This window comes from Prinia subflava, chromosome 4, assembly GCF_021018805.1.
Source record: "Prinia subflava isolate CZ2003 ecotype Zambia chromosome 4, Cam_Psub_1.2, whole genome shotgun sequence".
Lineage (NCBI taxonomy): Eukaryota > Metazoa > Chordata > Aves > Passeriformes > Cisticolidae > Prinia > Prinia subflava.
In genome coordinates this window covers 66,779,512-66,923,690 of record NC_086250.1, presented here as the reverse complement: position 1 = coordinate 66,923,690, position 144,179 = coordinate 66,779,512, and the positions used below count along the sequence as shown (strand labels likewise).

The 144,179-nt window shown below is 43.5% G+C and overlaps 1 protein-coding gene across 7 annotated transcripts; it reads right to left on the bottom strand.

The window, feature by feature from the left end:
• Positions 1–29,422: 29,422 nt before the first annotated feature.
• On the bottom strand, positions 29,423–88,304 carry FAM107B (family with sequence similarity 107 member B). 7 transcript variants are annotated; one of them, XM_063397015.1, is made up of 6 exons: positions 88,142–88,280; positions 86,249–86,364; positions 70,593–70,677; positions 38,704–38,887; positions 34,524–34,677; positions 29,423–32,567 (listed from the first exon to the last, which is right to left on the bottom strand). In XM_063397015.1, exons 4-6 carry the CDS (start codon positions 38,829–38,831, stop codon positions 32,451–32,453), a joined length of 399 nt encoding a protein of 132 aa, XP_063253085.1. In that variant the 5' UTR covers positions 38,832–38,887; positions 70,593–70,677; positions 86,249–86,364; positions 88,142–88,280; the 3' UTR covers positions 29,423–32,450. The 7 variants fall into 7 exon arrangements, with proteins under 7 accessions (XP_063253085.1, XP_063253087.1, XP_063253083.1 ...); XM_063397017.1 differs by having other exon boundaries at positions 86,249–86,333; positions 88,142–88,277; XM_063397013.1 differs by lacking the exon at positions 70,593–70,677.
• Between the last annotated feature and the right edge of the window lie 55,875 nt (positions 88,305–144,179).

The following is a 144,179-nucleotide window of genomic DNA, read 5'->3' as shown; positions in this document are numbered from 1 at the left end:
AGCAGGAAGGTATCAGCACCAAAAGCCATCAAGTGGATGTTTGGCACTGCTTATAGGAACAAAGGGCAGAGGGGACCCCTTGACTCACAAGCTGAAGACAGAGTTTGCTCTGATGGGCAATGGTGCCCCATAATCTCATAACCTCATTCAGAGGTTTGAATTTTTTCTCTCTTTTCCTTTATTTGCTCTGTATTTGGCAACCAACTTAGGTGAAGGAAAGAAGAGTGCAGAAGGCAGAGCCTCACACAGGATCACTGGGTATCAATAGCAGGACTGTGCAGCTCTCTCTTGTGCCTGTCTGGATGATAAACCAGTCAGTTGTCCCTTGGCATATTCAAGGAGCCTGCTATTTATAGCACAGTAGTCCCCCCATCCCCTCTTCACATAATCTCTTCATCCCCTGAGGAAGTCTGACATATTTAATCTAAGCACGTGCTTTTCCATACAGGGGAGTGTTCAAATGCAGGTGGCTGCTGGGATGTGTATGGTCTGCTGGTGTTCCAAGGGTGTGAGTTAATAATTTCCCTTCATCTCCTGACATTCACTCTCCTTTACACAGGTCCCACTCACTGGAGTTACTGCTGCCCCTCCATGGCGAATTGTCCTTGTCTCCTTGTACCAGGAGCCCAGCAGTAATTAGAAAATCAGCTTTAAATAGTGGCAGCTCTTACAAACAAGTGTCAGGCTGGGAGAGACCTGCTCAGCCTGGTGTATTTTAATAACCCTTTCTCCTACCCGTGGCACCTGCTATTGAAATTCAACCAGTTTAATGGGAAAGCAAACCACAGGCAGAATGAGGAGGGACCAGAGAAACAAATCTCTTTAATATATAAAATAAAGCTTTTGATATTGTGACACCAAATGGATTATCCAGGAGAATGTGCTGAAAGGAAACAAGCATCTCCCCATTCAATATTTATATATCCCCAGATAACAGCCTTCATTGAGATGGATTTGTCAGAGTTACAGTACTGAGCATCCTTTTATGGTTAGTTTCTCAATTTTATGCCTAACAATAAATGGCAGGAATGCTTTCTATTAGAAATAGAACAACAGCTGGATTTGGCATGAAGTTCAAAACCTGATTCCAAAAATGGCAGCAATTTATGAAGCCTTGACAAAAATACATAAATGCAATAAGAAAACATTGATTCTTCTGACTTCCGCTTCACAGATTTGACACGTGCACTTATGGCTCAATATAAATGAATAATAACAACAGTAAGAATGATTCATTTCCTTAACTCCTTTCAGACTTCACCTATGAAACTCTGTATGGAGTTTTCTTACCTCCATTACTGTTCAAATTCCCTCACATTCATCTTTCTTTTAATACTCCTGGTTATATTGCAACATCTCCAGAGGTTGCAGCAGCTTAAGGCTTCGCTGTAAAAAAATGGGACCTATTTGTTCTGTTGCCAACAGATACAATCCCAAACTGAAGAGTTAATGACCTCATAACAGGTGAGACAGAGGCATTCAAACATATACAGCATGAGAACATCTCCAGTTGTCTGTTGTATTCTGCTTTAATCCCTCATTTCTCTCTTCTATTCATCATTCCATGGATGGATGGGATGTCTTCCCATCGTCTGTGTACGAGGTCAGGATCAGCACAGTTCAGACCTTCTCTTAAAGCAGAGCTCTTTGGGAAGCTCCTCATGGCCAGCTCACCAGAGGGAGACTTTCCCCTGACAGAAATGTCATCTTAAATTTGGACCCACCCTGAGCATCCAGCCAGGCACAGCCCATGAGGGCTGGCATCAATCTCACCATCACAGCTTCACCTGGACAAGAATCCCTTTGCTCCACAAATGACATGTGAGATAATATTGACCAAACCTGCTGCTAAGAATCTCTGCTTCTTGTACCAACAGTTGGCTTTGAATTAAAATCTTGGTTTTACTGGAATTTGCATTATTTTTCCAGTGAGGTATAAAACACTTCACCCTGGGTGAGAATTTCTGATCACTTAAAGAAAAATGAGTTTCCACACTTCTCCAGATGAAAGGAGGAAGCTCAGTGCAGTGAGTTTATGCACAGAAGCCAAGTCAAGGAGATACAGTTTAAACTCTTTGGTTTGTTGTGGGTTTTTTGGGGTTTTTTGTGGATTTTTGGTTTTGTTTTTGGTTTTTTGGTTTGTTTTTGTTTTTATTTTTAGTTTTTTAGGTTTTTTGTTTTTGGTTTGTTTTTGGTTGGTTGGGTTTTTTTGTTTGTGTTGTTGTTGTTATTGTTTTATAAATTCTTATGATTCTTGGGCCTCTTTGATGTCTCTCTAAGAGCATAGATGTTACAGCATGAGGGTTCAGATTCTTGGTCTGGAAATCAAAAGGACTTTAGGAAAACTGGGATTTGCCATGACTTGTGTTGAGTTGGAGACTGCACAGGAACAATGGCCCATTGGATGTTCTTGATCAATGCTGAAACTGAGGAAGTCCATAGACATTCCCAGGAGAATTAATTAAAAAAGAGGCCAAAGAGCGATTTTCCAACCACAGCTAAAGAATTTAGAATAAAGTCTTGTCTTTTTTAACTAGAAATTATACTCTTAAAGCTTGCATTTTATTAAAAGTCTTTCAAATACTGGAAAATTGGCATAAAGAATGAGTAAATTAAATGCCTAAGAGGAGAGAAGATTTTTAGGTTTTTTTTTTAAATTACCAATATACTGAACACAAGTTTTGCCACCAGGCTCAGGTTTTCTGCCTTGTTTTAATGTGTGATTCCATTAATTATCTTTTACACACCTCAGGGGGAAATTACTCAGAAAAAGCCTTTGATGGAATGACATTGTATCCCTACTTCTTTAATAAATGTTGAAAAAAGTTTGTAATATGCCTCAGAGATCGCTGAGTCACTCTCCAAAATCAAAGTACTTTCTTAATACATTGAGTTGCAAAAAAAAAAAGCTTTTTTTGATGACAAAAGTCCTTCAAGATTTCTTTATATGCACGTAGAGAAGTGAACTAGGGGAGGAAAATCCTGGTCACTTCCTTCCTTTGTGAATTACCTTCACCTACTGCAGAATGCCACCGCTGAGCCAGAGGTGACTGATGCCTTTTGGTTTAGCTTTTGTGTTTTTCAGGTTCTGTGCTGCCCAGGGGTGCAGTTCTGAGCCTCACACTCAGTGTCAGTCAGCTCTTCACAGAGCAGGGAGACAAAACAAATCCTTTTCCTGCTGAAGACAAAGGACAAGGAGTACAAGTTTCAGGCCCAAAAGCACAAACAAGGCAGGGCTGAAGGGAGGAACAAGAAGGATGAGACCTCAAAACCTGAAGCTGTAATTGGACAATTAAACCCCAATATGTAAATGGACCAAAACTTATAAAAGTGTGAGACCTCGTGACCAGTTGTCACGAGGACCAGTTGCCCATTTTGTGACCACTTTAAATCCTCCTTGGGTGTAGCCCTGGCCAGGCTCTTGTCCTGCCCAAGGTGTACCCTAAAGGCCTTTTAATAAATATCTGCTTTATTCTCCAGCTCTGTCCAGTCTCTGTTCCTGGTCAGCCTTCCCAAAGCACCATGAAAACAGTGCCAGGTCTTGTTCTCTTTGCTCATGTCCGTGTTTGCTCACTGCTCCCTGTTCCAGGGGAAGGGAGGAGAAAAGAGGAGCCCAGCTTTGCATGAAACTGCTGCCTGTCTTTGGATTCAGCCTGAAATTGTCCTCCTCCATTTCAGAGCCAGTCTAGGGATTTCAGGCAGGGCTTGGGTACTACTGCTGAAGTGCTTTGAGCTCCTCTGAGTGAAACTGCTTCTGGAGAGAATGAAATTATTGCACTGACTTTTGAGGGCAGGTGACAGGGAAAATCTCTGTTTTAAACTATGATTTTAGAAAGGGAGAGAGAGAGAACAACAAGCATCTGACAGCTATGTTAATCATACAACTTGCAGCAACAGGGTTTTTTCAAGGCATCAGGTCTTTGTGTATATTTCTGATGGATCATTCACTCATTGGTATTCTGGAGGGGCTCTACAGGAATTCAACTCATATTTCTTCCATCAACACGTTTTTCCAGCAACTTCTTAGCATGTCTGACGTATTATGAATTTATTGTGGAATCAAAAATGTATCAGGAGAGAGACATACACTTCTGACACTTGCCATATAAACTGAAGGTATTTTACTCTCACAGGGATCCCAGCATCCTTTTGAGAAATGTCACTCATAAGAAAAGAGAACTCTCTACCTTCCCTACCAAGCCTTTAAATATCAAATATAGCACTTAAACATGTAATTAATTTCCTCTCAGTGCCATAGCTCATATAATCCTTCTTTTGATTAGAAAAATTTATTATTTTGCTATAGTAATGAGGTTTTCGGTGCTGCAAATATGAACACAATAAAATCTTGTTTCCATTCAATTCTATTTCCATATCACCACTTTCTACAGAGCTGAACCCCAGGAAGACCATGGACTTTTCCTCTATCAATTTTTATGGGGAAATAAAGGTTTTAAAGCAAATTTGCTCTGTGCTTTTCATGGAAATAAAATGACTTTTTCTTAGAACTTGGTGAATTTCCTACTGAAAAACCTGTATGTTATCAACACGCCCTCACAGATTAGGGAGCAGCAGGGATGGAAGCTGGAGTTAAATGTGATTGCCTGGGTAAAATCTCTTTATAGAAATGCTGAATAATCTTGCTTTATAATGCAGTAGCATCTTCATAAATGCAAGGGGTTTCTAATATAGGCTTCCTTTGCTACAAGATCTGGTTTAGATCTTTCTCTGTAGCGATTACAGATTTTTGTGCATCTTGAAGAAATGTCTTTGGCTTGCTCAGAGAAAAATTGTTGCCAGTGTTTCAGGCTCAGCTTGAACAAAATTTCTTTTGTGATGGGGTCCTTCCTCCCTGGGGAAGGCTGTGCACTGAGGGTTTCAAAGGCAAGCTGGATGGAGGAGGCTGGACCTGTATCAGCTGGAGAGATGACTTAGCTTAGCAGTTCAGCTTAAACTGAAAGCTCAAGCTTACCACGTTCAGGGAGTCAATAATCCCCAGAGAGCTGTACCTGTGCATCATTTCCCCACCTGCATATTTGGGCTGGAGCCCTTCCTCTGAGTGATAAAACCTTGGAGCTGATAAAAGTCTCCATGGCCCCTGCAGCAGTGAGGGCTAAGATAACATTCTTTAATGTGGTCTGCTGAAATGGATGTTGTATATTTTTACAACAGATAATGCTGGTTATTAAGAGAGGGGAGATAGGAAACTGAGTGTTCCTTGCCTCCACAGTGCCCCAAACCACCAGCAGCACAATCACTTCCAAGCCTCTCAGTGCCTCTGGGTCATAATTCTAACAGTCAGGGATGGATGTATTTGCTATGGATCCCAGCTTGTTTTCAAACCCAGTTTAACTTTGGATTCCCTAATAACTTTTGCAACTGCCACAGTTTTGACAGTGTTTTGAGAATATTTATTTCCATTGCTCATTTAAGATATTCTTCTTTTTCACTTTGAAGGTGACCCCTTTATTGCACTGTGCAATAAAAGCACAAGGTGGATACAGGAGTCAATGCCAAAGGAGAGTCCACGAGTTTTCCATGGAACAGGACAAGGGTAGGACACTGAGAGGGCTCTAAGCCACGCCTGAGTACTTTCCCCAGACCCAGAAATATGAAACTTAAAGGCTTCCTGACTCTGACTCAGTATTTTTGTATTACACAGTTTTTAAGGAATTTTTCTTCTGTCAACTTATCTAACATCTCTTTGAACCCTTGAAAACTTTCAGGATCATTCCATGGCAAAGAGTCTGATAATTTAAACCTATGCTGTGTGAAAAAGCATCTTAGTCCCTCCAGTGCATTTTGCTGCTGCTCACTCTCACTGCAGTGGTTTTTTGTGCCCTTCAGCTTGCTTTCAAACGCCTGGAACCTGCAGGTCTCTTTTGGTGCAATGCTTGCCACCCAAAGAGAAAACAGCTGTGCCTCAGGCACCTTCTTCTTTCCTCTGGGACACTACAGCTTTGCTCACCCCTCTGGCCCCACAGATACCTCTCTTCCAGTTAAGAACACTCATTCTGTACCCTAAACACACCCAAAGAGCTCTGACACACCTGTGGATGGTAGATGATTTCTCTCTACAAAAGTCATGCCTATCCCCTTCATACATCCACATTTGTGTCCACTGATTATTTTATATTATAGCTTTAAAGGATTTTCCTGGTGTGGAAGTCACATACACTCATCAGATACACTAGCAAACAAACATATTAACACTGGTATAGCAAATAGCTATTTCAGTCCAAGTGATAATTCTCTGGATCCCCTTGAGTCCTTTTTAATGTAGAACTGACTTTTAACAGAATTTCTCTGCTGATATCACTGCTGTAACCAGTGATAGGTTACACACCCCTGCAGGTAGTTCAGCATTTTGCTATTAAAACTTCCTTTGGCTCTCTTCCATCCACATACCCTTGAGAAGGACTGTAAACCAGGAACCAGGAGCCTGTGCAAACTGCAGAGTCCTTTCTGGTTCTAGACAGAATCAGTGGTGCTGGCAGAGCTTGTGGGTTCTCCAAAAGGAGTCAAACCTATGTACACCAAACCCAGGATGAAAACCAATGCAAATCCTGCATGGGGGCTGCTGCTGGGGGATTCAGTTCCAAATCTCACCAAGCTTGGAAGCAAATGGCTAATGAAGCTTTACACTACCTGTTGCTGGAAGAATAGTTTGAACTTACCAAAGCAAAGCTCTGATCCTTGCTGGGTCTCTCCATGCTACTTTGGTGCATTTTACAATCTTGAAAATGCCCCTGTGTCCTTTGGAAGCAATGCACATATCTGTTTATGTAAACTAAAATAGGAATAACTCAATTTCCAGGCCCCAAAAGGGCTACTGGATCCCTATCCATGTGGCTGGAGGTTTAGGGGATTTCTTGAACTGCTTGTAGAAACATTCCCCAAACTCCTGCCTTTCAACAAGCCATTGCACAATATCTCCTTTATGTTGCCCACAGCAGGGTGAGTCCACAGGGTGTCCCTGTCTCCCATGTCCTCCCTGCCTGGAAGCTGCTCCTGGTGTGTGGCTGCTCCTTTGCTGGCTGGGGGAGGCAATGCAGAAATGGCTTTGGAAAGGAAGCTGGAGAGACAGCAGGGCACAGCCCTGTCTCCCTGCCCAGCAGCACAGCCTGGTCAGCAGCACTGGGAGCAGTCAGAAGCCCAGCTCCCTTCTCAGCTTTGTGCTCCACCAGAAGAACAAAGTGTTCACAGCTGTGTTCTGCAGCTGTGGCCATCTGGGTGGCCCTGGGCTCCCTGTGCTTTGGAGGGAGAGGTGGGCTCAGCCCATGGGCCAGGATGAGGCATGGGTGGATGTCAGGAGTTTCCCATTCCTCTCTTTTGACCAGGCAGGAGGCTTGGGGCAGCAGATCAGCTTGCAGACTCTGGAAACCCAAACAGGAACATGATTGGAACCAGGCTTGTTCTCAGATCTTTTTTGTCCCTGCAGATGGGGATGTTTACAGACAGACTAAACAGAGCTGCAGTTTCCTCAGGGGGCATCCTGGGAAGAGGGACATGTGTGCCACCCTCTATCATTAAACCCTTCACACTAGGGACACAAGGGACACAGCTCTGAAGGGCTGTACTTGGCCCCTTTAGCCCTGGACTAAAGCCCATTTGCTACCTTTGCAATCACTTGTGGCTGCAGCCAGCAAGGCAGGGTACTGTGAGCCTCTCTCATCTCTCTGCATGGAAATGATGGCAAATCACATAAGAAATAATCAGATCTGCACAGGTGAAAAAGATCAGATTGGGTTGTACCATCACCCTGCCCTCTCTTAATTTAAAGTGCCCAATTTTTTTTTTCAAATTAATGTTCCCAGTCTTTATTTGATATGCAGTGTGTGGGAGCTAGACATTCACACATCCATCCTCGTGTCTCTCCATCTCAAGAAAATCAGTCTCTGTGTGAGTCAGACCCTTGGATACTGTCTGGGGTCACAAAGATGTCACACACTGACCCTCCCTGTCCCTTGGAGAAAGGCACAGCCCTGACAATCACACAGGGACAGAGCAGCTCTGCTGCCTCCCTCAGAGCCTCCACCAGTGTCCTCCTAAGGGCAGGACACCTGCAGACAAATAGGTGAGGGGAAAAGGGAGTGAGGGGAGGAGGTGTGTGGGGGAAAAAGCAAGCAGCAGTGCTCATTAGAGACAGGGAAATGATGCCTTTCATTCCTGCTCTGCTCCCTTTTGCTGCCTCCATTCTTCAGACAGATGAGACACCCACGGCGCACGCAGCACGGGCGTGCTCCCTCAATTATTAATGGGAGATGCTTTGTTTTATTTAATGCCGTGGTTTTGATTAGTTTGTTCTCCAGGGGTAGGCTTTTTCTTCTCCCCTCCCTCGTCTCCCTGTTTCCTCCTCTTTTTTTTGATCTACCTCCAATCCATTTTTTCCCCCCACAGGAATGAGGCTGCTTTTGCCACCAGGTGCTTTGCTCACCGGGGCTCAGGTGAGCCAGGCAGGCACAAAGGGCCCTGCACTGCCAGAGCCCCTTCTTGGGAGAGAGTGAGCCTTGCTAGGAAATAATGAGAACTGGCAGCTCTGATGATCCAAAGCCGAGAAACATATGCCTGGGCTGCCTCTTTCATCTCTGTAATTGGGTTTTTCTGCTCCTGTCAATTAAGGCCTTTTTCCTCTTCCTGCTGCCCCGGTGAGTCTCCTTTCCCAGTGTGAGTGCCTGGATGCCTGATCACAGGGGTGGCCCTGGGGTAACTGGCACCAGGGTGATGCACAGAGGTTTGTACACCATCACAGCAGCCCACTGGAAAATCCTCCAGTTCCTTTGACACAAGAGGCAGGACTATTTCTGCCAGAGAGAGACAAAACCTCTGGGCTCAGGAGAGTGCAGGTCTTCTTTCCTCTTATCTCCAGAACAGCTACAAAGACAAGGCAATTTTTTTCCTACTTCCATTTCCAGCTGTGAAGTTTATTTCCAGCAGAGCATTTACAAAGGATTACTCTTAGATTCAGCAAAGCCAACTGCTCCTGCACTGATGGTCAGAGACTGACTTGAGGTAGGCAGCACCAGTTCTGGGAGAGCAGTGTCTGCAGAGGGTGACCCCTCACCTCCCTCCGTTTGACCTTGAACCTTTTCTCAAGCCCTGGCCCCAGCTCTTGACTCCTGGGACCATGAGGCTGCAGAGGCAGGAAAATCTGCTGGAATCTAGCCTGGACAACCTGTGTCCTAGTGGGAAAATGTCAAACTCAACAGCTCAGGAGCTGCTGAAAAAGGTGAGTCTCAGGGTTGCTTTTCCCTGAGATTCTCCTCGGGGTTGCTGTTCCCAGAGGTAATAAGGTTTTTCATCTTCTCTTTGTCCTAAGTGTTTCACACTGAGGGTAGAGACAACAAGCTGAGTCCGCCAGTGCATGTTTCCAAGGTTGTTTATTCTTCATTATCTCAGTTCTTTCTCAGCTCTGCCAGGCCTCCCTGGCAGGGTACCTTATCTTAGTTCTTTCTCAGCTCTGCGAGGCATCCCCAGCAGAGCAGGACACGCAGCGGACTGGGTGGATCAGAGGGTCCTGGACCTTTTGTACCATTCCCCTGATCCAACCACTGTCCAAAACGTACTTTTTATTTACAAAATCATACCAATACTTACTACCTATGTTAACATGTCATTTCTACTCTAAACCAATCCTTGAGATCCAACTCAGCAGAAAATGGGGGATGAGAGCAAGAACAAGGAGCACAGGGGCCACTCCCCTATTCCTCCATCTTGCCTCTTCAACCCCATATAATAAAAATCCTAGATTCTACATTTACATTCTATGATAAACTAAATACTACTTATTTTGCATTTTCTCAGCTTGTGATTCTTCATACAATGTGGACATTCACTCCCATGGCCAGGGATCAGAGGCAGTGCCCTCCTGGGCTCTGTGTGAGGCTGGCTGAGCCCCTTGTACAGATCCCAGACCCCCCTGTCCGGTCTCCAAACCCTCCAGGGTGGCCAGAGGGATGTTCTAGACTCCGACAGGTGAGGGCTAAGTTTTAAATTCTGCCAAATAACGAATAGCTCATCTCGTTGTTGAGCTGGACAAAACCTTCATGGCTTTTATTTCCAACACAAACAGCAGCTCATTTCAAAGGGAATGCAAGGCTGGGGGCTTCAGCTGTTCACTGGGGGCAGTGACTCTGTGCCAGCAGTCACCCCCATGGTCACCAGCACAGGCACCAGTCTGCACGAGCTGCAAAACACTGAGAATTTTTTCCATGAAGTGGATTTGAAGATAATTATGTCCCATGAAGGAAAAAGAGGCAAAAACTATTAACTTTGAAAATACTTTGAATTTCATGTTTCTTAAGATGACCTTCCCCCCCTCCCCATTTTTATTGTAAAGGTAAAGTGAAAAAAAATTATTATTTTTAGTTTTTCTTGGCAATTGCAAAACAAGATTCATAAAAGGTTACTTGAACATCAGTGTATGCAAAAATTCCAGTTATAAATACAGCTGCAGAAAGCTGATAAAACCCTTCCTTCCTCTTGCTCTCTCCTTGTACTTTTTGATCCAGTGTTTGAAATTCTGTTGAAAGTACCTGACATTTTGTGATTCAGGGTAGGTGTGAGCAGTGAGAGAGCAGCTGCTCCAGGACCATCCTGGACTCTGCATTTCATACCTGTTTGCAGATACAGATCCAGCTGCATCCAAACCCTCTCCAGCCTTCCAATTGGAAGGATACTGATTTTCCAGAGAATCTATATTACTATAGATTATAAGTACTGCAGCTTAAGCTCTCCTCTCTTAACCACACAGAGTGGAGTTGCAAATTAGACTTAAAAGATTGCTTTTTGTATATATATGAAATATCTGGATGAATTTTCCTGCCAGGCTGTTCCCAAAAGGGACACATGGGGTAGGTGGCTGTGCATGTCTATGCATATAGGAACATGAGCCACATGCTCTTTATCCTTCACCAGTTTTTTCCCCTGGAAAAAAAAATACTACAGTGACCAAGAACTGTTGTATTTCATACAATACTCATCTTTGCACAGACAAATAGGTTTATCTGAGTAGCTGTCAGCAGCAGACATCTGGGGGTGGTTATACATCAGCCTTGCTGTTTAAAAAAAAGAAATAAAATGTGGTCAGATTCAGAGAAGACAAATTATTGCACAAGCCTCAAGACCAATTAAATGTGCATTTCATTTTCATGTGATGTATTGCAGGTGTCTGAGGGGCCTGTTGCTGGCTGTCTCCCTGCAGGAGCAGCCAGAGGAGCACAGGTCCCTCCCAGAGCTCTGCTCTGAGCACTCCTGCAGGGATGGGATGGTTCTCAGCCATTCTGTGAGGAGGAAGCTCCATTTGGAGGGCATGGGAAAGGGGATTCTTCCCAGAATCGAGCACTGGAGTAATTAATGCTCCCAAAGAGTGAACTCCAAGGAGTCTGTGACTGAGAATAGAGATGCACTGATGTGTCTGCTTAATCAGGGCAGAGTAATGAACAGATCCACGGAGTCTGCATGGATCACATCCCACTTGGATGCTGTGACTGAAATTACACCAGGCTCTGTTGAATATTGAGGAATTACTCTAATTTAAGACAAAGTGCCCTGCCTGCAGGGGACTGACACCTCTCCAAATCTCACGGGAGCAGGTGAAAATGAGAGAATAAAACTGAACATCACACCTGAAGTTTTCCTATGACACACAACGTATAGTTAAGATAAAATCTTTAAAGCTATATCAAGGTAAATATGCTGCTGTTCTTGCTGGCCACTCTTCCTAGCCACCAGGAACCCAAAGAGCAAGCCATAAAATCAGCTTTTTACCTGGACCTCTGTATTTCAGAGGACAGTGGCCTGAATAATAAGCTCAGCCTTAAAGCTCTAGCTGGTCTCCTGCTGCCAACCCATTCATCACAAAGTGGTGATCTGCATAATTGTTTCTGAAGAATTGGCAACAAAACAGGCTATGTCATTTCAAAATTTAGCCCTGAATCCTCTTTAATAATAAATGAAGGCATAATTTTAAGTTTTGGGCCTTTAAATGATTTACACTTTTTAAAACAAATACAGTATTTGTATAATGCTTTACATTTGCTGCCCCTCCCAAGCTTTCTCATTTATTTCCTCTTCTTCCATCACCTCAATTACCATGGAAAGTGGATAAATGCCAGTGAGGACAGACGCAGCTTAGGACATCTCTGAATGCCCGGGAGGAAGGCAGGTCCCTGGGGCAGCAGCCCCAGTTCAATGCAAATTTCAGATGAAGCAGAGGAGGGACCAGCACCTGCCTCTTTCACACTCCAGAGAATGATCTCATTGCTGGCTATTAGCCCTCTATATGACTCAAAACCTGTCTGTGCCTCTTCCTAAATCTTAACCTGGGACATAATCACTGGGAATTAGAATTAGATGCTGAAAATTATTTGGTGCTGTAAAACTGGCAATAGGCAGAGTCAGGGGAAGAAATCTGACCCTGTTCTTCCTCTTGTAGATTGGTTGCCTTTGGGAGGCACCGTGACACAGCTTAAGCTTGTTTGGGCACAACAGCCTCAGGATTTTTGGCCCCAGTTTTCAGGCAGCTCAGATTCTGCTTTGGCAAGTAGACCTGTTATCCAGAAGAGTCACTGTTACTCCAGAGATGCAAACATCAGTTTCAGAATTAGATTCCTGCTTCCCAAGGCTGTGATGCTTTTCTAAGACCTGTCCCTAGATGTTCAGGTCACATCCTGTTCTCTTCCAGACAGCCTCAAACAGATCCCTTCATCTCACCTGTCTGATTGCAGACCCTAAACAAATCCTGACCCCTAAGAACCACCTTCAGTGAAGTGAAGAAGACCAAAACCACAGAAGACACAGCTTTTGCAGAAACTAAGGGTTTTGCCATCTCCTTCAACCTCCACCAACTCTTGCTGAATAACACTCAATGTGCTATAGCCATGTAAAACAGCAGAGAGGAGGATTTCCCACTGTAGCTCTTTTTTTTAATCCTCTTTCCAGCTTGTCTGAAATCCTCTGCTCTCCCTCCCTGTGCCTGGACAGCTCCAGCAGTTGGTGGCAGGAGAAGGAGCCCAGGGAGAGGAGCTGATCCCCCCAGGTGGGGAAGCTGTGCCTGGGAAGGGCAGCAGATTCTGAGCAAGACCAAGGGCTGAGCCTGGCCTTGTCACCATCCTGGCCAGCCTGGCCAGCCTGTGTCACCATCCCATGGCCAGGCTGGGTCCCCTCCACCTGCTCTCTGTGTTGTGCTCCCTTGGGAGGAGGATTCCTCTTTCATCCCAAATAAACACAGCGAGGTCATGCTGTGCTGGTGGCAGAAGTGAAATGCAGCTCTGGTGTTCCATAAGTGAGAAATGTGGAGTCACAGGAGGCAGCAGGGAAGGAATGGCTTTGAAGTTTAACTTCAATGTGTCCCTCTGGGTTTTTTTGGTTTCTTTTTTTTTTTTTTTTTTTTCTCACGCTCGTTTTTTGCTTTTTAAATATATGTATTTTAAATGACTGTGTAAATAAATGAGGATCTGGGAGAGGATCTGCCACAGCACAGAAAGGAAAGATGTTTCTATGCACCAGACAAAGAAATAAAACATGAGAGGACGTGGTACAGCCCCTTCCCTTGGTAGCAGTCATTAACAATACCAGGCTGGAGCAGTGGATGTTCACACCTTTCTGTGCTGCACTTCTCTGCACCCTCGTGTGTTTGCTATTTGCAGCTCCTAATTGAAAATTTTCTCTTGCTTAAAAGCCCCAGGGGGTAAATATCAAAAAAGGAAACATCTCCAACTTGCTACCAATCCCAAGTTCAGGGGGAAGCCACCCCAAACCCTTCCAGTCCTTCCTATGAGCTGTAGGGTGAAAGAGAAAGTGTTCCTCCAGGATCTATAGTTCAGGTAGTTAATAGATACTCTGCAGTAATTTGTGATAAAAGAAAAAGAAGCAGGAAAAAAAGCAGTGAAAGAGGAGGGAAGATGTTCTTGCTCTAATTCCATATTATATTTGTTTCCTAACTGAATTAAAAATCAAAGCAGAATATATTGTCTTTAAACGAAAGCAATTTTTTCAAGTTGTTTTTCCAAATTTGTGGACATTTTAAAAAATCAAAACAAATAAAAAGAACGTGTTAAATTGCTGAAAACAAACTGGGCAAGGTGTGGCTGAGATCACTCTGTGCTCTGATAGGCACAGTACTTACTCTTGTATCTTCTCCTTTCAGGCTGGAGACCAGAGAAGGAAAAAAAAAAATACTCATTAGATGATGAACAGCAAATCAGAACTGCTTCAACACTGGAGCTCAACACATTCGGAGAGATTTTAAGGTCATTTTGCTAGACAGAAAAGGAAATGATTACAGGAAATATTACACTCCTTGCTTCTGCAGCTGGATTAAGTGTTTTATTACTTACCACTGAGGACACTTCTGTTTGACACAAATATATTTGTAAGAGTATTTTATTAAATTACAGCAAACATCTGAATTCAGAGTGGGGCTATTGAGAAGCTAAATGGAAGAAGAATTGACATTACAGTGTCTCAGCAGCAGTAAAGCTGTAATCAGTGTTGACAGATATTACTCATGTGCTTTAGGCTCAACAAGAAGCTGTTCAGATACCACCATGGAGGAGAAAAGTATGAATTATCAGGAATTCCCTAGGAGCACAGCACCATGGAGAAAGGCTCTCCAGAGACTCTGCTCCCTATTTTTCACCAACAGCTCTACAAAACTGAGGGCTCTATGTAAATAACTGGTAAATCCTTTAGTATTCAGAAAGATTTGGCATATTTGTTAATAGTTCTGCCTCCTGACCATACATGACTGCATAGACAGCTTATCCATCATTTTCAGTGTCTGCTCCCTGAAGCTGTAGACAAATTATAGGCAGAAAATGAAACTATCCCACTGAGTGTTTTTTAAGCATAATTTCAAGGCTGGTTTCATGATTTTTTAAATTACCATTTGATTTTTTTTTTTGAATGTTTGGAAACAGCAATTTTAGATCTTTGTTTTTGTTACTTCTGGCAGGAGAATTAGATGAGGAAGGGCTGGTTGCTGGTGCCTGCTGTACCCTAAAACACCCTGCAAGAGCTGGGCAGGACCCAATCCCACATCAGGGCAGCTAAAGGACAGCAACCCATTCCTTCTTTCTTTGTCCCTTGGACATGGGAGGCAGGAAGAGAGGCATAAAACAGTATCAACAGTGGGATCCTCTTATTTAAGTAATTGTTAATTCCAGACCAGAAGGAAATTCTATTTAGCAACAATTAAACCAGTGTTCTGTAACAATATGGGTGCAGTATGACCCATTTTTTTTGGTAGCTGTCACATGAGAACTCCTGTGCAGGGAACATTTTTCACATCTCCAATATGTTAAAGGCATTTTCAAAGGGTTAAAGGCCTCTTGCTCATCACAAGGCAATGAATTTCCCAGAGGAACATTCTTAGGCTTATCCCTTATTCCTTTCACTCTGCTTTGTAGTCCAGGGCATCATTAGTGCACAGGTACATCTCAAGACATTTTTGCAATACCTTAGGAATTGCACAACTGAGATTACTTCCTCTCTCCAGCATGCAAATCATCCCTAAAAGGGTTTTCCTGGAAAACAATTCCTTACATTCTTTCCCAAGGGTATGTGCTCTTTTATTTGTCAGGGATCAAAATGCTTATGTGGCATGCAGGAGGAGGTATTTAAACCCAGAGTACTTTGAGGTGGCAGCAGCATTTTCTTCACTTCATTTTTTCTCATTCTTTTCCCCATTCATCTGCTGAGCCAGAAGCTCAGGAAAAAAGAACACAAAAAACCCAACACATTTCAATGGTTTTTCAATGTCTTAATGTGCTGAAACCAGCCAGTTTCTCTGCAAAATTCACTTAGGCACCAGCTGTTTACCTGTAACTCTTGGCTGTGAACAATTTTTTTCCTTTACAGACTCCTTGGACCTTTCCTTACCCAAAGTTTGCATGCAGTCAGGAGTGTCTCTTGCAGAGAGCTCCATCCCATGCAGCTCAGTGGGGCAGGAGGACCCTCAGATGCCTGCAGCACTTCTGCTGAACTCTTTTGACCACAACAAGCTTCTCCTTGAAGTCTCCAGCCTGTAATGAGCCACAGGTGCCAGATGTATGAAACAAGTCACTACATATTTGCTCCTAAATAAAAAATCCTCATGAAGTATCCAAATCCCTCAAGGATTTCCAGGGATCAAACCCAACTGAGGACCTCACTCAATTGCATCTCTCTGAAGACAGACACAGGCAGTCTTTCCCAAAGTTAAATGTCCTGGTGGTGGTGTTGGATGCATGCTCATGTTCCAGGGATTTTATTAGGAATTAAAAGTCAAGCCCCAGGTCACTGATAAATTGCAGTTTGGCCATTCACATCAGGACTGAGATTTGCATAATTAAGCAAGAGGCAAGAGCTTTAGTGACCAACATACAGAGCATTTCAAAGTCTGCAATAGTTTATGAGTTCAGACAGACCACCAGCTCTCTGGGCTGGTCTCCTGCCACTGTGCCAGAGCAGAGGGAGCTGCTCCATTGACCAGCTCCACAGGGAGTCCTTCCTCCAGACTCTGTTTTGCTGCTTCACACAAATAAAACAGTTACAGTTTAGGTGGGATTTTTAGTTCCTGGAATTCTCCCTCAAAATGAAGCTGGCTGATAAAATGCTGCGTTGTTTTTTCCTGGTGTTAGCGACCCCGAGACAAAGCCACTGGAAATGATAGCACCATGTCGAGAAGTTCAAGGGTCTAATGCAAGAAAGGACCTGTGTGTTCAGCTCTTTTTCTCCTTTACAGGAGAAAAGTCTCATTCTTTTTTAGTTTTCTCTCTGGAGAGAGCTTTATTTAAAATTCTGTTTGTACATCCTTTTTTTTTCTTTAGTGCCTTTGGGCCTTGAGAAGTCTGGAAGCTCAAGAATTCAAACTTCAAGGAGGTTGTTTAGAAAAAAATCTTCAGTGTGCTACAGCATTTTGTAAACCCCAGATGCAGGCTGGTGCCTTTGATTATTCATACATGCCATTCAGGCTCTGCCTCTGTCAAACATTTTTTATTTCCACACTATTGGATGAAAAATTCCCCATCCAGCAGTTGCCTTGTGAAGCAGAAAATGCTAATGTTTGTGTCTATTGCAATGTACCTCTGGCAGGAAAAACAGAGGCTCTGTGCAGGGAAATCTCAGCATTGTCAACCCCTCCTTTTCAGGTAGAAAATGCACCTATGTCATATTTTTATATAAACACTGTAGGTTGGTCTCAGAAGAGAACAAAGAGCTTAAATTTATGGCTTGCCTGACTGTGGTTGTCCCCTGCAGCTCATTTGACTATTCATCATGCTCCACACCATCAGCCCTTCACACAGCTGAGGATGTCACCTAGCAGAGGATAAACCCTTTGGTCATGTCATAAATTTAACATTAGACATTAAATATCTGCATTATTATAATACTGACATAAGATGTTTTATATGTATTAAATCTTTAGAACTCTGTACAAAGAGATTTTGACTGTCGTGTCCTCCTCAGGCTGTAGCTGCAGTAATTACACGATATTCCTCTCATAATGGACCAGAACTTCAACTGGTTCAAAAGCCAAAATCACCACTAGAGCAGCTCTGCCAGTTCACACCATGATGGACTGGCAGCTCCTTCCTCCCTTGTCCAGCTCTCCAGGGATGGAGCCCCAGGATGTGAGCCTTGGGCAGCACAGCTCACCAGGAAGGGGAAGGAGGTTTGATCCTTGCTGGGTTTAGAGGGGTTGGGCTCCACAGACAGCATGGAGGTCTCCACCAGAGATATTTTCTAGCCTTGGGCTGCCATATAATTCCAGCTGTCCCCATTTCTACTCCCTAGGCAACCCTGGGAAGGGGTTTACCTGAGGTGACATTCCCCACTGGCACTTAAAATGGACCAGACATCAATGTTCAGGCAACTGAAATCTGCTGAAGCCCTTACCTAAGTAAGCCTGAAAGAAGAACCCAGAAAAACAAGAGAGGTTCCCAGCTGAAGGATGAGGAACGTGGTGATCACTGGAACAGGCTGATCTGGGAGGCAGTGAAATTTTCTCCTTGGAGAACACAGAATCACAAAATATCCTGCAACAGAATGGGCCCAAAGGCATCACTGAGTCCACTGACACAATAAAAACTCAGCTGGAGGAGGCTGTGAGTGACCTCCCCTAAGCTGGGCCCTACTTTAGAGTACATCAGAGACATCCAGAGGTCCCTTCCAACCTGGATTATGCCACCAACTCAGGATAACAGATGGGATAAGATGAGGCCCACAGGATGGATAAATAAGATTGGGTTTGCCAGCAAAGGTCTTGCTCTTGACCCTCCAAAAGACATGGGGAGAAAGATTTGCATCTCAGCCAGGGTCATGTTATGGTTTGATTTTCCAGAGAGGAAACACAGCTTGAGAACAAGTGTATTTATTTGATTTTCATTAGCTAGGCACAAAAATAACCCATGTCAGCTGAACTCCCCTCGTGCTTTTCAGTTTTACAGATTTTTCTCAGAAAGCTTCCAAAATTTAGAAATATTCCCAGGCACCATTCCAAAATTCAGAAAGCAGAGAATATTGAATACTATCTTCCTTCTTCTAGACTCCCTCATTAATTTTAAGCAGCAGGGAATATATTTTCAAAGTGGCACTTAGAGGCAGACAAATCATGTTAAAAAGTAAGGATATTTCCATCCCTAAATCACCATGACCAGCTTTAAATCATACCTGAAGGCAGCTCATTATTCTGCCCAGGCAAAGAGCAAGGCAGAGGGAAAACTCTGGGTACCAGAACAAGCCTGAGGATTTTTTGCCTGAGGAACCCACATTCTTTACACATGCCTAGGAAGATCCCAGGAGCAGGATTCCCATCCCTGTGTCTCACAGGAGCTCTGTGTAATCTTCTTTTTGCTGCCTGCTCCCCGGAGTACCCACTCCACAGAGCACCAGAGTCTCTGTTTTTTAACACAGGGTGAAAGAACAGATGTTAACCCCACAGGTCTGCACCTATATGAACAATACATCAGCCAAAGTGGCATCTCAATCCACATCTCCTCACTCCACAGACAAGATGTCAGGTTAATTGGCGCTCTGGACTTGTGTTCACACGCTGCATTCTTGTTTTAATTACACCTCATTAATTTTCACCTTCCAAGCTTACAGAGAGCAGTGAGAAACCCAGATACTCCATTTTTCATGCACCTTCATTTCTTTCCATTCTGGGTACGTGACATGCACAACACATGGGCACCAGAACAGCTGGTACAGGGAGCTGAGACCCAGCACAAAAGGATTTATTCTGCTGAGTTCCTCCTGAGCTCAGTGGGATCTTCAGGGTCCCACCAGGAGCAAAGAGCTGCAGTAGTTGGCTGAATTGCAGCCTTGAGGAGGAGGGCAGGACCACACAGTGAGCTAGAAAATGCTCCAAGAATAAAACCCAGGAGGTTCCTTGCTCTTTGTTCCCCATTCAGGACACAGGATCAGGCTTCCTCTCATCACTGATTTCATCCAAGAGCAATAAGGGATGGCCCAGGAGCCCACATGCATGATTTGGGGATGGCCTGTGCATCTCTGCATTCACAGTCACTGATGTTCCAGGTAACCAACACAGAAAATATTTGAGGAGAGGGATGTGACAACTCTGAACATACCTAATTGAGAGAAAACAAAACTGCACAATTAACTGGCTTGAAAGCTAAGATTAAAAATAATTAAACACATAGGTCACAGCATTAGCTGCTACAGTGATACGTGATGAAAAGAATGAACTTAGAGAATGTGACATTTGTAGATTTTCAAGAGTACTAACAACTTTGAATGAGGCTCAACATCACGTTTCCTCAACCCTCCTTACAAAAAAAGAATGTTAATACACATAAAAAGGAACACTTAATTTTTTACAGAATAAACTGTTAAAGTGGCCCTTCATGACCCAAAGCCACTCATTAAACATTTTTTTTTTTACTACAAAGGAAAAGAACAAACTACACATGTGAGATGACCCAAACAGCTGCCTCTACTTTGTTTTCTTTAATGAGTTATCCTGAGGCAGTTTCCCCCTGGCACAGACACAAAATCTCACACTGCACAAGCTCTGCTCATATTGCTGTGGGCTCCAGTCACATTTAAACACAATGCAGAGTCCTGGAGCTCCTCGTGTGCAGAGCACCCTCTGCAAACATCTCCAGCACCATTCCCTGGAAAACTCTGACATTCACATGCCTGGAATGCAAACATCTGTGAATTTAAATATCAGCTGAGATATTTCTGAACTGCCTTTGGTGCTCTGTCCATGAGATAACCCCACCTCAAAAGAGGTGAAACACAATAATCAGTCAGTCATGGATGGAGGAAGGATCAGGCATGTCTGCTAGTCCCCTCCTTCCCACATTTGAGATAATCATGGCATTTTGAAGACAGTGAGGGATTTCTGAAACTTCCTTAGCTGAATACTGGCCTTTATGAAGACAGCTGCTTTGAGGGAGCTGCACGTAAAAATGTCTTTACTGAATAGCATCATTAAACTATGCAGGCATTTTCTTAGATGATTTCATCTTATTTGGAATCTTAGCTATTCCAAATATCTTCAATTTTATATTTGCTTAAGTTTAGGATGTCATCATTGTTGCATATTAACTCACTGGTAAAAAAAAACCAATTACAAACTCAGCCTAGAATCCAGAACGAAATAAAGCAGATAGTACTAAAATCTTTAGGAATTAGAATAACTGCTGATAAAAAAGCCATTATCTTTTCCTGAATGCTTGGTTGCACAAATCTAGCTCAAGGTGAGAACAAACAAATTTTGGAGAACTTCTCTGGCATAAACTTGTTGACAAGGGCCTATAAAAACAGCTTTTCAGAAGCATTGCTCAGGTCTGAAATCTTGCAGCAAGAGGCTGAAAAAGGCTACTGAGCCTTAATTCCCTCTCAAGCTGCTCTATGCACCACCCTATGTACCAGGATTACTTAGAAGCTGGGAATGGAAAAAATAAATGGACTGAGAAAACCACAACTTAATGAAATGGCCTTGAAACGGCAGGTGGAAAGCCAGGATCCCTCACACATTTATGTGGATGGGATCAATGAAAGAATGATGCTTTCCCTGGAGAAAATAGGGGATGCAGGATCTCTGGTACCAAGGTGATCTGCCACTGGAATTTCTTCCATTTCACTGGAAAAGTCAACTTGGGTCAAAGGCTGCCTTCTGTGGGCACCCCATGTCACTGCTGGGCCAGCTGCCCTTGTCCCTGTCTCTGGTGCATCCCCACGCTGAGGAAGGCAGGCCAGCACCACTGGAGGTGGATACTGGGCTGGGCAGCAGCAGCTTCCTCAGCCAAGGTGAGGACAGGAACATCTGCTGGGATTGCACAGCCTGGACCTGCCGTGGAGGTTTCAGCTGAGCCTGCACAGAACACAGGCAATAAAAGGCAGCTTGGAGTCTCCACTTACAGGGACAAACCTCTCCTTGGTAGGAGAACCCATAACATTTACCAGCTGCATTAAAGATATCCCCACTGCTGCCCTGGAGGGTGGAGAGCTCAGCACAAAGGGGCTCTGTCCCCTGGGGTCACAGGAAGAACATATGTTTCCTCCTGATGGAAGAGGGGCAGTAGCAGCTCAGATTTGTCTGGAGCCTTTTCCCAATTATCAAAACCAGGTTGTGTGAAAAGTCCATCTGGACACCCAGCCAAAAACATTTTGCACCTAAAAGTAATTTTAGAAAAGAAGAGATCAGTAGCATTGGAGTAAGGGAGCTCTTGAACCCAGAAATCCATTATGAACTGAAAGAATAGGTTTTTAATCCAAAGCTCCTCTATAAAGAAGTAAATTTATATTGCAGTTGAGGCCACAAACCCCCCAAAATTAACAGGAGCGGATATGAAATTCCAGCTGCAGCCAAGAGTGCAAAAACAGTTCACTGCTAAAAGGAGCAGAAATTGCCAGAAGTATTCTAAAGAGCTTTCCAATTTGCTGGGTTTGAAGTGATTTCACTCCAGTTAGCGAGGGTGAGGATATAAATGCCAAGGGGTATTTATAATTTAAAAATTATAAATTTAAAATTTCACACAAAGGTACTTCTAGGGTACAAATTCTCAGCAGGTGTCTTTGGCCATGTAGCTTGCTTGTCAAACAAAAAATGTTTGAGGAGAACAGCTCCTCAACCTCGCCAGCCCACTCACTAGAGGAGGCTACACTATTTAATGTGTTTTGTGAAATCCTCAGATTTCCCCTGGCCTCCAGCCTAGGAATGGAAAATGGGAAATGTTACAGGTAAAACAACAGCTCAGGCTGTCCTGGGATGAGAAGATGACAGAGGATGTAGGATCACTCAGGCTGGAAAGGACCTTTAACATCATTGAATCCAAATGTTAACCCAGCACTGACAAGCCCACCAGTACACCATGTCCCCCAGTGTCACATCCATATGTCCTTTCAATGCCTCCAGGGATGGTGACTCCAACACTTCCCTGGGCAGCTTGTTGCAATGCTGGGAAACCTTTCTAGTGAAGAAATTTTTCCTAATACCTGGTCTAAGCCTCCCCTGGTGCAACTTGAGGCTATTTCCTGCTGTTCTATATTTGGAAGAAGAGCCTGCCCCCCAACCTGGCTGTAACCTCCTTCCAGAGAGTTGTAGTGATAGGAACCATCCCTGAGCCTCCTCTTCTTCATCCTCCACTCCCTCAGCTGCTCCTCACAGGACTTGTGCTGCAGACCCTTCCCCAGCTCTGCTGTCCTTCTCTGGACACCTCAAGCCCTTCCTGAACGGAGGGGCCAGAACTGGAACAGCACTCGAGGAGTGATTCCTGCTGTCCCTCCAGTCTGGCATTATCCCAGGAGCCCATCCGAGGGGTTTTTTCAGCAGGAAGGTTAGAAATCCTTGTGGTGAGCCCTGGGGCAGCAGTTTGCCCAAGGGAAGGGCAGCAGAGATGCAGCTCAGGATGAGGAGCCCTGTGCCACACTCTGCCAGAGAGGAACTCACCATTTCCACCTGCATCTTCCAGTCTGCTGCCAGCCCAGAAAGGCTTGGAGAAGGCAGTTTTAATTGGAGGTGGAAAAGCCACCATGAATGTCTGCTAGTAGGGCCCTCAAGGGTGGCAGGGCTTGTTTCCCTGCTCTCTGCAGGATCAGCAAGCTCTGCCCACAGCACCCTTGCAGTAACAGGAGTTTACACAGCACCAGTGGTACTCCCTGGGCTGGATGTGTGGCTTAGGCCACAGGGCAGAGATGCCCTGAGACTCCACGTTAGAAGAAAATTCTTTCCCGTGCACCTTTGTGCTCGACACACCTTCCAGTGTTCAGACCAGCCCAGGACACAACCCTGGACACATCTTTTCCACTGTATTTCATGCAATTCTCCCCATTTCCACCCATAATTTAATCTGTATGGGGTTTATGGGCCAAAAGAGTGGTGTCTTATCTCAGAGGGTATGTGGGACAGTCAGTGTGGTCCAGCTGGAGGGCTGTAAAGTATGCACAGAGGGGAAAGGAGGAACATGGGGGGTGCAGAGGGCCAGCAGCCCCCAAAGGGAGCAACCTCCCCCTTGCAGGCAGATGGCAAAGAGTCGAGAAAGAAGAGAGTGTGTTCACACCTAGGGAAATGATTTGGACGCAGGCAGGGAAATGTGGCAGGGTCTGGCTGATTTGGCTGGGCTGCTGCTCGTTGTTATAGCAACAGCAGGAGTCTGCTGGCAGCGAGAGGATGGAGCCGAGGACGGGGACATTTTTAGAAAGCAAAGGAGAGAGTTTGAATGGGGAGAGAGAGTGAGAAGTTGTAGGTATGGAAACCAGGATGGCAAACGCTGGCAGATGAGTGGAATATGTGGGAATGGAGGATTCTCCCCACCTTCTGACGATCCCGCTGCACTCCTTCCCTGGGGTAGAGGGAGGGGCTGGCTGGGGCATCTCTCCTGCTGGGAACGCTGCCAGGCCACAGAGGGCACATCGGTGCTCTCCGGGGTGACAGCAGGATGGACACCAGTGGTGACTGCAGGATGAGCACCACTGGTGACTGCAGGATGAACACCACTGGTGACTGCAGGATGAACACCACTGGTGACTGCAGGATGAACACCACTGGTGATAACAGGATGAGCACCACTGGTGATAACAGGATGAACACCACTGGTGACTGCAGGATGAACACCACTGGTGACAGCAGGATGAACACCACTGGTGACAACAAGATGAACACCACTGGTGACAACAGGATAAACACCAGTGGTGATAACAGGATGAGCACCACTGGTGATAACAGGATGAACACCACTGGTGACTGCAGGATGAACACCACTGGTCACAGCAGGATGAACAGCACTGGTGATAACAGGCTGAACACCACTGGTGATAACAGGATGAACACCACTGGTGCCAGTAGGATGAACACCACTGGTGACAACAAGATGAACACCACTGGTGACAGCAGGGTGAACACCACTGGTGACAACAGGCTGAACACCACCGTGAGTGATGGAGGGGGTGGGAGGGGGCAGAGGGGGACAGCACAGGGATGTGCCTGCTGATGGAATTGCAGCAGGAGCGAAATCCCCTCCAATGACCCCAGACTGCAGCAGTGGTGGCTGTCACCACGAAAGGCAAAGGACCAGCTACTGGAGAAGGCTGTTCCAAACACAACCCGGGCACATTTGGGCTCATCACATCTCCAGCCTGTCCTGAGAACACCTTGGATCCCTGCAGGGATCTGCCGGTGGATAGCTCCAGATTCCACAACAGCCATCCCAGATCTCTCCATGGAGAGCCATCGTGCTTTATTTAACACAGGACACCAAACACCCCTTTGTGAATGCAGCTCCTGAGTCACCGAGGTCTTGAAACACTCAGTCAAGGTTCTTAAACACGGCGAATCAGGGATGTCTTAGCGGAAGTGCTAATGACATTTGCATAGAAAAATCACGAAATAATAACGCATTTCCCCAAGAAAGCATCAGTCATTCAGTCTCGACAGCTCAGGGTTTTTAGAGGAAATATTCGGAAGGGAAAGGAAGGGCAGCCCCTCGATCCCTCTCGGCTTTGCCCAGGAGAGGGCAGCAGGCGGCAGGAGCTGAGCGGGGCTGCGGGAGCATCCCCGCTGCATCCCGGCCTGGGGCTGCGCGCCGGGTAAGGACCTGCACTGCAAAATCCTCAAAGAGCCTCTCCTTCAGAGAGGAGAGCAAGTTGAGTTTGCCCTCGCATTGCTTCTATCTGTTTCAGTCTTCTTGCTAATCACAGAATGGCTTGGGTTGGAAGGGAATTAAATAATCACCCAGTTCCAACCCCTGCTATGGGCAGGGATGTCACCCACTAGAGCTGCTCAGGGCTCCATCCAACCTGGCCTCAAACACTTCCAGGGCATCCACAGCTTCTCTGGGCAACCTGTGCTACTGCCTCACCACTCTGTGGGTTAAGAACTTCTTCCTAACATCTAGTCTAAATCTCTCTTCTTTTACTTTAAAACCATTTCCCCTTGTCCTGTGACTATCTGCCCACATAAAAAGTTGCTCCTCCTCAATTTTGTAAGACCCTTTGAGGTACTGGAAGACCACAATGAGGTTTCCTCAGAGCCTTTTCTTCTCCAGGCTGAACAAACTCTGCTCTCTCAGCTTGTCTTCCTGGGAGAGAATGCTCCTGCCCTCAGATCATCTTTGTGGCTTTCTCTGCACCCACTGCAAGAGCTCCATGTCCTCCTTGTGCTGGGGACCCCAGAGCTGGCTGCAGCATTCCAGGGGGGTCAAGGTCAGGGGCAGTAGAGAAGGAATCAAGGAACAACCTTTTGCCACTCCCCTTTTCACCCCCATAAGGTTTTTCTCATCATGGTCCTTTTTAAGCAGGGGTCTGAGATAGAAGCTTTGAGATGTCTATATTGGTTTCTCATTTATGATCCATCAGACAGCCACTCAGAATTTTTGTTTCCATCTGCTCCTGGTCCCTGCATACCCAGTATTTCCCATCTCCACTACCCGCAAACCCAGGGCTGGGTTTCCCTCCACATCATAGTAGTCAGCCTCAAATACCCATTTCAGGATCCATCTCAAGGATTCTTTGCTAATTAAGTGCCTTTCATTACAAACCAGCCTTGGGAAATAATCCAAAGGCAAGGAGGCCTGAATAGGCAGGAAGAGCTTGGGGTGAAAGGAAACAATAGGAAAAGAATCAAAAACACAATGAGGCTTCAGGGGAAATAAGAAGGCACACGGTACATGTGAACAGAGAAGCAGGCTGTGTGCACCATCCTCAGAGCTGCTGCTTAACCTTGGGTACAAGGTGGAAACCTTCACGTCAGGCACTTGCCTTCCCACTGTCTGCTCCTCCTTTCAGCACCTCCTTTTTCCTCCCCAGACAGCAACCCCTGCTTTCCAGCATCAGTTCTGAGTGGGCAGAGGGGCCCGTAGGTAGTTTGCAGCTCAGCTCACCTCTTGTCTGATTATCATAACAATTTCCTAACACACAGGGAACAGAGTTCTTGGTATAAAGCAGAAGCAACTCCCTTGCAACAAGAAAATAATAAAAAGTGCAAGATTTCTGTTTGAAAAAGAATTCCCTCCTTGGTATTTAAGAAGTTAATTCTGTCTGTACTAGAAATGAGGGTAAAATTTCCCCAGCAAACCAGAAATTGTGACATATGAGGCCCATTTGGCTTAGCAAATTCCCCAAATCCACTTTGTTGCTGAGCTCAGCTCATGAAGGTGATTCCCTGAAACTGTATGGAGCAGAATTCACTGAAAGGATTAGCACCAAAACAAAGCTGGACGAAGACAAGAGCTCAAACTGCACATTAGAGAAAATTACCCTTTTTGACCCACAACCACCGTGATGAAGAGCATTCCAGGTTTAACAATGTAAATTTAAGGGGTCTCTCTCTCTTTCTGCTGCTACTATTTTCATCAGAGAACCTTTTAGGCTTCATTTACCAAAGGAAGAGTTAAAGGACAGATAAGCAGACGGACACTCCCTCTCCTTCAGGGAGACCATTTCAGACAGGCTGGGTTGCCATGTCCTGACTCCACAGGCAGCTCCCTTTGCCTTTCTTTACCAAGCAATACATACCTTAAATGAACCCCACTAAGGGGCTTGGGCTTTCTGGGCACTCTTGAATTTTTCAGCACGATAAAGTAGACTTGGCATTTTGATTGCATTATTAAAGATTTGTTTCCGAATAGCTGAAGAGGGGGAAAGAAACGTTTCTCCTTCCCATCTAATCAGGCTGAAGTTTCCATGTGCCAGCCTCAATCTGTGTGAAATTGCTCATGCTATCCACCTGAGAGATTAGACTTGGGTGCATAATGGAACTTATTTCTGAAAATGATTACTCAGATAATTAAGTAGTGTGGCTATAGCAATGGGTGATTCTGGCTGTTGGAGCCCCCTCTCAGGTGCTTCACATCCTCCTCCTTCCACCTCCCCTCCTGCTGGTCAGTGTTTATCCCTTCTCTGCAGCTCCCTGCAGAGGCCACTTGGGCTGACTCCGTGGACCAAGCACCAGAGCAACTGAGCACAGTGCAGAGATGGGCTCTTTACCACATCATGAACCACACAGACACCAAGGGCCACATTTACTAAAGATACCCAGGTGCCTCATCTGTCCTGGGGTACAAAACTCCATGGAAAAGAGAAGGTGGTTTGGAGGCAGCATTTGAACTGCCCAGCTTCAGAATCCTTGCAAGGCAGACAATGTTCCCTCCGAGTCAGGCACTGTGGGCTCCTCCACAGCCAAAGGAAGGCAGCTGCACTCCACAGGCTGACTGCTCTGCTCTGGTATCAGTGAAAAGTGGATAATTAGCTCAAATGCATGTACTAGAGGTTCAGCAAAAGCAGCCCAGAGAACAGCAGCGGTCCCTGCTAACCTCAGAGAGGCGCTGCAGGCCGTGGGAGGGACCCAGTGCAGCCCTCACCTAGGTCTGAAGCGATCCCAAACCATGAGCTGTGGAACACAAGCACTGCAGTGACAGTCAGGACATCTGTGCTCTATTACCACCACCAAACACTTCCTCTGGCCACAGTGTCCACCACTTCCATTGAGGAGAATCATCCTTAATATTGACAACAGCACCACAAACCTTTACTCTGACAGATGAAACAATCCAAACAGCATGAACGGTATAAACTGGCAAGGGGAGGGAAAAAGTATCTTGTATTTCCACTCCTCCACATCTCATCAAGTGCTTGTGTTCTTTCTATTGCAAAGCCTTGAGAACCCAACTTGCCCTCCCATTCTTCACCCTATAAACATCAGTTCTGATCCTATGGAAACTGCACAGCAGCAGCTCTTTGGTCTGCAGTTATTTTCTTAAGTGCAACTGGTCACTACAAGTGCCACCACAGACCCTGTCACAGTAGCTGAGGGACCTCAAGGTGCTTCTTTCCACACAGCTATGGTGTGACACAGCCCATCTGCCTATGGCCACAGGAGCACAGGCAGAGCCCCCAGTGGACTGGTGCTTGCAAAGCCACATGGCAAAACCGATTAGCTCAATGAAATCCAAAAAAGCAGACAAAAGGAGGATCATCTTTTCTTCTGGACATGCTACAAAAGCAGATCACACGCCCTCACCATTTTCTTTCTGGAGCTGGAGTGAAATATCAAAGGATAATTCAAAACACGTTTGGCTACACTTGAGGTAGGAGAGCACAGGGCAGTATCTCCAACAGGCCATAGAAACTCACCCCTTATTAACTCTCTGTTCTTTTTCACTCCCCCGCATCTGAGAGCTCCTGGAGCAGGTCCAGCATCATTGCATCAGCAGTACTGCCAGGACCCATTCCACATGCTGAGCAGTTTCTGATGGAAAAACGCATTTCCTGACATCTGTTCTGAATTCACTGCTCTCCTCCTCCCCCACTTCATTTTGCCCCATGCCCCTCTCCAGCTCCCCCTCCACTGTCACCTGCCCAGCTGACCAGGGCTCACCAGTGCTGAGGATCTCTGGAGAACTGATGGCACACCCCTCTTCCAGCCCTTCCATCCCCTGCTACATTTCCTTCTACAGGATTTTGCTCTTTGGCACTGAGCTGTCTGACCCTAACCCAGCAAATCATTTTTTGATGCATTTTTTAAAGGTGCCTGCACCTTCCTTCTCATGCCCAAATCCTTCCTACTAGGACCATATGTTGGAGCATTAAATTAAAAGGAACTAAATTAAAAGGAGCATTGTAGGACTTCACCAGGTTTGTTGCTCTCTTCTCACTCCCATTTGAAATGGAGATATTGCAACGCTGATAATTCCAAGGACTGATAGAGAATGATTTCCACAATTACATGACTCCCATCAGTTTTCCCTCATGCTCTGCCTCATCTGGGATTACCTGAACAGCTGCACAGTCCTGTTAAAAACTTTCTGCATCAAATATATTCAAGGGATAATACTGCTTAGAGACCCAGCAAACTCTTTCTGTCAACTTTTGCACATACAAAAAGGGATGCAGGGTTTTAAACAGTCTGGGTATCTCAGTGCAGCCTCCAAGGTTTTGTTTTTGGCAGGATATGACAGACACCATCACATACACCAAGCATGTAGTAGATTTTATTAAGCATAACTTTGGTTCTAAGTATTCCACCCTCATTCTTGTAATACCTTTAGTTAAAAACAATTATACAAGAGCAAATACAAAAAATATTAAATTATGAAAACAAATCCATTAAGGCTCCCTTTTTATATTTATATATATTTATATATGTACACTCAAACAAGTGCAGATATTAACAATGTTAAAGCCACAAAAATGCTAAAAAATTTACTACTATACTATCAAAAGCAAGAGTTTTTAAAAAAGTACAAAGTGGTAAGTGAGCAATTTTCAGATCACTGAAGTATTTGCTGGATTGCTTCAAAACTCATACAGCTGAAGGGCAGAGCAGGAATTGCTTACGCTCACTGCCAAGCAGATTCTTACTTGAGTAGCTGCACAGGACACTTATGGTGTGACTAACTGGCCACCTGTTGAAGGGTTGCCCAATCCTGACTTCAAATACAAGCTTTTGCCTGTCAAAATTGATATGAAGGTGGCTGGGGTTCCTACACAAAAGGATTAGCAAGATTCACAGATGTTCTAACACACACGTTGATGTTCTGTTCACACAGAGTTAATTCCAATGAAAAACAAAAATCAATTTCATGCTGTATGTACAAGGGAGTTTTCTGGCCTCCTGTGTTTCAGAAAGAGAAACTCTACCCTGGATCAGAAGCTAATGTGGGGAGAAAGCAGACTGCCTTCAGCCTTGAGGGCCCAATCCACCACACCCACTTAAGACAAGAAGGGGGTCTTTGTCCCCCACCATTCCCAGTGCCACTGATGTCACTTCACTGTGCACGTGTGGTGGGATTGCCATGATCACCAAGAGGAAATGGCTAACACTAATTGGTCTGCTCAAGCCAGAAGGAGGTTTCCTCACTCACTCCTAGACTTTTCCAGACTGAGCAGAAGGTTAATGTGAGCTGAAACCAAGAGGAAGAATGTTTGGTAGGCTGGGAACAGCTAACATGAACCATGAGTGAGGCATGGAAGGCTCAGACAGAGCTGTCTCAACAACAGGAAACAAAATCAGTGCAAGTGTTGGAATGATGTGTTGCCAGAGAAGATCCTCTCCTGCCAGGAGAAGGGAAGGACAGAGGGAAGAACCTGCAGCATTCAGGGTGTTCCTTTGTTGAGATAATACATGGAAGAGTCTTACATTTGGCCTTTGTCTTTTGTATGTCCATCATCTGAGCAGTCTGTTAGAGCATCTTCACATTTAATCTTCTAGACGTGAGTCACACTGCAAGTCTAAATCAATGGCAATATGCTTATCACAATTCAATTTACCCTCAATCTGATTATGTCCTCACAAAAAATGCCTGTATCTTAACAAATTAAAATCTGTATCTAGGAAACATTTCTAATTGTGAGTGTTTTGTCCCAAGTGCTAATCTGAAATTATATTTAAAATGTCCAATACTTACAGGAAAGGCAAAAGGAACTATAAAAACCAAACCAACAACCCTCCACCACACCTTTACAACACAAACATGCCACTGCTGATATTAATAAAAAGTGTTCTCAAACAGTTATGTCCAATGTAATTACAAAGTAGAAATTTTATTGTGTTTAGCATCCTAAGGCAAAGGCTAGGGATTAGATCCTCAGCAGGTTTGTATGAACACAGTTTCAGTGAGAGCTAGGACTGCTCCCACCAAGGAAGATGAGGATTTCTCCCCAGATTGTGAGGATATATCTGCACCCACTCACATTAGGTAAGAATCCAATCCCATAACCCCACATGAGCAATCTGTTCCCCTCTCCTCATCCCAGGCTTTCCTGGATAACTAGTAGTCATAAGCATGGAGGATCAGATTCTGTCATCCCCGTGCAAGCTGAGCAATATTTTATGTAATGGCAAGTCACCAGGGTAACTTGTGGAAAGGCAGAAGATGACAGAATTGGACCCGAAGTCTCAGTGGTAGCACACTTCCCTTCTCTCTTGAGGCTGAATGAAGGATGGGATAAAATGGATTTCATGTTATGCCTCACTCTAGGGAAAAAATTCCATTTCAGTAGATTTCAGTAAACTGGTTTGGTCTGGTTTAAACACTTCTCTACTGCAGAAACTGCAACAAGTGTCTGCAAGCAGAGAGCAGGAACTGATGGCAGATCAGTTCTGGCAAATGAGTTCAAACACTCAAGTTCAAGTGATGTGTTACCACTGTACTCTGTTCAGCATGTCCTTGGAGAAAGGCCACAACACCAAAGTAAGCAGGATTTCAAAAGGTGAAAAGTAGAAGACAGATCATTTTGCTTTGAGAGGTAAATTCACAGGTAGCACTTCACAGGCCTGTACACAACAGTGTAAGTTTACAGACAGAGATAAATCAGTCTCTGGAGTCTCCCTGTGAAAGGATCATCAGATTTTCACTCTTTCATAGCCCAAATTCTACATGCCAAACAGCAAGAAATGGGCTTTAAGGCTGCTTAACTTTTCACTGCTGGTGAATTTTAAGCATTCTCATCTTTCCCACACCTACCTATCCTAGTGGGGATGGGCAGCAGTAATCAGCACACCTCATATCCTCCTAGATTTAGTAAAAATTCCAACTAAATACAAATTATTGTGGGATATACACAAGCTGTGGGTCTAGATGGAGGAAATCTACCTGCACAGCAAAGCTTGATACCACAGGAGGATTTTTGTTCTGTTTTAAAGCAAAATATAATCTGTGTATCTCCACTAAATGAGGATCACAAGAGTTAAAGCAGTGCAACAGTGAAGGAGTTTCTCTAGTATCCCTGGTTCAAATCTCTGAGAAAGCATGTCAGCCTGGTCCATGACTCTGAACTGACAAAGACACTCCTTATCCACTGATCTCAGGACTGTATTTGGCAAGTCGATCTGTTTGCGATACTGTCTTTTTAATCCACACATCCCAGGAATTAAAAATCTCATCTTCTGTAAGTGTCAGCTGGATGCTGCTATTTTCCCTCTTGAGGGGCAAATGTGAGACAACTTGCAAAAGCCTCTCTCTGCAGGAAAGCTGAAGTCTGAGCAGGCGTTGGCTCTAGGAGTCTGGTGCTTCTGTTGCTTCCTGGACCGTCCTCCTCAAGTTGCCCTTGACTTTGACAAATTCTGGTGCATTTTCCTGCTCTTCCTGTATCTTCTGCTTCTCCAGTTCCAGCTTAAAATGGAATCACATGTTAAAAAAAAAAGTACAGAAAACACATCATTGAAATACAAGACAAAAAACTAAAGGCTTCAATAACTGGCCATGCCAAACTCTTTAAATTGCTTCCTTTCTTTGTCTCATGGAAAAGATAAAATTGCCTATCTTTGGGAGTATCTGTTCTCATAAACAATAAATCTTTCAAATCCTTGGCTCTAGCTTGTTCCAGATGTCCACCTTCGCCAGACAGACAAAAACTCTGCAAGCCCAGTACAAGAACAAGATAAAGCATTTTTTAAGAAATTCTTGGACATCTTCATTAAAGAAACAAAAGTAATTCCCTTCTCTGGCTTTTACAACAGAACAAGGAAGAATGTGCCTCGTGGGAGAACACGTGAACAGCTACTACTGAGCACACTTGCAGAACTGATTTCTAAATGTTTGGGTATGAAGTTCTGTATCTAACTTGAGCCTCTTTAAGAGTATCTGGTTTGTCTATCACAAAAAGGAATAAAAAACCCAAAAATCTTTGTTGGCCTTTAGCCATTCATTTTTGAGAGCCCATTCACTGACTTTTTTAACCAAGTTGGAGCTCCTGCCCATGCAGACACTTGGAATTTCCATGTGAAGAATGGAAATGCTCTGTGTGGCACACAGGCTCACACCTGGCACAGAAAATGGATTGCTTAGTGATCCTTAGGTAAGGCAGATGAGTTGGCAGAAAGGGAGAAAAAAAACCTTTAGTAAACTAACAAAAGTGCCTGAAAGGAGGTTTTATTTTTCCTTTTAAACAGACCAAGGTCTCCCTGATTAATGGGGAACACATACAGCTCACTTAAATAGTCTCTCCTTTGTCTCTGGTTCATGGACAAGGGACATGCCTTTCTATAAATCACAAGGTCCCTCCATGAGTCACGTTGTCAATTAATGCCATTCCTATGATGTTTACAAAGTCACAGCACTGTTTGCAATGGGCAGGCTTTCCCTCTTCTAACAGCATTTTCTAGTCTACATAATCTGTGTTGCATGGCTCAGTTTCAAATCAAATCTTCCCACAAGATGAGCCATTCAAAGCTGGGCCCTTAAGAGAGATAAGAAAAATGACAGGATGATACACTTAAAAATACAATAGCTTTCTCCAAAAATATTTCTAAACCTAATTAAAACAAAAGAACTCCAACCTATAATAAAACCCTAAAACCTATAATGATTAGATTACATGTAATTTTCAACAGTAATTATTTGGTTTAATTGATTTCTTTTGAGAAACACAGGAGGTACTGTTTTAAAGGATTTATTTATAGCATTAATTTATTTTAAAATAAATGCATTGCTTGATGCACAGTGACTTCTCTGACACTGTTTCACTGCAGAGATTTTCCTCTCAGGCACACAAAGTGCTTCCAGAGGCACAGAGACATTTGGCTGGCCCTGTGCCTGGCAAAATCCTCACCATGAGGAACTCCAACTCCACATCATCTCCATGCACAGGGTCTGAGGACTTTTTCTTTCACTTGAAAACACCAATGGTCTCAGACACTTTAAGACTACAAAAGATCTTTTAAAAGTTATCTGGTTTCTTACATAACCCAGGAGAATCAATTGATTTTAATTCATTAAATGTAATTTTGATGTACTACAGCCTAACAGCCATTCTTAGTGGATCATAGTTAGGCTATAAAAACTAAATCACTGCAGTTTCAATGGTTAAATAACATCAGTGCTCCACACACATTCCTGTTGGCTGGTGCAGGATTCATTTGACCAAAGGCAGACCTCATATGCAGTTCCTATACAGTAAGTGACAACAGGCAATTAAAGAGCATGATTTCACTTATCCTAAGAGATACCTGAATTTAACTAGGGGAAATATGCCAAAAATTGGCTGCTGCTTCTTTTCTGTCTGCAAAGGGAGCCTCAGGTGAGTAGCTCAGATGCAGGTGTGTAAATGTCTGTTATTCCTCATCTTACCTGCTCCAGTTTCTGCTGCCGTTTCAGTAGCTCTATTTCCAGGTCTGACTTCTTCTTTTGTGCTTCCTCTTCTTTTTGTTGTTTAATAACTTGATCTCGTTTCCTTTTCTCCATCACCTTCTGTAGCTCTGGTTTGTTCTGAGGTGCAAGACCCCTTCAAATTTCATGGGATGAAGCAAAAAGAGATCAGTTTCAGTTAGCAGGAATTCACACAGAATTGCAGGCAGCTTTATTGAAATCAAGTAGTTGCCTATTTAGATACATTGGGATGTAAATAAATAATTAAAAGGAAAAAACATGCAGACATCTGCCTCATTTCTAACCAGTACCCTAAGCTATAATATAAGCCATATAATCACCAACGATATTTCCCTTTAATGTGCATGCTAGTATTTCTCCTGTATACTTCATTAACCTCATCTTTAGTCTTCACTATACTCTCTTGATTCCAGAAGAATGGACTGAAAAAACCAGCACAGATCAAGACACTATCAGAGCTAGAAATGAATTTTGGACAAAAAGAATTTGTTTGGTGTCTGATAACTCAGAATGACTGTGTTCAGACAGTCCTGTGCAGGCTATTCTGCCCACAGACTTCTATGGATAGAACTAAATGAGTTTCTGCATGAACAAAACTAACAAGTGGTCCGTCACACTGCTCCTGGAAATCATGGATTGTCTCCTTTCCTTGAAAATGTGACAGCTCTACCCACGCCTGGCTGTGAAGCTATTTCCAGTGAGAGCTCCCAGGCTACACTAAACATCTCAAAGAGCCTAAGACAACAAAAATTCAGAACAAAAAAGTTGCCATCACCTTGGAGACCAGACAAAGCCTGGAGGATTCTCCCTCTGAAAAGCCTTTAGGTGCTACATGAACTGAATGTTTTGAGCCTGTTCAGCACAAATTGCTTTCCAAGCCAGCTACTCCAGAATGAGAAAGCTCATTCCTTGGGAAGATCCATGACGTTATTCATACAGGCACACACATGGGTACTCACTCCTACTTATTTTTGTGACTTCAGCGATTTCTTTTATCTCTGTAACGCTATGATGGTTTCAAAATGTGTTACAAGATTCAAAGCTCTCCCTGTTATTCAGGTATTAGCATCACTTAAGGCAGAGCAGAGAGATCTGAAATTTGTCTTTGTTATTGTTCTTTCCTGTGAAGATGATTATGTGAAAGCATCCAGCGTTAAGTTTAACATCAACCCTTTTTTATTTTAACTTTAAGAAATTCAATAATCTGAATAAGCTTTCAGAAAGTGTATTTTTACCCTTCCTACTTGCTATACATCTGTGGTTGCCTAATTATTCATTAATATGCATATCTGACAGCATGTCCAATAAAACATTAAAATGCCATTTTATGGTGGTATCTAGGAATGACTCCATATATTATGCAACACTCTCTCCCTGTACATACCCTGACAGCAAAATCAAATATTTAGCAACACCAAATGCTGTTCCCTATTTCTCATAATAGATCTCATGGTCTGAGTGCAACACAAGCTACAAGACTATGTTCATATTTTATGTTTCATGCTATTTTAATTACATTTTAGCACATAAAACTGAAGTCAGGCAGGAAAAGCTGGAGTCATTTTTTACTACTACTACTACTACTACTACTACTGCTACTACTGGATTGGTGAGAGCAGAGTCAGTGGAAGCTTCCACACTGGCAATCAGCAGTCAGAACAGCCACACACCAGAGAGCAGCTGCTAAATAACATTACTCTTGCTGCTTTTCTCACTGAGGTTGCACCACAACAAAACAGAGGCACAGACTGGTTCAGATGTGCTGTAAGAAGGGCAGAAGCTACAGGTAAATACAACCCCTCAGTCCAACCAGGTGGGGGTGGCAGATCTGTAACAGAACTATAAAGTCAATCCTGTTTCCGTTCTTATGTAAAAGGCAAAGCAACAAACTGGTGGATACTGGATTAACTGGGGTTTTGTATCACCTCCTGGTGATTGTTCTGGTTAAATTACAAATCCTAAGGCTTTGATATAGAGGAAGCAAAGTGTGTTACAACACAAGTGAGAGCTGATAGGGTTAAAACCTCTGGAAGGGGCAGCACTAATATTCTGCAAAGCTGAGGTTGACTCCTAATAAGTAAAAACAATTTAAGTGACCAGTGCCTTGAGGTAGCACCACCTGAATCCCTTTTTTTTTCTTTCCCTCCCCAAAAGAGCTGCCCTTTCTGCAAGTAAATAACTATACCACTTCTAGACCTGACAGACACTGCTCACAGTGGGCATGCAGAATGACTGGACCAGCACTAACTAATCTCTTCCAACACCTATTTCTGGCTGTTCGGAGCTGATGGATCCAAAAAGTGAAGCTGCTGCTGTCTACATTGAGTCTTCACAACAAAATAAGCAGCCTATTCAGACTTCTGTAAGAGCACTGAAAGTCCTCCACATATTTGACAGCTTGCTGTAACAAAGCAGAACAGAGCCTAAGATCTACATTACTGAAAAGCTTCCTATCAGAGCTAGTACAGTGACACAAAGCATGGAAGACTAACCCTCCTCTAAAAGATAGCAATTTTTCTGCTGGTGAAAATCCTCAAAGTATCTATTTCTGCACCAATAAATTAGAATCTAAAATTAACAGCTGCAGCTAATCAAAAGTACAATAAGAGAATAGAGGGTATTGAAGTCCACACAACTTTTCTGTGTAATAGGATATTTTCCAAAAAGAAAAGAACTCCATACTATTTAAAAGTGCTTTATGTTTTCATAAACTTAAAAGGAAAAAAATAGTCTTAATTTATTGCAGCCTCCACATCCTCTAGATTAAGATCATCAGGAAACTTCAGCTATTTTTCTTTCAATGACTATAAACTTCTCGGTGCCAGGAACTGACTTTGATGTTTAATCCCATTAACAAAAAAAAGGACAAACACCTATTTAGGCCAGTTTCTTCCAATTCAGATGGAATTCTGTAAAATATCTCTCCTTCTTCATCACTAAAGAAATGCTATATTGTGTATGCAATTCATTTAGAATTAAGTCTCTGAGCCCAGCATTTGTGAGGATTTTGCTCTTACACATAAAAAACCCCCTTCTCCCCTCAAAATACTACAATGCCAAAGGATTAAAAAAAGAAGAGAGAGAGAAAAATTGCCATAATGTGACTTCCTGACAAATCTAGTCATGCTGGAGTAGCCAAATTCATAGCTTTTTACTCTTTTTTAAAATGTCCTGGGTCTCAAAAAGTCAGAATGGCTGATACCACCAGCGTTCTGCTCAAATCCACTCTGAAATACTGTTCTTCCACTTCTATTTTATAGATGCCCACACCCTGCCTTTGAAAAGTCAATTTTGGGTTTCTTCAATGCACCACATCATCAATTGATATCATAGCTGGCTTCTGTTGGTTTAAACAAAGGAGCATCAACAGGCTTAGTGCCTTTTCCTCCACCAGGTGGTCTGGTGGCTATTTTCTTAACGTGTTTTCTAAATGACTTCTCTGTTGCTGAAGAGATTTAATAACAGAACTTCAGCTGTTTCTGGGCCTGGCGCTTGTGTCTCTGAAGTTGATGAAATGAAGACATGGTTGTTTACATCTCTAAAAGCAATGTATAGAGCAACAGCTGTGCATCCCATCCCAGAGAGGAGCAGGCAGCATTTGCAAAACACACAAAGAAACACTTGTGCAGCAGCAGAGCAGGCACCAGACTATCACACTACATTGTGAGATCAAAGAAGTAGAGAACAGTTTCATGTGAAATAAACTACATTATTTCTCTGATTTAAAAGTGGCCTCATAAACTCAGTGCACTGGGAATGGTGAAAGCCCACAGACTTTATCATCCTGCTGTCAATAGTAAAATTTTGTCAAATAGTTGATAGTGTTAAGAGTACAAGATAAATTACAGTGCCCAGGTAACGCATATGAAAATGTAATAGAGGAGAACTGAACTGCTTAGTCTCAAAACTGACCCTCTGAGTGTTTACAAAAACAAAATGAGAAGCCTTCTAGGACAAGCTGTTGCACTGAAATTCAAACAGAAATAAATGCCACGGTGAAGAATGAGTCTTTCAATTTACAGGATCTGAATCACCAAACAGTACCTGCTGGGTTTTGGGGACAACGTCCTTTTGATGGAACTAAAACTGAAGCTGTGTGTTTGGGGTGGGAGGGTGGCACAAGTGATTTTTAGACTCTTACCTTTTCTGATTCATAAGCAACTCTCTATGGAGATCTTGATGATTCCGGGATGACTTCACAGGATTAATTAATTTCTGAGGTCTAATTAATTCAGGATTGTCATCATCTATGTAGTCTGGTTCAGCCATAATCTTTCTTGGAATGGGAAATGGATCTCTGGGTTCAGTGTCCTTGTTCACAGTATCTGTAAAACAGGAAAAACTGTAGTGAATCAACACTGAAAGGCCTTTTAAAGATGTCCTAAACCACTAAGGCAGCAGTCATGCTTTTGCTGGATTAGTTTTGACTGTAGAAAGTAAAAGTTATCAGAGCAAACATCAGTAGCATTTTTTTAAATAGGCATGACCTTTATAACAATGGCTTCTCCAACAGCCTTGACTTGGAGACAAGAATTTCCCCATGAGAAGAACATCACAAATAGTTTAGTTTAAGTGTGCAAAGACCATCATTGACTTTAATAAGCCTATACAGGTGAAACATTTTTGGATCAATAACACTGAAACACTAAAGATTTTTAAAATACTGACTGTATTAAATACTGTGAATGTGTATCAAAAGCAGAGTCTGATTTTGTGCTGTCAGTGTCATGTCAGCTGTGAGGAAAACACCTCTGTGGATAAGCAAGCTCTGAACTGAATCGAGCAAAGCTTCCATGTGGAAATTGCCAGACCTGCAACTGTTGTGATGGGGAACTGATTTCTGAGTGGAAAAGGAGAAAAACGTTAGGTGAGGTTGTTCCTTAATGTATTCCATCCAGTGAAAATCCACATTAATCCACTGACCTGAAGGCAATGAATTCTTGATTTATTTAATTTGGAAAAGTGGCACTTTCCTATCCTGTTATAGAAGACTTACCTACACATCAAATCACAACATTTTGAATCAACACCCGACAAGTAAACAATGGCTTTCAAATAATTCATATGTGACCATTCATACACCTTTCCATTAAAAATCACCAATCACAAAATGACCAGCATCCAAAACAAAGCACATTCAGGGAAATTCTGTCTCTCTTCACTGTTGTGAAAACCTGCATGTAGAATCTGCAGCTGTGAGTTTGATGAAATGTTGGCCCCTCAAACAGACCCCCAAAAATAATCTCACAGCATGTGGGTTTACAGAGATGAATCAATGGGACATGAAAGAAAAAGCAAGAGGCTTCCATTCTCCTGACTGGCAGAACAGCTGAATGCTGCACACTGTAGTCACGGGGCTATGGGACAAATCAGAGAATCATTGGGATTTGCTGTGCTGTTTCCTGTAAAAGCTGAATATGTGCTTTAACTCAGACCCCCCTGTTACCAGCCCTTCCCTCCCTTTCTCATCCCATGGGCTACAAAACCTATGTTCAGCCGCAGTTTAATCGCTGAACTATTTTCTTTCAGTAGGAATCTCAAACTGTTGCAGGTCTGATGAAATCCACTTGATATGGCAGAAAGATTTTCACTTAATACTTCAATAGATTAGAACTGGACAGTACCATTACCGAGCTGCAGCTGCTTTCACATGAGGAACCAAACAACGTGGAAGTTTTCAGCAGATACAAAAAGGATACTCTGGATTTGAATGAGTCCAATGGACCTGGCAAAGATCTTTTAGCTTATTTTTTAGAATGGATGATGTGAACTGTGTTTTAGTGGTGTTACATCTCACGCACTAAATTTCTGTCGAGCAGCTTCAATGAGAAACAGCTCACCAGTGTAAGCTGCTCTCAGGGTGGCTCCTTCATTAGCTCTTCAAGGCAAGTTCATATGAAGAATTTTTGAATTCTGTGGGCATGTCTCACAGGGACCTCTGAAACTACTATAAAAATTGTCCATGGTTCAAAACTATGGAAATATATTGCTGTACATGGCAGAACCCCCTTACTGACACTGATCATGCAATAAGAATACTCAGTATTCGCTTCAGAGTCCGCCTTGCTTCCGTCAAGCAACCAGCTGTCACCACCATATATGCCAAATATACATGCTGTATATCACTATATATGCCAAATATATGAGATCACTGAAAAACAGGTCAGAAGCGTGGAAGGCTTCTAATTCAACCTCCTCCTGAGAGCAGGAACAGCTACAAGATCAGAGCAGGTTGCTCAGGACATTTCCCAGTAAGACCCTGAAGATCCCCAAGGCTGCATCCCCCTCTGTGGATGGCCCCTCTCATCTTTCTTCAAGGTGGTTCTTCCTTACACACATGAACCTCTTGTTCCAACCCCAGCCTGTTGCCTCTCATGCTCCAGCCACGCACTCTGGTGAAGAGTCTGGGTCAATCTCCTTGGAAAGCATCTCCCAGGCACAGGGGGCTGCTGCTTGAGCCAGCCCAGCTCCCTCAGCCTCCACCACAGCCCATCTTGGGGGCCCTTGGCTAAACTCTCATCTCAGATCCCTCACTGTCACACAGTGTGCAATATAAAAACCAAAAACCCAAAACCCCCCAACACACACCACAGAGCACCGTGCTGTTAATGAAACATTTGTGGAGGTCTGCTTTCTTTAGCACAGACAGTGAATAAACCAGCAGCAGTTCTTTTTTCACATAAGCACATAACATTTCATTCTTCCTCAGTGTACACATCAGGCTTATTACAACTAAAATAACTCAAATATTACATATCCAACCTCCACCCAAAATAAACCCTCTCTGTAAATATTTGTTTTACTTTACTCCTTTATCAGTTCTGTTGAACTGATGGGCCTGTGAGTCTTCTAGAAGCCTTTTGTCATCAACAGTTCTCTATTAAAGTAAATCCAAAAATAACCTGCTGCTTCTTCAAGATAATTCTTGTTTGCTTAGGTGGAGATGAAAAACACAGAATTACTCTACAATTGCCATAAAAAAGTACAATTTTCTTGACACAAGCCCCTGAAAAACAATTTGATTCAATCATTTCTCGAAGTGTGGTGCTGTATTTTACAGCACATCGATTTGGTTAGAGCAAGCCCTTAAAGTGAAGTCTATTTATTCTTCTTCCTTCTGTCCCATCACTATTTTTAAAACATGTATTCAACTCAGAGGTCAGGAATTGTGGTTTCCTACTGTAACATGAACTCCACTAGCAGCAAACATGAATGAATAAAAACTCCCCTGGGAAGAGAAGAGTCTTTCCATGTATGATTAAGCTGCAAATGACTTCAACCAGGATTTCCAAACAGAGCCAGTGACACAGGGCGCCCAGTTCCCACTCAGTGAATTCTCTCACACCCTCTGCAAACCTCAGCCTGGCTGGTGGCCACCGACAAAGTCCTGCACAGTCACTGTGTAATATTATATGCAAACAATACAATTAAGATAAGGTGATCTCTACCCACACCCTGTCAAAGCTAACATTTACAAAAGCACAGGCAAGTGTCACATAAAAAGGAAACTGAGGCACAAAGGATTCACCACACAAAGGGCAGACAGGAACAGAGCAGTTTTTCCCCAGAGTTTTCTTCTGAGGTTCAGGCTCACACCATTAAACCAGTCAAGCTCAATGACAGCATCCCTTAAAAGTCCTTAAACAAGTTTAATCAATGTTCAAGCAATAACAATTAAAACACTATTAATTCCATGAGTCTCTAGTGCTCATCACCACAAGAGTCACAGCCCATAAAGCTGCTTTCAGATCATCACTAGGTGCTACAGTGGGACATTAATAATCCAAATAATCACTTAGCAGGAATATGCTGCCTGAAGAGCATCCGAGAGCCTCCTTTTAACCATCTGCTGTTACATGATCGACTGAGAATGCACAATCCATTGCTGTGTTTCCTTGTTACCTTGCTCCAAATAAAGGAGATTTGGATTCAGGGGATGTTTTAGCTGAGCTTGGCTCAAGTTTAATACACCCACTAATTTGGCAGGTGCTTTCCCAGTGCATTTGCTGAATTAGTTGTTGCTGCACATGCAGCACAAAAGCATTTATCTACCTTGTCGTGCCTGAGCAACTCGCAGAGTCTTTGTCCACAACTTCTTCAGTATATGTGGATTTTGATCCATAGAGAGAAAGAATAAACTGGGGATCTTGCATGGAAGAGGAATTTTAACTCCTCAAACAACTGCAAAGCAGTTTCAACTTCCCACTAGACACAGCAAATGCCTCTGTAGAAAAATTACTTCAAGTATCCTCCCAGACAGAAGTTTAATGTTTCCAGACAAAAAGATGCTCTTGGAGTACTCAAGAAGTACCTCAGCCTTGAAGAGCCAGGATCAAGTGGTCACATCCTTGCAACTCTCTGTTAATTTCCTTGGAGCAAAAGTAAATTAAGGGGAAACAGAACAGACCCTTCAAAAGTTGGTCCTGCTGAAGAGACACAACCAAACCAGAGCATGCCAAGACCAGAGTCACATTTGGAGGAACATGTCCAGCACATACCTTTGCTTCCAATGTTATTTATTTTTTATTCTATCTACAGAGGGCTTTTTCCAGCAAAAGTCCCTTAATGGTAGTAACACTGGAAACACGTGTACAAAGAGAATTACAGACAGACACACAGAGATATCTTAACAATGCCAGGTTAAGGATTCAGCAGCTGCCAGTTTTTGGTACAACAGGGCTCCCATGGCTTCCACAGGAGAAAGACATTCACAAAAAACCACAAAAGCAAACCCTCTCATGTTTACATGGCATTCAGGGAATTGCATTTATTTTCTATCTGATATTCTTCATACCAGAAATCACCCTCTACATATGGAATCTGAATATAAAAATTCCTGTGAGACACAATATATTTATATTATTACATATATATATGGCATTTTCACCCTTCAAATGATTCCCACAATTATTTCCAGCTGTGAAAGCAGAGGTAGAGGCCCCTTAAAAAGCAGATAAATAAATGCCTAAAAATACCAATAGACATGAAAATAATAGACTGTACTAGATCCAAAAGTTACATTAAGACTAAATGCACGTGATTTCCTTTTTACCTTAATAAATTTTTGAACTAATATCTTCCACAGGAGCACTAGCTCAAACACTGAATATCTCCTGAAGATTTGATTCTCAAAAAAGCTTCAACATCTGTTCTGAGCTGTACTGTAAACCATCAAACATTTTGTTTTAAGACTTACATTTTTAGCTTTTTAAACTACTGCGCAGACTTGCAGTTTGCTACAAGTAACCCAAAGGCATTCTTCAGGGAAAAAAAAAAGTCTTGTTTTACTTGCCCCGTTCCAATTTCAAGAGGAATTGAAATAAAAATTCTTCAGCATGTCTCTGCTCAGATGTTACACGACCAAGCATGGCCTCGAATCAGCCAGCTTGGGTAGAAAGCAAAAGAGCTACTTAAATGCAGAGCGTGCTTTGCAGGCACCACCTCAGCACTGTTTGCACATGAAAGCTCACACCGCTATCGTCTTTATCTGTATGCTCTCAGTGCAGTAAGAGGCACTCGACTAGAGAGATTTACTTGATTAATCCTTGATTATAGATATCATTAATAACTTCCCACAGTTCACCCTTTAATTCAAAGTAAGAGTTCCTGAAAACAGAATACAAAATACTCTTCCGAGCCACAATGCTCCAAGAAGACACCAACAAAAGAATTTGACTCTTACAATGTCTTTTGTGGCTGAAAGGGAGGATGGAATTTGGGCCGTGGCAAAACACAGCTAGACTGCCTGTGGAGGGAGAGGGGATGACCAGAGAGGTCCTGATGGCTGCAATTCCTCCCAGACCCTCGTTCTTGGTTCAAAAAGGCTGCCACTTCCCCTGACAAGAGCTTTGCTTCTAGATCTGAAGAGCAGTGTCTTCACCTGCCTCAAAATCAGGGCAGCACATACCTGGGACTGCCCATTGAGTTCTATCTTGCCACCAGGTTACTTACTACATTACTGTTCTTCAAAATTAATATCATGGACCTTTTAAACCCTTTAGCAGGCATCTGGCTTTTGTTTATGGCTCCACATAAAAGAGAAGAGCATCTTAGAAACCACCATGTGTTTCTGCAAGGCCAATCTTGCTGCTTCTTGCCGTGCACTTCAAAATCTCACATCCCATCCCAAGGCTGACAAATTTCTGTCCATCCCATGCCAGGACAGTTTAACTCACAGCACCCCCCTGACACTAAGGATCATGTCTTCATTAGTTCCACGGCTGCCAAAAGACTGACTGACAGAGAATTCTCTCAGGAGCAAGGGCTCACTTGATTTGGGCAGTCCAAAGCAATCTCAGTGATGTCAAGAATATGGGAAGAAGCAGAGCTTGCTGGCTCCTGAAGCTGTTCCTGTTGTCACTTTAGACGATATTAAAATGACCTAACCCACTCAAAATCTGAAGGAAATCCGGTTAACACTCACTTTCTTCCCTTAAGTACTGCTGAGAGTAACATCAACAAAGCACAGATAAAACATCCACTAAATGAGAAACCAGAAGAAAGAGGGTCGTTTTAAAGATGTTTGCATTGGCACTGACACCTAAAGGAAGGCAGAGTGCAAGACCTGAGGCAGTGCTCCACAATTCAAATGCAAAGAGCTGCTCATGGCTCCCATTCAATTTAAACAGCACCAGGCAATCTCTGTTCCAAGGCTTTGAAGTTCAGTCAAGACTTGGGAACAGCCTTGACCCCCAGAGAGGCCTGGAGCAATGCTGCTGAGGGCAGAACAGCTCCTTTCTCTGGGTCTATGGTTTACTTGGACAACAGATGCAAGAAGACACAAACAGCCTTAAGAAGGCCTCACACCTTCCACTAAAAGCCCTAGGAACCCAAAGGAGAGGAATTTGTATTAACCCTAAAGAAATTTTCCTCAGGCCGCAAGATCTGCAATGAAGCCCTCTGCCATTGGCTTTCAAGCCAGCTGAAAGGATCAGCTCTAAATAGCTGCATTTCTTTCTTCTCTTGATAGATTAAAATGCTGAAGAGGTGTCAATGCAGCTGTGTAATGAGAGGCAGAAGACAGAAAGGACGTACCTCTCCCCTCCTGCTGCAAGAAGAGTTCTGTATGCAAGGTGCTTTAAGGATACTGAGAGAGGAAAAGATGGAGACCTTCCTCAAAGTCCCCTTTTTGTCAGACACAGGCAAAACTCAGATGTTGACTTTCACTGCAACAAACCACTTAGCATCTCATTTTTAATACAGGCACTAGAAAAGACAGAAAGACACAGGATGAAGAGCAGCACACTGAACAGCACTCATCTTCCCTAAATCCTGGCCTGTGATCCACCCACTGTAACACCACAGTTCCAGTCTGGGACTAACAGCAGATAACACACACTGTGCATCTTGCATCATTTGTCTTTCCTAAATTCCCTACATATTTCTTCATTTCTTTATATTCCCTATACTCATTTTGCTCAGGATCCTGTGATCATCCCAAGACAGAGCTGAGGGTGTGGAAAGCCATTGTGATGGCAAGGAGAAGACCCAGTGCTTTGGACACCTCTCATCCAAAAGGCCCTAAGTGACTATTCTGCTTTTGCCCTGCAGAACAACATTATGTCTTGCACACCCCGCTGTCCTTTTATCTATGTCAGTCCTTTGAAAGGAATAAATCATGACTGGCAAAGGCACACAACTGAATATACACGTAACTTTCACCAAAACACTACACAGGTAATTATAACAGTGCAGTAACATGATTTTCAGGAGATGATAATTGAAATTATGCCTCTTAGGAAAGGCACTCAGCAGCACAGTTTGCAACTAGATTAATCCCCAAAAGTAACAAGCAATTTATTTATACATGGGTCAACAGTGATTCATATGCAATCCTGGAACAACGCATTTTTTAAAGAGATTTTAAGAGCACAAAAGCAAATATGATCAGTTTATGCTCTCTGCAGCTACAGTGCACCATCAGTGTTGGAGATCCATTGGTGTGGGCCACTAAATTAAAAATCAGGGCAAATTAGTTTGAATCAAATTTTACTACATTGAAACATGGGATGCTGCATGAAAACTGAGCCTTGATTTAAAATCAGAAGTCCAAGGAGTGAGGGGAGAGGTTCTTCAGGGCTTCACTGAAGCAAATGTTAAGAACTATGAAACAGTGGCACCCAGTGGTAAAGGACTTCCTGCAAATAGGAACACGACAGAAAACCTGGGAGGGAGAAGGGGGAAGGCTGACCCAAATCCATGCTTATACACAATACTGCTAAACTAAAAGAGCAAACATAGTAAATCTCCCATAATTTTAGCAGAAAGTCTTACTCCTAAATCATTCTATTTCTGCAAACATCAGCATTAGAGAATAGTGATTCTTCAAATATAAAAGGTTTAACATTAAACAGGTGTTTCTGAGGGAGAGGGGGAAATCCAGGGCAGCCCCTTATCAATTGAGAGACTGCAAACATTGCAAACATCTCAAACATCTGACTTAAGATACCTAAAAGGAGACTGGTGAATCTTGAATGCTCTTAAAATCTAGTTCACAGGACTTCAGCAAGATTCCTCCAGGGAAGAGAGAAACATGTTAATAGTGGCTGTTTTTCCACTTGTTTTGTATTTTCTTCATATGGTCTAGGGAGAAACATTAGAGACTAATGTGTGTCCCAGTGAGGCCAAGCAATGTCCAGGACCAAAGGGTGTAGGTCATTATCCTGGAACAAGAATCCTCTTCTGGATGCTGTGATGATTGTGAGGATGATGATGAGGGAGGGTCCTAGCAAATATCCAACCAGGCAGAAGTTTATACCACATACAAGTCTAAAAGGTTAAAATTACCTTTGATATACATGAAAAAATTTGGAGCAAGAGAAGAGGCAGGTTACTTAGCAATCCTATAAACACAACAAACACCAGCAAACTGCACAGCAAACAAAGTTTTCTTTGTTAAAAAGAAATTAGGAAGTTAAAAAGCAAATGGAAGAGTAACATCTGTAAATGGGAGAACGTGCCCTATATTGAAGCTGTTCTAACAGCTCTGTTCATTTGATTTTTAAGAAGCAAAGATTAATAGCAGGCTACTAATTGTATAAGCAATAAGTCAGACAATACTTCGAGAAATTTTGATGAATGGGTATTGAGGCTAGAAAACAAATTCCTTAAATAAGGAGCACACTTTTAAAGTGAGGAGAATAAAGCCACCGATTTAGTAAAAGATTTGTGCTCAGCTGCACGGAGAGAGACCAAATTACAGGATCATAATTATCCCTTCTAGTTCTACAAATTTAAAATCTATGAGTGCAATTAATAAGTGTTTGCAAGGGGGTCAGAAGATTAAAATCTCTGCATTAATCAGGTAGTTATGCATGCAGTAGCTACAGCATCAAAGAGACCAAGCAAGCAAAGTATTTCTCATGCTGCCTCAGTTACTCCAGTGCTGTAAACCCCCAAGTCCTGCCAAAGGACCAGATTTTGCTCGGTGCTGTTCCTTAGGGCACAGCAGCATCCTGCCCGGAGTCAGGGCACAGCACGATCTGCTGAGCTGTCACAGCTGCCCTCCCCTCTGGGCCTTTCTGAATGACAACTTGAAAGGAATTCTAACCACTCAAAAGAAGGCCATTTGCAACAAGTTTAAATACACAGACATAATGAAAACCACACAGTCCACTGCAGCTTGGCAGCTTCCTAAACAGACTCGTAGGTAGTTATGTAAAAGTTAAGTAGTTCTTCAGAGCCGGCAGATATGTATCAATTACCTGCCAACTCAACAACTCAAGTTCTTTTCATTTTCTAGGAAGAAACCCTTCTCCTAGGAGAAAAAAAAAAAAAAAAAATCAGCACTGGCAAAGATTGCTTTTTTTCCTTCTCTTTGGTGACGAATGGCTCAGAGCAAGAATCTAGCCTTTGTTTTGATTTCTTAACACAGAGAGATTTCCTAGAAACAGACAAAAGGAAACCAAAAGAAATAATTTCCTTAAACCTATTGCTACTCCAAACTAACACACTCCCAGCTTAATCACAGGAAAGAAATAAAACCTTCACCTCAAGGAGTTAGTCTTGGCTCAGGCAACTACATCCACATTCCAGCCTGCACTGTGTCCACAAAGAGAAACCCTTCCTTGCCCAGACCTGTTTTATCCACTCTCAGCTGGCACGGATAAATTTCAGTACGAGGCTCTGCACTGCAACTCCAAGGAAAAAGAAACCACTACAAAGGAAGGAAAACAAGACCTGAAACAAAAAGCAAAAATGAGGACACCAGTAAAACTGATGACCAATCTTCCAAAAGTGAGGTAGAGTAGGATTTTTTTTAAAAAAGGCTGTTCCACACCCTACTCATGACCTTAACCAAAAGCACGATGCTCTAATGGTTTAAAAGCATTGAGTGGGTGTAGGAATGTATGGCAGCCAGCACAAGCCTCCTGGAAGCTACAAGTGGGCTTAGAACAGCCAAGCCTGATACACATGGCTATTAAAATGCAACAGTGATCAACAGGCGTCCTGCAAAGAACATTACACGCCCCAGGGCATGTAGAAGAACATCATCTGCTCACTGTTTGATGGGAGGAATGAGAGGTCTGAAAACCAGCAACTTACACAAAATAAAAATGGAGAAAAATGTTGACACACAGTCGCATCTGTCAAAGCTGGTGACTTTTCACTGCTGCTCTTGATGAGCAGCTACGATCAGCAGCTTCTCCTGCAAGCTCATAAATCAGGAAGCTGTGGCACCAGGGCAGGGCTGAGGATCAGCCAGAAGGCTGCACATGAAAGGGCAGCAGAGCAGCCTCGCTGTCAGGCGGAAGGGCGTTGTTCTCTAAAGAAACAAGCCTCTATCTGAACAGGATTGATGGGTTACTCACACAACTGAGTTGCCTCTGGCTTCTCAGCCTCACTGGAATGAAGAACCCAGAATGTCAATACCTAAAACAAAAGCAGTCACACAAGCTTAGAACAAACACAAGGGAGACTTTAGCATATCCCTTGGCAGAGCAATTTGTTGTGTATGGTGACATGGGACTGCTTCTAGGATTTTTTCTCTCAACTTATTCTCTTTTTTGTGTTTTTAGAAAGACTTGAAAAGGTTCAGGAAGGGATAAATAGACCACCACTCCCTAATCTTCCAGAAAGGAACTGTTTAACAAATTCCGAGTAGTTAGCAGAGAAGAGTAAGAAACTAAAAGGATGACCCCAATGCTTCAACAAAGGGATTGTTTGTTGAGCTAGTGAACTGGTGACAGGAAAGGAATTTCCTACAATTGTTACCTTTCTGCTTGAGAGACCACCTGAGGAAAGTCTCAGGCTGTCCTTCCTCAGCAGTACTTGTAAAGAGGGTGAGCTGGAGTTTGTAGGACCCCCCACTCTGCTCCTCATATCCTTCTCCAGGGCTTTAGAGAGGGCAGCTCACTTGCTTCATGTCCTACAGAAGTGGAACTGAACTGGACCTGAACTTGAAATGCAAGAACTCTGAAGTATGTAATGTGAACAAGAAAAAACACTCAGTAGTCCTAAAGGATCCACTACAAGGATCTCCATCAAATGGTTAAAACAAACCACCTGCATCCCAAAAAGTCATACACCACTTTACACTGGTCTCATAAAGGAAAATAAGATGTGCATGCACTTGCCTCTTCGTGCTCACAAATAAAGAAAAATCGTGAAGAAGCCAAAAACTAAAGGGGTGCAAAACAAGACTTCAGTAGAGCCAAGAAAGGGGCTGAAAGGCTTTATCATAACATGCCTACAGCTAAGGAACAAAAGCAGTGTGAGGTCACAGCTTGGCTCCTGCTAGTCAAGGTTCACAAAAACAGCGCACAGAGCTTCCAGAAAAATGAGTGCCATTTGTCATTCACAGACAGCCCCGGCAGCCACGTCTCTGAAAGAGGCTGCTGCCAGCCCCAGGAGAAGAGGGCTTGAAAAAAGCCTCCTCACAAGCCTTGGAGCCCTCTTATTAACATCATTTCACAGGTGACTCAGCCGACTTTACAACAGGGAGGCTGAAAAGCTCTCCTCTAGCTGGGTTTTACAGCAGCAGCTTAATTAATAAGATGAATACCTATTGATAGGCAATCATAACCTCCACTGCCAGCTGCATCTCTTCATGCCTGAAGCCAGCCCTGCTCTTTGTTCTGCTGCTGAAAACACAACTTGGGGCTTCTGAGCAGCCAGGCCTGCAGCCAAGGAGGGGAAAATTTCAGGCAAACAAACTTTCTATGTTGGCAATAGACTCCATGTTAAAGACTCCTTAAAAATGTCACCATGCAGTGTCTTCAGCAGGATATCAGCTCACTGTCTCAGACATTTGTAGAAGGAAGGAAGAAATGGCAAGAGTTGTTTCTGTCATCATTTTCCTGATCTCCTTCAGTAACTAAATGGGCTATTAAAAAACCCCAACAACAACATCACCAAAACCCACCAAAAACAAAACAAACAAACAAAAACAAACAAACAAGCCCCCCCCTCCCCCCCCCAAAAAAAAACCCACCACACAGAGAAAAATTGTAATTAAAATTTCAATGAGCCCATGGGGGCCTCCAAGACTTTTAAAAAAGCACACTCCTGTTTTCCAAGCAGAAGCACTCCAACAAATAATCACAGGTGAACAGTCAGTACTCCAGAGGACACATTGTGCCATGTCACATCACACAAGCACTGCCTCTTGTGCTTGCTATCACTAAATTAATTACTAGTTTTCTCTGTGACTGTCTAACCTACAAAGATGTTATGGATTTACTAGAAGAACTTCCCTTATGACTAAGGGTGAAAGGTGAATTGATATTTATGTAGGCATCTCACCCATTGCTAATTCCTGGGGCTGCACCTCGCTGCAGGAAAGGTGATCTGCAAATGTGAGCACTGTTTCTTAGAAAAATAAAAGGAGGTGGAAGCCCCTTTACTGTAAAATCTTAAGACCTGTTACTAGTCCCATAAACCTGAGTAAAGCAGGCCAAACTGCAATTTCAAACATTTTAACTCAAGTTGCCCAAGTTCCTCCATCCACCACAGTTGTCTACCATCTTACAACACAATCACTTGCTCAACCTGCTTGCTCAACAAGCAGTGGAGAACTCGAGACTGCAAAGTAGGACATTAACATCTGCTTCTTTTTTTTAATTATACAATCATATTTTGCCATGATTCACTGAGGAATTGTATTTTTTAACTTCAAAAAATTACTGAACGAGGAGAATTCATCAAAATTTGAAGTAGCACTGTTCATTATAATGGGCTTGGTCACATCAGAGGCTCACTCAGTCAGTAGGAAAGCTGCCCCATAATTACAGTGAGGAACTGAGCCATGACAGAAGAGAGAAGCTCTATTCTCAGCTCTACCAAAAAACTGGATTTGTGATGCTGAGCAAGTTGCTGAGCCTCAAATTACTCTGGAACAAGCTGTGGTTGTCAGCGCAGGACATGTTGGATACCAAATGCAGAGAGAAAAAGACAGACTTTTTTGGATGAGCAAATCAATAAGAAACATCATAAATTACAACAACACTATGCTTTGTTCTATTATAGACAGCATTTTGTCAGACATTTTGGAGCCATTTCATGTTAACCACTCTTTTTTTAGGATTGAACAAATGCTTGCTTTAAAATCAAGAGAGACAAAATCCAAACAGGTAATTTGCTGAAAGAAGTCTAGAAAATTAAATTGATGAAGTATAAAGTAAGGTACAAAGTAATGGATTAAGAGATACACAGAATAAAATTTAGAAAGATGTCAGAGTTAATAACACAGAGGCTGTGAACTTCTTGGTGCTGCACAACAAACACCAGGGATTTAGAAGTCTCATGCCTAAAGGATTGACGCTATTTTCACCCCAAGCCTATTTTTATGAATTTCTTCCTTCCCAAGTTATTACCAAAGTCCCCAGTGATTTTTTTTTGTTATTTGTCTGTGGATTTATCAGCTCAGTGACAAAAAGAGACACATTAAACACATTCTTTTTTAAGCTGCACTAGTAAATATGTTCTCAGAAATGACTCCAAGACAAAAATCCACATTGAAAAGCCAGAATGAGAGCTGGGAGCCTGAGGGCTTTCCTATCCCACTGGTGAATACAGCACGTTCTTTTTGAGCATGTTCCTAATAAGACAGAGACCCATTTGTCGAAATGTGTCCTCTTTAAAACAGCATGTATTCCTTAACAGCCTCGGTGCTCAGCAGGGTGGAAATACTGCACCTTCAGCCACTTCCCCAATGTGAGTTTAACACGTACATTAGTGTTTGAGATTCAAGCAAATGTTTGCTACAATTAAGTCATATTTCATCTAAGAATGTTAATAGACATCCTTTAATGTGAATGTCAACAAACCAGCCATAACTTTTTTCATATTGAGATATGTGATATTAAACACAGGATTCTGACCTGATACACTGAACCCAGCAGCCTGCCTGCACAGAGGATGTTGTCCCACTGATCCCCCACTGACAAAAGGTCAGAAAAGTTATGTAGAAACACAAAGGCAGCAATAGGATCCACTTCCAGTTTAGAAAAGCATTTGTTTATGAAGCTAGGCTATCAGAAGTAACCCAGGAGCCTTCCCCTGCACAGATTTCTCATTAATACTCCTTGTTTTCTTGCCTGTGCCTTTCCAGCACTGCTGAGAGCAGCAACACCACAGGTACCAATGGCAGCACACTGCAACTGGCAATGAAGATGCTGAATATGGGCTGAACAGTGTCTGCTCATCCAGATGTGGGTCTTAAGCATCTTTCCAGCAGACAACACTCTGCTCCAGCCAGTCCCAGCTCCCCATACTGGAGAAACTTTTGTTGTACGTTCATGAGCAAACAGCCCTGCAAGGAAGAAAAACTCTCAGAAGAGACAGGCAGAGTCAGCTGGGATTGCAGCTCCTGTGCCACTACTAAAAATCAGCACAGGGATCTATCTGTATCAGTATCAAGCAAAGTTACTCCAGAGTGGGAACAGCTGTACCAGCAAAGCCACAATTGGCTAGAGCAGAGACTCAGATCCCTTGAACCCTACAGAACAACTTGTATGAAAAGATTAGAATCCCTAATCAGAATTTAACTCTGAAATGACAAAATATCAATCCTATTCGAGTTTTCATTAGACAGCATGTTATATATATATTTTACAAACGGCAGTTGGAACAAAAATTAGAGGAACCTCACTGTTCACACATACTTGAAGGAGTCACTGTGTTCCATAAGTCTACACAGACAACTGAATCATTATTCCAATTTCATACTCTATCTTCCTGGAAGCCAAAGGCCTTTGGGACTTACAAATAGTAGAACTTTTGCACATTTTACTGACTGTGCTCAGCCAACATTGCGACCTTAGACAAAGACACTGTCAGCTCATCTTTCACAAAAAGGTGACATCCTGCTCACATTTCAAGTGTTCAGCTGATTTCCCAGATAAAAAAGATGATGGTTGCCACCTTCATCCCCAAACCTGACCTTGCCAGCACTAGTAACCTGTTTGCTGCAAACTGGCCTGCATGAGATACAGGATTATGCGTCTTTGAGCAGGGTGACACCACCCCCTGAGAGCCCACCGGCATGGCACCATCTCATATGCAGCTAAGCCATCTACTCCATAGTTTTGGGTGAAAAATCCTCTTTTCAAGAGCCATTTCCCTCTTACCAACACACTTAATTACACATACACCTCAGGGCCTGGTGGAATAAGCAGCAAGTCTTTTTGGCTGGGCAGGAGTGCAGGTTTTCATTCAGGAAGTGTATGTCTACAAATTAATTTTGATCTGCACCCTACAGTGCTCAGTGCTCTCTTATGGCTTCCATTCAACATAAACATTAACTACCATTGAAAACAAAGTGCTTCCAGGAAAACAATGTTTAGTTAAATTCACACAGTGATAAAAAATTACAATAGGAACATTAAAAGTTTGAAATCAATAGATGAACTTTCCCACACAGTAACAGCAGGTTTACTAAAATTCATGCCAGCAATTCTGCCTGCTCACCCTCAGAAGTACTACTCTCACTAGCAGGGAAGTAACAAATTTGTAATTTTATAGTAGAGCCAAGATGGGTAAGTTTGGGAAGACTACAGCACAAACTCTCTATCGGGAAAAGAGATCTATGCAGATTTCAGAGTTTTTTATCCCATCTAGGATTTTTTTCTATTGCTAGAAAGTGCTGACATCCATTTAGTAGAAAAACCTCTGAACATGTCTTTTAAATATCCCTTTCCAAAAACCTCCCGTGGGACAGCTTCAGTACTTCAACAAGTGACTTGAGAAGCAGGAGGAGACAGTATATTAAATGAGTAAGGTAGACACAAAAGGCCAAGGCGACAAGAATTTCATCCAGTATCTCACACCTCATTCTACCCTTCCTTACATCAGATGAATCAGCGTTGTTCAGCTGCAACTGCCATCTCTAAATCTTACTCAATACCTCAGCTAAAAACGAAAGACATCAACCACTTGTCTCTCTCCTGCTTAAGACCTTTTATAACTCCCACTCTAACCCTTATTTACACCATTATGATTATTATCTAATTATAAACAATGGCTTGATTAAAACATACATATTTATAGACGCATTCATGTCACCTACCTTTAGGCCTTTAACTGCTGCAGCTAAAATGGGAAAGCAAGCTCCTTATAGCATTAGCATGGTTATCCAGAGGGCAAATCAAAGCAGCTATGTTCAGCACTAAAGTCAAATATCATCACTCTCAAGCAGCTTCCAGGCACTCTCTCCTTCCCCCTATGGTTATGAGAACTCCAGAGAATTTAGATTCCCAAACTGCTTTTTTAAAGCAAAAATCAAAAAAGTTAGAAAGTGCAGCTCATAAACTACAGAACACTGAAGAAATCCAACCTGCCACTGCTTTTTACACTATCTCCAGCATGCCCGTTACTTCCAGCTTCACATACAGTATGATATAAACCCATAGAAAGTACTCAGTTTAATAATTTCCTGTATTATTCACCACATTGTGTGCAATACCTTGTGGATTAATTACCCAGATAACAAAATGACTGCAAGTGCCATTGATGTTGGTCTGAAGCAATGATCTAAATAATGAGAGCAATGTGCTCCTGGGATCTACAGCATACAACCCCCTCCTACCTGCTACACACGAGTGAAAAGACCCTTCCTCCCTGTACAGGAAGGGCAGTAAACCATTAAGCAAGAAAGTCCTAAAGATTGGGAAAATCGAAGAGAGAAAAGGGCTTTCACACCTGGAAGCCAAACTTTTTAAAGGAATGGAGAGAAGGGTCCCCAAGGAAGAAATGTTCTGTGGTGAGGGTGGTGAGACACTGGCACAGGTTGCCCACAGAAGCTGTGGATGCCCCATCACTGGATGTGTTCCAAGTCAGGCTGGATGGAGTTCTGAGCAACACAATCAAGTGAAAGATGCCTCTTCCCACTGCAGGGCAGTTGGACTAGGTGAACTTTAATGGTCTCTTCCAATTCAAAGCCTTCCATGACTCTCTAACTGATGACATCTGTATGAGAATGGGATGAACACATTTTGAGGGTGCTTGTACTGGTGCACAGAAGCAGTCCAGCAGTGAGAGAGATGCCACTCCTCTCCTGGAGCCAGGACATCCACACAGGTGAAGGAAGCCCTTGAGCACAATTGCTGCTCTCCCCAGCCACAGATGTAGCCACATACCACTATCCATAACACAGCTGGAAACCTCTCATTTCTGTGTGTCCTGGTTAAGCAAGAGGCACAAATTTCTGTTTGAAAGCAATCTAAACTGCACCACTGGAAATACCCGTAGAAAGGGTTCTGTTATTTCCAGGCCACCAAACACAAGTAGCACTCACTAGTTTACTACTCTGGTTTCCAATTTAAGAAATGCCTTTAATGGAAGCACTTTCTTGAACACATACCAAATGCCACTGAACATAATTGTGCCTAAACTGCACCTCCTAGAGAGCTCCATTTTTAAATTAACTTTGAGCATGTTGTAACCTAAAAAGGGAGGAGAAGAGGGAATAAAAAACAAACCCAAAGAAAAGAGGAAGGAAGTCTCTCTTGTGGCATTTTTCTTTCTCTGAACACAGGAAGGAACAGGTGTTGGTATAAGCTGAAAGGAAGACATCTCACAGATTCAAAACCAAGTGCTATCAGCAAAAACAACAAATTATTGAGGCAGAGAGAGAGCTGCAAAAATTGCTTAACATTTCAAGAAGATCTGAGGCTTTTCACTCAGTGTTTAGCTGGAGAAAACAGACACACTTTGAGTATCATACAGAGGTTTGGACTAGAAGGGAACTTAAGAGATCATCTAGTTCCAACACCCCTGCTATGGGCAAGGACACCTTCCACTAGGCTAGGTTGTTCCAAACCCTGTTTAGCCCGACTTTGAACACTTCAGGGATAGAAACAGCCACCATTTCTCTGTGCACCCTATTCCAGCAATTCACCACCCTCACAGTAAAGTATTTCTTCCTAATACCCAATCTACACCTGCCCTCCTTCAGTCTAAAGCCATTCCACCTTGTCCAATGTCCCTCTCCAGCTCTCTTGCAGCCACTTTAGACACTGGAAGGGGCTCTAAGGTGTCCCCAGAGCCTTCCTTCCCTTCCCCAGGCTCAACAACCCCAACTCTCCGAGCTGTCTCCACAGCAGAGGTGCTCCAGCCCTCTGAGCATCTTTGGGCCTCTGAGCTCACTCCAACAGGTCTCTGCCCTTTTTACATTGTGGGCCCAGAGCTGGGGTACAGTTGGATTAGGAATTCAGAAACAACAGTCAAACAAATGAAATGCTGCATCTGTTGTTACAATTAAATTAACAAAGTACTGAGAGAAACATGCGTGTTTTCCCCTTGTGCACCATGCCCTGGGTAAAGATGTTCTGTAGCTGTACATATTTCCTGTGTTATAAATTAAACACAAGCCAAATTTACCCTTCCTGCAATGCTATTAAAAATCAAGGGCAATTACTCCAGGGATAAATCTGGCCCAGTAATGTTTTTCAACAAAAATGAGTTTCAGAATAAATTCTACTAAAATAAATCTGTGTGGAAATACTTGAAACATTTTCATTTGTTTTCCCAGAGCACTTGTTTAAAAATAAATTGGAACAGAGCTCCAAGTATTAAATAGATGGAAAATGTCAAGACAGTGTTTCAGAATACTCTGTTTTTAAGTGATCAACCTGATATTCTTACTGTCTGGTTGTGTGGGGGATAGTTTTGTTGTGGTTGATGTTTCAATTTTTTTGTTTGTTTTCTGTGTGGTTTTTTGGGGTGGGGAGGGATTGTGGAGTTTTTTGACTGGTTTGGAGGTTTGTTTATTTTTTTTCCAATACCTAAGTATTTGCAGTCTTAAATAAAGGCAACCTTATATATGCATGCCAGGTTGTGTACCATGAATTAAGGAGCTCAGAAATTAGGTGTACATGGAAAATAAGACCCATATATTCAATATTTCAAATTTTTACACTGAGATTGCACAATCAGACAAAATACAACTACAAACAGCATCAGGTTAGACTCTCAGCTGGCATGAGCAGGAGCTACTCTACTAAAATCAGTTTATTGTCCTCAGTTTATTTGACTCCTCATGGAATGTGAGCAATATTAAGACTGCAGCTCTCCACAGTCACACATGCAGGAGTGCTGGGGAGAGCAGTGGCCTTGGGGAGCCTCACACGACGCTGCAGACGCGCACGGATGCACCTGTAACGCTGCTCCCACAGGAGACTGCATCAGCTTCAGTGACAGACACAGCCATAAAACACGCTCAAGTTGCCAAAAGCAATTTATCTACAGCAATTTGCACAGCCAGCAACCACTGTAATCACATTTTTGTAGAAACATGGAAAACTGGGCTGGAGGGAACTTCAAGAGGCCTCTCACTCCTTCCCTGCCCCAGGGTGAGGTGTAGCGCACCTACACACCCCTGAAGTCTGCTCCTGCCAAGGAAGTTTTTGAGCCAAAATTTTTCATTCTTGATTTTAATCCAAAACAAGATGTGATTTAAACCCAGTTGTTCATCTGATTTTAAGCTCCAGGTGTTGACATTTAATGCTAATGAATATACAGAACATCAAACTGGCTGGTTAAGTTCCAATGTGAGCAGAGCTGAGCCTTTGCTAACACAGGGACAGCAGAGATATAAACAGGTAGATTAACAATTTCTTTAGAGCAGGAGTCAAACACAGCAGAAATTTAAAAATCTGTTCTACAATTTTTTATAATCTCCGCTGCAGGAGATATTTTAGCACATCTGGATGAGACCACAGAGCTCATGAGAAAACCTGCAATGCTCTCACTGCAGCCATCATCTCAACGAAGGCACTGAGAGGCAGGAGGCATTCCCGCTGCCATACAGAAGAGGCCACTCTTCCTCTCTGTTCCCGGAGAGGTCTTCTCTCCTGCCTTGCACTGACCAAGTCTGGTTTTGACCTCTCCAGCTTTTACAAGCCTGTCATAAAATCCCCTTACAACGGCAGAGGGGCATGCACCTCTCCTTCCCTCTGTTTTCCCACCAGAAAGTCGCAGGCTCAGGAGAGCGTTCCATGGAGCAGAGAGCTCGAGGCTCCTCTGCCTTCCAAACCTCTGGAGAAGGCAAATTCAGAGATAAGAGAGTCTGTGGAGGGAGGAAGGGGGAGGCTGGCAGGGAAAGCCATTCAGTAAGCCATTTTGCAAAAATAGCACTTGGATGGCTCTCAGCAGCACAGAAGGATTTAGGACTAGCAGCTACTGATGACATTTCGGTGGTAAGGTAAAAGGAGAAGTGTCTGGACATCAGATCCTAGTCTTAAAAACGTTGTAAATTATTAAAGCAAGGCCTCAATTCTTGTAACAAGGCACTGCAGCTTATTAAAAGAAAATAACATACTAATAAGAACATTTATTTCCTTCCACATCTTCCAGGCATGGAATCACTAGGGTCTGTTTGGAAGTGTTTCCACTGCTTCTGCCAGTCCTGAAAACAATCATGTGCTCATGTTGAGATGCAACCCAGTTCTCTCATCGTGATTCTAAAGCAGAATATATATTGCTTCTATTTTTCCCCTATATATTTTTCATGCAATTATTGAAACAAATCATACTCCCCAATCTCCTGGGACTCAGTTTACTGCAATAATTGAGAGGGCTTTTTTCCTCTCAGATGTTCTGTTTTTCAGGACAAGATTCCTTTTTGTGTGTAAGATCCTTTTTTAATGATGCAAAATCCAAATCAAAAAGTGTAATAAAAAATGCAATTACTATGTTGCTTATTTTTACACTGACATTTTCATTTCATATCATTAATGACTCTAATCAATCTCTCTTGCATGACACACATACCACATTCCTAACCAGTAGCAATTAGAAATAGATAGCCATTTGCTTTGTCACAGAATTGTAGAAAATTCATTGCCACTTGTCACAAAAAGGGTTCAGACTACAAAGAGCAACACACAAAACACTAAGTATTTTAATTTGACACCATTCTTCATGCAGTTCTCAAATCAAAAGCAACAGTGTTAAATTCTATTATTAGTCTCCTGCTTGGATCACCACTTTGAATAAAGGCAGTAATGAGATGGAGACCTGCAAAGCATTTTCTTAGAAACCAGAGAATCACTAAATTAAACAATTTGGATGTTAGCATTAAAAATCCCCAGTAAATTGCATATTCACCAAAAGGCGAAAGTACTGAACAAAGAAACATCTGTAGTGGCTCTGTCACTTTCTGTGCAAGTGACAGGCAGGGTATCTCCCATGACCCATAACAGACATCGTTCACTCTGTGGTCAGGAGCTGCACTGGCAGATTTCCACCCCAGAGCTCAAACTCTCACAGCTGCCCATGCATAGGACTTTCCCACTCTCCCCCAACACACTTCCCCTTGTTTTTGGAAAGCCAACAAGCACAGTTGTCCCAGTTAAGCTGGAGGCGTCCTGCACTCATTCATGCCCTCCCAAAGACCCAACCAGTCCTACTTTGGCAGCTGCTATAAAAACAACTGCTCCCCCTATACAAGGAGCATCCAGTTGCTCTGTCCCAGCTGATGGAAAGGGGAAATGGCAATGTGTCCTTATATGGATTGCAGAAGTCTTGCCTTTAATTTCATTTGAGAGCTTGTCCCTACCTATTGGCTTTATTTGGTGCATCAGACACTTATTCCTTAAAAATTTCAAATGCGGGGAAAAAAAGGATGTGGAAGCTGGAGTAACACTGATCTCCTCAACATCTATATCACTACAAGTGGCTGTATCACATACAGAGTGTTGGCCAACCCTCTCAGGGGTCAGAAGGCTGCCCCATCCCATTCCCATTGCTGCCTGTTGCTCATCCATGTGCTCTGACATACAGACTGTGACAATGGCAAAGATGGACACAGAGCACTGAAGATTCTGTGATTCAGTTTCGCATCCATTTCATAAAAACATCTGCCTGTTCTGCATCTGTGTTAATGGGGAGAGAAAAAAGCTGAGTGTCACAGATGTGCAGAGCTCAGACATCAATAAAACAGGTCACTGATCAGAGAAACTCTCCAGGTACATTCGCTGTGAAAGTTAGCACAAATGTTGTTCTCTCTCGAGGTAACCAGACAGACAGACAGCCAACTGCAGAACTGGCTCACAAAAAGCAAGTTAAACCATTTGATATCCAGGACTTTTGCATGCAAAGCCATTTAAGCTGAATCCCATAGAGCACAGGCAGGAGTGGGTGTACAAGAACTGCACAACTGTCAGCAGACCTGAAATTTGCATAAAATGCTCATGGCCAGCCAGTCATCCCTGAGATTTCCAGAGTCAGGATATCAACTCACCAGCTGCTGCTAAAACCTATGCTCCATGAGAGGTTCAGAAAATACCAGGTGATTTCTTCTTATTAGGTCCCAATTTACCATTGAAGAAGGCAACAAGACAAGGATCCAAGGAGTCTCCAATTAACTTCACAGTCACCAAAATGTGAAGTTTCATTTAGCACTTGACATTTTTGATGCCTAAATTCTTTACACAATCTGTGCATTAGCAAGTGTGGGTTATATATATATATATTTTGCTTTCATTAAAGTAAAATAAATATAAAACCAATAGTTAAGACTGAAATAAAAAATTGCAGATTTTTTAATACTGATGGTTATGCCTCAACCATATTTGTGTTATTTTCCAAGTGTTGAGTATCAAAATCTAGGGAAAAATACATACTGTAGGCCAGATCTTTCAGCAGGTGTATGGTCTGAAAAACTCTTCATATATAATTATGCTGCCAAATACTTGATGAATACTTGATGAATTGAGTGGATGTCAGCATATGTTTCTTGTAAAACAGACAAGAGGACCTTTGTCAGACAAGAAGTGAATTAAGATTCCCTATAGGAACTGTATCTTACAGTTAAAAAGAAAACCACAAACACATGTGCAGGCCTGAAAATGGGGGTAAAAAGCTTGAGGAGAAATGTCAGCTGAGGTCTGTTCCTTGCACAGGAGGAGACTGAACAGCAAGGGACACTATTATCCATTGCATCCAGAGAACTGGCAGGCTTGCTGCTCAAAAGCAGCTGCCTGAATATTCAGCTTGAAAGGCGGACTATTCCTTGCATTTTCTCTGGTGTGGCTTTCACAGCAGTGCCAAATGGCATTGTGCTTCCTGCGGGACCAGAGGCACAAACATTTGGGTACAAACTGCACGTGGTTTATAGGGCACCCTGAGGGGAGAGCACTGCACTGGTGCCAGAGGGGCCTGGAAGCTGCTGTGGAATTTCTGAAACGTTCATAGCAGCAGGGTGGTTGGCATGACCCATTCTCGGTGCTGGCTGTTTTGTCACAGAGAAAGACAAAGAAGGAAGGAAGCAGTGAGAGACAGCAAAGGGCTCCTACACTGAGAGATGCACACAAGATTGGTCCATGCTTGTCAGAGCTGGGTATAACAGATAATAACTCCAGCAGCCTGCAATCAACAGATACCGGCTTTGCAGCCTACACATCTGCCAGTTTTCTTGCTAGGCACTAAAAAGCAGCATCTATCTAATCACTCACCAGCAGTGATTCCCTTCCCTGCTTCAATCTTCTGTTACATGCTGTCACCCAGTCCCAGAGCTTTAAAATACATAAATTAACAATATCTGACTTTTGTGTTGGAACAGTGGAACAAATAACTGATAAACTGAAACTTTAAGAAAAAGGGCAACAACTTTAAGTTCAGGAACTGAAAATGATTTGCAAAGCAGTAATTCATCTTAGTGAGCAATTTTACACACATGCAGAAACACGGGTTTTCCACATATTAAAATAACACTACTAATTAAATGCTACTAATGAACAAAAGATGTGCTCAGCTCTCCTTTGAAAAGCCTACCATGCAAGTAGACATGTAATTAATACAGAGACAACTGCAGTCAGACACAATATGGCAATTTCATTCTAACACAAATCTTGTTGGCACAGAGGCTGAAGTTACACATTTTCAAGAAGCGCTTCCAGACTTTTCTTGGTGTGAATATTTAATGTTTTGAGAGAAGCAAAAGGATTTTGTATTTAGAAGTTTCTCCACCAGAAGCACTCACTGTTACCTTTAATGTTTTGCTTTAAATTTTGAAAAATCAACTTGTAAGATTGCTCACAAAAACTCCAACCCCTGAAGAAGCAAACAAGAACTCAATCAGAAAAGTCGTGGGCAAACGGGATTACCAGTCTGACTTGCAAGGGAGAATTGCCTGTTAAAAAAAGGCAGAATCATGTTTCCATGTGGAAAATGTTAAAGTTATTGTAACTAAATATAACAACCCAAATTTTCCCCCTCTGTTTTGTTTCCAGTAGTACATACACTCATCTCTGCTTGTTCCATTAGATAACAATGGGTAGCGGAACCGGTTCTTGTTAAAAATCCCCTGGGATTTGAGCCCTCCTTCCCAGGTTCCCTCAGGCAGGAGCAGCAATGTCAGGAACACAAGGAAACACACAGGCATGTGCCAGAGAAAGAGGAATAGGAAATATCTGCATGTGCCTTTCAGACCCATCTTCAGCACAGGCTTCAAAATATCCACAAAATAGTCAAAATTCCCATACAAATATCAACAAGAGAGGAGGGAGGGAAAGACTCAAGTATCAGGATGTTCCAAATTGGAAATGTCACTAAGAATGATAATTCTGAGCTAATTAAATGGGGGGGAGTGAGGGGGAGTGATGGGGAACATAACAATCAAGCAAAGAATATCCATGTCAGATGTCACCTAGATGGCAAGAGAGGAGCATTTATTCTGCCACACTGAGACATTCTGTATTCACAGTCACTGCCACGGTGTTGAATGATGTGCAGGGAAGTGTTGCTGCTTCATCCTTGTACCATTCTCTGTTACTACACCCTCTGCCATCCAAATTCCCAGCTCCTCTCACACCTTTACAAAATGTCAGTGCAGAGACTTTCTAGGAATTTGGGCCAAGTTCAAGAATCCCCATCTGCTCCTGTTGGAGAGGGATGAGATCAGACTGTAAATGAGTGGCAGACTCCTAGCAAGGAGACACGTGAATACAATTTGGACACGTACAAAAGTCAGTCCCAGCCTTCTTCATTTAAATTAAAAACTTTAGACTCTCTTCTGTCTCTCTGTAATGAAACATTCATATAATCAGTTATTCATCCATTTAGGTTAAGTGCATGTATAGGCAAGTACTCTCAAGACATTTCATTAATCTACATTTATCTTAAAGCTGTTTAGAATTGCAGACATGCATGCACAAGATGAGTTCTTCAAGACTTAACTGCAATTAGGTCTTGAGAAAAGTGGCTTTGGTGGCACATGTTCTCACAGTTATTTAAATAAATTCAAATCAAATATAGGTTTAAATCTGCATGAGACTCCTCATTACACACCAGTGTTATTTGAAGTTTCCAGAGCTTTTCTGCAGTGCTTTGCACTGTGTATGTAGGAGCATGCATCTGTGCTGGCAGTCAGCTTGCAGGAGGGCTCCCCCCTTGCAAGCCTACACACATACAACAGGGGTTCATAAATTGAATTTATAACACTTTCTTGTTATAGCTGGTAGCAATATGGAAATATATATATATATATACTAAAGGTGTCACTTTCTTGAAGTGTTTCTCCCCAGTTGACTGGTTATCATGGTAGCCCAGGGCTAAAGTCAGGAGCAGAAACGTGGTGTTCATCCACTAACACTTCCAATTTACCTTCATGGCACTCTGGAGAGCTGAGATCAAGCTTCCTTATTTTTTAAGAAGGTGGACATTAAAAAAAATTAAAAATCCAAATCAGAAATCAACTTACTTAAGGAATTAGGTAGAACAGGAAACTCAAGGTGGACTAGGAAAATCCCAAGTGAGCCCTGTAAAAGAAGCCCTTCTGCATTTAACCAAGTCTAGATGTGCAGTAATTTCAAATCCTGCCTACTTAAACTGTAACAGAAGACTCATGAATTTTACATCATTGGAAAAAGATGACCCTAACTCTGGCAGAGGGTATTAGAATTCCTTATAATCTCAAATGTCAATCTTACTTACATCTCTTTGTTTTCCTTTTAAGTCCACAAATGGACTTAAAAGGAGAATAAACAGACCATTTCTTGGCCACAAATGTGGCCAAAAAGACTAGAATGTGATTACATTCTGTGTGTGGGTAAGGCCTGCTGGTTTCAAACATACCCATAAACACACAGATACACATGCACATACATAGTCACACATACTGCCTTTGTTAATAATCACAACTGATCTTGATGAATCACCTCTATTTGATATTTTTACAGTGTATCTTGTAAAAAACATTCCTGAATGTGCAAACTATTAAGAAAATATGTAAAAAACAAAGTCTGATTGGCAGACAGTTGGAGGCTGAGTAACATGTAAGCCTGTTTAGCATTAGTGGCAGAAATCCCTTCTCACTCTAAAAATCTGACATATCATTTGCTTTATTAGTTCTAAATCAACTATTCATTTAATTTACATTAAAATATGAAATTAAAAATTAATACAGATGATTTAGACTTGAAGTAATGCAAGTACTTGTTTTTTAATAGACTTCCATTTTGGAAATGAATATTACTGCACACTGCTGAATTCCTACAATAGTCCACAAGGCCAGCACTGGAAGTCTGTGGATACAACCACTAAGATTTCATTCACTAAGAACTGATTAACTCAAGTCTTCCTTTTCCACTGATTAATACCACAAACTGCCTCCAACTACTGTGTGTTTAGATCTGAGTGTATGAGCAAGGAATGACCATCTTATGTAGAATTACAATTTCAGACATCCAGGACATGAAATCTTTTTAAATTGGGAAAGAAAAAGACAGGCAAGATAGACCTTTACCCTAGTCAAAAGGTCATTCAACTCAGATTAACTTAGAATTCATGAAACTCAAGTCAAGAAAGTAAAAATGAAAGTCTGACCCTTACAAATGTCAGATGTCCCACTAATTTCCTCTTACATTTTAGTCAAGCACATGGCTCACAGTCACAGGAAAGTTTATTGCAAGTCACAAATATGCCACCAGTAGAGTTCCAAGAGGTTCTGTTCCAAACAAGAGACAATTCCCAGCAAACAGAAGATACCATCAAACTAAATAAAGTGAGCCAGGGGTCATCAGCAATCCCACCTAATGGAAATGGCAATGCAGAGAACAGCTCTGCAGGCAGATCCTGTGGCTGGAACAGCTCCCAGCACACGGGGGTGGTGACCTCCAGCAGAACAGCACTTACAGTCACTCCAGCCCCTGCTCACTGCAGGAGCTTTGCTAACATTTGTGTTTACTACTCCAGGTCAGTGCCAACAACTTCACAGTCCTCACCTAATGAAAAATGCTGCCCCGCTTTACCTTGAACCCCCTCCACATTCCCACTCTACTACGGACATGCCTCACATTCCAAACACCTCAAACTCTATCTAAGACCATTTTAATTACACACACTAAGACTCTCTTCCCTTTCAATATTTTTACTCTACATCTTTTAGAAGGGATTGAAAATTTTCCCTTTCTTAATCTTGACAAAATCCTTTCCGAGTCCTCTGTTACTAGGCTGCTGCACAGCACCATACCTGGAAATCAGGGGCTTATAATGGAAATGCAGAGGTAAACCTTAGACTCAGCATCAAGCTGCATGAAAACCCTGTCACAGTACTGAAAATAAAGTGCATTTAAAGCCTAAGAGGCTCTGTCATCACCATAAAATGCACACACTGCTGCTGCATGCTCTCAAACTTTATTAAATGGGCCTGGGCACAGCAGCAATGAAGTGCAGGCTCCCCTGACTTTGAACAGTGCATGGGCTCATTGCCAGCACCACTGTGACCACCTCCATGCTAACAATGAAGGGGAAGAGAATGCACTAAATTAGAATCAATTTTTGTGACCACAAAAAAATAGGGGAACAAAATCAGTGTGACTAGAAGTTAGTGCTGGAGGGTCACTCTCCATACTGCCTGGCCATTATTGGCTTTGCTATTCTTTCCCTGCATTAACACCTGCCCATTGCTCCAGCCCAGGGATTCTCACTCTCGTTATCATCTTCATTCCTCTGTTATTTCCAAACCTGCCTTCCCCTGGGGAAGCTCTATCAGCTGCCATGAACACTGGCCACTCTACTTAGCATAAAATTTGGGACTTTGAAATTAAGACAGTGAATCACCTCTCTCCTCCACACGTAAGACACAAGTCCACATGTGACGAAGATCTAATGATGCTATTTTATTAAAACACTAAAAGAAAACTGAAAAGAAGTCAATGAGACTTGGCCTTAGTGAACATCTGAAAGTTAATAACTCTACATTAATAACCCCCATGAGGACTGCTGTTAAAAAGACAAAAATCTCCATTAATTCAACACAGGGTAAGTTTTATTAAAACTATACTTCCACCTAAAGTGCTCTGGATTGCTTAAGATTTATCTGAGTGAGAGCAAGGAGACCTCATCTAATCAGGAAAATGCTGTAATAGCCTCTGATTCAGAAGCCATCAATTTACTTCGTGTTCACACACTATGTAAGATACCATAAAATGAAATAATAAAAAGTAGTAAAATAGATGATATGGCAAAAAACCCAACTAGTAGCAAGGGGAAGAAAACAATTATTTTTTTAAGACAAACTACCTGTATGCACAGTTCTGAAATTATAACTCCCACAGTCCCTATCACATTACTGTGTGAGCTGCAGGTGAAACAAAACAATGGAGAATAACAGGGCCACATTGCTGCTTTTGAAAAGAAAACTTCACCATCACGAACAGCTAATAAAGAGAATAAAAGCAACAGGCAAGATTAAGAAAGCAGAGAATAAAAAGTAATAGTATTGATTTAAGTGGTTCATTTTTTATTCATGGATATTCTTTCCAGTGGATATCTCAAAAGCATTTTATGTTTAATAGGCACCATCACTGTGCAAATGTTTTCTAGGCAAAAAGCTCCCACTCTTTACCAAGGCAATAAATGGCTTCATAGCAGACAACCCTATGAAGAATTCAAGAACCAAAATGAACTGTGGACCATGCAAAACAGAAGAAAACTTATCCTCAGTGAAAGCCCTTTGATGTTGAAACAATTCAATAGGAGGTGGGGGGCTACAGATGATATGTTTTATTTGGTAGCCCTGGTTGGCTGTCAGAGATCCTACACTTCTCAGAAGAGAAGGTGTTTATTACTGACTGAAAAACCAACAAAACCAAACCAAAACCCTTCACTGAATACACAAGTCCTAATCTCAGAGTCTTACAGAGAGTTGCTTCCTACTTCTCCCCATTCCTTTTCCCATTCCCACTTCTGGTTTAAATTCTTGCAATAATTATGTTTTGAATATTTATCCGAAATGCAGCCTATTCCACAGACTTTAACTATAAAATCTGATTCAGCTAAGAAATAAATCCTGCTGCTCAAACTACAAATTTTAATCCATAATTAATATTTTTAAGAAGTCTCTATTTATTTTGCATAAATTTTCCTTCTCCTTCCCCAGCCTTCACAAGAGAGAATGTAGTTTGCCAATATTTTACTTCGTAATCTCATTAAAAGTCTCTTCTTCCCTCTCTCATCAGTCAGATTTTGTATTCAGATAGAAATGTCATAAGATACTGCCTGGTAGCATCCTGGAAGCAATCACATCCAGTTGAAATTGAAAATGTTATTTAGTCTACTGTGATTTTGTTGATATCAAATATTGAGATTAACAGTAAAGACGGTGGTGGAAGGGAAATTGTAACAGCTTTGGAAAGATGTAAGGTGCTCGGTACCCATTTCCTCCATTACTGAGCAAACATGCTGCCCCTGGGCAAACGAGTGTCAGATGGCTAATAGCCCCTGTGCCCAAGGGAGCCAGCCAGCAGACTGTTAATGAAGCCCAAAGGGTACTGGAAAGAGGCACTGGGACAGGGCTGGCAATCTTCTTTCAGAACCCAGAGCCTCACTGCTGCAGCTGACCTACATTCTCCAACTTGAAGGCCGAGTCAAAACATGCATAAATAAAAGAATGGCTCTGTTTCAGCAGGATAGCCAAGCATCCCATGCCGGTGAGAACATGCCATCTCCTCCCATGTACTACTGCAGCACAAGCCACAGATGCTAAACATGATCCCAAATCACTCAGAAGGCCTTTTCCATAGCAGACAGTACTTTGCCAGAACCTCGTGTTAGATTCCTATTTATTGACTCTGGTGGTGGTGAGAAATCAGAGGCTTTAAATGACCAACATAACCCTCGCCTTTGAAACCTAATTTGAACCAGTTTTATGACTTCCTTCTTATGAGTAATTCCCTTTATCCAGGCACCTATTAGATTTAAGAAAGAAATAGCAAGCTCCAGTTTTCAAACTCATTTTTACCCAGTGTAATCTTTCCTTAAAAGACCACAAATTTCCTTCATGATCTGCACATCTAAATATCCTCTTGCACAGCCAGGGGCAACGTCTGCATATCGAAAGCGAGAAAAGGACATGCAGGCTCAAAATAATGCCATGCCTCCATTTTTCTCTTCAGCTAAAAAGGAATCAAACAATTCATATCAGAGAAGAATGCACTGGTGTTGATTTGTATTCTAGAAGTGAACAGATGTTAAAATATGAAAATTGTTTAAGCAGAAGTCTTGATTGCTATTCTCTGCAGAAGGGTTGCTGTAACATGAGCCTTTTGTTTGCTGAAGAGGCAGATAAACTGCACCACTAATTAGTCACATATAACACACACTTACCCAAATTCTTCATTACACATGGAAAATTACTCAGTTCTAATGCTCTAAATGAACACACTTTCAACTGATATTCCTATCAATGTTGCATTAAGAGAGGTAAGTGAAAGCAAAGCAGGTCGACAAAAGCATCAAAGCAAAACTGATTTTATTTACTTAGCTAAAACCCCCTGAAGCAGGCTGGGCACAAAGTGGAACAGACATCTTATTTATAGATAAAATTTATGGAAGTAATTATTATCTCAAGTTCACAATTTGATTATTTTTGGTCCTGATTCCAGATTTGAGAACTACTAGACCTGTCTTTTTCTATCTTAATCACACTCCTGACTTTTCAACACTTTCTCAGCTTTGGAATAACTATTTACTGAATTTAAATAGCTAGTCGGAGAATTCATTGAATGTAATAAAATCAAGAAAATACCTCTGAATCTGAACAATTACTGACACATTTTGCTTGTTTCTAAAAAAATCTCCTGGTTCTGACCTCTTAACCAGTAAATTTCAAGAGGTAATAAAGTGAGAAGCTTGAAGATGCTTAGAACAGGGCAGGTAAGGAAGGCTGTTGGGCCGAATTATTTCATTATGGTTAAATGGCACTTTTATTTAAAACTAATTTACAAATAATATTTTTCACCATTACTTTTATGTATTTCAGGTCCAGTTAAAATGTTTTGACCTGCAGAATCCTAAAGACCTATCCCCATTTATACATTCAACAAAATACTTGGAAGTTATCATAACATGGACAAGCCAAGCCATTCCACCCTACAAGAGGTTTTTGCCAATTCTGAATTCATAGTGAGTACCTAAGTCTTACCACCCCAACTGAGAATGTAAAGAACCCTCCCCTGACCTCACTCCTGTCCACAATAATGGCAAGATTCCTGCATGGAGACAAAAGCACAAATGCAGTGGATGCTCCCATACACCACCAGTGCAGCAGCAGAGCAGAGAAGCCCACAGTGGCACAGCTTTACCACTCACCAGGCACCCAGGGCAGGATCAGAGTCCACTCAGCCTTAGGTCTTGAAGAAAGCCTTCAGCTTCTGCTCACATGTATTTTTTTGGTCTGGAGAGGCGGAAAACAAATATTTGAGGCACAAGGCCCCAAGAGCTAAAGTCTTCTTGCTACAGCTGAGCTACCTGCACTGGGGCAATGGATGCAGGTACAGGATGGCCCCTCTTTCCTTCCCACTTTTATTCCCACCTTGCTGGCAACAACAGGAGCCACCTGGCTCCCTGGATCAGATAGCACAAGCTGTCCTAATCACCCTGCAGCAGCTGCCACCCACTCTCTCCCTGCACTCCCTTTCCATGTCCCTGCACCAGCCCTGCTCTGTCCCCAGGCTGTAAAAGGGACACACAGCTCCAGCTCGGGAGCTTTCAGTGCCTAGAACAGTCCTGCATGGAGAGGTGGAACCACCTTGTAATCTCAGACTGTGTTGGCTCACCAAGCAAACATTGGATTGTTCACTTTTGTGTACACATCTGGATACAAGGAGGCAAAGATGGTCAAAAAGATAGAGCTGCCTAAGTGACTGCAGAGCTTTTGGCACAAATGCAGGTGTGCCAGCGAGACACGGCAAAGGCTTGGGAAGCACAGCAGATGGACAGACTTATTACAGTGAGAGCAAGCATTTGAGCACTGCAACAGAGAAACCTGTAACTGGTCCTTCTCCTTATAAAATAGTTATAAAAAGAAATGTGAGATTACAGGACCAGCTGTGCTGGTCCTGTGCTAATAAAACACAGGTCCTGTGCTGTGCTAATAAAACACAGGAAACCATTTATCTCAGTAATGTTGGCTGAATGCTTACAGAGAAACAGGTTGGGAGGGCTAAAATATCTTACTAGCTCTTATTAAATGTTTTTAGATATGTACAGATCCTTGTGAAAGTCAAACACAGCAAGTGGAGAGAATCCACACCCAAATGATTCTGCAGTGATAGTGGGTTTGCTGAAATTCTGACCACAGAAGATAGCAAAGGTTTTCCTGCATGAATGCAGGACTGATAATTTTAAAAAGCTGTCCACACCCTGCCATAGTAACTTAGTATCACCCATCTCAGAAAAACAAAAGCAATGTAAGGACTTCAGAGAAAAAAAATTCAGAAGTAAATACGATTTTTTTTTTTTCTTGACTGTGCAACTCAGATCCCCTTAAACTTAACCATCACTAACAGATTAGTCAATAGCACAGAAATCCAAAAAGCAAAACCAGAACACAGAAGGAGAGATGGAATTTACTTAACAAGGTCAACAATAGATCCTGGCTCATCCCTGCCCCAAGAAAAAAAATTAAAAATGGAAAAGACACGTACCACTGTTTTGTAAATGTAGGCTGATGCTCACGCACCACTATTCAGCACAACACGCAAAAATTCACCCTTGTCTCAGGAGTCCAGATGCACATACCCCTCCCCCAAAGTCAGACATTTATGGCAGCTTTTGCCAGAACCAGCCAGTTTTTCTTTATGCCCACAGCTGATGAGGTACTCTTGCATATGTACCTACCCTATCGTGTCTGAATTCTCCTGGGTTTGAAATGATCCACACTTCCTGCTTGGAGCTGGAGTACAATGGATGGCTAACTCATTTCACAAAGAGTTTGGTTATACATCTCCCTTGATGAAAAATTTAAATTGCTCGGCTAAGAAGTAGTGTCTTTTTACCCCAAGACACTACTCCAGCAGGAGTTCAGTAAATAACATGAAACAAAACCAGGGAAAGGAATCAAAGTGTTTTGTAACTAGAACAGAAAGGGTTTGGAGTTTGTTTTCACTAAGTTCAAACAGAAGAAGTTTTATGACTCAAGTAAAAGGAGTGCAAAAGGCTTTGGAGAAGGAAGGTTTCCATTAAACAGACCTGAACTGGTTCTACAGTAACTGGAGCTCTCTGTGAGCTCACTTTTTGCTGTGCCACTCTCAGCAGTGAAGCAAAAACTTCACAAAACACAGGAGGGAGCTGATGACAGATGAGAGGGCAAGAGGCAATGCAAAGCCAGCTCTGAAATAGTTACTTGCACTGTATTACAGCCGGCCACAACAGAGCCTTTCCCACATTTTTCAAACTGCAAATGTAAACACCACTTAAAAGGAAATTTACGTGAATGGTGAACCAGGGAATGAAAAAAATGCGCTGGAAGAAAACGGTGAGCTTTTCTGTGCTCAAAGAGCAGCCCCTGGGAAGTCCTGGCTCTCAAGAGATAATAATGCTCTACCAGGGCCCTTCTTTTGTAGGGAGTGGGATTTCAGGATGGTGTTTCCTTTCCCCCAGCCTTTGCAGGCTGTCAGGACAGGCTGCTATCAGCTGTGGCAAACCCTGCTCTGGGACATGGAGATGATGTAAGGCAGCTCAGGACAGCTCATGGGCAGAAAGCTCAGCTGCTTTTGGGGTCTGGCAGAGACACCCCGTCTTAGGGAGTCAGCTCTGATTTAAGTCAGCTCTGATTCATGGCTTTTCACCATTTTGATGGTGAAAAGCTGCTACTAAAAATGCTTTCCTTCAACAACACTGTCAAGAAAAGAGCCAGGAGACTCTCTGTCAGCTTCTGCAACTTATGGGAAATGGGCAATCAAGGAGCTGTTGTGGGGAGGCTCAGTGGTGGGAAAGGCTGCCTGGAGTTCATCCCTGTCTGCCAGCACTACACTGCACAAGGGCAACCTGGGCACAGCCCCACCAGTTCCTGCAGCAGGAGATGCAGGTGACCCTGTGGAAAGAGGGGCCCACAATCCCACAGTACCAACCCACAAAAGGGTGACTGGGACAGACACGAAGTCTGCAGCTGACAGGGAGTCCCAGCTCCTGCCTGGTGCCAGGGCTGCACTTACAATGGTGTGGATGCTGCCCCTGCATTCTCCCCTCCTGTGGTACACACAGGGTGGCACCAGGGGACTGCTGGGCTCTGGAAAAACTGTGACATGTGGTTTGTGTGATGGGGGTCTAACAAGACACCACTTCATCTTGGGCAGCACGGCAAGACTCCCTTCTGACAGCTTAATGTTTGATCCACAGATCTGCACCTAATCAGCTCATTGTTAGGATCCACAGTTAAACCCCATTTATTGTCTGAGCCTGAAGATTAGAGACAAAACTCAGAAGATTCAGGAATAAAAAGTAAAGCAAGGCAGTCAGAGTTGTTTTACTCCTCATTACACATGACTGTAAATACAGCCAAAGGACATTTACTCGCAGGCAAAAGTGATACTTGGTTCAATCCCTTCTGGACAGGTGGGCAGGCTGTTACTGGTCTCCAGCAGAAAAAGCTGGGAGTTATAAAAAAACCTCACAGAAGTTTGGAGCAGGGAGGTTCATTCCTCCTAGGGAAGGCAAGATGAGTCACCAGCTGCCCAATTCCTGCTCAGACAGTTTAAATCCTGACTGAGTGGTGAACAACACTTGCAGCAAGACATCACATGGAGAGAAAGCAGGTTAATGGTGCAGGAAGAGGCAAGGCACAGGCTTTGCTCACCAGGAGCTCTCCTCTCCCAGAGTTCTGCAAAAGGCATCCTTCATACTGCAGCACATCCAGCAGTGCTGGAGGTGTTCAAGGCCAGACTGGATGGGGCACTGAGCAAACCTGCTCCAGTGGGAGGTGCCCCTGCCCATGGCAGGGGGTTGCAACTCAATCATCTTGAAAGTCCCTTCCAACACAAACTGTTCTAAGATGCTAAAAAGCCTGGGCAGACCTTACAAAAATATCAACAGGAATCCTGCTATGGGACTCATACATTGCATATATGAAGGCAATTTAAATATGGATTAGATTGATAAAGGCAACTCTTTAGCATACCAGTGCAAACATGCAAGTGTAGGCAAATGCATAACCTGGATAACCAAGTTTTCTTTGCATATTGGGACTTGTCAGCCAGTTCTTCAGGCTTCACTGTAGATGGAAACATAAGTATTTTTAATAACCAGTAAAAATGACTTAGGAGAATCTGTCTGATTTTATATATTACATGGTCAAGAAGCCACACAGAGCATTTAGTTAATTAAAGTTTTATTGATAGTGGTAAGTGGTGCATTTCTGACATCCTTTGTTTTTTCTCCCCTATAGAATGTGACACTCACCTTCCTTGATGTACAAAGAAAATTAAAAAAAAAACTATGTCACTTCCTTGAAGAGCCAAGTAAAAAAGCTACCACAAAAATAAAAAATAACAACCAAATTCATCATTCAACATAGCCATACCCACAGAAAGATTAATTTACAGATAAAATCGAAAAGAACCTTGCCTAGGCTGCTAAAGAGAAATTATGTAGATACATTTCAAATTAAAAAAACAAAGGCAGGAAGTAGGAAAAAATAATGAGATCCTTATACTCTGTAAGTTGGCCAAATGTATCAACCCTTGTTATATTTGGTTTTCATGTGTTACTCACTAGGCATGTTCGTGCACTGGGAAGAAAACCAGATAAAACATGTGGTTATTGGCCCACAGAAATATCACAGCTAGAATGCAAGCTCAGGTCTGCAGTAGCTTTCCTTAATAAGTATTCTCTATTTAAGAAAAGACTGATCCTACATGATGTGACAGGCCACTGATACCAATAAATTGCTTTATGATATGATCTGTGAGCAGCCAATGTATATTCACTGGGGGCTTACTGAGTTCCATACTAGCGTCTCTGAGTTTCCACTTCATGTAAAATCAACTTTTATCTCTCTGTGATACAACCCAGCAGTATGCTGAAATCAATGCTTAGTCTTTCAACCCAAAGGCCTGCAGCCAGTTTACAACTACATAATTTGAAATAACAGGAGTTTCCAATCCATTCCAATTTTCAAGCCTTTGTAATGCACATGTCACTGAACTGCAGGAATAGCTCATGCAGTTACAGAAAGCTGCTAGAAGGAAGTGATAAATGAACATTACCCTTTACAGCTGTAACCAAATAACGGGACAGAAATGCACAGGACTTTTTCCCCACCTCCAGCTTTACAAAATTTCACTGGTCACAAAGTCAGCAAGAACAAAATCTTTATCTACCGTTCCCCACTTGCTAACCACGAACTGCCAGTTAAATAGTGCTGAAGGAAATTTGTGTGGTTTGCTTGCACAACAGCCTTTCCAAAGAGGCAGCAACCATGCAGCAAAGCATTTCCACACCAGGTAAGACGACTTTAGGATGCCATTCTGATGCCCCCATCTTCATGAAATCAGTATGGCTCTAGCAAAAACAGAGCCACCACAGGGAGTTCCCTGGGTACCAGGCAAAGCTGCAAAAACACATTCAGGGAGAGTGTTCCATAAACAAGAAGTAAATGCAGGGCCAGGTTAGGAATCTACGTTAAACAAACTTCTTAGATTTCTTGTATGATAACATAAATGTGCACACACAACCTGCACCATAACTTTTGCCCAGTATCAGCCGAATTTTTAGAGGTTTGAAGCCTCCATGAAATTCCCCTAAACTTCATGCAGGCTTTACCAATAAACTGGTGACTGAGCAATGAAAGGTGCCAGGAGTCCAGGCTCTGACAGGCTTCAGTCCAGTCCTGCCAGACAACAATTGCAAGTAACAGCCTTTGGCAGAATGTTAAAAACAACAACAAACAAACAAAGAATTTGAATAACAGGAAATGAATTGTCCAAAAAGCAAACCCAAGGTTTATGGAAAGCAAAACTGGAGGATGCCCACACTGACCACATGTGAACTGTATAACAACAGTTACACAACACAGAAGAGGTCAAGTCTGTGATGGAGTGAAAGATTCACAAAAGCTTATCTCTTGCAGCTCAGATAGAAAGTGTACAGCTTCCAGATGTAGCAGAAGTACATATGGTACAGAAATACCTTTTTTAAAATTATCTCATATTTCCCTTTCCTTACAGTCTGATTTTCTTTCAAAATTTGTCAAACATGATGAAAGGATCATCTCTAATGTACTTACCTGCTTCATTCTTTCTGAAAGTAGGTGTCCTGTAAGACAGTTCTGGTTTCTGGGGCACGTTTAAGGAAAAAAAAAACCAAAACCAAACACACACACAAAACTCCCACAAAATAAAACCAAACCCCAAAAAACCCAACCTAAAACAAAACAACCCCCCAAACAAAAAAAGCCCCAAAATCCAAAATTATTCCAGTTTAAAATACACATACCTCTTCTATCATACCATCAATGTAATGAACATGATTAATATTTCAGAAACTTTCAAGAACCACTTCCAGTCATTTAAACTTCCTGTTGTTAATTACAGAACTGGCATCTAAAATCTAAAGCAGCTTTCACTTTAAGGAAAAAATCCCCAACCTACTAACCTTTAAAAAACTGCCATATATGGTAGGAAACTGTAACTCTGCAATGAGATTAAACCAAATTTAATCCTCCAAACCCTAGACTAAATTATAAACTGATGGCAAAGGTAAAGAAAGCCCTTCTCAGAATGCCCCATAGTCCCTTTTAAGAACTTCAAAGTAGTAACACTTAAATCTAGTCTAGACTTTCAATGTCCCAAACTTGAATGATTCAAGCTTTTCAGCTTCCATTCAACCACTCTTCATTCAACAGTTTGTTTACAGAAAGATATTTAAATTGTTCTAAACAGCACCACGGCTCACTGTAGAAGCTTTTGATTCTCTAGCAGGCACTATCACTTATTTACTTTAGGTTTTCCATTATTCAAGTGCTGGCTGGTGCACATTCAAATGAATCACAAACACCAGAACAAACAAGGCAGCTCAGGCAAAGGAACCAATTCAAACATGCAGTACAGAAGACTGTTTAAAAACCCAGAAAACTAGGAAATATTTGGTTTACTTTTAATTTAGCATTTTTAGAAAAATTTATTATTACAGAAGTCTGAAATTGCTTAAAGTTATACAGAAATGCCATTAAAAACTCCCTATCTCTCAATGTCTACCAGTGACACAAAGGCATTGCCCAAAAACACTGCAATGAATAGATACTGCAATGAATTCTTTCCAAAATTTCTTCCAAATTCATGTCCAGAAAAGAAGGACAGAAATCCCAAACCCTGTTAGAGGACTACACTGTTCTTCCAAAATGCACAAACACTGGAGTGGTGCAGTGACCGTGTCTGTGCAACCACCTCAATGGAATGCAATTTAGAGAAATAGGAATTGGGCTTTGCAGATCCACTGTCCTTTCCATTAAAAAAATAATGATCATGGGTGGTCCTTGTGATCCAGGGAACTTATCACAAGTCAAAAAAAAAAAAAAAATCTGCTATGTTCATTCAAAATTGCAATGAAAATTAACATTTGACCAAGACAGAGGAAAAACTGACATTTATTGAAGCTGCAGTTGGTGACATCCCATAAAATGATGCCAATCACTTGTCTCTGAGTCAGCTCCATTCCCACATTTAGTACAAGTGCTCTGGCTGACTCACACCAACCATCTACCTAGGAGATAAGTAAAGGAAATTTCGAGCATGATTTTGCTGCAGCTTTTCATGATGAAGTGTAAATTTGCCTGGTTCTCTTTATTTGAACTCAAATTATTTGAAAATTTAATTTAAATTCCAGTTTGTTTTCAGGGGTTTTCTCAGAAGCAACAAGCTTAATGGGGTTAATGTTAGATGCACAAAATTGGCAAGTAAAGAAATGATCTGGTCTAAACAGATTCTCTTTTCAGTAAGAAACAGCTTTTTAGGCTGCTTACTTGCCTAAAGGCATTTATGGAAAGATGACTTCTATATTGGGGTAGTGAATTTATGCTCGAAATATAAAGTTTATATTATCTTTTCATTATGCTTCCATTTGCACTGTTTCATCTTGTTTGTTCTCTTGGTTCAAAGTCCCAAGTTCACATTCTATCCTTGCATTAATTAGTTATAGCTTTAGGCAAGTCAATTCAGCCTTTGTTTCTTAATCTGTAAGAGAAGGACAATAATAAATATTGATGTACTTTAAAAAGATAATGGAAAGATGTGTTTACCCTTACACAGTTTTTCAAATACACTATTTTATCAAATTTTATGCAAAAATTACCCAGTTTACCCACATTAAACTGGAATGGTTGTAATTTTTCTAAATGGCTTGTGGAACTCCCTGGCCTTTCCTTCTCAAGGAGACCATTTCCTACAGTACATTTCAAAAACCTCCCATGCTGCAAACCACGCTACCCTGAGCTGAGTTCATGGCATCCTAACTATGACAGTCCAAAAAAAAAAATTTAAAAGAATGCATTGATTACAGAGACATTTAATCTTAGGAATCTGAGTGACTGTATATTACAGCACAGAATTTTTTTCCACTCCTCTTCATGGGGGAATACAGAGGAATAAGAGCTCTCTAAGTCATTGCTTTTACAGCAATAAGTTTTTTGCGATATTCAATGTTTTGTTGACTGGTGTCTGTAATCTGGGCCTTTCTAAATCCAATCTTTGCCCAACTTCCTTGCACACGAAACATCTGCACTTACAAAATAAAATAACTGCATCTATACCTGTTTTACCAGTCAATTAATCAGCTTCCTATCAGGAAACCTAAACCAAACAAGATTCTGGAGATAAAATAAAGATGAACCTTAAGCCTTGTGAATCATTGAACCTGAGCAGGAAATCAGCTGAGGCTTCTTCCTCATTGGAGATAAAAACAGCAATAAACACCATTGGCTCAAACTTGAATTCTTAATTCTACTAGTGCTGATGTTACTTGCAATAAAGAGATTAAGTTCCAATACTAAAACGAGAGGAAGGGGTTGAAACAATCCCTTAGAGCAATCATTTAACAAAGAACCACTTTATCAATGCATGCCATGCCCAGTTTGATTCATTACTTCAATTTCAGTTTTGGAAGGAATACGTCTTTGAAAGCACACACTCCTCTACTTTAAAGCTCATTCTAAACTCTTGCTTTCAGTGCACAGAACAGGCATTACACATGCAGCACTCCCCTGTATGCCACCAGATGCTGCCAGTCAAAAGAATTAAGCATCAAAACAAAGCCTTCCATCAATACAAAAAAAATTCCACAGGACAGAAGAACAGGTGACATCACTTGTCCTTCAGTAACCAGTCCCCTTTTTCTTTCATAACTCGGTGGTGGGGAATGAAAACTAAAATGCTTTGGAAAACAACTTTACTGAAAGCTGATATGAGGATGCTTCAGTAATTAAGAATTTTGTACACCAGACACTGAGATCTTAATTGGCACAGCAGTATAAACCTGGGCATCCTTTTGGGGCAAAGCTGTTGCACATCACACACTGAACCCACCTCAGCCTCAGCACCACAGAAATAAGAGCCCCTCCCTGGCAGCTGTCACCCCATGCCAGCAACCTTGGGACAGCTTTGGGAGAAGGAAGAACTACTTACCACAGGAAATCATGGCAGTGGATTAGGAACAGACTAGACAGACACAGGAATTACAATTTAGCAGAAAATTTAGCTACTTAGGTATCCATATGGCACAGGATACTTAGGTATCCACTGCCACAGCATACAAAAAGTCCCCCAGCACTTAAATACTTCCCCATCCTGAAGTTCTTCTCCCAGTTCCTTTAAAAAGGTATCCCAGTATCACTGACCTGACTGACCCCGACTGCATTTTGACTTGGCTCCCAGTTTTAGAGTCATCTGCTCTAAAATTGCACAATTAAAGTGACACAGTTTGGGAACTTTTCTAGAAAAAAACCCCACTGGTCTAACTTGTATTAAGCCCTGCTTTTTTTGAAAATCAGATTTTCTATATAGACCAGTGTTTCTCCTCCCTGCAATATTTTTGGCTGAAGCTGGCAAATGGATTACATTTAGCTAAAGGAACACGTTGTCTTGGATCTGTTAATCCTATTAGTTACCTGGAAATAGGTGCCAAGTTTGAGGAGATTCTTTTTTAGTACTTCTATAGAGAAAAAAAGTAGGCCCTAACTAGCTGAATTATATAGAACCCTCTGGGGAAGCTTACAGTGCTAAATTTCTTCCTGAAGTGCAATAAACATAAGCAATGAAGCAGCTTTATACAGATATAAAATGCAACAGAGGAAGTTTAAGTAAAATTCTCCATCAAAGCAGCTGTATTCATTGCAAGAAAAATTTTTCCACTTCAACCCCCACACCAACATGCTTCACCTCTTTATGTCTCTAATATCCACTCACACACTCTCTCCCTTACTTAAACTGTAAGTTCTTCAGGGCAGAGACTCTCTTTACAACAGTGATAAGTGGGAAGGACCCTCAGATGGCTGGAAAACAAAACAATAGTTGGCACACTTATTTTCTAACTTCATGTGCTAACTTGTCCTCAAATCCTCCAGCAAGGAAATCTATGGTATTTTGCTTACATACTACACTGAAAAAAGCCCCAACCAAGAAACCAAAACCAAACCAGTCATTGCACACTCAGAAAGTTAGATTTATAGAGGAAATGTGGAAAGCACAGCACTTTTGCCCAATTAGGAAAAGGATGTAGCATATAACATGGCCAGGTGATGCCTCTAACCTCTCCCTCTTTATGAGGGATGAATCAGTTGTTAATTGCAGACAAAGCAAGATAGGCCCAAGAACTCAGATTGAAGCTTCCCCAAAAGAGAGTTTTGATACAATGGCACCTGTAGCACTGCTTTGGCCTTTTAAACTAAATCCTCCACATAAGACTGACAGGTACAGGTATTCTCAAACTCTGGGCTTCATGAAAAGCTTCAAGGCTAGCTTTCTAGCTGCTATATTTCAGAAAAATATATTTTTAAAATCTTTTCAATAGGATTTAGTTTCACACCAAGAGATAAATGCTTTCTGCTCTTTAGAGACGTTAATTTTCTTGAATTCTAAAACTTGCTTTCAAGGTATTTTCTGAGAAAGGAATAATATGTTTGCTCATATTTTGTGTAAGAAGTTTATGACTTGCTCAGCCTTCCTGCACTTGAAAGAACAAACAGATAAATAGTGAGTAATGGGCAGAGTGACACTGCCTTTGGAGAGTCACCAGCTCCCACCGTTGCCATCTGTGGTAACAAACCACTCACAGCACAACCCTTCCACAGCCAGGGCTTCCTTCCAGAACACACCAGACTCCCTGTGCCTGAGCACTTCTGATCAGGCCCTGTGTCACTGCACTGCTCACTGTGACAAAGGACACAGGAGAATGGTGGGACAGTGCCAAGGCAAGCCACGCTCACCTTCCAAGGTCACCTCTTCATGTGGCAAAGCCCACTGCCCACATCCTCAACACACTGGGTACAGCCCCCAGAACTTGTTTGCTTCGGCATGTTAGACAGAGATGGCCTCAAATGTACTTGGGGCTTGGAAGAAAAGATTGGTTTACTTTTAGATACCAAAACATCACCTTTCCAGACAATGAAAACCGCCAAAAACTGTCATGGCTCTTTCCCTATCCTTTCCTCCATTCCCATGTCCAAACTTGTGTGTAAATGTCTGACAGATTGTTTTCAGGAAGCAGCAGTGATGTGCCAGGTATTATGAGAGTTAAACAAGTGTATTACAGCTTGCCTTATATGTCATAGATCTTCTTCAAGGACAAGTAACCTTGAAAACCTCTAGGATGAAAAAACCCCTTAAGCGTACAACCATAGAAGAAATCATAACCCATCCAACTCCTCCTCCTTATTCTCTCCAAAAATAAACTCCATAAATCCCAGTGGCTTCAGATGAAAATTGGCTTTCTTCTTCTACCAGCAGCCAAGTCCCAAACTGCATCCCAGGGTGAGGCCAGGCACTCACTCTTCCTTGAAGGGCACCAAGGAGCTCAACCACTGCAGCAAGTCTGTAGGACATGGCAGCAATGCAATGCGACATTCAGCAAGTCACTTTGTCCCCAGTGACACTTCAGAGGACACTGAGGTAGCACAGACATGTTTCAGTGAAACAGCAGAGCAGTGCACATGTTCAGAGAGCTATTCAGCAAGTCATCCTGCCAGGAAGAAAGTTTACTTTGACTGAAACTCCTCACTCTTCAGAGGTACTAAACAGTAAAGCTGAACCTCTGTGGTCCTTCTAACAGCCAAAGCTACTCCAGACCATTCACACGGAGCTCTGTCCTTAAGTGCTCCAGTCAGCTCGAGGTGCACTTCACCCAGCTGACAGCACAAACTCAGCTCCCCTGAAATCTTCTCAGCTTGTTTAGAAGCATCCAGCACAGGCACTGGCCTAGATTAGCAATGCAGTTATGCACACACGAATGGTCTTGACCCACTTCATGCCACAACGTCCTGGCTGCTCGGAGCTGTGAACTCTATTTATTATTAGCACCAGAACAAAAAAACCCTGTGTATGTACATGAGGTCTGACAAATGCCCACTCACTGCACAGGCAAGGAATGAAAGGAATTGTTCTATTATTTGCCATCATCATCCTCCTCTCATCAACCCACTAAATGCCATGACTATTGAAATACCTTTGCTGGGCAGTGCTTGTCTCCCCTTGAGGGCGGACACTGCTGACCTTAGCACCAGTGGGCACAAGCATGGTGAACTGGACAGCTTTCAAGGAGCACAGGAGAACTCTAAATAACCAAGTAAGGAAAAGAAACTCAAAGTGAGTTCCCCTCGACAGAATAACACTTTCAAGACTGAGTTTCTTCCTGTCTCAAATATACCATACTACACAGAGCACCTGCTTCAAATGAAGCCAAACATGAGGGCAGTTTCTGCTTCAGAAGCATTCCTGGGTTTCAGCTCTATAGCTCACAAGAAAAGTAAGTAACTCCCCAGTACGAGGTAAAATATAAGATCCATCCTACCACAACAAGCAACAAGACTGTTGTCCAGGATATTAAAATACCCCTCATAGCAGCAGCACTTTTCATGCTTCATCATCACAAGCTCTCTACAGGACTCTAATGCAGCTCACACAGAGAGGCTGTAAATGGAAATGGCTGAGATTTGCTAAAGGACAGCACAGAGGTTTTACAGTTCATCCTGAAAGCACATATGCTGCCAAAAATTGCAGTATAAATGTAAAAATAAAGAAATTGAGCTCATCTAAATGAAAGGGATTTGTCCCACAGTTTCTAAATGACTGCACTATTTCTTCCTTGATGAGGAGCATGTATGTGCACACAAGGCAACCTTCTGCCTTCATGTCGTCAAAGACATTTTAAAAATGTAAGCAAATCCAGGAGTTTTCTTCTAGGATAAATAAAGCTAAACAAGGCAAAGGTTATTGCATTTGTGCTCCCTGCTGACATCATAAAACTAGGATCTTTGTCCCAGCTATGCAAGCTCAAGACCTGCTAAAGACTCAGTAAACTCCACTACAGACTAGAGTTATGCTACAAGCAAACTGCACCAAGTCACCACAAAACCTGCCCTTTCAGCTACACACCCAGATTAACCAGTGGAAAAAATACTGATTTCGAAAGTTGTTCTAAAATGTGACACAGACCAGCAGACAGCACTGCCCACAAATGCTCCAAAATCTTTGCAACTTATTCTTTTATAGACACAGCTTGGAAACACTGCTCTCCCACCTGTGAGAGTCCCACCCTTCGTTGCACAAAACTTACAGCACTGGCCTAAGCACAAGAATTAGCCTGTCAGCACAAAAGCGGTTTTGAAACCAGAGTTACAAACAGGACTGACTTCACAATTATAACCATCAAGCATCAAACACAGCACTGTAAGGAAAAGCATTACCTCAGTTTTCCCAAAGTGACAGAGCACAGAGGCAGCAGGTAAGCTTCAGTGCTTCGAATTACACAGAAGAGGGAAGAAAAGGCCACATCCTTCCTTTTTTTGCATGCACCAGTGCTCCCTGCTCACACAGCCCCGTAAGATTTCTGCCACAGGAGAACTGCCACAAGTCACTCCCTGCTGTCATGCAACACCCACAGCCCTTCACACCACCAGCCCAAATATGAAAAGCACCCAGGTGAGAAGAGCAGCTAAGTGAGTGTCTGTGCATATCACAGTGAAGAGCAGCCAACTCTCCAGAAAACACTTAAAAAAAAAAAAAAAACAAACACAAGCCTGGTGTCTCAGGGTGGGGGTCTGCACCCAAACCACCTCATCCAGCTGCTGGGGTCACAGAAAGGCAGTTCTGGTCTTGCCATGACCCACCTGGCTCTGCAAAGTCTCCTACACACAACTGTACAGTAGGACAGATGAAGGACCTCCCCAAAGACTCTGCCAGAGACCCATCTGTAAAAACAGCAATACTATATGAAGACAAGTATAGAAAGGAGAAGAAAAACATCCCTTTCTTTTCTTCTCTCCTGTGTATGCTGAGTCTCTTTGTTTAAGTACTTATCACTACAAATCCTTCTGTTTTCCACAGTCTAACAAAGCATGGTAGTGATGGAAGAGCAGTCAACCCCTGAGTACCTCACAGCCAGGTAACCCAACCAGTTTTCACACTGCCTTTTGGGCTGTGCCTCTTCTCCCACTCCTTCTGACAGGGGCAGTACTTTGATTTCAACACCAACCAACAGCTCAGGACACATGAGCTCAAGTTTTTCCACCACTACACAGTTCCTGTATGGTGACACAATTCATTTTCTTGCCTGTGCTTTTATTCCCCATCTGCAAAGGAAAGGTGTCTTCCCCACAATGGGAACACATGGTATTCCCCTTCAGCATGGTTTTAGAAGGATTAATACAAATGAAGCATTCAAAGAGATAAGCCTGGCAAGAGCGTGCAAGACATGGAAAGTGGAAGTATCACTGATAAATGTAGTTCTAAACAGGTAATTTATCTTTCTTCTAAAAATATGTGTTTCCTATCAAATCTGCAGCTTTATGTTCAGGTTAGCATGTGAACAATTCTCTTTCCACATCTGAATCCTTCCACTGTCTTGTGTCAAAATGAAACATCAAAACCCCGGCTCACATGCCTTTTAAGTAAACACAGAAGAGTTGCAGGCTCTTTGCAACATTATGTTGTGCTGCAAACCATACTTCACTGACAGTCAAAACAAGCCAGGTCTGGCCAAACCAGCCAGGTCTGGCCAAACCAGAATAAACTTTAGACTAGTAACTGAGCTGAAGAAGCTGGTTCTGACCCAGAACCAAGCATTTTCCATGCCTGTGCATGCATCTTGCTCCTTGATTCTGGGTCAGAACGGTATCAGCCCTGAGCTGTGTCAGACACACTTGTTTTATGTTCTTATGAGATGCAAACAGATCCAAAGTTGTACAGTGCAGAGATGTCAGATACAAAACTGTTCAGCAGCAGCTGAGCATTGAAACTGGCTCTGTCTGCAACTACCACAGTCCCAGAACAGATTAAGAGCTGGCCACATGTATTTAATACTGTTAACCACATACAAAGATAACATAGCTTTATTCAATAAAATATTTTCTTTGAAACTTTGATAGAGCCAAAGTTCTGTTAGAGCCAATTACTGGCTAAACAGTTCCACTCTTCTTCCCACAGCTAGCAAACATGATTATTTGCTTCTCTCTTTCCCCATTTTTCCTTCTGCCCTAATTTTTAGGTGATTTCCCTGTCCTTACTGAAGTCATGAAGGAGTGTTCTCAAAACCAGTTTCTCAATGTCCTGCGTATGGGCAGCGCGTAAAAACTGAAAGACTCCCCCACCTCCAGCCCAGTCTATCACTCTCCCAAGCCAGGCTGTTCCACTGTGTGACTGTGACAAACAATCTGCCCCTTCAGCAAATGCACTGACCAGAGCCACCACACAAATCAGATTGTGAAGGAGAGCTCGTGCGAGAAAAATCCCCCAACTGCAGCTGCCACACAGCTCCTCACTTACCCAGCCGAGCAGGGGTGGTGCAGGGTTCAACACAGTCCCAAAACCTTTAAATGCTTGGAGGTGAACTGGACTTCAGAGAAACTTCCTAATTTTGAAGAGAGAAAAAGATGCTAAGACTGAAAAAGAAAGAAGAGAATAAATTTAGGGATATGAGATCTGAAGCAGAAAGGAGAAAATAAGTGGGAAAGTATCGTGAGGATATGATGAGATGATTCTCTCACTTCTAACTTTTGGGAAGCATCAGCATGCCATTCTAACTGACAATACTCAAGTGCTGGAGACAATACAGTGACACCACTCTTGAGCATTAGGGACAGAAGTGACATTTCACCTGCCAAAATCATCCCTGGCAAAACTCCACCATCATCAGAGGAACTACACCAAGCATGAAATTGGACCACAGTTGCATTAAGACAAAAAAGGCTTTGTTTCAGGAGATATGGGGAATTTCTGGTTTTTTTATAATAAAGCCCAGCAAACAATTGTTTATTGTCCCTAAGCAAATATCGCTAACACCAAATAAGCAGCCATCACATTCACAGCACACACTGTCTGTCCAAAGGAAAACATCCATCAATGAAGCAACAGTGTCCTGTTCATATCACAAGGAAATTAAAGACAGTTTCAATGCCTCCCAAACTGCCTACCAGATCCACAAGCAATCATTCTTATTTTCAGCAACATCCTTCCACACTCTTCTGCCAAGACAACGCAAGTTGAATGTCCTGCCTGGTGCTACAGGACTCAGCACACACAGATGTACCACAACGCTGAGCAGCTCTACTGCCAGAGTTATTCAATAATACTCCCACCACAAACTATACCCTGTGACCACACTATGCTCACACAGAAGCATCTTTTCCTCCTTTTGTTACATTTTTGTTTGACCATGTGAATTCTCAACGAAATCCCACAAGTTCCCATGTTTCTGCTGTTCTCTCGAGTTCGCCACAAGCATGCCCTGGGCTTACAGGGCCAGACTCTGCTCCAATGCCAGCCACGGCCGTACACCGCATTTGCACAGTATCGATTTATGCCAGAACTCATTAAGCTATGAAAAAAATTCAATGGCTGAAGCAAACAAGTAGTTCAGGCACACAGAGCTCCCGTACTGCACCCCTTGCCCATATGCACCCCCTCAACGCGTTTCTCTGTGCAGTCTCCCTGGCAGCTTCGCAGCCTTTGAACCCAAAGCACAGCAAACCCTGGACATCCGAATTCCCGGGCTCTTTGAGGGAGGGTCTGACAGACCCAGGCAGGAGCACAGGAGAAGCAGCTCCTCGAGGCTTGTCCCGCTCCCAGCTTCTACTTGTTTTTAAGATCTGTAAGAAGACATTCACTGCCCACACCAGAAGTTCAGGGGCTCTGAACGCTCATTTTATAGAGCACCACGTATAGGAAATAAAATATTTATCATTTTTATTTCCTTTTCCAGCTCCTCTTCCCGTCCACCACCACCCATTCCCCCAGTCCTGCCAGCCTGCACCTACGGATCCCGCGGTTTTCTGGGGGTGCTCCCTCGACTGCAAGAGTCACCCAAGGATCAAAGCTGCCCACAAGAGCACGCCGAACACCCCACGGACACGCCGAACACCCACCGGCTCCACGGCCCCGGCGAGCCGGGGATACCCAGCGGGGCGGCGGGACCGGCAGCACCGCCGCAGCCCCTCACACCCCCGGGCACCCTCCTGCTTGCTCCCCCTTTCATTTATGCAGAGCCACGACGAACTCCCCGTGTTTCCCTTCACGAAGGAAGGCGCGGGTGCCCCCCCAGCCGGGACCCGCAGCTCCCGCCTCTCCTCCCCGGGAGCCGCCGTCCCTCAGCCCCCCCGGCTGGGATATCCCGTCCCTCCGCGCCAGCGCCTTTGTGTGCGGAGCACACACAGAACCTACCTCGGCGGGGCGGCTTTGCCCGCCGGGCAGCGCGGGGGACGAGGGCAGGGGGAGCCGCGGAGGGACGGAGAGGAGCTGCCCGCCCGCCGGTGCGTCCAGAGTGTCCGCCCGGCCCCGCCACACGCGCGGAGCCGGCCCGGCCGCGCCTGAGGGGAGCGGCGGGGCGGGCCGGGGGCGGGCCCGGCGCTGAGTCACCGCCGCGGCCGCCCCGCCGCCTCCTTTGTTGTCAGGCGTGGAAAAATCCGGGGTGGCGGGGATGGCTGGGGGGAAATCCCGAGGGAAACGGGGGAAAATCTGGGCCTGTGTGGCGGCCTGGGCCGGGCTCCACGGGCTCAGCGCCGGCCCGCCCGGCAGGGACAAAGCGCGCGGGGCAGCCGCGGGTGGATCTCAAACTCCTGCCGGGGCCGTGGGTGCGCTGAGCGGCCCCGCTCACCTGCGGGAGCCGCCTCTCCTTCCGTGGAAAAGAATTTCCCAGACGTGCCTGCCTGTAACTTTCCCTAGGGGTTCCTTGCCGGATCCCGGAGCCCTGTCCCTGTGGATGTTCTCACCGTTCATTCTGTAGCAATTAAGGTCCCCATCCAAGTTAGAGGCCGAGAGGTCACGGCCATCCACCCAACACCCATTTTGGGTGTTCAGTGTGCCCAAAATCTGTCTCCGGGTGAGCATGACACGATGGGGACATGAGAAAGAATCTGGGACACGCCATAGCGTGCACAGACTTGGGAATGAACCCAAACAAAGGCATTTGGGGATGAAATGTATGTTTACACACTGGGGTACACACTGGGATTAAATAGATTTCTTTTGTATATTTATCACTGGGATTATTTTGCGTCTCTTCAAAACAGATGACACGAATCACAGCGCAGCGACTGGAGTCATCTCAGGGATGGAAAGCTTCAGCCTCATGTGGGGAGCTCGGTATTTTGAGGACCTAAGCATTCAGCATCCCTCGGGCTGTGGGGACAGACCCTCCCTGCAAAACCCCCAGCCCGGAGGTCCCAGCAGGAAACGTGTTGGGTGCTCAGTAGATGGAGCTATTTCCACCGAATTTATCCTAAATAACCCTCTGCCCCAAGATGGGAAGGGCAGCGAATGAGTTGGAGAAACACCTTTTCTGTGAGGCAGGGTTGAAATCTGGAGTACTGGTGTGTACTAAAAGACTGTTCAGGTCTTTGTGTGCAGCTGTTCTTCCACTAGGAATAAACGGCAGCCGGGCTGAAACCTAGGAAATGGATAAAATCCAGGGCACCAGTGGCCATTGTCACATCTGGTTCAATTCAAGCTTGCTGCTAAGTACCTGCATACACAATCAGAGCTGTCCTGTGAACGAATGAAATGTTAAAAAATACTAAATGCTCCTCCAAAAGTCCCTTGTGACATGCCAATCTGGACAACAATTTGTGCTGTCCATGTTCACAGTGTCAGTGGGCAGCCACATGCCCCAGCACTCTCTCCTTTACAGGAGTGTTGTGAGATATAGTTGTTCTGTATGTGGTGCTCATGGACACTGTATGGAGAAAACCTCATAAAAATTGATTATTTTTAAATAAATGTGGTAAAATGATGTGCCTGGATGAATGAGGCAATATAAATATTGATTAGTTCCCTGGTCTGTGTGGAACCCGCTATTGAAGCATGGGAGGGGGGAAAGAGTTTATGGCCAGAAAATTGCAAACAGCAACAAAATAAAAATAAATGCAAGGCCAGCAGCATGCTGGCTTTCCTATCTTTTGCATTCTTGACCTTACAGACCTCTCCATATAATTTCTGTATGCAAGCATTAACAATTTGTATTCTAAAGACACTTTGTAGTAGCCCTGATCAAGTTTTTTATCTCTGTTGCCTTAGACACTGCACAGGCAGTTGTTTCTGCTCTGAAATCTGACACATTACATCAGTGTTTCCCAACCCTTCCTCAGCTCAGACAGCTATTTTGTTGTGATATGTATGGTCTTCCCAGCAGATCATGCACATCCACACCTTTAAATGGAATGTAACACTTTTCTGAAACAAAATTACAAAAAAACTCTGTGTCTCTTGCCATGGCTTGTCAAAGGAGCACGGGCATTTTTTTATGGTGCTTTGTTCCAGAGTTCCATTCAGTTTAAGTGTGTGATTATAGAGCATCATTGGCAGGTGCAGATTTAGCAAAGTCCACACACATACAGAATTGTGTTTTGTGAAATTATTGTAGTGCTGTGCAGCCCCTAAGCTGCCATGGCTGTACCCAGACCTGAAAACTATTGCTGGACAGGAGCAAGAAAGGGGAAGACTTGTGAGGAGCAGAAAGTTGAAAGGACTCAGCAAGGACACACCTGAAGAGCTGCAATGGCTGAGATCAATCTGTTTTCCTGTTGTCTTAATTTCTCTCTCAGTGCCTCATAAAAAGCAGTGGTCAAATGATAGCTCTGAGTCAAACATCTCACAGGCAATTGAAGAGATAACTTGAGTCATCACATTGCCTGGTTTTGGGGCAAGAGCTGCCTGGTACCCCAGATCCCTGGCAGGGGAATGAGTCAGTCCAGCTCAGCTGCAGCCCCTAAGAGAGGAACACGAGTGGTCAACATTGCCTCCCATCTGTGAGCCACTCAGATTCCTGGAATTCCTGTTCCTTCTTTAAGGCACATCGTGTGTGCCTTTCGCCTTTTGCCCACATGAAAATTACAGTCCATGGTTCATGTGATGAAGAAATTTGGCCACAACTGTGTTTTACTCATGACAATCCTTCTCCCCCCCAGCATTGTGGGTATTGAAACTCTAGAAAGAGCTCAAAAAGGCCTCAAGGATCCTTCTAGATGAAAAACAATATATAAATGTAAAACATTACCATTTTATTTTAAATGAAAAGAATTTCATTTAAATGAAAATGTATTGGAATAAAAAAATTTAATAAACTGGCTGTACTTTAGACAGAATGATTCACTGGAAATACTTAATATGAAAAAATTCCCTTCTTGTAAATATTGTAGCCAAAAGTGCATAGACATTCTATCATATGATCATCACAGGAGATTTGTAATATGTACTTTGGCATTTTGATATCACGTGAATCAAGTATGTATTTTAATTGCCTGTTGCTGTTTGTACTTTTTTTAGTTGAACTGCAGAATTAAAAGCAGATTCATACTTTAATTTAAATCCCTCTTTGTGAGGCAGGGAATTGGGTTTTATGCCATGCCTGCACCATACCTGGCCTTGGAGTGTTACCACATTATAACCTTAAATAATAGTAATAACAATTTTACTGCAGCAGAAACAAAGTGGAATATTTTATAGGGGCAGACACAAGTGGAGTCAGCTGCTGTGGGATTCCCCTAGCTTAGTTTTTGCTGTCTGCAAGCAGACGTCTCGTCTAAGCAGGTCATGAGGGCTGGGGAAGAAGTAGGTACCCTCAGAGAGAGATTTGTGCCTCCTACCCTAAATGTCTGCATTAGAACTGGTCTAATTGCTTTGGAAGTGCTTCTGCTGGTTGTACAAAGCAGCACCTGACCAGCTTGAGCTGGATGCCTTCCTCACAATTTCTTTAACTTTGCGTAATTCCTTCACCCAGAGTGGCAAAATGCCTCCCTGTTGCATGCTCCCCTTTGCAAACGCTGCCTTGAATCACAGGAGGCTGTGGTTTTCTTTATTCCCCTGTAGCCACTTTAAATGTAATTTATTTTCTAGATTTTTCATTTAATAGAAGTAGATCAATGGGAATACAGGTTGCTATGAATGTTTTTCCATACCATAATTCTGCAGAAACATCAGTATTTGAAGAAACATCTGCTATGCACATAGATGAACATATATATAGGAGCTGAACAATATGACTTGGGAACTTGCAGGGTTTTCTTTACACAAAGCCAGGGGCATAAAAGGGATTTCCTCCAAGTTTTCCTGTGTATTAATAATGAAGATCAGGATGCCACCTTTGCTTCCTCCCCTTCTGAGCATACAGTGAAAGGAAATGGTTCTGGATCGAATCACAAAGAGCAGTGGAAAAAAACAGACTACACTCTATACTGGCACTCAGAAGTTTAATTATCCAGCACACTGCATCTTTATGGAAGAAGTAGACAGATAAATCCCATATGTTAACAGTTGGCCCCCTGTGGGTGACCTTTGGCTCAAATATTCCATATTGTGATTAATGTCACACAGTTGGATCCAAAACATGCTCATTCCCCAGGCTGCAGAAAAAAAAGGGGATTTAATTTACCTTTTGAAAGCAGAATTCCATCTGATCACTTTTTTCAAGGCTGATTTTATCCCTGCCTGTAGTCTGGGCTCTGAAAAGCTGTTCTGCACTCCCTCTGCTAAGTTTTAAGACCCAGCTTCTCATATTGCCTCCACTACTGACTCTCTGGCCAACCTGAAATAAGGCATTTTACCTCAGGCTCTGGTCTAGTAGAACAGAGAAAATAACTGTGACTTCCTTACTGACACCATTTGATCTTGCATACAGAAGACACTAAGTGAGGTTTATCTTCAGATAAAATTATATATTGACCTCTAGAACCTCAAGGTCTCATAAGGTCAGAAAATTATAGATATGCTTGGATTGTGGTTTTCTGGCCACCTTCTCCCCTAATATTGCCATTTTTATGTGCCTTTGCTTGCCTTCTCATGTCATTATAATGATCTTCCATCATTCTAGTAACACAAACTATCCCTGGCACTGGCACAGGTAAGCAGGCACCAAGATCTCTGAGCCCATGTGTCAGTTTGATCCTGCAGGACACAGGATCTGTGGAAAGGATACACATCCTATGTAAAATACAGATTCACAATGCCTAGCTTTCCATGGTGCTTTTCTGGAGAAATCAGATCCTAAAACATACATTTACAGGTGGGCTCAGGGTTGTAATGAAGAACATTTTAACAGACTCAACAACAGCAACACATCACTGGCATCCTCTGTAGGGCCAAAGCCTTGAGCTGCTGCAAGTAATGATATCAGAATTCCTCCCCATTTGACTTCTCTGGAGGCATGGCTGACACAGAAAGCCTCTTTCAGCTAATTAAGCCATTGCCAAAATTGCCACAACCCTAAAGTTAGTTCAGACTGAGCCTGCATTTCTGCCTGCCTCTTAGATGAGATGGAGCAACAAAGCCTGATAAAGGCTTGGAAATTGTTCCTGCTCCTGTGGAGGTCATGAGGAATTTTGCTTTTCCTGGGCCTAAAAAGACATGCCCAGCTGTCTTCCCAGGGATGACACAGGAAAGTGTGTGGAAATACAGCTGTAATAGCTGGAGACTCAGAAAAACGTGAGACAAAGCCTCTGAGGAGGTCTGTCCCTGCCTCCGGCCAGGACACATCTGGACTGTTGTGCAGGCTGGGCAGATTTTTCCATTCCCAAGCTGGTTTATTTACCCAGGATGACAGGCTGTTAGCAGATTGCACTTGAGGTGGCCCTACAGAAACTGGAACAGACAATCTCATATCATTTCCTACTATAAGAAATAATCAAGTGCTCTTTCCTTCATGAAAGGAAAGATGGGCAGATAGTCTCTGTGCTCTACACCATAAAGTACATGCAAATTGCAAGGGATAAGTAGCTTTATTTCTGTCTTTTGTGCAGCAATGATTGCACTCTGGGGACTTTGAATGGGCCATGTACACACTTGTAGAGGATCATGTACATGGATCAAGACTCCACAGCATCCTCCATCACAGAATCTCAAAGTTTGCTGGTTAAACCTAACAACTTGTCCTGGTTTTGGCTGAGATAGAGTGACTTTTCTGCCTAGTAGCTGGGCATGCTACAAACACCATGGTTATTGATATCTTACAGTATCAGCTACTAGGAGGAAAATTCATGCCCAGAATATTTAAGCATGTCTAATTTAGAAATAAAAAAGAAGATTTTCAACCCTAGTTGAACTTGATAGGAGAATTAGAGATCACCATACCTAAAAATAAAGTGAAAAAAAGAAAACACCAACACAAACACCTGCTGGCCTTTGATATCTAAAGCAAAAGTTGAATCTCTAGGTGTTGAGTTCCCTATATTTCTATGTGGGATTTCCTATGCACAAAACCGTGAACATTATGGGTTATGCTGTGCCAAGCAGAGAGTCTTGAGCAAGCTCAGCCTCTCAGACCTTCTATGCAGGCTCTGTGTACAAATCTCCTTGCATGGGTAGGTTAGACCAATTTATCATACCACAACAGTTGCTGAGCACCTAGAAATCCTTAATATAGCCAAGCTGCTCTGGTTTTCCATAATTTCCATAAATACAAAAAAAAGCCACAGCATGGCAGATGAATTAGAGAAGTAGTAGGGATGACAGAGACTTCCAACCCCACACGCTGGGCTAGCAGCAGTTCTGGGAACAGGAGTCAGAGCTCCAGGTTCTCACTGTCCCAGTAACAGGCTGGTTGCACACTGGAGTGAGCACTCATCCCAGAACTGGGTCTGTGGTCACCACATGGCATCTCCAACTTGCTCAGGTCTGTCTTAGGCAGTCGCACCATAAGATTCTGCCTGGATTATCTCTAGTCCTGCATGCAGTTGGGACTTCTGGGGTCATTCTTCCTGGGGAAGTTATACTAAAATAAGTTCAAAGTCTCTCTGATTCTTTCTCAGTGAGTCATTCATCATGGGAGTGCTTGTCTTGGTCCTCTGGACACATGGGGAGAACTGTGGGAAGAAACTGAAGAGACAAAGTAAATGGGATAGAATCCCAGGGGAAAGCAGAACCATAGCCTGCATTTCCAACCATGGCTGAGAAGCTGGGTTGTGTATTAGTGTATTGTGTAAATCAAGAAAGAAAATGTGGGGAATGCTGTATCAGAGCCTTCAGCAATGGGCAGTGAAGGCACAGTGTGAGCACAATAGGTCCATTTAGCTTAATCAGTCTAGAATTTCAGTGGAGTCTCCTGTCACCAATTCTGCTACAAAGAGTAATGGAGTAATGACAGCAAAGCAAGCAATTAACTGAAATAGGTTTCAAACTATTTTCCTGGTTTCTCACTTGAAATAAATCATTATTCTGTCCCTAACGCTTCATTTTTATTGTCTGCCCCCTGTGGTTTAGAAACCAGCTGGTATTCCTTATGAAGAAATCAGCAGGTTGATTGACACTGTGGCTACCCTGAAGTCCTCTGAGGCTTTCTTATTGACTGACCATATCTTAGATAAGGTTGCCAGTAAATTATAGCTCTGCTTAAGAGCATCTGCCTCAGGGCTGCTCTCCCCTCATTATAAATCCTGATCTAATCCTGCACGTCTCTTCAATTATTGGAGAGTACAATTCAAGAAGTGGCTTCCCCAGTGAACATGAAATGAGATAAACTATTCCTACATAAGGTAAACATGACTACTCAAGAGTTGAAGGTAAGCATTTTCATGCCAGTCTCCTGATTTTCATGTGGTTTCCAAAGGAAAAACGTATCACCACTCCTACTAATGTTGACTTTTATTTCACTACAATCAGTTCTAAAAACCAGTTTGAAAGTTCTACCTGTCAGTAGAACTACTTGTAAGTATTTCTATCTGCAAGAACAACAGGTATGGCAATTCAGGTGACAACCTTAGGGAAGGTGTTGGGTAAGTCACTTTAGAGTCCCCAGCCTGCCACCCTTGGCCATGCCAAAATACAGGGAAGACATCTAACTTATGAGATCAATGAATGTCAGAGAGTAAATGGAAAAGGGACAAGCTTATCTTAAGATCTTTTTGTGTTAGGCATATAAATTACATTCTGGATTGCTGGATGAGTTTCAACCCATCAGTGCTGATGGAGACGAGTTAGTCCATCTTAAAACTCTGTCAACAAAAGTATCTCATTAGTGGAGTCATCCTATTATACTGAATAAAGGGTGAGGAAAGGAGCCTGTTAGGGCTCCTGTGGGATCACTATCTGCTCCAAGTTCCAGTAACTTGGAGCAACTTGAGACAACTTTTTGTGGTCTTATACAGACCCCACAGCACCCAAGTCCAGCTTTGCAGGTCCTGCCTGAGCTCTGACCTGCCTTGAACCTCACCTGCTGTGAGAACCCTTGCTCTGGAAAGAGCCTTACATTGCATGTTGACTTTAGCAAATATAAAAACAATGTTTGAGCACTATTAGATGTGTGGCTTATTTACAGCTTTGTATTTTCACCAGGATAAATGGGAAGAAACAGGATTTATTTCATTCAGGGGAAAATGTGCATTTAGGAATTAAATTAATGGAATTTGTAAACTCATGCCAAGGTTACATGACAGTTTGACTCAATATAACATGAATTATTCTAATTATGTATTAATGTCTCAGATTATGTTGATTGCACAGCATTTCTTTTTGACTAGGAGAATTTTATTGTTCACCCAGCTCCAAATACAGAGTGAATTTTGACATCTCTGGTGGGAAATCAACAATCTGTCTCATTGTTGCTGTTATCTACGTGAGCTGTTTGCTAGATCATTAATTTGTGCTGAGCTGGATTGGGATGTCAGACAACAGAAAGAGAAGCACTCATCCGAGGGCATGGTGGGACTACACACAGATCATCCTTCCTCAGCCAACATTGCCAGCCCAAGAAAACACTGCCTGTCCTGGGGCAGAACTCACAAGATCCTCTTGGGAACCTTTCTTGTGCTTCCTCCTGATCAATCATAGTGTAAAGACATAAAGAGTCTGTAAAGAGTGGCTGTAGTGTTCAGGTTAAAAATCTTTCACAACCCATTTACGAAAGTAAATTCCCAAGGGGTGTTAGACAAGATACAAGAAAAGGGCAAACATACATGATACTCCACTCACAGTCTCTAGATAATCCCAGCCTCCTGAACTGACTGCAGAATTCTAGTAATTTCTACAAATAGATGAAGATTTCTAGATACAACCCTCCATCAGCTGTTTTTCCCTTGGACCTGTCCAGCCTCCCCTTAAGTTCATGTGAGACTCTGGCAGTATCTTTTGGCAAGAAATTTCAAAGCTCAATAATCTCATTCTGCACTTGTTAGTAAGGTTTTTTGTAAGTGTTAATCACTGTTTCTTAGTACAATTCTTCTTAAAGGAAACATTATCCTATGGTCAGGGGAGGCAAACTTCTATAGGCTTCTCTGGTGTTAGATCTCAGCAGTATTGTTTAACCCAAACCCCCTCAAAATCAGCAAGAGATTCTTAATTTTTGTTAGGTCCACAATTCCTGGCTGACTGGAAAAAACAGTCCAAATTACAATTTAGTCAAAGTGAAGTTTCACCTCTCCCCTAGTACCCAGTATCCTTTATTGCAGTTCTGGCTTTATAATCCTGCTTTAGTTTCTAGCAGGATTCATCAAAACAATAATTTCACTTCAAAAAAAGCTACAGAGTGTTTTTTAAGGATAGATGAAAGGCTGAATGGTGAGGCGGCTGCCCCACAACAATTACTGAAACAAATAGGTTCAATAAAAAGCTCTGCTCTCATTTACATGGCTACAGGACTCATCTTGCTAAATTGTGTCCCCTTTTATCAAAGGATTTAAATCTGAATTATCTCCTTGTAATTCCCTCAAATTTATGCCATTTGTATTCTGGTTTTGATCAGCTGTTTCTTCTGTGTTATTAACTAAGGCAGAGGCACCCTGTAAATACAGCATACTTCAGTGCACTCCCTTATTTATGTACTTACAGATAACTTCAATATTTCCCCCAAAAAAGGATGTGCCACTGTGACCCACAGAGTCAATACATATTGCATTTACATTCTTTTATAATGCAAGACAGTTGTAGAATTACGTACAAATAGACCTCTGGGGGCCTGACCTCCCAGCTGTATTAAATAAATCCCCTTAGCACAAAGGAGGAAGAAAGGGAAACAAAGGGCTTCCTGCTGGCTTTTCCTGGAAGCATAGAAGTGAAATAATTCACTTCAGTGTCCTGTGGAAATAAAGGATGGTTAGAAAACATCAGAAATCAATCTTTAGAAAAATATAGCCCTTGAAGTGAGAGAATGAACAACTTGGCTGTAGAGAAGAGTGGAGTTTTCCCAGTGTATTCACTCACCATCATGGCCCTGCAGAAAGCATTTAGTCTTTACTCAGACTAAATGTCCTTGAGCTGCTGGGGAATCATAAGGGGAAAGTGCAGCACTTGGATGGACATAGTTACAGGGTGGGTTTTGGCAGAAGTTTATATAAACTCCTCGGAGAGGAGTTACACTGAGTTGCAAATTTGTCTTTATTGGTACACATACAATACTCAAGCTGACTCTGATCTGATAAAAACAGCTGTTCAGACATAATTTCTGGCTTTCTTGCAAAATGCTTAAATAAAACCTTGAAAACAATTTTGTTTCAGTTTAAAATCAAACTTTTTTTTTCAGGGTTTGTTCATGCATTAACCAAAACCCACATGACTTCCTAAAACTTTTAACAAATATTTCTGTTTAATCTAAAAACCTGTTTCTGGGGGAAAAGAAATCTTCTTTTGGAAATCCCAATTCTCCTAGCAAAACTGATGTTTGATTTTGGGTGATTCTGGGCAGACCCTGTGATGTGGGTGATTTTGTTTGTTCTTCTTAATGGGAGCTTCCTATGCATTAAAGCCTGGATAAATGGCATTTCCATTGCCTGTAACACCAAGTCCTTCCCCGTGTGTCTCTCATTGTCTGTATTCCCTGGACTTAATGGCAGTGGAAGGATATTTCATTCATCTCCTATGAAGAGTGGTGGTTTTTTTTCCATATGTTCATTCCCAGAAAGAGACAGAATGGAAAATCAATGGTTTTTTCTACTTTATGTATGTGTTAACAGGATGAATTTTGGAGAGGGAAGCTCAGTAGTGTTTACTCATGTCCCCTTGTTTTTGTCCACTGATGTCATTGTCCTGGTCTCACAGCATCCATAGTGGAGACACACAATTTGTTAGTAATTAAGTGAGTGGAAAAAGGCTGGCAAAAATGTTCCCTGTGGCACATTTCATTTCAGAGACCACTGAGATCAAGGGATCAGAGGGAGCAAACTGAAGCTTAGCACGTGTCACCAGCCCTCCTAGGACCTGCCACATCCTGCATACAAACATGATTTTACCAGTCCAAGCACTGAACCTGAGGCCCTGTTTGCATATGCCAGATCTTTGTTTGCAAAATCCAAAGTGGGAATGACAGGGATATAATCAAAAGTCCCTGACTGGGAAGTGTTAGACAAATGGTTATGGTGGTGGGTTCAATCCATCTCCTTTGTAATCTTATTATTCAGGGACTACTTAGAGCCATCTCATGCTCATTTAAACTAAATACATAACCCAATTAAAAGAATCCTGAGCTGTTTAGATCTATGGAATTAAGCTAAATTTCTGTGCTTCTGACATTCAGGGCTCTAGAGCATGAATATCTGTATCATCAGTTTATCTTCTCCCATCATTAATAAACTGTACATATGGATTAGGAGATTATCATATTTCATATATGACACAACAGTTCCAGCCAATTCCTAAATTCCTGGATACTGTGATCCCCTGGGACAGCTCTGTGTTCACTACAGGATACAGGACCTGGGTCTGCAAATCCACTCGGGTGCCTGTGATCATGAGAATGTGCTGAAGTGATGGCAAAAAGGACAGAGGAAAAGGGTGGAGCTGGAAGCATTTGGTCCAGCAGCACAACAGCTTTCCTAGCAGGGCTGGAGGCTTCCCAAGGGCCTGATAGCTTTTTTTCTGCTGTAGGAAATAATCTGCTAACTAGAGAGTTCACAGTGGAAGGAAACAAGGAGAAGGGGGTAGTCAGATGAAACAATGAAATGCTTTTCTCATCAACTGTACTTAAATCCAGCTGCACGTTGATCTGTTTTGTTAGGAACAGGCAAGCAAGATATTTCCAGGGGATTCTCACAAGGTTCTGATTAAAAACAAGGAATGTGCAAGAAATTAGAGTGCAAATTTAACTAAAACAAGGGCAAGAAACTCATGGCAAAGGGAGCTCAGCAGTTAATTCCATGCACCATTTCTTCCCTGGATTTTATACTATTTATATTCACAAACTATTCATGAACAGATTGCAGAAATTAAAACAAACAAATGAGGACACGTTTATTAATTACGGAATAATTGATATACAATATGTTATGAGTTAGAGATAATTCTTGGTCTCCAAATTGTATCAGCCAGGGTTGTGTGACTCATATTTTGTGCAGTGTCCCTTTGTCACACGAGTCAGAAGGCTCTGCAGGACAAACCCAGCACAATTCATCTCAGCTTTGATGTATCAGAGTGGGGACCTGGTGGAGCTGGAGAAGACAACTGAAGTGAAAGGGATGGAGCAGCTGCCTCACAAAGAGGCAGAAAAGGCTGAAACCCAGCTGCAGTTTAGAGAAAAGGCAGCTGAGCAGGGATGTGGCTGAGGTCTGACTGTCACAAAGGTGCTGGGTTAAAGGACAAAGTTATCCACACATCCCTCAATACTGTAACAAGCACAGCAACACAAGAGCTGCTTCCTGAGGGGATCCAAGCTGAAGCAGTACTGCCCAAGATTCCCTGCCTGGGGACATGACAGCACCAGGGAGGCAACCAGGCCTCCCAGGCCATTCTGTGATTCTGTGACAGCATCACAGATTTGCCCACCTTGGTTTTGGTTTGAAAAATCCATGTCAGATCCCACATCCCTGCTTGTGGGCTTGGGCTTCTACATGGATTCTTTGGCACTCACACAGGAGCCAGGCTTTTCAGCAGCAGAAGTGCCATGAATTAAAAGTGGTAGGATGAGTAGAATTTCGCAACTTTTATTGCTAGAATGAAAGAACCTCACAAAGGCAGTAAATGTGATTTAATTTCTGTAGGCTCAGCTATAGGACGTTTTGTGACCATCTCTTTTGTCAGTAGCAGATGTCAAGGGCAAGGAGTTCATTAAATATCACACAACCTTCCACAGTGTCCTTTACCTCCTCAGCTTGCTTTCCTGCTTTCCTGAAACAGCTTTAAATTGCTTGAAGGTTCTTCTCTTTCTCACCCATGCCACCTTCTTTCACTCCTCTGTGCCCTGTCACACTCTGAATATGCATTTGAACCTCAGAGACACAGATCCCTGCTATGCACCAGGGCCTTGATTTTTTCTTCCTTTTTTGAAATCTTTTCTTCTTTTGTACCTGCAAATTACTGTGAGTGTGGTTTTCTGCCCTCAGTTATAGTGGAGGATAATTTGTGCCTCTCATGGGGCTTAGCAAAACTGCAGGCACTGGTTCCTTTGTGCCCAGTTCTGGAAAACAAAATGCACCTGCAGCTGTGTGTCCATGGATGCAAATTATAGGGATAATGCTAAGACAAGACTGGGAATCTTCCAGTGAGATGGATTTTTACTAAAAAAGAAAAAAAACTCATGCACCTGAGCTAAGGGGTTTCTGTGGGAATTTTCACACCAGTTTCAGCAGCAATGGCACTCCAGGGAAAATCAACACAGCATAATAATCAGCTTGTCCTACCTTAGAATAGTAAGAATTCAGAATTTAGGGCATTTTCTTTAGATGACGGAGCCAAGGTCAAATCCTGCTGTGCCTAATTGACTCAGTTCTCACATCTCCAGTGCATGTCCAGCCTGTGAGGCTACCAATGCTTCCTCAATGTCTTCATTTGAAATTGTCTCGCTCAGCTTTAGGAAGTCTGTCTGACTGCCTCAGCACTCTCAGGACTTGGTAAGACTGAGGTTCACAGCTGGGCTTTCATTTAGGGCAAAGTCAGGCCTCCCCTTAGAATGAAAGTGGTATAAAACTTCTAAAGTTCCAAACACAATGTGCATCCCATGTTATTGAGGCAAAGCCAAAAAAGGCTTTGCTGGTGTTGTTTCTTTTTCAAATGTCTGTCAATAACTATAAATAACTTTGAATTTCAGGCAGGGTTAGTTCAGATGGGTCGAGGTGCTCTATGAGTATGCTGTGGGCCTTTTTTCCAGCAAGAGGATCCACACAAGCATTATTTTTCTCCATGTGAGGAAACAGTGCACACATTTTACAACCCATTTCCCTCTTTAAGGCTGTAATCACGTGAGAAGGAACCAGCTGGTCTATCCCCCAACAAATAGCCCTGGGCAGCTGTAGTGGAAGGAAACCTGGTAGTGAAGCCATGTGAAGAGCTGTCTGTGGCTCTAGGCTGGGCTCCCACTTCCCTTTCCATGCTGCAGCACAGCTGAGGCCGAGGCAGGCAGTGAGGCCTGTCCCTCACAGAGCTGCTGGTGCAGGTCCTTCATTGTGAATGGCCTCTCTTAGATTTAAATGTTCTGATCCACATCCAGGACCAGGTACCAGAGCACTTTCCCCCACTGGTGCTGCAAACTAACCCTGACCTGTGTGTAAATATGGCAATGAAAAGCTTTGGTGAAAGACATGAGGAGCTTGGAAGGACCTTTTTTTTTTTTTTTTTCTTTTTTGGTGCCTGTGGTAGGAGCCTCTTGCTCCTAAAGAACTAATCTGAACAGGAAGAATCTTAGCTGAGTCCTCTGAGCTTCATTGCTCAGTGACAGATGACATTTCTCAGCCTTGTCAGAAAAGAACACCACTGAATTGAAGCTCTGCCTCATTCTGCTTCATTAGAACATAATGAGGCAAAATTACAGGGTTTGCTGGCACTGCTCAGGAATTCAGCACCATGACTGTCCTCAAAGGCAGCCAAGTCAGAGAGCTTCCAGCCCCCCCTGCAACACCTGGCACAGGCTCTGGGGCAGTGTAGAAGATCCACTCAGGCTTTTTCTGGAACACCAAAGGAATCCTCAATATCCCCAAAGGGAGCAGGGGCAAAGAGAGCAGATGTGGCAGCTGAAGGGCACTGGAGCAGAGCTGCTGCAGGCTGTGAGGGGCGTTAATGGGCCCCATGTGCTGCAGGAATGCAAAGCTCTGCGTGGGCTGGGAAATTTATGCTCTTGACATTGGGGGGATTTCCTGGCTCAGAGCTGATTGCTTTGGGCTGTGCCTCTGCTCTGAATTCCTGTGACTTTATTGAACAGCAAACCTGAGGAAGCAGCAAAGCTGGAGACGGATGCTTGTCCTGTGTAAGATCCTGTTGGTTTAACCTCACATTTCTGAGGGTGGAGCAAGAACTGTCTTTGTTTAATGAAGTTTGCATTTAGTTGTCATTTAAGTGTCCTTAAAAGATGAGACTGGCCTCATTATGGTTGTTTTCTATTTTATGTCTTCCACAAGGCCCAGCAGTGAAGGTATGTAGGAACAGAATAAAACTATAGTGGTTTCCCAGTCCTCAACAAGGGGATGTGCCAAGACACAGATGGTATTTTTATGTTTTAGCAACCTTCAGTTATTTCAGTGATTTTTATGTATTTTTTTATTAATGAACTCATGTAAACAGCTGGCAGCCCAAACACCCCATAACTCAACAAAACATTACGGTGAACTCTCTAATTTCCTTTGATTTGTACCTGCTGTTTGGCAATACTACACCTCCTACACAGTGTTTAGGTGTTGTGTGGGCTGTAGAGTAGTTTAATTGACAGAATGATATACTTGAGACCAACACCAGAGATGCAACTGTTCCATTTTTTGTTCATCTTGGACTGCTGACCACCACACCTGGAGCTGAGCTCCCCATGGGGAAAGCACAAATGTATTTGAAGGATCTGCTTGAGGTGAGATCACCTGAAGACACATTCAGCCATCAGCTCAAGGGCTCAAGGAGTTTGCTTTTATCTGTGTGACCCAGTGAGACACTCAACAAAGGTTTGGATGCTCAAAGGGTGAGAGGAAACATGAAAGCAGGCAGACTGACATAATCCAAAAGGAAAGGAAAACTGTGAGAAAGAAAATGAGTGGCTCTGAAAAGATCTGGTGCAGACATATGCACAGAAGTAGAGATACCAGTGACATAGGTGGAGATGTCAGTGGGATGGAGGGAGGAAAAAGAAGCCTATGGTTCAGTGATTTGGTTTCTTCCTGTGATTTATATCTGTGCTTAGCTTGCAATAGTTTGGTTTGGTGTACATGGAACAAAGAAAATCACAGATCATAAGAAGGACAAAACCTGAGGAAAACAAGGTCCCTTCTGAAGAGACCTCCCCCTCTGGCCACCACAGGGTTAACAGAACCTTTATTCCCCAGCCCCTTATTAACACAGAATTGTCAGGCTCCAGTGTGAACCTTGAGCACCTGTAATTCATTCCTGTGGTTCTCTGTACATCCAAACAAGACAGAAATTTAGCTGGGTAACTCGCTTAGAAAAGCCTTCTTCTCTTTCCCATACTGCTCACATTGCAGTATATTGCTGGCAAGTGTTACTGGCAAATAATATAGCTTTGTGCATTATAAATAGAAATCAGGCAGCAAACAGAATTAAATGTGGACTGAAAGGCACGAATTTCTGAGCAGAACAGTCTGTGTGTCTGACAGGAAATAGACAAACTTTGTTAAGTTTGCCCAGGACTAGCTTAATTTGATCTTGGAGTTTTTTATAATTTTTTTAATATGGTTTTACATGTCTACAAAATGTAACAGCTACTTGAAGCTGAAAACAAAGCCAACAAAATCAGATCACTCCAGGGCATTCCAAATTATTTAAACCTGAGCTTTTCCAGCATTCCTGTGCAACAGATAACAGTAAACAGGAGGTTAAAAATATATAGCATTAGGCTTATAGAGGCAAAAAATAACAGTAGATATTTGTGAAGGACAGACTAGCTACAAATGCCTGACCTGGGTGATGGGATCGAGTGTACCCTGATAAATTTTGCCAACATCACCAAACTGAGGGGGGAATTGGACACTTGGGAAGGGAGAACCACCCTGCAGGAGGACCTGGATAGGCTGAAGGGATGTGCTAACATGAACCTTGTGGAGTTCAGCAAGGACAGGTGTAAGGACTTGAATGTGGGAAAACACAATCCAGGAGTGCAGCAAAGGCTGGGAGCAGCCCAGCTGGGGAGCAGCTCTGTGGGAAGAGACCTGGGGGTCCTGGTGGGCAACAAGCTCAGGATGAGTGAGCTCTCTGCTGCTGCTGCAAAGAGAGAACAGGATGCTGAGCTGCATCAACAAGGGCAGAGAGGAAAAAGTCATCATCCCACTCTACTCAGCCCTTGTCAGACCACACCTGGAATTCTGTGTTCTGTTTTGGTGCCCCCATCAAAAAGAGGTGTGGGCAGGCTAGAGAGGGTACAGAGAGGGGCCACAGAGATGATCCAAGGGCTGGGAATTCTGTTGTATGAGGAAAAGCTGTGTTTGTTCAGCCTTGAGAAAAGAAGGGTTAGGGAAGATTTATCACCATGTTCTAGCGTTCAAAGGATGGCTACAAAGAAGGTGGAGACTCCCTTTTTACATGGAGTCACACAGAAAAGATGAGTTAGATGAGTTATTCCTGGGGAGATTCCAGCTGGACACAGGAGGAAAACTTTTCATAATGAAAACAATCAGCCCCTAAAATCATCTTTTCAGGGACGTGGTGGAATCCTCAACATTAGACACTTATAAAATTAAGGTAGACAGGGTGCTGGGCCATCTAGACTATGACATATCTTCTCTTTTGCCAAGAGAAGTTGGATGAGATGATCCTTGAGGTCTTTTTCAACCTGGTGTTCTGTGATTCTAAGATCCTATGACATTCCAATTCTTTAAACTATGTAAAATATCAGCTGTGCTGCAAGTCTGCAGTGTGCTGGTGGGGAATTGCACCCATCTTTCAGGATTTTCTATCAGGTTCTGTGCTACAGAGGCATCTGTCACATAAAATAGGGAGCACATGAACTTCTAGTGTCTTCAGTTAATTTTTTCATGTGTTGATTAATTTTATAGAGTTTTCTTTTTTTAGTTTTGCTTCCAGTTGCAACTTTCATAAGAACATTGTGGTCATTTTTGGTGGCAATTAGAGTGAAGAATGTAGAGTTTCCAACAGCGTCTGTCATTTTCTGCTGGGGTAGCAAGGTCTTTTGGAAGATTAGGATTAATCTTTCCTGCTTCCTGGCTCCTAAAGATAGCATCCAACCCCCTCCCAACTGCACTGCAAGTTCACTCCACAGCTAAAAGCTCTCCTTATCAAAGATCTGTTCGTACCCCTCCCTCTTTTCTTCCTCAGCTTGCTTCCTCTTTGGTATTTTAGAACGAGATTTAGCCACTCTGACATTTCCGTATCAATACTCAGCATCACTGAGTTGCAAGAATGCAGTCTGATAACAGCTAACTTGTGGTTCCCTCTATAGGCATTTTTAGGGCTTCTTGTAAACCCCCAAAATCAAAAAATGTTGGATTAGAGTCAAAAGATTTTCAGTTTTGTATTGGAAACCTTGGAAATTTTTCATTTTCTTCATGAGATTTACATTAGAGGTCTCTTAGAGAATGTATTCCCTCTGAAAGCACATTTTGTTTTTGGAGAAGCCCATCTTTTCTTTCCAATTCTGCAGGAAATTCAGGAGGAATCGATGTCACCTTTGCTTTGCTGGGAAAATCTACTGCAGACTCTGCTGGAGGAGGAAGAGCTGCATGTTTACCCAGGGAGGTACACAGAGATCTGAGCTCTTTAACATAGCTGGGCATGGACCTGCCCTGAGAGCATTCCTAAATTCCTCATCTTTGCAAGCAAGGTGCTCCCATTTTCCCCTTTGTGTACCAAAGAAAGAGGCATTGAGTGCTGACACCCAGCAGGGGTGCATCACTGAGGCACTGAAATCACAAACAAGGACTGAGCCGTGCTCAGGACTCTGCTGAAGTCAAAGAGGGTCCTGTGCAGACTCAGGAACCCGGAGCTTATTCCATCATCACAGCCTGGATTGATGTGCATGATCCCACACCTTGGAAAAGCTCCACTGATCTTCATTATGCAGGATGAGGATATGAGTGAGATGGGACTGAGGAAACACTTAAAAAACAAGAGACCTGTATAAGTATTTTAATTCCAACCCCTTGCTTTAAAGTTTTAACTGTGATCTATGGCAATAATTTATGCAGCAGATTGGTAGTAAAAGTATTGTGCAGTCAGTGTGATATTGCAAATGGGAATTTAATAATTGCTGATTATTTTAGAAATGTTGTCTTGTAAAAAAAAGATATAGGTGTAAGTGATAATAAAGGGTGAAGGGATTACTGCTGTTGATTCAAAAGCTTGCTGAGGCAGATTTAAAATCCCAAAGCTAGAGCATTTCTTTTAGCAAATAAAAATGCAAAGAGGAACAGACTGGTGGAGTCTTGTTTGAACAACTCGCAGGCAAGTAGCAATAAATCATGAAAAAACATTTCCTAAACTTTCCCTTTTAATAAATTAAGTGCTGTTTGTAAAATAGCTTGGGAGAACATGTTAACACAGAACTGTTAGCTAGATAACAAGCCAAATCCATCTCTGCATTTGGGCCCAATTGCACCAGGGATGAATTTGGCTCTGTCTCTCCACAAACATGAATCAAGCTGTTTGCATTTTGTCATTACACTATCTCTGACCCAAGCGTATACATTTCCTTGGCAACAGCAATTAAAAGCCTGACAAAAACACTACACATTATCTGCATAATTTTTTCTTCCTCAGCAAAAGTTGTATTTTCCCACTCCTTGCCCGTTGTAAGGAAGATTACGGGGCCCATCCAGTTTCCTGTGAAACTGAAGATAAAAATTCCTCTGGTTTTGACAGCAACAACAGTGCTTTCTTCATTTAGTGATTATTTATTTGATTGATGGCTGAGTCCCAGGCAGCAGTCCCAGCTCTGTTGGCTCTGTCCTTGGCTTATAAAACTTCTCTTGTCCATGGCCATGTCCATTCTCTTCCAAAGAAAAGAGGAAGGCACCACCAATGCACTGGGAGCCTTCTGAGTTCCCAGGTGTTTGGGGAAGATGGCATCAACTAATAGGGATTTCTTTGGGAAATTCACCAAAAGTGAGAGCTGCATGGGTATTTTGGGACCGTATATATCTGTTTAACCAAGAGATTCACCATATCCCTCATGGGTTTATTCTCTATGGAATATTCTGATGTATTTAAACCCTCTTCCAAACCCTTATCAGACTTCTCTTCCTAATTCAATGCAATCCAAGACTAAATAAAGTGTATAACTGATAATTGCAGGAATTTCCATTATGGCTTTTCTCAGCTACATATTCCATTTAGAATGAGAGATTTTGCATGTGGATCAGTTATAATGTACGAGACAGTATTTAATGGGCATCAGCAAGCCTCTGCTCAGAGCAGATTCCAGTCCCCATCTTTAAGGGATTTTCCGTGTAAATAAGTTTAGTCCTGTCAAATTCTTTTTTCAGAGGAAATCCAATGAGTGTTTCAGGGTTTATGCTCCCAGGCTTTTGGCACTCACTGCATCTGAGGGTGGTGAATTTATTCCCTAGCAGAGAGCTGAGCTGTTGACAGTGCAAACTCTAATGAACACTCACCTCTGCTGGAGATAAAACTTGCTCTGCTCACTTGGGATGGCTGAACCTGACTTGTTGCCTTCCAGCTATCATTGCAAAGAGCTGGGAGATGACCAGAGTCATCACACCCACTGCAGTCCATAGTTCAAGAGGAGACTGTTGTTACAGCCTGCATCTGAGAAACCCACCAAGGTGCCCTGTGAATTTTTTACCTGACTAGTGGTAGAAAAAAATAGCAAGAGGCAAAAACAAAATCTGTTTTTCTCCTGCCTTGTGTGTTTGCATGGCAACATGATAACCCCACTGCCAGAATCAGCAGCCCTTTTCCATTAGCAAAACTAAGCAGTCATTACCACCACACTGAAAAAGAGCCCAAATCTGCCTTTTGCAGCATCTGAGAGACAGGCTGCAGGGGGGGGCTGTATTTTCCACATCTGTTTCCTCCATCCACCTCTCGTTTGCTGCTGCAGGGCAGGAAACACATTGCTCTGTGCACCAGCCACTGACCCCTCTGGGAGTCAGCCTTGGAGCTGGGCTGGAAGTCCTTCACACTTCATCTGGTGGAGCTTTGAAAACATGGATTGCTGTTAAACCCAGCCTGACTTGCTGTGTCAGGGCAGCAGTCTGAGCAGAGCGTGTTTACTTTGGGTAGAGTAAAGAAAAAAGGAAAGGGCAGAATAGAAGTCAGTGAAGGGAAGGAAAAACATTGAAACCTCACCAGCAGAATTTCGATAGCTGTGCATGTCCGTGTGAGGAGCTGGCTTCTTCACGGATATGCCCTGGATGTCCTTTCACACTGACCTGCAGATCAGTTCTACCAAGAGTCCTCTCACTGCCCACTTCTCTCTGCTTCATCAATCTCCTTCAGGATGTCCTCTGTGTAAGACCCATATTTGAGTCTTTCTTGCTGTGAACAGGTCTGTAAAAGTCCATTACCTGACTCCAACACCTTCTCTGTCGTACCCCAAAGACCCTAGTCCCAAGGCAAGGTTGTTCCCTCTCTGCCCTTTCCCCCTGACTCCCATGAAGTTCCCCTTTAGCTTTTAAGTGCTTCAGGACCTTGGCAGCCGTGTGACACCACAGCATGATCTGCCAAAGAACTCTCCCCCTTGCTCCAGTGCTTCCTTGGGGCATGTGGCTGTTGGAACTTGCAAGGGCGTTTGCCACAGCAAGAATGTGTCTCTATTTCTAAGGCTTCAAAGCATAGAAGATGTTGTTCTTCCCCACCCATCCTCTTCTGACAAAGAATGTTTGTGAATGATTGAAGATAAACACTTGTCATAAAAAAAACTTCTCATCTCTTTTCCCAGTAACGTCTCGGTATCTGGCCCCTGTCTCTGCTGCAAAACCAGATAAGTTCCCTTCCTGATTTATCCAGCTCATTTTCACACTTTCCAAAACTTGAAGCTTGCACACTGAAGAGCCCTGGGAACAGCTTGTGTTAAGCAAAAACGCCAGCTAGGTCCTCACTGTGCAGCAGCCTTTCCCAGAATCTCCCACAGCACCTTCAGCAGAGGCCAGGGTGTCATTTCAGAGGTCAGCTCTTCAGATTGGGTCTCCCATGGTCACTTATGGGGGGCCCTGCTGAGGCTGACTCCCTCATTAGCAAGGGAAGGGAGACAAAGGGGAACTGAGGTTGTAATTTTAAGAGATTTTTAGGTTCTGTTTAGCAGAAACGAGAAGGCAGCAGTGAATTGTACCCATGAAGAACACGATGGATCCCCCTGTGAGGCAGGCAGAGGGTGTGCCCCTCTCAGATGTGCACAGGTAACCACGGCTGGGTCACAGGGGAGGCTGTGAAGAGGAGAGGGAGAGATGCAAGGAGCAGCAAGGACAGCACGAGGTGCTCTGAGATGACATCGTGACTCCCTTCAATGTTGTCATGTCGTGAGCAAAATCAGTCGCAGGCAGTGTTGTCTCTCCCACACTGGGGAGGATCTGCCTTCATCTTCACCTCCCCCTGACCTTTTAATCCCCATCGTTCTCCTTAATGAGACGTGCTCTGACTGCTCAGCAGATACGTGTGCAAGTGAATCCCTGGCGTGCACAGGACTGCAGGGTTTGGTGTGGGGTGTTGGGATAGCTCTAGGATTATATACAATTAGACTGTCTAGACCACATTCAGCAGGGATGTGGACAGAGTGAGGATTGCCAGCTGGGAAATCAGATATTCAGTGAGAGGGTGGGCAGCTGGGTTGGGACAGGAGAGGAAGCCAAGTGGAAATGTAAGAAAGCACCAAATAAATTACCACTGGGCTGGATGTATTGTACACCCTCAGCTTCCTTGCACTGGCTGCTCCCTGTGCTCTGCTGCAACAGCTCAGCCCTTTGCAGTCCTGCATGTCTTTCCTCCTCCAGATCACTGTTAGCATGGAAAATGGCATTGCTCTCCATTAACACTGGGTCAGTGAGACACAAACTGGACATTGATCATAGAATCATAGAGTTCTTAAGATTGGAAAAGACCATTAAGATCATCAGCTCCAACCATTAAGCCCGCACTGTCAAGTCCACCATTAAACCACATGTCTTTTAAATCATCCCAGGAATGGTGATTCCTCTCAGTTCATACAGAGGGACTGTGGCAGAACAAGACCTGAACCCAGGTCCTCCAGACGTTCTTCTAATCTTTGGACCAAACTCACATCCATGGTTCTCCCCTTCCAGTCATCTGGAATGTTCACCTTGTAACCAGGTATAGGAGTGCTCCTATAGAAATCAGTCCTGATCTATTTGACATGCCAGAAGCAAGTACTTCTGATGCTGAAAACAAAAAATGTCCTATTTTGTTCCTCTTGATATTCCCTTCAGGCAATGGGGCCCAAATCTACCCCTGCACCAGTGCTGAGTATTGAAGGGTTGCACAGGGGAGGTGACTGGCCCCTCCTCAGCCTCAAGCTCACGGCACAGAGGGTGTTTGTCCCATAGGAAGCAGGTGGAGTGTCCTTTGGGGACACTGCATGGCCCTGTTGGGACATGGTGGGCACAGAGCACCCTGAGTGCATGGCCCTGCTTGTGTTCCTTTCCATTGGGCCGTGCTGCTCCTGGCACTGGGGTTTTGAAGGCAGATGGTCCTGCAGCTTGGTGCTTCTTGCAGTTGGGCTCTGCCAGCCTGAGCAGACGGATCTGAGGGGCCTCAGAGAGCAGGAGTCTGCATTTGCTGAAGCATAGGAGCTATTTTAAACACATCAGCAAAGTCTAGCATGGAGAAGACCCTGCTGTCTCAGAAGCATATTTAGCCAATCTTATACAGAAACCTGACTGTATTTTACAGAGCACATCATTTACCCTGCTTCAGGCATGGCCTGGGACTGGGATGCTTCATGCAGTTCCAGCCATTAGGAGGGAGAGCCTTTTCTCCAGCAACCGGTTGAGGAAAACTGCATTTTTCATTGCATGAGCTGGAAAACCAAGCACCTAAATTCATCTGCTTCTTTATTTACTCCTCCCTCAGTGCTGTTGGAGGATCTTCAGGTACCTCTTGGCACCAATCCTGTACCTTCCCACTCTCCACACTGAAATGGGACAGGAGGTTAGGAGGGGGGCAATGTGAATTTTTGCAGCACTGTTGAACCTGTGCTGTGAGCAGCAGCCCTGCTTGGGGGTGTCCTGCCTGCTCTGACCCCATAGTGCCAGGAGCTTTTATCCCTTCCTCAGTAACTAACTGGTTTTATGCTCAGGGCATAGCTTGGTTCTGAGGAGTGTAGGTGCTTTTGTAGTGTCTGTAGCAGAAAGAATAGAAATTAATCTCTCTCTGCTCTAGTCAGCCCTTACATCACAGATATTACAGTCTCCAGCTCTTTGTAGTTTCCAGCAATACTTGGCTTTGTGTAACTCCTCAGTGGCTTTCCCCATCTCCTCTTGGCCCTTGGAGATGTGCTGCTGCTCACTGACATCCCACTTTCTGCAGGCTGAAGGCAGGAAATACTCTGCTGATCTTTTTGGCTCTAAGGATGCACTTTCCAGTCTGAACAAACCCCAAGAGATTTGAGGTTTTATTGTTGCTGCTTGACAGGCAGCAGGAGCCATAGGTGTGGGGTGCTTGGGATGTATCCCACCACACCACAGCTGGCAAAACAAATCTTTCCACAAACTTTTCACCACCTGCCCAGCTTCCTCCCCACAGGAAATCCAGCCTCCCCCGCTCCTGGAGACAAGAGCTGGACCTTTGTTTGCAGCTCCCTTTTCACAAATAAAACTAGCACTGATTAGTAAATACAGTGCCACTAAATGTCCAGAGCAACACTCAAAGATTGGAAGATAATGGTGGCTTTTGTCTACTGGCTTGGGTAAGAGGAGCTGCCAAATCCTTGAGCTGTGTGCAAACAGCTCCTTATTACTGAAATTTTCTTTCCAGCAGCACCCGAAGGTGTTTTCTACTTCTTATGCATTCAGTTTGAGAGGCTGGTTGGGATTTTGAGAGGAGAGAATTAGGGACAGATCCAACCAAGACACAAACCTGACTCATCAGGAAGAGTTTGGCTGCAGGGAGTGTGACACGCACATGGATAGGAACAACATGAGCATCACCACACTGAGACTGACCTGAAGTCCAGCTAGATGAGTACCTAACCTCCAAATAAGTCTGAAACCAGTGACTTCAAGGGCAGATAAGCATATCCTTCGAGCTATGAAGATTATATTTCCCTTCTAGAAGTGCTAATAGTTTAAACACCCTTTAATTTGGTGTTTAAAATTTAATTTTTATATCTCTCCTGCCCTAACTAGCCCCATACAAGTTCTGTATCTCCCAAACTCTCCCATAAAAAGGGTCTCAAGACTGAAGAATTTTAAAAAATTGAACATTAAATGAGCCTTCCTTTACCTCCTTCATACATAGTGCTTCATTGCCTTGAGTTAAAAGAAAGGAGACTATAAGAAGAAGAAATAAGTCTCTTACATTGGATATTAGGAACCATTTATTCACTGAAAAGCTGTCTGCCAGAGGCCTTTCAGGACACACAAAGAATATGCCCAAAGTCTTACTCTCCAGGAGGACAGGAGAGGGAATATCACTCCTTACACAAACAGACATGGAAAGGGAAAAGTTCATCTGGATCTTTGCACACAGATTTTCCTGAAATACAGCATGGCATGCAATATTTTTAATATAAAAGCCTAGTTTTTTCTTTTCTTTTCTATAGTCTTTTTCTAAGAACTGTTAGCTTGGAGCTGCTGGAGAATCCCAAGTGAGACATAAAAACCTGGACCAAGTCTGTTGTGCCAAAGTGGCTGATCTCTCACTGAGAGTAGAGGAAGAGCTAATTCTGGAGGAAAAGAATCTGTGGGATACAAAAGACTTGAGGAAAACTCCTTGCAGAAGCTTCCAGATGAGGATTTCTATCTAGCAGGTCTGCCAGAGATTCAGTGCTTCCTAAACGCAATGCTGACAACAGATTGTCCTCCTGGAATTTGCTTTGGGGAACAACTTTTATGATTAAAGCAAAAGCTTTATTTGGTCAGAAGTTCTGCTGACTCTGTTTCAAGGATACTGATATTTTAACTGAGAGCCTTAATTCCTCCAGTAAGAAGTTTTTAATGGCTAGGGATCTATGGTGGTCCAAAAGTAGTTTAAATATAAGTGATTTACATTTTCTATAAAAAAAAAGCAGAAGGTGAGGAAAGTTTCACTGAGCACAATGAAAGAACTCTGGATTTATATGGAATAAAATAACCAAGCTGAACTGCCAAACCCCTTAATGACCACATTCCCTTTCCAGAGATGGAAAAAGAGGAGGACCAGCACCTTTTTTTTTTTTTTCCTTAACCTCACATTTCCAGGAATCTCTTTACTTTGTTTTTCACATCAGGATTAGAAGAGGTAGGGGTAAGATATCAAGATAAAGGTCATCCTTAAGTATATTTAGTCTGATTGAAAGTAGGAAATACCAGAAATCCCTCCAGATTCCCCACTCCACTTGGCCATTTCAAGAATCACAGAAAATCCCCCAACATGTGCTTGCCTATCAACCACACCAAAAAGGAAACTGCAAACCATCTGCTTTTTGGAAAGCAATGCCCAAAGCAGTTTGAGCTGCCTGGTGCTTCAGGCCCTGCACCTTTGGATCAAGTCACATGTGCCATGGGTTGTTATTTTAAGTTGTATTCAAGGTGTGTGCTGTATATTTGCATCCTGGGCTGCAGGAAGGGATTTTTTTGAAGTTCTTTTTTTGTCTCAATGTAAACAAACAGACTATAATTTGGAAGAGCATCTGTGATGCTGGTCATGCTTTGAGCAAGAAGAGAATTTTTGTCAATGGAGGGTAAGCCACGTTGAGGGAGCTCCACGTTATAAAACACCCACCTGCCTTGGGCCCTTTCTTCTCTCTTATTTCCAGCTCTTCCTGGGATTTTCAGCTTCCTGTTTATACATGGCATTGCAGAGAGTAACACACATGAACCCTACAATGGGTGCTGTGTAACAGGGATGGAAACAGAGCCCAGATCTTTCTACCCACAGACTCACACTCCTGCTGCAAGGTCATGACAGGCTTGACCACCAGTCACTGATAGAAAGAAAACTGCAGTGTGTTCAGGGAGGTTAATCTGGATCATGAGGTATTTGCTGGTTTGCAAGACCCAAATTAGAGGCTGAACTCCACTTTGCACCAGTGGGTTACTTCAGCAAGATACTTCCTCAGGACCTGCCTCATTTGCTGTTTTTTAACCTGCGGCTCCACTTTTGCTCAAGCAGCTTTTTTGCCAAGGGTAGAAACACCTTGGGCAGTTGAGGCTTTTATCATGGTAGCTGCTATCTTAGAAAAGGATAAAGTTCCAGGTCACAAAATATTTAATTCTCTGGTAGCTGTAGAAGGAAGTTGTGGCTTGTTGGAGAAGTCCTGTGAACAGCAGAGAGCCGTGAGCAGAGGAGAGACCTGCTGAACCCGGAAAACTCTTGTGCAGCTAAGCAAAAATGCAGTTGCTTCAGCGCTGGTTAAAAATACCTGTGGCTTGATCCTGCCAGAATTGAAGGAAGTCTGCCCTAGATTAAGAAAGGCATTTTTAAAAAAAAGTCACTTTGCAACAGTGCAGATGTTTGCTTTGTGTCACCAACAGCACAGGCTGACCTGAAAGGCTGCAGGAATGAACACATGCCCTCGTCTCACTGGGCAGCTCACCATCCAGAGCTGGCATTTCCATATTCTTTATCACTAGAAGATTTAATCCTCCTCCCTGGTGCAGAAGCAGATGGGCAGCACATCCAGTCAGAGTTCTTAATGTATTAAATTACTGCAGCTACATCCACTTGCCAGTTACCTGCAAAGCCCCTGATTTCTGCCCAGAAATGTGCTTTCTGCTTTGCTTGGATCATGGCCAGTTGGCTTGTGGTGCAGCTGTAACCACACCACAGCAGCAAGAAGAGAGGAGCCACCCTGAGGGTTTTCTTTAGCAAAGAGCCAGAATGTTGTTTTTCCTTCGTTTCCCTTGGTTTCCTACTTTGGCTTTGCTTTCAAGGTCTGTGGAGGAGGGCTGGGTGCTTTTTGGCTGGTGTGTGGAGCTGACTTTTCCCTGGGTGCTGTGTCCCTGTGGAACTCACAGCGTTGCTGGTGGTGTCTGTGTTGGGAGAGGTGATGGAGGATGGGCCTGCTGAGGTTGCAGTGGCAAAGCAGTGGTGAGAGGGCTGACAAACCTTGCTCCTTGCATGGCACAGGGCTCACATTGAAGCCCTTAGCAGGGATCCCTGTGCTGCAAATGTTTAGGTAGTGGCCCAGAGCTGTGGAGGGACCTGTCACCAAAGAGCATGAGGAGCAGCAGTGTGACAGCCTGCTCTAGCCCTGGGAGTGAACATGGAGCTGGCTTCCTGCAGCAAGGGCAGCAGATGCTAACATGAGGAATTTGTGGCAGAGCTTCCCCTGCTCTTTCACTCCCTAGGCAGCCAAACGTCCTCAGCCTTTCCTCCTGGCTCTGCCAGGGGTGCTGCTCATTCTTCCACTCTTTGCAGCTCATTGGAACCTGCAGGCTCACCAGGAAGGTCCTCAGCAACACATGGGTGCTGCCAGTGGTCAAAATTAACCCCTTTTTGCCAAAACAGGCCTAGGCAATCGCAGAAGAGGAAGATCCTGATCTAGTGCCTACCTGGAGGGAGGCCTAAGAAGGTGCTGAGGGGAAAACTCCCTCAGCCTCACCATGCAAAGCAGCTTCACTGCCACCCAGCACAGCTCCTGCCAGCTTCCATGGGCAGCCTGGACTGGGAAAGGCTGTTCTGTGCTGCAGAGTCATCTGCAGACAGATGCAGATAGCAGCTGGACATCACAGTGGTTCCCAGAGCTTTTGTCTCTCCTCCCAGTTCCTCTTGGGATCTTGCCCTGAACAGAGTTTTGTTCAGATATTCATCCTTGGGAGTGTTCAAGGCCAGGTTGGGTGGGACTTTAAGCAACCTGATCTAGGTGAGAGGTGGCCCTGTCCATGGCAGGAGAGGTGGGCTAGATAGTCTTTAAGGTCCCTTCCAATCCAAACCACTCTCTCAGTTTATTCCATTATTTTATGATTTATTAAAAACGATCCTTTTGTTGTTTGTTTTTTTTAAGAGTATTTTCTTCACAAACTTGCCTTTCTGTTGGCGCCATTCTGTTTTTAAGTCAGGAAAATATGTGGGGTTTTATTTTTTAAAAAGACACATTCCTGTGAGCAATATTAAAAAACAATAACAAAATTATGTCTGAGCTTTTCAGACTTTACATGGAAAATATTTGTTATTCATCTGCTTGGAAAATTACATAAGCCTTGCTCATGTTCCCTCTTTGGTGGAGTTTAGATAAATTGTGGTTCAGAGGGCTCAATATTGATCTCCACTTGGCTCCTGAAACACCAGCCCAAGAGCTGTGTGCTTCTCAGAGCATCTCTGCTCACCAATTTGCCTGTTGGATTGTAAATGCCAGAGCCAGGAGGTTCCCTTTCATTTCTCTGCCACAGAAAATAAAAGCAACCTTGTGACTGATTGCAACTGATGAAGGGTGAAAGCTACACCAGTGCAAATGTTTCATTTCACTGCTGCATCCCTGCAACGCTGCTGGCAGGATGTGGCACAGACGCTGCTGCACGTGAGCCCTGTGTGTCCATGCCAGGCTGGGTCAGAGCTGACATGAGTGGGGAAGATGGCACAGATTGGGTTTAAGGCTTTTTTTCCCTCCCTACATTTTTTCCGAGTCCGTTGTTCCCTCATGAACTGCATATGGCTTCCCATACAATATTTCAAAAGGGCTTCGTTTCTCTTTTGCCCTTGGTTTTGTCCGAATTCGCAATAATGCCAATGGGATAGCCTGGGGCCAGGGCAAACTTGCTTCTTGCCCCAATCTCACAATTTGTTGTTTCATCAAATGGTTTGTTTTCTCCATTTGCCCACTAGATTGAGGGTGGTATGGGTTATGCAATTCCCAGTCTATTCCCAGGTGGTGACTTATTTGCTGTACAATTTTTGAAGTAAAGTGTGGCCCCCTATCTGAGGATATGGTGGCTGGAACTCCAAATTGTGGTATTATTTCTTGCAACAGTGCTTTGGTCACCTCTTGGGCCTTAGCTGTCCTGGCAGGAAAGGCCTCTGGCCATCCTGAAAAGATATCAGTTAGCACCAATAGATAACGATACCCTCCCTTTCTGGGCAGTTCTGTAAAATCAAAGATCAAATCAAATCAAATCAAGCTCAAATGCCATCCTGTCCCTCAGCAGGTTTGTCCTGATGTGCTGCCCTGACCAGCAGCTGCTCTGTTGTTGCTGTGTTTTCCCCTCTCCAGTCCCAGCATCCTAAACCTCAGCATCTGCAGCTGGTGACAAACATTTGCACCAGGGTTTGTATTATCATAAATAAACAGAGAATTCAGGCTACAGCACATGCATGTCCCAGCACTGAATATTACCAAGCAATTAATTCACTCACCCAGAAAATTTTAAACACCATGAATAGATGGCCAGGCAACTCTCTCCAGGGTCCTTTTCCACCTCTGATGTCTCACTTGCTGGCTGGGTGGGCCCAAAATAAACACAGGCTCCCCTCCTAATCTGTAACCACAGATTTGCTGAGAAGGTTTTGTTTTATTTTATTGCTCTGCACACAGCAAACCAGGCAGGGAGGGAAAGGCAGAGGGAAACCCTAACTGCTGAAAGCTGTGCTGTCCTCTCCTTTGTTTTGCCTTGCCTAGAAAGCCACAAGAGAAAAACATTTATCCCTCCAGGTTTTGAGTCCACAAAGCAGATACAGCACCTGGGCCTGAGAAGAGACAGTAACACTGATGATGGATGTGCTCCTAGCAGGCCTGGAGGCTTCTCTTTACAAGAAATACCTGTTGTCCACTTCCCCCAACAAATGTCTGGAAGCAGGAGGTGCACAAGGCTCCCAAATAAATCTGGCCAGGTAAAGGTAGGAGAAGCAGGAACTTCCCACCAAAATAGGCTCTGACTGGCAGAAAAAATACTCTGCTGGATATCTTTTTAACAGATGTTTTGGGAATTGCCAGTGATTTTAACAGCAAGATCCAACAAACTGGAGTTAACAACCTTTAGCCTGTCTGGGATTCATATCCAAAACATTACAGAGAGGTTTCATGACCCATTGTTTCTTGTTAGGAAAAAAGGGAATGAAGTTCTTTATAGGGGGATATGGACAAATTCCTCTTTATTCATGCTGTAAGAACCTGTCTCTGCAGTGTATAGATGGAGGGAGAGATCAAATACTGCATGTACCCATAGTCACTATCTTTTGCAAGGGAGGAGGTGAAAGCCAATTTCAATTGCATTAGCTGCAAATGCCTGACCCAGAGAACCACCGTGTTCCCAAATTGAAACAAATCCCAAGACAACAGGCAAGCTGTAATAGACATGCAACAACTTCCAGGCCTGTTATCACAGATATCTCTCCTTTCATTTGCCATGATGTGAATGTCAGCACATTATCATCCCAGCTCAGGCCCATCTAGAAAAGACTGGTTTTAATTTGCTCCACAGAATGGATGCAAGCTCTGAACATCACTCCTACCTGATAAGGGCTCATGCTCCAAGACTGGCAAATCCAGCTGCTTCTGTGGTGACTCTTCTTCTTCATCTTCTTCTTCCTTTTATGTTGCATTTTCCAACAGAAAGCAGGAAAAAAAAAAAAAAAAGAAAGAAAAAGAGGACAAATGCAAGCCATTAAACTATTTGTCAAAACAAGACAAAATTTTGAATAGTACTAATACCAGACAGAAACATGAATTACATCAAAAACATCTGTCATCAAACAGTGTTGTAACTCAGGCCTAGCATGAAAGCAGGGCTCCCAACAGCCCTGCACCAGGCACCACCTCCCCATAAAGCCAGCAGTACATGTGGAGGAGATGAAGCTCAGAAATCACATAAAGCCTCAGAGAGCTACACAGCATTTGACTGAAAAAGCTGGCTGGAGCCACCTCTAAATCTAAGATTTAATCTTGACACTTGAACCTAGTGTTGCCTGTCTCATGCTCCAGCTGAAGTCATTAAGCTTATCTATCCATTTCAAAAGAAAAGGTTTTATTAGAATTATTCTACTTTTCCTTATTAAAATACTAACTCCATTCCTTTGAAAAATCCATTGATGCCAAATACAGAAGGAAGCAAAAGGCTGAATTATTATTTTTTTTGTGATTTTGCCCATTGATAAATGAATGCCTTCAGCATTCAGAGGAAAATTATGTTCAAGCCAAACTTGAGCTAGATCAGATGAGCCCTGCCATCGACTGTACCAGCAATAATGTGTCCAGCAGAACCAAGGCAAGGGTTATCCTCCTGTGTTCAGCACTGGGGATGCCTCACCTCGAATCCTGGGTTCAGTTCTGAGCCCCTCATGACAAGAAAGATGTTGAGGGACTGGAACAACTCCAGAAAAGGGCAATGGAGCTGGGAAGGGTATGGAGCACAAATCTGATGAAGAGCTTTTTGGGGAACTGGGGGTGTTTAACCTGGAGAAAAGGAGACTGGGGAACATCTCTGCAACTCCCTGACAGGAGGGTGTAGCAGGTGGGGGTTGGTCTCTTCTCCCAATTAACAAATGATAGGACAAGAGGAAAAGGTCTCAAGTTGCACCAGGGAAGGTTTATGCTGGATGTTAGGAAAGGTTTTTTTTACTGTGAGAGTAGGGAACAGACTGCCCAGGGAAGTGGCTGAGTCCTGGAGGTATTTAAAAGATGTGTTGTTGTGGCACCTGGGGACGTGGACATGAGTGTGAGTGAGGCAGCCTGGAGGGCTCTGTGCTGGCAGTGGCAAAACGCCGCAGAGCCCCTGGCAAGGCAGGGAGGCGCTGCTGGAGCATAAAGCAGGCAGATCACATTCACCTTCAGAGTAGTATTTCCAGATTAAATATAAGAGGGAAGCTCCGAGAGGTCAGAGGCTGAGCTTGACTTTCAGAATGGTGCCTTTGACGTCCAAAGAGGGAGGACAGGCTCATTACAAATGCAGTGTGGATTGCAAATCTGTCACACACCCAAGGCACGGCGTGGAGCAGGAGGATGGATGAGGAGGCTATGGAGAAGCTGCTGACAACGGGAGCCTCTCGAGTGACGGGTCAGGGAATGGTTTGCTGCCACTCAGCTTTGTTTTGACAGAAACTACACAAAGCAACCGTGTGGGGGGCAAGGAGCAAATGTTCTCTTCCAATTGGAAGCTTGTTTAAAATCTTGTGGTGGGGAAAGAAGACCATGAATGAGAATTAGATTCTGCATTGATTTAGGAAAATCAGTTTAGTGAGGCAGAATGGAGAGAGAAGAGAAGCAAAGCGGGAATCGTGGGGATGGAGGGGAGGAGATGGCAGCAGCAGTGACAGAGAGGAAGTGCAGGGGAATGCCACTGGGACATGCTGGGTGAAGGCTCCACCAGCTTCTGCCATTTCCCTGGCTCTCCACTGCTCTGTCTGCTCTGGGGCACACCAGGTTCCATCTGCTGCACCATTTCGTGGCCACAGTGAAAGTCCCTGTAAGAGAGTAAAGCTGATTGTGTCCAGCATAAGGGTGTATGCCAAGAGGGAGCCACACCATCTGCAGGCAAAGGTTTTGTATGCCTTGCACCGTTTCACTCCCTCTCATCATTCATCCCTCAGCAGCTGTCTGAAGGCTGCCTCACCACCCTGATGGCAGCACCATAAACTTGCTGCAAATTGAACCTTCCCTGTGGGAAAATTCTGGATAGAAGATTCTGGATAGGAAATTCTAAATAGAAAATTCTTCAAGTTTGGTGAAAATGTAAAAACAATATTGTTCATCAGACATTTGAAGGCAGTGACTCAAAATGTTGCCAAGATGCCTCACAGGTGTTTAGTTTAGGTTTGAGCTTATGGATGAATGGGGTATGCTGTAAGGGCTCTGTTCATGTTTTATAAGTGATACTCTGTCTCTAAAACCATCTCCTTTTTTCAAGAAGTAGAAATTTCAGGCAGATTTTGGGGACACAGAGGGCAGATATCCTGGAAGATACAGATCACAATGGAGTGAGGACTTGAGGTAAGTCTTGTGAGTCTTTACTTTAGCAGACCAAAATTTTTGGTGAAGGAGGCATTTACTGTAGTTGCAGGATGTAACACTGAAGCATCCAGACAAATGTAACTCCCTACTACGTGGGGCCACCACTTTCCCCTGGAAAAGTTTAATCACACTTAAGTATCTTGACTGTGGTGAGCCTCTGGAATGGGATGCTCAGGCAAACTGTGGCTACTCCATCCCTGGAAGTGTTCAAAGCCAGATTTGATGGGGCAATGTAGGATTCCTTAGTCAGGAGCTGCTGCGTGGATCCAAGGGAGAGTGTCACTTTTCTGCTTTTTATTTTTAAGAATAAATTAATTTCTGTATCTACCAGAAAAGCAGCTGCCTCGGGCAGTAAAGGGAACTTAGGAGAGAAGGTACATGGAGTAACAGAGTCCCTGCCTGTAAGTGCTGTGAGTGTCTTCTCCATGCCATCTCTCAAGGACCCTTCTGAGAGGAAGGAAAATGGTCACCTCTCCATCAGGCACAGGTTTAGCTTGGCTTGGATCCAGGGAAACTTTTCCAGTTTATCAATGACTCTGGAGGTTGCAAGCCTTGTGTCTCTCCTTGCAGGGAGGGTCACACGCTCAACCCAAACCTGGGATTGTGTGTCCAACCCAAAAGGATCAGAAAACAACAGGACAAGCAGCACATGAGCTCCTCCCTGCCAGGAGTGGGCTGATAAGGAAGGGGTGGTGTGGTTAATGACATACTAGGGGGATGAAATAATGTCTTGAGTGAAAGCACCGTGATAGGCAAGAGCCATATTTATGGGTGTGCAGGGCAAGTGACATTTCATACATATTTCAGCACTTCCATGATAAAAACAAAAGGTTTTCTTACGGGCCTCGTGGAATAGATAAGAGGATTTATAATAGCTACATTTCTGGCCTATAATCCTTGGAAATGAAAGCATTTGTTCCACATGCCAACTATGACATAGAGACGAGCTACATGATCAGCTCATTCCATCATATAATTTGGGCTGTAATAATTAAAGCTGATCTTTCTGTTTCCCCTTGGCCCGGCAGAGCATGCAGCTATATCACCCTACAAAGAAATGGTCATATGGCTGAGAGCCAGCCATGGTTTTAGCAGTGGGGTGCACAGCCCTCACCCCAGGTCTTGGCCCTTTACCTCTCCCCTCTTCTGCTGTGCCCCACCTCCTCTGGCTTCCCACCACCATAACTGGTTTAAATTCTGCAGCACCCTTCTCATATGAGAGTTATTTGGGAATCTATCCAGCAGGCACTTGTCACCTCCATGCCTCTCCTGCAGCACAGCCTCAGCTCACTGAAAATTTGGGCAGAGCTTTGACCCCAGGGGAGAGCCCCGGGCAGCAGAGCCCTCTGCCCCCACAGAGAGACACAGGCTGGAAGGGCTCTGCTTGGGGAAGAAGCTGAAAAGGAAGCCCAAGGCTGTGGTAAGTGGTAGATGAGTGACCAACCAAGAAACTTGAACAAAGGTCCACTAAACCTTCCTAATTCATCTCCTAGGTCCGTGTCAGGGGGAAGGAGAGAGATGATAGCTGAACTATGGCTCTGTTGGGACTCTCAGCTTTGATTGTTACACATTTCTGATGTGCCTCTGCAGCTCATAGACAAACCACAGAATTTTTTCCCTGGCAGAAAATCTGCTTTTGTGCTTCTCTAACACAGACTGTGTCTCTGGTCCCTGACAAAGAACAAAAACCCACCGAGTCTCCAGGGATAAACGTAAAGCTTGGAGAAAGCCGTGGGATCCTGAAAAGCCATTGATAACAGGATGCACAGGAAGGATGGAGGATGGGTGTTCACATGTGTCCTGTCTGCTGTATCTTTGGAGTGCCCACCAGGCCAGCAGGGAGCACTTGATGTGACAGATGGTTTTCTTCAGCCTGGACAAGCCTTGGGGGACACCACACACACCCACACTTCCCAGCTTCCGCTCCCAGGCTCTCCTGAATCCCACAGAAGAACCTCACTGCCCTTTCACACAAATGCCTGGAGACTTGTAGCTGCCCTCAGAGTGTCCACAGAGCTATCAGAATTACTGCTCCTGAGCAGAAAGGACATTCTGGCCTGTTCTGACCAAAGCCCTGACCCCTGACATAGACACAAGCTTCAAGTGTCCCCCTTCTCAAAGTGGCAGGAAGGTGCCACTGTGAATGTCACTTAGAATCCCATGTTTATGGCCTGATCATCACCACCCTGAGCTCTCAGTGATTTAGAATAGTCTGTGCATTACTCATGCAAACTTGGAATTGCCCACAGGGACCACAGGAGAGGTGACAAAAGCCAAAGCAGTCTCCCTAACCCAGGACCCAGGGTTGGTGAGGCACAGAATCAGCTGTTCTGGGTGTCAGATGTAATCTCTGCCTTCTAAGAGGTGGAGGATGGAGAGTCTCTAATCCACCCAGACTGGCACTGTTTGTATGATTCACCTTGATAAACCCACGTGTCAGAACTTCACTTGCTCAGGGCTACAACTGGCTGTAGTGGGATCACAAGAAATGTTTAATTCTAGGCATATAAAACTTGATGTAAACTAAAAAATAAAGTCCCATCCTACTCCATCAGCAAAAGGACCAGCCTCATCTCAAGGTCAGAAATGAGCTGCTGAGCCAGCCTGCCATCCATCCCTCCCCCAGGTCAGGGCTCCTTGAGCAGAATATTCCCCTTGTCTTTCATTTAAGGTGTGGGTGTAAGGCAAGCATATTTCTCTGTAAATAGTGCAAGTCACACTGCCCAAAAGCATGTAGGAGCCTGAGGCTCTTAATGGTTTGGGGTTTTCAGCTCCAGAAGAAGCTTCCAGATGTGTTATGAGTGGCATGCATGTTTCCCATTGCTGCAGGATCTGAGCTCTTTCTGCATAAAATCAATAGCAGGTCAGTGAGGAATTTCCTGGACTCATTTGATTTCTTTCTCTCTCTCTCTCTCTTTTTTTTTTAATGCACAAATATATGTATAGAAATAAATACTATTTCTCAAAATTATATTTGAGAAAGTTTGTTGTTTTGGGGGGGGGGTGTTGTTGGTGGTGGTCTTTGTTTTTGTGTTTTTGTTTTTGTTTTTGAGAGGATTCACTTCCCATCTCATTTATTTTGTGTCTGCCAGAGTTCCAAGGTTAGTGGCAAAGCCAGCACTGCAAAGTGGCTTTGGAAAGGGTCCTCTTTACGGTAGAATGACTTTTCACAAAAAAGGATGGCATTTTTTACAAAGAGGGGTGGCATTTTGAGGGGTTTATAACCAGTCAAACTGGTCTTGACTGATCTGTTTTTGAAGTTCACTCCCTCTTGCTGGTTTTCCTCAAGGAAGAATGCTTTGTCACAAGCTCTCTCCAGCCCTGCCCTAGGCTTTGTGATCAAATGCTGAAGCTCATGTAAACAGCTTTTGTACTTTCTGCCTGGAAAACCTCTTTGTCCTCTTACAGAAATGTTTTCTCACAATTTCTTTGGGCAGAAACCACTTTCCAGTTGAAATAAAAGCTTCACTTTGTCCCTCTCTAAGCCTCTTGATTGTATTAAAAGGCAATGGATGCATCACCAAATTTTAATTCCACCTCAAGATAAAAAAGGCCTCTCAAACACTTAACTCTAATGTCTCTGCTTCGAATCATATTCCAATCTCCATCCTGTTTGTCAAAAACAGAAAATCAGTCCTGATATTCCACCCTCTGGGTCTCAAAGGTGGCCCTCAGAGTAGACTGTGCCTGCAATTATTGTGTATCTCTGAACTGAGAAAGGGTTTGTAGAAACAAACTGAATGAAGGGGAGAAGATCCCTGGTCTTATAATAAATGCAGGATGAAAAAAATGCAAAACCTTACTGGGGACATGGTATTTTATAGATCTCTTGCAGAAAGTAGTATGTCCATAGAAAATTTTGAAGGCTTTTGCTTTTGGACCAGTTTGGAGGAAAATCAGATTTTGCTGCTTTTTGTTTTCCCAGGAACTATATACCCACCAGAAAGAGACTGTGATTTACAGACAGCTTATCTACAATCAGCTCACTGCTACAGCACAGGGCATGCCCTGGCTAAACTTGTTGATTTCCATGGGTTTTTTCTATCCTGATTTCTGCCTTTCCTGCAATATTTGCTCTGCACTTGCAAAAAGACACACAGAAGCTCCTGAGTACAGGCTGATTCCCACTCACCCAAAAGAGATTTTACTGACAACCACCTGAAATAGCCACATTTTTAATAATGATAGAGTGGCTAAATCTGTAAGGAGAGTAGGAGTTATATTAAAGCTACTTGTCTTTGCTTTAGAAAGAAAAGGAGACAGGAGGCTACAACAGGAAGTATTGCTTAATATTTGAGCAAAAGAGAAATCCCTTCATATTCCTTTTCTATGACTTTTACAGCACCATCATGAATTTTCCCTAAATCTGAAAGGGAGGACAGAGCTCACAAAAACTGACAGTGTGTCCATCCAGTGCCAAAGAAGAGATGAAAACCAACTGTATTACAGGTGACAAACAGCTCATGCAAAGGAGGGCCATGAGCTATGGCCACATATTTGCCACTGAGGAACCTGGGCAAAGGTTTCTCAGCATAAAGGAGCAGCTCAGAGGCAGAGCACAAGAGATTCATCCAAAAAGCTGCCAGCTAAATATCAACACAGGAGTTTCTGGCTAGTGGGAAAAGGAAATTTAAGCTTGGAGGTGGACACAGGCAGAGGGATGAGCCAGGTCTCCCTATCTGCCCTCAGCTGACATCCATGTACTTTTCTATATAGAGGACACAAAAATAGATCATGTTTATGACAACAGTGGTATTTGCACAAATTTTTCACAAAGAAGAAGTCATGCAGACTTTACTCATTCCTTTACCTTCATTGACATTTGCTTAAAGTCTTGGCCTTGAGACATTTAGTTTCTAGGAATAGTTGCCTTCAACTTCCTCTGCATCCCACACTACTTCTGGTGATCCTGCCAGTGTGTGACTGTATCTGAGAGACTGGATATTTAAGGAACACAGTCTAGAAGATAATTTCCTTGAATAAAAATATTCCCTCACCTCCTCACTCTTGCTGTGTGTTTTGATGCCAAAGGAAGGTACTGCTGGATCTGTGGGACTGGAAAAGGAGTAGATGTGGCACTTTGTGATATGGTTTAGTGAGCACAGTGGTGCTTAATCAAAGATTGGACTTGATCTTGGAGGTCTTTTCTGACCTTGATGATTCTATTATTCCATACTATTATGTCCAATAGCTAGCAAAGATAAGTGAGCAAGTTTGCCCAAAGCAAAAAAAGCAAAGTTGAAAGCAAAGGAGGAAGAGGAAGAGGAAAAGAAAGGAAATCCTCATCAAATCCTCATTTATATATTTGTCTTTGATGCAGCAATACTGCCAGATGGCTGAAATGTGAGGCCAAGTTGTGCAATGCTGCAAAGGGCTTTGCAATAAGAATTGAGAAAGCAGAAGCTGCTGGTTTCTGTGGTTAAAGCCAGCTGCCAAACACCCAGGAATGGAAAATGTCCCACAGCAGGGCCGTTCCTGCCTACTCTCAGGCTGCTGACATCCCAGCATATACTGCAGGTGCTTCTCCAAACTCACAGGAGAGACCTACAGCGAGGTAAGGAGCCTGCATGGAGCCTCCCTTTTCCCTGGGGTTGGGCTGGGCTGTGGGACAACCCCAGACCCACTCACACCTCTCATTCCTCTCCCTTCTCTCAAAGCCCCTTTGCCCACACTGCTGCCCCTGGTGCCAGAATTCCAGTATCAGCTGCACCAGGGTAATGGAGGAACATGAAGAATGGCAAAAAGAGGGATCCAGGTGCTGTGTCACACCACAATGCTCCTCTGGTATGGGCAGCCCTGGGGAGGCACAGCACAGGCTCCAGGAAGGAATCCCACCTCAATCCACTGCTGCACCAATAATGGGCAGACACTCTGCCTTCCCCCAGCTGCACAAAGGGGTTCCCTGCATTAGCAGAGCTTGGGTGTTTGGGCAAGAGGGGTTCCTTCCAGCAGAGCTGCTCAAGCAGGGGAAGGGACAGGTGGAAAAGCTGCAGTCCTCTCTTGTTTCTCAATTGGAATTTGTTGAAGAGCAAACAAATGTTTGTTGATGCATTTTTCCTTCTCTGTCCAGCCCTTCATGTTGAGGTTAAGAGGGAGGAAACAGGGTGAGAGCAGAATTTCACTTCTCAATTTGACAGAGAGCTTGGAGGCTTCAGAGAATTCCAGGTGACAGTACAGGGAACATTTTCAAAAAATGTGGGGTTCAGTTAGAAATGTGAAAGTAGCCATTTTCCCACTGCCAGGAGTTAGGCTCTTAGAGAATCCCCTGACTCACAGACAAGTGTCCATCTCAAGGCACTGTGGGTGGGTGACAGACACAGCACAGGTGCTGTGCTTGTGCTGTCTTGGCTAGAGAAATACTGGAGATAATCAGATTATAAAAGCAAATCTTGAAGTTCTCAGGACTGTCCTTCCCCTCACTGCCCCAGAACAGCTTTTAAAGTTCAGGGTAATGTTCCTCATTTCCCAAAGAGCTGTCTCCCAGAAGGTAGGAGCTACAGCCACTTGCAGCTGTTTCTGTGCTCCCACACAGCAGGGGAACAGCTGAGATATTTTTTCTTAATTTTTTCCCTTTGTACACTCAGCTGATCTCCCTGGGGCTGCAGCAGTGGAAGGAAGTAAAGTTGCTCTGGGATGGCAGAGGATGCTCGTGTGCTGTGAGAGGAGGCAGGAGGGGGCTCAGTGACCTGATGCCACCACCCAGCCTCGTGTGCCCCTGGCCTGGGGAGCCTCTGTGCCAGCCAGGGTGTGGGACCAGCATCCTGCTGAGCACCCTTGTGCTCCATCCTGCTGTGTGGGGCAGGTGCTGACAGCATTGCTTGGGACTTGCAAGGGACCTCTGCAGTTCCTAGGGGAAATCAGAGCAGCCCAGAGGCTCAATTGAATAAATCTTAATCCCATATTTTATATGAGTGTGGGTGCACATTGCCTGGCAGGCTGTGGAGAGAGGGAGAAGCCTGTCCTGTGATTAAATGAGCGCTGCAGAAGGGCAAAAGTGGATACCACAGACCACTCGAAGAATGCTTCCAGCCTAAATCACCAGTATTTTCAGGCCTTTAGTGGCACACTAGAAGCCTCAGGTGACACAGCAATCCAATGTCACGTGTGTCAAACAGCACTGCAGTGAGGTGCTCTATGGACAGAACATCACAGGATGGAACTTCAGATTCCTGGCTTTGCCCTTCGTGTGTGTAGATACCACTACAATTCACCAAGCAGATCTCCCTATTTAGATATGTGTTCTGCAGCACCTTTCTGTGTGATATTCAGATGTACCACATGTACAAGCCCCCCAGCCTTCCAGACAGCCATCCCCATGAATTACCATCCGGAGTCGTGGCTGTAAAACTCAAAGCAAAAGCTTTGCCTGCTGCTCCTCAGAGTGCAAACCTCCCCTACTGATATTCTCTAGCACTGAGGTTCTCCTGTTGGCCCTGAGGACATGCTGGATGTCTTTTACACATTCCTTAATGGATTTCTCAACTCCATACCCTGGTTTCAGGTGTGCCCCTTTACCATGGCAGAGCTTCCTTCCTTCTGCCACCACCCTTGGCTCCCAAAGAGCCTCTGCCTTTCATCTATCCCTCTGCATCCAGAGATGTTCTAGCCTTGGAATAATTTAAAAATCCACCTGAACAAAAAAAACCAAAATCTAAACCCAAACCAAAATAACAACAACAAACAACAAAACCACAAACAAACAAACAAAAGAAAACCACACAAACCCACACAAAAACACCCCCCCCCCAACAAAACCAAACACCCCCCCCAACAATCCAGAGCAAGAGATACAGACACCAGAATCAACTTTTAAATGTCTCTGGTTACTTTTGTCTCAGAGCCTGGTGGTTCAGATCCTGCATCTCGCAAAACTGTCTGGGAGCTAAAAATATGTGACCTCTACAAGGAGAAATACATAAATCTGCTTGGCCTCCACAAGTCACCAAACTTTCAGGGTAAAGAACGTTCTGCAGTCTCTGGTTTATTTTCAACTTCACTTCTGCAATCATAAAAGTCTATTAGTGCTGAAAACCTGGAATTGAACTGCCCCTCGGAAAACTAAACTCAGATTAATGTACAGCTTGGTCTGCTCAAAAGCACAAATTTGTCACAGCATTAAATCATTCAGATAAAAGTCTCAGAAAAGCAAGTACCTTTCTTTCATGACTGGTTCGTGGCTATTAATAAATTAATTAGTGTAATAACTGTGTTTCTTGGCCATCAGTTACTCAGATGGGGGTCACTGCATTCTTGTCCCAAAAGAGAATTGCTTTAAGTCTGTATAATCTGATGGATAAAGACTTCTCCATTCTGCTTGTCCTTGTTGTGAAAGTTTGAGCAAACTTCAGCCCCTTTAGTGAGTGTCCCCATGTCCCACAGAGCACACTCCCACTGTGAGCCCTGGCTGCAGACTGGTTGCAGAAGATACACTCAGAACCAGGGGTACCCAAACCTGCAGAGACTGAAAAAGACCCCTAAAAGACTCCTTAGCCTTGATCATGGGAAATGCAGTGAGATGTCATCCCCACAGAAAACCTAATTATTGCCCACAGATTGGAAGGAACAGGCTGGTGATCATGTGTAGTCAGAAGTGGGGCAGAGAGAGCCCTGCCAGATCATGTCCCTGCATGTGGCACACCCGGCTGTGTCAGGCTGCAAAGGCCCCCTGAGTCACCCCCTGATCACCCCCAAACTCCTCTTCAACCCTACAGCAGGGGATGGGCCAGCTGGCAGCAAAACAGGAGCCTCTGTGATCTTATTTCTGCTGAAGCTTGGTAGAGCTTTTGGGGGAGGGAGTGGGGAGATCTTTATCAGCAAAGTAGCTTTAACAATTCCAACAAATGTTTTGTCTGGCAGAACAGTTCTGTGGGACCAGTGCTGAAAGCCAGGAGGGACCCTCAGAGGAACAAATCAGTGTGGGGTGAAGCTCTTTGCTCAGGCAGTGCCAGATTGGGGCCCTCTAACATTTGCCCATCCCTGGTCACTCTGTAAATGCACCAATCTTCATGCCAGCACCAGGACAGCAGTGTGGGGAAGGAAGAGGGAGAGAGGATGGACTGCCCTTTTTGGCTGGTGTTAAACAAGAAATTTGGTCTTGAATTTATGTTGTGGGAGCCTTAAAGGACAGTTTCTTAGCCTCAGCTACTCTGCCTGTTCCTTTGCCTTGTAGCCTTGTCCCTACAGCTCCTGCTGGCTCAAGATTAGGTCTCCACATTTTAGCTGGGGTTTGCTGAGAGGAAAACCCTCTTTACTGTTTGGGAACCAGCTGATGGCACATGTACAGTGCAAGGAGGATGGGCAGCTACAGCAGCAGTGCCTTGGACTCCCTGGACACCCAGCACCCACATCAGAGGGGCTGCACTCCTCTGCTGGCATTAGACAGGAAAATGAGCCAAAGAGCCTTGGAAAACCCTTTTATCTAAACATCACCAGCTTTGGTAGAAATACGATCTAAAAATGTTCTGCTTTCACAAGATGAGAACAAGATGAGAACAAGATGCAGAGCCCTGGGGTGCCTCAGTGCAAGGGTTTGTCACGTCCCCCCTTAATGGGCACGTTCCTCCTCAGTGATTTATCCCCACATTCCTGCAGCCCCCTCTGTGCAGGTGGCATGTGCAGGGGCTGGGCTGTACACCAGCCACAGAGGGAGGCTGACTGCAGCCTGCAGCACAGTGTGAAAGATGCAGAAAACACACCACAGAAATGATATCTGGGGAAAGACATCCCCCTACCAAGGGTGTGTTAAAACCTGGGAGCCAGGAGCAGCCCATGTAATGTGTGCTTTGGGGCAGGACACAGCTGCAGTGGGAACTGAGTTGTTAGTATTGCACAAGTCGTTAAAACCATGTTACATGGGGTAGTAGCAATGTGGAGAGGGCTACTCCTTCCTTAATTGCCCCAGGAAATTCATCTTTTCACCCGTGTGCATGAATGAAAAGAAAAGGTCTGGGGACCTTCCAGCAAATGCAAAACTGCCTGTCCATGGGAGACACCACCACCATCTCTCACATGGGCTGTCACTTGCATTTACAATTTTATATCAACATGAATACAAAGGGGCTGGGATCTCCTAGAGCAGCTCCTGACCACGACAAGCCTTGGCAGGGCAGAGCTGGTGATGTGCTCCCACATGTGGGCACTGGCCAGGCTGCTGGCCTTGGCTCCCAGCACACTCAAGCCACAGGCTCTGGTTGCAGCCAGAACCAGCCTGTCTCTTGACTTTGGTCAGGAGATTTTCTGGTCTCTGCTTATAAAACCCTCTGAGGGAAGCAGGACCTCACTGTCCTGGACCAGTACCAGCACTGCTATAACCCTTTAGTCCTCCCTGGGTTCACAATCAGTTTAAGCCAATCTGAGACCATACTGTCACCCAAAGATGTGGTCCTGCCTACTCCCTGCCCTGGCTGCAAGTTTCTTCTTGCTCCCTTGTGTCAGCACAACTTGTGGTGCAGCAACCAGCTAGTTGGATCTGTTTGGTGCTTCATTTTTCAGCCAGATTAGCAGGCTGACCTGCCTCACCATGTGGTTCCACAGCTGCCAGCCTGGCACAGTGGCAGTGGCAGGAATGCACAGCCAGGAATAGGGTGGGGTGGGGTGGGACAGGCAAGCAGGGCTGTCCCTTTTGGCAGCCAGGCAGAGCTGGATTGGCTTGAACTTCTTGTGAAAACCTGCTTTTAATTTTCCCTTTGGTAAATACGAATAATTCTCTTTTAATGGGGAAGTTGTGCAGCTCCATTGTGTTTCAGAATCACTCTAACCACAGCATCTTTCTGCAGATCATAACTGAGTTAAGTGTGTTGAGCAAATAATATTTCAGCTGCTAGCAGTTGAGTCAACAGCAGGGTAATCACGATTTAATCTTCTGTTTCACAGGGGGAGACTGCACTGCTATTTTACAAAGCCCTTTTCATTACAATAGGATTCCTTGAATCAAAGGCTCACAGGTGTGATTTTCGGCTGGGAACAAACAGTTGCATTCCTATCAAATTCATTCTGCTTTCCAAGCACAAACAACCTTCAAATCCTTGGTCCAGAATTGCTTTCCAGAAAAGGAAGGTGTTGCTTTTCTATGAGCTCAAACGCCCATCAGGAATGTGGTGTCTAGGATGCTGCTAACAAGGAATCATTCACTACTGAGGAACAATTCCTAGAAGTTAACCAGGCAAAAATGCCTACAGGAGGTTCAAACTACCCTAATTTAGAGAAAGAAGTAAATTCAGCCATCAGCAGTAAGAAGAAGGCTGCATCCCCTTTTCTTTTTCTGCAGAAGCTGAATAAAACCTCCATGCTCCTTAGCTCTAAGCAATGCCCTTTCAAAACTGATGGAGTAAAACAGACATCTCTTTCAAAGACAAGCTGAAAAGCTGCTGAATTTTCTTGTTGCTCTTTGTGGGAATGTTGCTGTATAATAGTCAACGGCTGTGCTCTTTGGGAGGTTAGATTAGATGTGCATAAAGATTCCTTCTGCCTTTTCAGACTATTCATTTTGTCATGGATTTCTTTCAGAGCTCCTTCTTTTTATTGCATCAACATTCTGAAGACAGGCAGTGATTTCTAATTCTCTAGAGGACTTTGCATGACCACATCAGCAGAAATGAGCAATTTTATCCTGCAGGGATGTGGGAGTACCATAAATGTGAGGCTCCCAAAATGCAAGATGTAAAGGAAAGCAACTTCTTTCCCAGGAATGTGATCACACCTTTAACTGTCAGCTATGGTCTGATTTCAAATATCTCATGAGAGACCAGAGGAATTTGATACAAACTCATTTCTTGGGTGTTTTAGTATTGACAGACTTCCTTGCAGAATTTATGCAAGCAGTGGATTGAGGCCAACAGGTCATTTGAGCCTGCAGGCAGCTTGCCAGGGTATATCCTGGATTAAGGCAGGAAGGTGGAAGTAAAAGGATGGAGCAGTCCTCCTGGGCAGGTGGGATTTGTCCAGAAGCAATATTGCTCTGTGGGGAAACCATTCACCCCAACTCTTTTAGGACAGCTTCTTATCCTCCAGTTATGCTTGGGACACCTTTAGGAGGGAGAAGGCTGAGGAGCAGGGTGCTCAGCAGAGCAGGGAGCCTGGATCTCACCAGCCACTGCTGATCACAGGAACCTCAGTGCCTGCAGGGGTGACACAGAGCCCTGCTGCAACACCAGCTCCAGCTGTGGGGTCACTGCAGTGAGACTGCTCCCTGCCCCACCAAAACCTGCCCCAAACCTCCTGAGTCCCAGCTGTGGCAAGAAACTGGGGAGCAGAGGGGGCAAACAAAGAGGGCAGGGGTGCAGATGGGGCAAGGTTGATCCAAAGGTTGAGCCAAAGCTGAGAGGAAAAGGGGGTCCTCCCTCTGCAGCCCAGGACTCTGGAGATAAGGAAGGCTCTGCTGGGGGGGAGGGCAGGTGAGGAGCCACTACACAAACCTGGAGCACGTGCTGTCTGCATATGCTGCTCTGCAAAATCTAGGCTGAAAAAGGAGATGCTCCAAAACCATAAGAAAGTATCTCCTTGTGCTACACATTCAATCCAGATGTAGTATCCAGGAAGAACAGACACCCTCATCCTCAGCAGCACCTGGCAAGTTTGTGGTACTGAAGTTGCAGACTCTTCTCTGTACAAGGTTTTGCAAATATAAGGCAGGAGATTTTGTTTGTAAGGGTCTCAGAAGCAGGGAGAAGGAGAGTGGGTTTAGGAGGTGCTCCATAAATTGAAAACAAGCCACCATGCTCTGGATTAAATGTTTCTCCTGAGAGAGCAGAAGGTACTGAAGAGAAACCACTGGCAGAGCTGCAGCAGTTTGGGGGTGCAGCTACCAGAGCTGCTGCAGAGTGCCTAGGCATGGTGGAAAGGGGGACAGAAGATGGGAAAGGGAAAAGGAAATGAGCTGCTGGGAGGGGGAAGCCACCATGATTTGCTTCTCTCAGTAAGGCAGGGCTTAATGTCTTCTGCAGACAAGGAAGCAGTTCCTTGTCTGTCCTTCCACTGCTGCCCTTTCCAAGCCCAGCTCGCTGCAGATAGCAGGGTAATAAATCTGTCAGTCCCTCAGCAGAGAGACAACTCCCCTCTGCATTCCTGTGCAGACCTGCAAAGGATTATTGGCTGAGTATCTCCCTTTGAAACCAAAGCCAAACTTCCAGAGCTCCCAATCTGACCCTGGCAGTGTATCAGCCACACAAATCTCCTGACAATAATAGGTAGGATATATTATAATTTGCAGTAAGGAAAGCTCTGCATCAGATCCCTGCATCTCAGTTACCTGGGACATTCCCTTCCCAAACTTCCCTACCCTTATTTTCAAGCCAGTCAACGGACAAGGATAAAAAAGAGGTTAAAAAAACTAAAGTGGAGTAGCTCACTTCTAATTTCTTGTTGAAAAACAGTTGCATTGCCATATTAGATTGCCCGTGTCCTCTGAAAGACCCAGAACATTAATCACACATGTTCACCACACTCCCCTAGGGTAAGCAGAAAGATGATGGGATGCCAAACTCCTGCATCAGTTCAGTAACTCTGCTAAGCTGCTCCTTATTATTTCCCTTCCAGACCTGCTCTGCAATGTAACTGGTTTGGGTTCCTGCCCCCAGCTCCACCTGCACAGAGCAGGCTGGCAGGAGAAGAGAAGCACAGCATTCTTTATTACCATTATCTTATTACCCTTTGCCATCATCAGAGATCCATTATGACTGAGGTCCAAAATACATTAAAAGCCTTTGAGCTGATCATTTACAGACAATCAGCAGCATCACTGTAGCTGGGTATTTCTAGAGGTTGGCTGGTGTCACCCTTGTGATGCATTTAATGATACAACCAGGAAAGACAGGAGAGCAGAGCCAAAATACCCTCACTGTCACCAAACATCAATCCTTTTAGAAGCCATATTATGGAACTAGAGCTTTCTGACATACAGTCACGATGAATATTAATAAACTTTTTAGAGCTGATCCAAGTTTTCCATCTTGGCTTTTTGTTTTGTTTGCCAAACAACAATAAAGATTTCTTTAGCAGAAAGAGACATCATTTCAGGCACGAAATGATATGATTGTGTTTTGAGACAAAGAACAAAAGATTGAAATTACAAAATACACGGTCAGGTCTCAGTGCTGCTCTTGTTCAAACCAGACTGACCTCGGTAGGAACAGCAGAGGAAGCAGGATCAAGACAGGTTTCAGTCACCCCCCAAACTTGCCTCACTCCCAGTTTTCCAGCATTAAGAGTTTCTTTTTCCCTCCCACTTCTGCCTCCTGCTGGCCTTGCTCTCGGGCTGTGATTTCTTGGGTGACAGGCTGGGTTAGTTCTCACACTCTCTGGTTTTACTTCTCAGCCCTTTTAGGAGTCCATCACCCCTCTGGTTGTGCTTGAGCCAACTGCACTGGGTCTAAAGCCATAAGCAAAACCAGCTCATGGAGCTCATAAGCCCAAAAATTTAAATTGTTTGTTCTGGAGAGGGTGAAAGGAAGTGGGGGAACAGCATCCTCCAGATCCTACATCTAGCATTTCTTGTTATACATTACACAGGCATTTCAAAAGCCAGGTTAAGTTTTACAACAGCACATGCACTTTAGGGAGAAACATTAAGAAATAGAAGATGAAAGGCAGGCTCAGAGGAGGGAAAGCAAGAAGTGTGGAAAAGGACCAAAGGGCCAGACCCACATACTGCGACAGCTGTCAGAGCAGAGAGGAAAATCACAGTGACACTGCATTTTAGGAAAGAAACTCGTCATGAAAAACCCATCAGATTAGATTAGACTTCTTTCCTCCAATGCCTTGGTGCCTCTTGAAGAGCAGCATGGTTTCTTTAAATAACCTGTGTGTTTTACACGGTCCTGCAGGCTGGGGACAGAGTTCTGGGTATGCAAAACCCCTGTGAGCTCAAGGAGTCCCCCTCCCATGGTGGAGAGGGGATTGAAATTTTCCCCCTGCAGCCCCCCAGAGTTCCTGGGCTAGCTCAGATCATAGAGGGCTTTGGAGGAATATTTCAGGGACAAGGCAAAAGATTCCAGGCTCTGACTCCCAGATGTAGTCCAAGATGTTTGTTCTTGATGGTTTCCAGGGAGGAAAGAGAACGAATGAGGAAGAACAGGGTCTTATCTAGACTCCTGCTAAGGAAGAGAGAGTTGGACCTCAGCCAATAGGGTCAGAAAGGGGAGGAAGGGTTACACTGCATGGTTACAGGCTCTAGGGGTCTCTGGGGAGTGAGAAACCATTCCCCAGACGAATACAACAGGGATGCTCATGGGCAAGGGCAAGCACAGCCTGTGATCACTTTCTGCATCCACCTCCAGCACAGGGAGGTGGGGGGAGCCCAGCAGAAGCCCCTCAGCCCTTCAGCCTGTGAAAGGGAGGAGGGGCAGCACATCTCTGGTCAGCAGCCCATATGGTGATGAGACATCACCTCAGCATGTGGGTGTCAACTGCTGACACGATCGTGGCTTTGTCTGGCACCCAAAGTCTCCTGGAAAAAACACACCGGGCTCCAGATGCTTCTTTATGTCTGACTATTTGCATTCCTCCCTCCTGGGGTTTAAACCTAACTAGGCTTTGCAATTAGCTTCATGAGAGCTGCCCGTTCCCCCTGTGCTTGCAACAAATGCTGAGCCTCGGACATGAAATGGCTCAGGGTTTGCACTTTGGAGGGCAATATAATAACCAGCTCACTCAATCTACTTTCTTATTTCTCTGTCCATTCTTCAGAGCAGCCAAAGCTTGAGCTCATGCCCTGACAGGCCTGAGAGGCTAATCCCAGGATATTCCACTGGGGTGGTGTTTATTTTATTACTTCAGATGGCAATCAGGGCTGCTAAGGAGCTGACACACGGGTGAGGAGAGGGGGAGAGCTGCTTCCCCTTCCACTTCCCACATCCCTGCTCTCCCTTGCTCCACACCTCTACCACTGCAATAACACTGATTTCTGTGTCTTCTATCTCAGTCCTCTACAGAGAGTAACAGTTTCTTGTTATTTTTAAATTTTTTAGTGAAAAATAACGCCTTTAACCAGGCAGATCTTAGTGAGATATTATGCCTGTTCTCTGTTTGTGCAATTCTGCTGATTTTGTTGGAAAATCAAGCTCCTTCCTGTTGCTGGTAACATTTGTTCTTTGGCTGAGAAATGATGGCTGAAGGGAATGGAAACAATAGGATTCAATGAGCATTTGCTTCCAGGGGGTTTCTTGCCAGTGCAATTCCACAAGCAAAACTAACAAGAATGAAAATGATGTAAGTGTTAATATTATCTCTGAGAAGTTAAATTGCACAAGCCTGGGGAGCTGAAAGAATGGTTTAATTAAAATCTGCTTGTGTCCGCTTTCTTCCCTACGTGTATGAGCAAACCCCTCTGGGAAAATCCTCCTACAAGAAAGACAAATCCCTCTGAAAACCAGAGAATTCCACAAAATCTATAGCCAGAAAAATAAGGACAAGCAGTTGCTTAAGGCCACTGGCTCCAGTCAGAGTCCAAATAAGTGATTCCAGTCCCTGCTGTCCCTGGAGCTGTGCTGGGGCAGGAGCAGCAGGAACCCATGGGCTCTGACTTTAAGAGAGAATCTTGTTGGCACAAAAATTCTCTTCTTCTCCCTATCCATTTACCTGTATCTATCATCTCAAGGCCATTTTTTGGCCCCATATTTAAATACTTTTCTTTTTCACCTCTCTAAATTATATGTGAACAGATTCTATCCTGCTAGTGAGATTTTTCTGCCAGTGGATGGTGACTCAGCATAAATAATTATCTTTTACTGCTTTGGTTTATTGTTTGAGTTTCCTGAGAGCTGGTTCTGCCACTCTTCCCTTTCAGAAATTGTGAATAATTTCAGACTGGGGGATCTTGGGGTCTGGGGCTTGATTTCACAGATATTTCTTTTAAACAAAGTTGTAATACCAGATAACGAACTGCTGGATTCTTGTGCAATAAAAACAAACTTCTCTTGAAATTACTGAGGTTGCAACATTTGAAATTGTTTAAATTATTATATTTGGCTGAAACGTGAAAAATCTATTCTAGTGGGTTTTTTTCTCATTTACAAATGTCACAGTTTTTAAAACCTGCAAAGTGTGGAAGTTTGTGTATAATGGGAATTTTATGGTAGCAACATAAATATTAATGCTTCTGTTAAAGGATCACATATGCTTGAATAATAGCAGAGAAATTGTAAGAAAAATTTCCAGAGAGTGGAGAAAAACACAACATGAAGGACTGAAGCTCACTCAGGTTTTAGAGCTGAGTAGAAGGAAGAGGAACTGAAACTGATTTTTGCTTAAGACATATTTGCTTTTAATTTCTAGAAGGTCACATATCCACTCAGCATTGGGACAGTGAGTACAAAGAAGTCTTGGGATATTAAAGGAATGATTTGTCAAGGTCTGGCAGGTCTGCAGAGGAAGGTGGCAGCAAACAGAAGAGCTTTTGGATGGGAATCAGAGAGCAAATTTAGCTTAATATTAGGAAAGGACCTTCCCATGGAGACATCCAAAGAAGCTGAACATGTTACTGTGGTGCTCATAAGGGATAAGGCAAATTTTTGCTCACACAAATTAAAGTCTGCAAAATGCCCCACTCTAGTGGGAGATGGACATCATTCAATGCAGGTGTTGATGCCTGGATCACTTGAGCACTATTCCTAGTGAAGACAACACTCAGACAATTAAGAATTTGTACCAGTCATCTGAAATCTCATTGAGCTGCAGCCTGGACTTAATTGCTTTTTGTTTTCCCCCTGGAAGGTTCTAGACCATGCTGGGCTGTGAAAGATTGAGATTTGCCACTGAAATGAAATCCTGCACTATTACTACTTTTCATTGCCCGTTTTTGGTTAGCAGGGATTGGTTCCTGTACATGTCAAGTGAAGGACTCAAGGTACTCAGGAGCAGGAAGTATCTGTTAAAATTTCACTTCAGGTATCTAAAAATTATCTTTTGGCATCTAGCCACTGCTTTTGATACTAAGCCAAAAGACAGACACCACTTCTGTCAGCAAACAGGTCAGTTAAATATTTTTACTAATCTCCTCTATTTAGATCTGAAATTGCAGAGCAAGAAACACATGGTTTGTGGCATGTGGGACTAAATATCGTTCAGCAGTTTCTACCCACTGAATTATTTGTTAGCTCTGTTAGCTGTGCCTGTGCTTAGCTTCACTTCATGCAGCCAGTACAACAGCGGGGCTGGAGGCAGCTTTGTGTGTGTACAGGTGAGGGGACAGCCCTGTCCCCTGAGAAGGAATTGTCTTTTAGCCACAGCATCTGTCTGCTTTGTGTCAGGGCAGGAAAGCTAAGGGTCCCTTCTGCTAGTGCTAGTTAGAGAAAAGCACTAATTTAGGCAGAGCAGCTGGAGAGTCCTGACTGCTGGTGTGTGGAAAAGAGGGTGACAGAGCAGGGCTACGTTCCAAATGTATTGCAAATGTAGAGTCCCAAATTACAGCAGCCTGCCACTGTTCTCAGGGGTGTTCAGCCTCCTCGTGGAGTCCTTACCCAACACAAAGCTCTGTGTGCATGTTCTGAAGCAAAGCTCAAACAAGAGCATTTTTCATCTGATGCTCTGAAATCAGTGACAGTCTCTGTTGGGAGGGCCCCTCCACATCAAACCCTTGAGTCTGGCTGGGCTCAGGAGGTTTTTAGAGCAACTAATGGCCCAGATGATTTGGAATTTTGGCACTGTTGGTGCACTGTTTGTGGTCTAAATGTTTCTATTAAAAATAATCAAGAAATTAGACCTGCCTTCTTATGGTTTAGATAGGAGTTTTCTAAAGCTCAGTATTCAGGTGTTTTGTCTGGGGAGAAGCTGAATGCTGATCTCAGTGTGGAGCTGGACTGCCAAGCCACAGCCTTTCAGATCAATATTTTGTTTTAACACCTAGCCCCACTGCATTAGATATAACAATAGCTCTGGGTACGATTGTCCTCAACACATGGCTATGGGACAAAGAAAAAAAGAAGAAGCAAATATAAATGCTGTCATGCCAGAAGTGTGGACTCTGAAGGACTCAAAATAACTATACTGCAATCTACTATATCTGGACATAATGATAAATTGATAATGATACACATGTATGTTCATTTATATGTATATAAAAATAAGATTTATCAAGTTTTGGATTTCTTGAGCTCTGTGTCTCTGGGCAAAGACAAGGTCTGGTTCATGTAAGGCTTGATCTTTATTCACAGGCAGAGTCCCCAGGGTTCTGCTGGCTGATGAGTTGTTTGGTGCTGGATCAGGGTCCTTATGTACAGAACTTCTTAGGTTACTAAAACTATCCCCAAACCAAGAATATTGTGGAGGACCATATAAAAGGTCTTCCAGAAGTCCAGGGGGATGAGGTCAGTAGCTGTTCTCATGTCCAGTGGTGCCATCACTCCACCAAGGATGGACACTTCTGTGGTCACTCAGTCAGGCTCACCTTGCCCTTGCTGAAGCTGCATCAGCCTTTCTCTTCTGCTTTTGCAGCTGCAGAGGGGGTACCATGGCTGTACCAGATGTGAGGATTGCTCAGCAGCCAGCCCTGGATCAGTAAGAATGCACAATACTGACAGGGTTTGCTTTATCAAGGACAAAGCAGCAGAGCTGTGATGTGTCAAGTCATAAATAACTCATCATGGGGAAAGTGTGCACTGTCTGGGCAGGGAGCCACAGCATTCATCCTTAGATATGCATTCAAATCAGTCCCATTAGTATCATATTCTTCTGTAATTACTCCATTGATTCAAACTGCATCTTATCTCCCCACAAGAGCTGCAAACACCCTTTAATTTACTGAAAGGCAGGAGGAAGGAGAATGTTACCATAATATTCACACTGAGTTCAGAGCAAGGCTGTGGAGAACATGCAAACAGGGCATGAACACCTCTGGAGATCAACAGAACCGGTTCTGCAGGTGCTAGAGTGAGCAAAAGCCAAAACCTGAATGCTAATGGGGTGCCAGTGTTTACTCACACAGCATGGCAGGACCCTCGTGCTCACCCTAACAGCAGAAGGGCTATGAACTCTTCACTGACCCTGGGCTGTTCTGTGTTGTGATGAAACCCAAAACCTGTCAAGTTTCATGCGGTCTCCAATTTCCTAGAGGAGGTTTCAAAGTGCTCCTGTTACAATATCTTGTTTTCAGAAGTACCTTTCATGAATCTTCACAAATTCTCCTTAATCCCCTTTAAATGAGGGTCTCGTGATTTCCAAGCACTCCCTGAAAGCTCCACTATTTCTATTATTATTGTTGGCACAGAGGAGGTTCATTACTCCCAAGAGCTCTTGGAATAGGTTTCAGTGTGGGAGAGGGCACGAAAGAAGTTCTTAGGCTGCCCCTCATCACATCACATCTCTCTGCTAGGCAGGAGATGCTGTAGGACAGCAGCTAAAATGCAACTGCATAACCCATGTGCAAAAAGTAACCCAGCTGATGCAAGCTGAGGGAGTAAGAGATGAGAGACATTTAGAAAAAGCAAAAAGAAGAGCTTTTTGTCAAACTGGGGAAACTGCACCATTTTGGTTGGGGCCAGTTAAGGCAATGCCACATCAAAGGTGAAAAAGGGGTTGTTGGATGGGGAATTCTGCAGGTGGGAGTGGGTTGGCAGTGCTCACAGGTCTGTGCAGAGATGTGCCAACCTAGGGACAGCACAGTCTGGGATGGGACACAGCGGCTCTTTGACCAGAGCCTGCTGCTTCTACCACTTGGATGGATTTTATTTTGCATATGTGCAGGCCATGGAAGAAAACGAGTTGTGTGTTAGCCAGGATGAAAGGCTCTGCTCTGCCATTACCTCTGTGTGGGAGTGGGGAGCAAAGAAAAAAATGTAATGACAAAGTCTGGTTTCACTTAGGTGCTGTTTATATTGAGAGTGCAGAACTGCCAGCCCACACAAACTCTCCCCAGACATCTGCCAGCTACAGAGGCAAGATTAAGAGGGAAAATTGAAGGGAAACATTACAGTAGCATGCTCTAGTAAGAGATTTTGGTCATAGAGAGCAAGGAAACAGAGAGGGAAAATGAAAATCAATCCTTGTCCAAAGAGTCTCTCAAGTCTCTTGGAGGGCTCTGGCCAAATTGACAGGACCATAATGTCCCAAATGATTTTGCCAAAGCATTAAAATATAAATGTAATGCGTATAAATGACACTGTTTTATTTGAGATGCTAAGCTCCTGCAGATGTCAGAGTAATGAAAAGTGTTAATGCTCCTCTGGCAACCACAACCTGAGTTTGAGCATCCAGCTAGAGCACTTTGAAGAGATGGGGTTTATTAAATTAAAGCAAATTTACACCAGAGTAATACTGGGGAAAATAAAAGTAGTTTTTTCTTGTTGTGCTGGAAGAAGACTGTCCCTGTGCAAGTCCTACAGTCCCACTGATTAAAGGATCACAGACATCTTCTGCTGAGGGGTGGAGTGAAGCCTTTGTAAAGCAAAGGACAGCTCAGTATTGAACAGATGCCAATAACCAAGTAATGATGTTCTTTTCCTGCTAGTTTTTAGCTGCTTATCAAAATACTTAACAACTCCCACAGCATGCTTGAAATGCTTCCTTCAGCAGTCAGACCCTCGGGCCCACAGGGCCAGCCAGCACCTGAAGGGAGTTTGAACAGCACCACTCTTGGCAGGAGAGCATGAGAAGTGCCAGGAATCCTCATAAACATTGTGTCCCTAGGAGTGGTATTACAAAACCATGAGCAATGAGTGAGTTTGACTGTGAGAAGTCCCTTTATTTTCATGGACTGTTGATATATTCAGTGTATTTATGGAGTTTACCTACAGGGTATAACTTCAGTGTAGGGCTTCACCTGGACCACTGCTGGTGGGTTTCCTCCATCTCAACTGCCCTCATCTCTTGCAGTCCTGTATCTCCACTCAGTGGGCACTTTCCCCTCCTGTAAATGTGTGACAAATCATTACCAGGCTCTGTTTTACATCACTATCTTGCCACTCAGATCAGTTCTGGTCCAGTTGTTGTGAATTATGGTACCAAAAGCCTGTCTGTTATGTCCAGACTCTTGAAAATAAACTTCACAGTGTCAAATCTACTGTGTGGCTTCTCCAGCCAAGGAACTAACCTAGGTATCAAAAAAGTGCACATGCAAAACAGAAAAAACTTTGAGAATAGCTATGAGATCCTCTAAAGGGTTCTATGTACCCTGAAGGCATGGCTGGCACTTTGTCTAGGAAGCTTCAGGGTGAGACCAATTCCATTAATGCTCCCCAGGAGCAGTGGGAAGCTTCATCTGACATATTCTCATGATCTCTGGTGTAAGGTCTCAGCTTCTGATTTTCTATTGGCCAAACAGCTTGAAACGGAAAAAAAATGATTCCATGATGCATTGGATGATGTTTGGGTTTCTTTTGTTTTGGAAAATAAACCAATCTGAACTGTGAAGGTCAACAGAGTTCA

Excerpts from the sequence above, each read along its gene's own strand:
- FAM107B (XM_063397020.1), bottom strand. The coding sequence starts at position 38,831 with ATGGCTGAACCAGACTACATAGATGATGACAATCCTGAATTAATTAGA. Across the intron at positions 34,678-38,703 it reads TTGCTTATGAATCAGAAAAG|GGGTCTTGCACCTCAGAACA; the intron begins GTAAGAGTCTAA and ends TGAAATTTGAAG. Across the intron at positions 32,568-34,523 it reads GGCAGCAGAAACTGGAGCAG|CTGGAACTGGAGAAGCAGAA; the intron begins GTAAGATGAGGA and ends TTCCATTTTAAG.